This window comes from Jaculus jaculus, chromosome 17 (genome assembly GCF_020740685.1).
Source record: "Jaculus jaculus isolate mJacJac1 chromosome 17, mJacJac1.mat.Y.cur, whole genome shotgun sequence".
NCBI lineage: Eukaryota > Metazoa > Chordata > Mammalia > Rodentia > Dipodidae > Jaculus > Jaculus jaculus.
Window position 1 is genome coordinate 24,378,285 of NC_059118.1, and position 120,556 is coordinate 24,498,840.

Below are 120,556 nucleotides of genomic sequence, written 5' to 3' on the forward strand. Positions count from 1 at the left end.
CAGCTGGGCCATCTTCCCAACTCCATTGTGTTTGAGATGTATGTTTGTGTGCTGTGTGTGCACGTTTGTGTGCGTCTTTGTGTGTTGGTGGGAATGCATGTACGTGTATGTGGAGGCCAGGGGTCAATGTCATGTCTTCGTCAGTCACTCTGCACTTTATTTTTATTTTATTTATTTATTTATTTTGGTTTTTCGAGGTAGGGTCTCACTCTAGCTCAGGCTCTCCTGAAATTCACTATGTACTCTCAGGGTGGTCTCGAACTCACGCCGATCCTCCTACCTCTGCCTCCTGAGTGCTGGGATTCAAGGCGCGTGCCACCACACCTGGCTTTTTTATTTATTTATTTTGGTGCATGCTATTTTTTTGAGACAGGATCTCTTGCTGAACCTGGAGCTCGCCAATTCAGCTAGACTGGCCAGTGAGTCCCAGGGATTCCCTGGCTCTGCTCCCCCGGCTCTGGGACCACAAATGTGTGCCCACATGCCTGGCATGTTATGTGTGCGCTCTGGATCTGAATTCACGCCTGCAGGCTTGCATGGCAAGCACTCTACCCACTGAGCCGTACCCCCAAACATAGAGGGATTTTATAAAGTCAGTATGTCCTAGCTACAGATGATTGGGCTTCTGCGTGAGAAGGAAAATACTTGGTAGCAGAGGCCAGTAAGTTAAAAAGGAGACATAAAGGGAAGAGAAAGGAAGGGAGGAGGATACTTAATAGGTTGGTATTGTATATCTGTAACTACAATGATTGTAATGGGGAGGTAATATGATGGAGAATGGAATTTCAAAGGAGAAAGTGTGGGGGTGGGGAGGGAGGGAATTACCATGGGATTTTTTTTATAATCATGGAAAATGTTAATAAAAATTTAAAAATTAAAAAAAATAAAGTCGGTATGGTCATTCTAATACAATCAGAATTATATGGTCACACATAGGTATTGCCAGGGAAGGGGAAGAAGGTGGCTGAGGAGTGACAAAAGTGCTCCAGGGAGGACAGAAAGTCTACAGAGCACCTGCCTTCATTTTAATATGTTTAATGCATTCCACATTCCCACCAGTCAGAAAAGAGAAATGGAAGCTGGGTGTGGTGGTGCACGCCTTTAATCCCAGCACTTGGGAGGCAGAGGCTGGAGGACCTCTGTTGTGAGTTCGAGGCCACCCTGAGACTACATAGTGAATTGCAGGTCAGCCTGGGCTAGAGCAAGACTCTACCTTGAAAAAAAAAGAGAGAGAGAGAGAGAGAGAGAGACAGAAACAACTTTTGTTAAAAATCTGCCCTTGAACCTGAAGCCATAGCAGTGTCTGTAACCAGTCCTCCGTTGGCTGGCTGGAGTTCTTTTACTCTCCTCACAGAGAAGTGTGTGGGCAAGGGGAAGCTTTTCAAATGCTGGCAGCCTTTCTATGCCCTGGTTATTGATTGACAGGCATGTCGCAGCAGAGGGCAGTTGGGAGCCCCAGGCAGGTGGCGCCCTCTAGTGTTGTAGTCCTGCAGCCTCTGGGATCGCCAACACTTAGACAAAAAGTGATTCCTTAGTCCTTGGGGGCAGTTGATTCTGCACCCCATGCCCCAGGCAGGTTGAGTATCGGGGAGGCCCTCGCTTTTGGCAGTAGTTAGTATTCCAACTCCTGGGCCTGGCAGCCCTAAAGGCTTTTTGTTTTATAATTTCTGGAATAATAATAATAATAATAATAATTATTATTATTATTATTATTATTATTATTATTTAGTTATTTAAAGTGACAGAATGATTGTGTCAGGGCCTCCTGCCACTAAAAACAAACTCTAGACTCATGCCCCACTTTGTGCACCTGGCTTTACACGGCTACTGGGGGATCGAGGCAGGCCAGAGGGCGTTGCAGCAAGTGCCTTTGACGGCTGAGCCATCTCTCCACCCCTGGAACTCGCCCGTCCAGTGACTAGGGCTTGAGGTGTCTCTTCTCCCGCTCTTCAAACCTTCCTGTGGTTCTTCAGCCTCGGCTGTCCAGCCGCTTTACTTGCCACCATGCCCTGTTCCTGTCTTGGCTGCTCTCCTCAACTGCTCAGCTGCTTCTCTGGCCAGCAGTGAGGTCGCTGCCTCACTGACCGCTCAGCTGTCACCGCCCCTCGCTGGGGCTGCTGCTCTCCTCCCTCCACTGCATTTCCAGGCACACTAGTCAAGTAGGGAGAAGCCTTCATTGGGCCTAATGTTTTTTTTTTTTTTAATTTTTTATTAGCATTTTCCATGATTATAAAAAAAAAATCCATGGTAATCCCCCCCCCCCCCCCCCCCCCCCCCCCCCCCCCCCCCCCCCCGCCTAATGTTTTAACACCAAGGGGAGGCAGGGTGAGCCTGGGCAGCCTACTGATAATCAAAGAAGACATGTTTGGACCAATCACAACACACCTCATATGCAAATACAGGTTTGAGTTTGCACCAATCACAGCACACCTTGCATACAAATATGGGGGGGGCTTATATTTGAGCCAATCACAGCTCTGCCTGTTAGACACCACTCGCAGCGCGCTCTCTACTAGGGGAAGTACTCCGTCTGCCCTCGGTGGAAATGGCTGCAGAGCGAAATGTGTGCTATGACCTGAAAGAGTTCTGCTGAGGCTCTGCTTTTAGGAGCCAAGGCCATGGGCTGTGACTGCTGTGTAGTTTTCTCTGGGCATCTGCAGAGTATTCAAGATGGCTGGGCTGCTATAAGGGAAGTCAAGCTGGTAGGGTCTCACTCTAGCCCAGGCTGACCTGAAATTCACTATGTAGTCTCAGGGTGGCCTAGAACTCACGGCAATCTTCCTACCTCTGCCTCCCAAGTGCTGGGATTAAAGGCGTACACCACCATGCCCAGCTCTACCCTGTAATTTTAATTTAATTCATTTGCAAGCAGGGGGGTGGGGAGAAGGGGGGTGGGGAGAGGGATAGAGCGTGCAAGCATGGGTGTGCCAGGGCCTCCTGCCACTGCCCGATGTGTGCACGACTTTGTGCATCTGGCCTTACGTAGGTATTGGGCAATTAAACCCAGATCTTTAGGCTTTGCAGGCAAGCGCCTTAACTGCTGAGCCATCTCTCCGGCCCCAACCTGTAATTCTGTTAAGGTTGTAAATTAGAACCACTCCAGCCCTCATGGTTTGATTTTTGAGAGTGTGCTTCAATCACATTGCAGACATCCCAAACACAAACCTGAATATCTTTGTTTCATTTCCTAGTTAATTAAAAATGTTCCTACTTACCCCTACCATAATAGTGAATAGTCCTGGATCTTTTCTTTTTTTGGTGGGGAGTGGTTAAGGTAGGGTCTTGCTCTAACCCAGGCTGACCCAGAATTCATTATGTAGTGTCAGGGTGGCCTCAAACCTCATGGTGATCCTCCTACCGCTGCCTTGTAATTGCTGGGCTTAAAGACTTGCATCGCCACACCTGGCTGGTTCTTTTTTACCTGGTGATTGTAGATATTGAGGTTTTATGTGGTCCTGTGTGAATAATAAAGTTCTTTTAGTTTTTAAGTGACGTGAACTCCTTATGCCATCACTCAGCCATACCTGTAAGTTAAGCCATATTCATGTTGTGGTGGTTTGAATATGAAATGTCTCCCATAGTCTCAAGTGTTTGCCATTGAGCTTTATGCTTAATTCCTGGCTGGTAGAACATTTGGGGAGGTGGAGCCTTGCTGGAGAAGGTGCGTCACTGGGGGGTGGGCCTTGGGATTTGTTGATCTAGCTCTATGCAGAGTTTATACCCAGCTCACTCTACCACTTCCCTGATGCTATGGCAAGATGCGACACCTGACTTCTCTTCTCATGCTTTGCCAGTCATGATGAAACTTACCCTGGAGGCTGGAGGTAAACCCTTTCTTTCCATTGGTTGCTTCTGGTGAGGTGTTTTGTCTTGGCAGTAAGAAGGTGGCTGTTACACGTGCTTCTTTCTTATTTTATTATGGGGGGGGGTTGAATTCTTGTTGCAAATGAACTCTAAATGTATGCATCACTATAAAGTGGGTACTAGAGAATTGAATGCAGGCTTTGCAAACAAGTGCTTTGAAGCACTGGGGCATCTCCATAGCCCTACATATGTTTTAAAACTGTGACAGTTGCTTAATGACAGAGAATGGAAACCTGCCTCACTTGGAGGCCGGTCACTTTCTGACCTGTAGATGTGTTGCAATTGGGTCACAACTGCTTGAGTATTTTTCAATTATCTGCTGAAATTTTACACGTGGAAAAAAAATTCCATAAAAATCTGCCAAGAACCGGGCCCTCAGGTCTCACGCTGCACCACCTGCTTCCCACCTGGCTGCCTCCTTGGAGCCGTGATGATCACTACAGTTTCCACAGCCCCCCAACCCTCTCTTGATAGGCAATCTTCCTGGCTGCTTCCTTGAATGCAATCATTTGAGTTTGCCACGCTGTGTGTACAACGCAGGGACAATGAATGACTGTGTTTCCCTGTGAGTTCTTGAACTCATAAGAACTGTTTGCTTTCTGTTCATGTTAACTGTCTGCACAGGCTAATTCATTCTTCAGACTTCAGTTCTAGTCTCCATCAGCGTTTCTCTGAGCTCACAATGGCCTACCTCAATACATTTTCACATCGCACCATCCATTCGTCCGTCATATCTTTTGCCATATTATAGTGAGTTTTCATAGATCTTACAAGTCTCATCTCACATACAGGCAGACTGGAAATCCTTTGTGAAAACTTCGAAGTCCATGCGTTTTACTTATTTCATTGTTCTTTCAACATCCATAAAGAAGGCAACAACACACATCTAAACAAACAAACAAAAAAAAAAAAAAAAAAGCCGGGCGCGCGCCTTTAATCCCAGCACTCGGGAGGCAGAGGTAGGAGGATCTCTGTGAGTTCGAGGCCACCCTGAGAATACAGAGTGAATTCCAGGTCAACTTGGGCTAGACTGAGACCCTACCTCAAAAAAAAAAGCAAATAAAAAGAAAGAAAACAAAAAATGAGGGTGTTCCTAGCAGAATTACCATTCTGCTTTTATACTCTGTAGAAGCCAGAAAACTACAACTCCCATCAGGCACGCGCAACCCCCCCCCCCACCAACCCGTCCCCAAAGGCGGGAATACAGCTGAAGAACTACGATTCCCGTGATGCTCCGCGTCCCGCGCCTGCGCAGAGCCCAGGGCCACGTCGCTTTTGCGGCCGCTGAAACCACGAGCCTCATCCATGGCTTCCATGGACTCCCGGCGAGTGGGGGACGTCAGCGGTGCCGGGGGCAGCTTCCAGCCCTACCTGGACTCCTTGCGACAGGAGCTGCAGCAGAAGGACCCGACGTTCGTGTCCGTGGTGGTGGCGCTCCTCGCGGTGCTGCTGACGCTCGGTAAAGAGGCGGGCGGCCGGGGGTCGGCAGGCGCGCTGGGGTCCCGGCTTGGGTGCGCTCATGCAGGCCCGGGGCTCTTTGGGGACTTCTGGAAGGTGAGCACCGCCCATCTTCCAGTGCACATGGGCGGCAGGAGCGCTGCGTTAAAGGGGGATCCGGGACGACCCCCGGGGTGACCTGGTTCTTGGGACGGGGGCCACCTTTCATGCACCCCTGTAGTCCTGGAAGCGCGCGGGACCTCCGCTTCCATCCTCTTGGCCAGGCTCCGAGGGTCTTGAAGCCCAGGGTTAAGGGTGGGTGCTGGGTATGCACCCTAAGATGTCACCATCGGGTTGGTGGTGGTGGGGTGCTAGGGGTGGCTGGTACAGACACGGAAAAGCTGATGGTAGTGGCAGACACTCAGTTCTTAACTCTAGAGCAATAATGTCGATTATAATGGTGATGATGACCATATGTCTAGGTGAATGCGGTGGGTTTTTTTCTTTCTTTTTCTGTCGCAGATGCCTGTTAATGCTTGTGATGATTAAGGCCTAATTTTGGTGGTTTTTCTCTTCTCCGCAGTGTTCTGGAGATTCGTCTGGAGCAGAAAGAGCAGCCAGAGAGCTGTTCTGTTTGTTGGCCTTTGCGACTCTGGGAAAACACTGCTGTTTGTCAGGGTAAGTGCTGTAATTTCCACCTCTGTTCAAGTTAACAGGGAGTGCAGGGCATCCTAGCATTCCTGCAGTCTCGTGGTTTGTTAAAAGAAACTCGTGTTAGCAAGTTTGGGAGTTAACTCTTAGACAAAAAGGCTAAAAAAAGAAAACCTATAAACTAAAAATGTATAGCTTTTTTTGGACAACTCTTTGTCTCCCTCCCCCTTTCCCTTCCTATCTCGTTCTTCCTTCTTTTCTTTCTTTCACCTTCCCAGGTACCAACATTTTGCCTTGATCAAGTTTTTCTTTATGTTCTTGTTCTCTGACTAAGGATGTCAGAGCAGTTGACAATGGAAGCCACCGCTGGCCAGGTAGTTCATAATTTGTTGGATAATAAAACTTACTGAGAGTTTGTCAAAGACTTTTTTTTTTTTTTTTTTAAGTTTCAGAGTAGTTTTAAATTTTGGAAGATTTGTATACATTTTTGCCAGTTTTATCATTCCTAATCTGGAAGCTAAAATGCTCCAAAATTAAAAACCTTTAAAAACAATATATGCCACTCATTGTAAAATGTGCTGTAAATTCTACATAGCCTATTGGTTCTTATAGAACACTCGTTGCCACACTATGGTTGCAGTTGGAACATGACTTAACAAATGCAGTTACATCCCAGTTTGCTGGTTGATTACCTAATAAATCCACTGTCATTAAATGTCACGAATGTCATTAGATGTCAAGTGTCATTAGTGGCAGGAGTATTGGTTGTTTTTATTTTTTATGTTTTGGCTTTTCGAGCTAGAGTCTTGTTCTGAGCCCAGGCTGACTGGAATTCACTGGGTTGTCTCGGGGTGGCCTCAAACTCATGGTGATCCTCCTACCTCTTCCTCCCGAGTAATAGAATTAAAGGCGTGTGCCACTACGCCTGGCAACTTGGCACATCTTAAAGTTTAAACTATATTATTAACCTTTCTTCATATTTTTATGACGTCTAAACAATAAAGGAATAAAGAAAGCCCAGTAATTTTTGCAGATTCCTGTGGTATCAGAAGCTCCAGCATAGCCAGTTCTAAATTACTAGCCCGACTGTCACAGACATTATGTTAAAAGGTAATTCATGCTGGGTGTGGTGGCGCACACCCTTAATCCCAGTACTTGGGAGGCAGAGATGGGAGGATCACTGTGAATATGAGGCAGCCTGAGACTACATAGTGAATTCCAGGTCAGCCTGGGCTGGAGAGAGACCCTACCTTGAAAAACCAAAAAAAAAAAAAACCCAAAACGATAATTCTTCTTTGACAGTTTAGGCTAGTTAGGCTTTTCACAAATAGTTATTATTAATTGAGCATGTATTTTACTGTGGAGAATAGGAGATTTTTTTTTTCTTTTTTCTACTTCCTTTGGAGAGTAAAAATTATTTTTCTTCCTTTAAAGAAACACAATCTTGGATAATTTTTGATGGTTAAAAATGTTTACAGGTCAGTAACTTTGGCCATTAATCATGGGTTGAAAGTAATATTGTGCTGAGAATGTAATTTGTGGTATAGTTGCTTTGGAAATGAGTCAAAGGTTCTGGGTTAGATCCCCAGGACTGATTGTACCTCTGTGTGTGTGTGTGTGTGTGTGTGTGTGTGTGTGTGTGTAAGAAGTTTGTGATTAATTGGATTTTTCTATAGGCTGAAAAAAACAAAACTCAACATGATCCTTTTCAGCTATTGCTGGAAAAGCCAGAACCTTATTCAAGTTACATTTACTATTACTATACTCTGATATACTCTGATCTCTCCCATCTTATTATTATTTTCTTTTTACAGTTGCTAACAGGCCATTACAGAGACACTCAGACTTCCATAACGGACAGTTCAGCTGTATACAAAGTCAACAATAACAGGGTAAGAGATTTGTGGAGTGTTCATGGTTCTCTGCCTCACTGTGGTATGTTAGGAAAGGGCTTTTCTCAACTGGAATAATCTGAGGATTGTAAGTTAGTTTTATGAAGAAATTCTGCAGAACAAATTCTATTCTAAATGATCCAGTTAGCAGATTTGATCATTCCTAAGTCCTTTGTTCTATCTTGTGTACAATGTTGCATCATGTTTTATTCTTTTTAGTTTCTTTATCTTTTCAACTTTGTTATGAATTCTCTTTTTAAACTTTTTATTGACAACTTCCATAAATATAGACAATATACCATGATTGTAATCCCGTACCTCTGCCCTTTCTTTTCTCACTCCCAAATCCCCATTCCCCTGAATCCCTTCTCTCCACCTAGTCTCTTCTATTTTCATGATGACATTTCTTTGCCTTCTATTGTAGAGGTCCTATACAGGTAGCATCAGCCATGAGGCCATGACTATCTAGACTACTTTATGTCAAGGAGACAGTAGCGTAAACCGTCCTTCCCTTCCTTTGGCTCTTACATTTTTTTTTCTGCCACCTCTTCCACAATGGTCTCTGAGCCTTGGAGAGTATGATATAAATGTCTCATTTAGTGCTAAATATTCCACTGTCAGTTCCTGTCAGCACATTGATGAGTTTTGAATCACCCCAGTGGTCACTACCATTTTAGAAAAGAGAAGTTTCTCTAACAAGTGAGAGTTTCATTTATTTAGGCCTAAACATAAGTGTTTAGAAGACAGTATGGTGAGACTGATATATCCACTTAGCTAGATAGCAGTAGTAGCTTATGACCTTCCCAACCATAGGCTTTTTTGTTTGTTTGTTTGTTTTTCAAGGTAGGGTTTCATTGTAGCTCATGCTGACCTGGAATTCACTATGTAGTCTCAGGGTGGCCTCGAACTCATGATAATCCTCCTACCTCTGTCTCCCAAGTGCTGGGATTAAAGGCGTGCGCCACCACATGCGGCCAGCCATAGGCATTTGACTCGGTCTTTAGTACCATGTATGTACTTCAGTCAGAGAGCGGCTTGTTTCCCCCATAGACATGCCACCATTGCACTAGTTAGTACATTTGCCCTTGCTGGTCATCTTGCAGGGTCCACTGCTGGTTAAGACCATTGACGACTTTTCTTCTCCCAAAGGCTGGGTGCTGCTGCGCTTTTTGCAGCATCCTGACAGTTAAGAGGGAGGAAGCTTCCAGCTCAGCTCCAGCTTGATTTCTCAGTGAACCGCAGCCCAAGCATGTGGAGTCTTTGATTGGGTCTTATCATCTAGTGTGGGCAGGCAACCAAGAACTTTGGCAATAGCCTGTAATATTGTGGGGGCACCAGTGACCTCCCTGGCCAACAATTCACTAGAAGGTATCCCCCCCCGGCCTTGAAAGTTTTCTAATAACCATTTATGGCTTCTGGGCACAACATTATCCACCCTCACAGGATATTTCTGCCCAAATGCTTTTTTTTTTTTTTTCCAAAACAAAACCATATATTATTAGCTAACAAAGTAGTTTTCCAAATGGCTCATTCATAACTTAGATTTTATTATCCCTTCTCCCAGCACTCTTTTCCTCCATCCCCTCCCCGACTCCACTTCGGCCATTCTACCCCTCAGCGTCCTACCACTGTTTGCAGATCTGCTATATCCTCTCCTTAGGCCCTCCCCTAATGCCCCCCTTCCAGCTTCCTGGCTTCTACTACTGACTTTTGCTCCAACTCACATACAAATCTAAACATTTGAAGCTAGGGTCCACATGTGAGCAAAGCTGTAGTGCTTAGCTTTCTGAGCCTGGATGACCTCACTTAGTATACTCTTATCCGGATCCACGTGACGGGAGTCTTCAAGCACATATTTGAATACGTTTTAGCAGTACCCATAGCGAATCATAGGAGTGACTCGTTACGTACGCACATAGCTCCAGAATGTAGACGGTAACTGCCAAGCCAATTACAAGGCTTAATGAGCTTTGGTGAGAAGTGGGGTGAGGGTTCAATGGACAGTTGGAGGAGTGGAAACAAAGATGATAGGTGCATTAGACTCTCAGAGACGTTGTCCTTTCTCTTTCTGCTGCCTTCGGAATTAAACACTAAGCAAAGACAAAAGGACAGCCATACAACTGTTAGAGCACTTATTTTATTTTATTCTTTTTAGTGATGACACTTTTGTAGTCTAGAAGTTTTTTCTTCTTTTTCCAGGCTCACTGTGTGGTGTAGACTGGCTGGAATGGGTGGTCCTCCTGCTTAGTCTCCCAGTTTCTGGGATTATTGTTGCAGCTACCTTCTTGCTGAGTAAAACTATAGACCAAAGTAGCTGATGGGGGAAAATTTGTTTATTTTGGCTACAGACTTGAAGGGAAGCTCAATGACAGGGGAAAACATGGCATGAGCAGAGGCTGGACATCACTTCCTGGTCCACCTCAGGTGGACAACAGCAGCAGGAAAGTGCCTGACGCTAGGAAGGGAAGCTTGCTAAAACACCCGCAAGTCCATCCTCAGCAACACACTTCCTCTAACAAGGCTCCAGTTCCCAAATTGCCACCAGCTGGGGACCCAGCATTCAGAACACATGAGTTTATGGGGGACACCCAGTTCACACCCACAATTATAGACATGTAACATTACTCCCTTCGTTGGCCCACCTTTTTAAACTTCTCAGTAGTTTGATGTTAAAGTTTTGCATATAGGACATCATTAATTTTGGGGGGGTCTCTACCAGATTTGTTTCTGATTGATGCTTGATGTTGCTGGGGATTAAACCCGGGGCTTTGTGCGTAGCAAGCAAGAGCTGTACCACCGCGCTCCATCCTCAGCCCCGGGTCTGTGATATCCTTTTGATCTGTATCTCCAGTTCAAGTGGCCACGGCCCGGTGTGGTTACTGAGCACCTGGAATCTGACTAGTCCAAGCTAAGCGGTGCTGTTAAATGTTAAGTATCTGCCAGATGTTAAAGACCTCGTATGAAAAGATAGGAATGTAAAGCATGAATAATATCTCTGGGAATTTTACATGTATTTTGGGTATTAAAATTAACTTTACTGTTTCAATGTGATAACTAGAAAATTTTAAATCACATATATGGCTTGTACTTGTATTTCTGTTGAATATATAGAGCATCCCTCCCTTCTCACCATTCCCTGTCCACCCTTAGTGCTGGATCTCGACTCTTAGTGATGCACCTAGTTCTGTCTTCCGAGCTCTGATTCACTGCGAGTGCCACTTCTGAAATGGAGCAGTGGGTCCCAGCATGGGGGCTGCGCTGCCAGTACTCAGAACAGCCAGCAGTAGACGTGTTTGTCTGCAGAGGGCGGCGTAGGCCCGTGAGAGGTCATAAGGAGCCCCTCGGAGCTGTCAAGCCTTCCAAAGCCAGGGTCACATCCATAGATAAGAAATAATTGGTGAGGGTTTTGCCCTGTACATTACACATAAGTCCAAGGGTGAAGATCTAGAATAGTGAATGGGCCCCACAAGGGTGCATGACGGGTGCGTTCCCTAGGGGATCAAGAATTGGTATGAAGTTGTGGCAGAGCCACGACGAGGAGGTGGTGAGTCTCGTGGACAGATAGTTACTTGTGGGCGGCAGGCCCGCCACGCGCTCTGCAAGCAGTCTACAGCCGTGTCGCAGCCAGAGCTCCAAAAACGTTTGTTTGACTTAATTATAGTAAATTTTAAGATATCTTATTTTTATTAATTTATTTGAGAGAGAGAAAGAGGAAGACACACACAGAGAATGGGCACCCCACGGCCTCTAGCCATTGCACACAAACTCCAGGTGTATGGGCCACCATGTGCATCTGGCTTACATGGGTACTGGGGAATTGAACCTGGCTCCTTAGGATTCTCAGGCAAGTGTCTTAAATACTAAGCCATCTCTCCAGCTCAGTTTTTTTTTTTTTTTAATTTGCTAATTTAGCACCATTGTGATAACCACAATTGGATAGTAAAGATTGGTCTTAGGAATGTGGAACTGGGCTGAAATGTTAATTTACGTGTTGCTGCCATCCTCAGGGAAACAGCCTGACTTTGATTGACCTCCCGGGACATGAGAGCTTGAGGCTTCAGTTCCTAGATCGCTTTAAGTCTTCAGCCAGGTAAGTAGAAGGAAGTGATGGGTTAGGTGAACTCTGTACCATGTATGGTGACCACTCATGCTGTTGGCTGTGGAGGGAGTCTGGCACTGTGTTGTCCTGAAGAGGAAAGACTACAGACTTTGGGGTCAGCCATTTTCAGGTTGCAAGCCCAGCTTTGCCAGGATTATGAGAATTTATGAGATAATGCTTAAGGGATGATCCTCAGATTGTTCAGGAAATGCTACTTCTTATTAGCATTTTTATTAAATTTCACATTTACTCTGAAGATGAACTTAGTGACATGTTAGGAATATTGAAATCTGGAAAAGGAATTTTAAGACTGGCATGTATCCTAGAACTTACTAACCTCCAAAATTATAAGTGTGTTTTTGTTACTGTTTTAAGAAAGGGTCTTGTTGGGCTAGGAAGATAGCTCAGTGGTTAAAGACACTTGCTTTCAAAGACTGGCCAGATTTTGTGTCATTTATTACCTTAAATTTATGCCTAACTGAAAATAACAATGTTTTTAGTATCAGCCTTCATGACATTGACTCTCATATTCCTTCCTAAAACTCTTATGCTCCAGTTTTAAGTGTTGTTTTTTTTTTTTCATGTTTGATCTCTAACACTGATTAAAAATCGAAAAGGAGGGCTGGAGAGATGGCTTAGCAGTTAAGGCCTGTGAAGCCTAAGGACTCAATGTTCTATTGTCCAGATCCCATGTAAGCCAGCCATACAAAGGTGAGGCAAGTGCAAGGTTGCACATTCCCACTAGGTGGCTCAAGTGTCTGGAATTCGAGTGCAGTGGCTGACGCCCTGGTGTGCCAATTTTCTGTCTGTCTGTCTGTCTCTCTCTCTCAAATAAATAAATAAACTGAAGAGGAAGCTCATATTCCAGCGATTTGAAGACATATTTTTATATCTGAACTTGGAATGCATTCTAGGTTGATATCACAGTAGTTTAACTGGCAGTATTTTCTCTTTCTCGGTGGTGCCTAAAGCAGTAGTGTGTTTGTGATTGATGACGTCTTAGCTGCCTTGTTGTTGAGCTTGTCTAGTCTGGATTTTGTTACTACTTTTTCTGCAGGAAGGCAATGAGCAGTTTGTGACAGGTGAGAATGTGAATTTTATTTCTCAGACAACTGAGACATATCTAGAAATGGCAAACTTGGCCATAATAGGGTGGGTGCTCATTTCCCATTAATTTCTTCTCCCTGCAGAGCACTGTGGCAGCTACTTTAAAAGCCAGGGCAGGAGGGTCTCAAGTTCAAGACCTGCCCTGGCTAGCTACATAGACCAAGCCTGTCTCAAAAACCATTTTATTTTATTTATTTATTTGAGAGAGAGAGAATATGAGAGATTGGGCGGGCCAAGACCTGCAGCTGCTGCAAACAAATTCCAGATGCATGTGCCACTTTGTGCATCTGGCCTACAAGGGTCCTGGGGAATCAAACCATGGTCCTTTGGCTTTGCAGGCAAGTGCCTTAACCACTAAGCAATCTCTCCAGCCCTTTGTATATCTGTTGAAAATTGTAAATATTTTACAGTTTGCAGTATAATAGCACTCTGATCCAAGTCAGTTTTAGATACATAGAATATTTTTTTAAAAAATGAAGATAAAACCAAGTTCGAAGAAACCTTATTCACAAAAATGCATATTGAGAATACATTTACTATATTAGTATGTGACATTTGCTTAGTCCTGTTGGCTTGTACTTTCCCTGTTTATGCATTTGAAAGTATATTATATTATTTATTTATTTATTTTGGTTTTTTGAGGTAGGGTTTCACTCTAGTTCAGGCTGACCTGGAATTCCCTAGGTAGTGTCAGGGTGGCTTCGAACTCAGCGATTCTCCTACCTCTGCCTCTCAAGTGCTGGGATTAAAGGCATGCACCACCACGCCCAGCTTTTAAAAAATATTTTTATTTTTATTTATTTGTTTGTCAGAGAAAGAGGGAGACAGAGAGAATGGGCACACCAGGGCCTCCAACCACTGCAAGTGAACTCCAGACATGTGTACCCTCTTGTGCATTTGGCTAATGTGGGTCCTGGGGAATTGAACCTAGGTCCTTTGGCTTTGCAGGCAAATGTCTTAACTGCTGAGCCATCCCTCAAGCCCAAAAGTATATTATTTCTACTCTTTTTGGAACCCTTCCAACCCCATTTTAATACTACACCATAGTTTAAAGTCAATTCTAGTTTTCTTTTCCTGAACCTTAAAAGCTTTAACATCGCGCTTCCTCACACCTTCCTGTTACTTTACGTATGCTCCTTTCTAATCTCCAGCAATGGCTGATTTTTCCTTGTATCCAGTCGTCATTTAGACATACCAGATATTTAGGATTTCTTGAGTACCCTTTGCTGAATTCTTGCATTCTGTTCCGTTCAGGTTCTGTTTTTCTTCGTGTATGTTCTTGAAGTGTTTCCAGAGAGGGTGAATAGTAGCAAAATTACTCTCTTTAACATGAAGCTGTCTTTATTTCAAACTTGAATTTTAATGTAGAGATTCCTTCATGACAGAGAAAGAAATTGGTTTCCTTCTGGTGATTCAGTCAGCCTTTGCAGTTTTTCTATAGTAGCTTATCTTGTCACCCCCCTCTCCCTGCTGTGGTTTGGTTTCTAGAACTTCTCCCTTGTATTGCTCTTGACTTTGGATGACAGTGAGGTACTGGGTGGGGCTGTTTCCATGGTCACACAGAACGCGCAGCACCTGACTTCACTCATGGGCTGTGGTAGAGGCCAGCGCTGATGCCATTCTAACTGTCGTTTCACGGTCACAGATCTGCCCGCTTCTGCCTGTCCAGGGCACGTTTGTCTTTACCACGTGTAGAATTTCAGTGTGCTGTCCCAGGCACTCAGTCCACATCTCTCTTCTGTTCTGGAAAGTTACCACCACCATCTCTTTACGTGGGCCTGTCTCTGCATTCTCACTTCCCGCACCGGGGACGGGCATTCTGGCCGCTGGCCTTGACCTCTGCTCCGCGCGTGCGTGCGAGAAGCCTCGGTGCTGCTGCCCCCCAGCCGCTCCGCGGTGCCCGTGCCCGTGCCCGTGCCGGCTGTGTGCGGCCGCCTGGCCGCCTTGCCCTCAACAGGCTGCGCTCCTTTGCCCTCTGACTTGCTTTGCCCCTCCCTGTGTGCCTCTTCAAGGCCTGTATTTTTAACTTTCCTGTATCTATACTATTTATGCTATAAAATAGCAAACTATTTTCCCCCAGCCATCTGTGCCTCTATTATTATTAATTTTTTTTGTCTAGTTAAGATTTGGTTCAACTGTTACATTCTCTTTTAGTCTTTCTTTTGTAGAAATATATTTTGCCAGGCATGGTGGCGCACGCCTTTAATCCCAGCACTCGGGAGGCAGAGGTAGGATGATTGCTATGAGTTTGAGGCCACCCTGAGACCCCAGTGAATTCCAGGTTAGCCTGTGCTAGAATGAGACCCTACCTTGAAAAACCAAAAAAAAAAAAAAATATATATATATATATATATATATATATGTATGTATGTATGTATGTATGTATATGTATACACACGCGCACACACACACGTGTAATTTATTTATTTGAGAGAATGGGCATGCCAGGGCTTCTAGCTACTGCAGACAAACTTCAGACACATACGTCACCTTGTGCATCTGGCTTATGTGGGTAGTGGGGAGTCAAAGCTCAGTCCTTAGGCTTTGCAGGCAAGTGCCTTAACTGCTGACTCTTCTCTCTAGCCCCTGTTTATTTATTTATTTTTAAACATATTTTATTTATTTATTTGAGAGAAAGAGGCAGAGAGAGAGAGAGTGCGCGCGCAAGTGAGTGAGTGGCCTCCAGCCACTGCAGACGAACTCCAGATGCATGCACCCCCTTGTGCATCTGGCGTACGTGGGGCCTGGAGAATCGAACCGGGATCCTTTGGCTTTCCAGTCAAAGCCTTAACCTCTAAGCTATCTCTCCAGCCCCCTGTTTATTTTTTTAAAAACCTGGTTTCATTTAAATGATGTTCCTCTTGGTTCTTGGTGGACTCACTGTGGGCATGGTTCATTCCTGGTGTTCTTCATATGGTTCTGTGGGATATGTCTCAAGTGTCTTTTTAACATCACTAATTAATTCAACAGCTTATCATTACATAAAGGCTTGTACTGTATGGCCGTGTGCACACAGACCCACGGTTGAGCTGTTTTGTCACCAGGGCTGAGACTGGAGAAGTTCCAAGACACTGCTGCCCTGTTCTGTCCTCTGTCCCTTCAGGGCTGTGGTGTTTGTCGTGGACAGTGCAGCTTTCCAGCGAGAGGTGAAGGACGTGGCCGAGTTTCTCTATCAAGTCCTCATCGACAGCATGGGTCTGAAGAACACGCCGTCCTTCCTAATAGCCTGCAACAAGCAAGGTGCCATCCTGTTTTTTGGCTGTGAGAACAGACTATTGCTGTTCAGAATTAGCTCAGCCATCTTCAGTTACTGCTGAGGATTGGATTAGTTATTGTAATGAACTTAAAAGGGCTAAATTGTTTTGCATGTGTGTGTGGCGTATACATGTGTGTGCAGATGGCATGCCTTGTGCAATTGTGTGTGGAGGCCAGAGGAGAATATCAGGTAGCCTCTTTCTTACTCGTCCTCTTTCTTTCCTTGAGAAGCCTCTCACTGAACCTGGAGCTGCCGTTTTCAGTCAGTCTGGCTGACCAGTGAGCCCCAGTGACTCTGCTGTCTCCGCTCCCCACAGGACTGGGGTTACAAGAGTAGTGGCCATGCCCAGCTTTTTGTGTTGGTCATGGGGGCGACCTCAGGCCTTATTTGGCTCTCATGCTTACATAGCAAGTGCTCTTACTCGCTGAGCTACCTCCCAGCAAATGGATTAAAGCATCTCAAAGTCTGCATCTCCTACCTCTTCACCAGTCTTTACAGGCTCTTAATAAGGTTTGCCAGCAGAGGGACTGTTAGCACCTTTATATATATGTATACATAATGCTTTTTAGTTTTAAAGTAAAAACAAAAAAAAATACTTTGATGGGACTAGTCATAAAAGCCCTTTTACAAAAGTAATGGGGAAGAAAATTATAATTTAGGTAGGAAATTTTTTGTGTGCAAGAAGTCATGGGGAAGACCCTGGTTTAACTACAGCAGAGTTTTTGATTTCTTTGCAGATAGCGCAATGGCAAAGTCAGCGAAATTAATTCAGCAACGACTAGAGGAAGAGCTGTAAGTGAGGTGGCTCGTGGGCTAAAAGGCTTAACTCTCGGTTCACACAGCATGCACGTCTTTTTTTTGTTTGGTTGTATGTGATTATGGAAGTCTAACAATTAGTATAAAGTCTAACAATTAGTATGGCATATGCTTGTTCAGTAATTTATAAAAGAATGAATGGAACTTTAAACATTAATAAGGTGTTTATCAATACCTTGAAGTTTCATGGAAGTATAAAGTTTAGGAAGCCATTAGCTCATTTCGTTTGACCACTGTTACTTACTCTTTTGTTGCTGAACCAAAAGGTTTTAGAAATAAAAACACCCTGGTCAGTACAGCGCTATTCCGGAGAAGGAAAGTGTCTGGTCAGAGGCAACTGTGAAACCCACAGGTGCAAAAGCTGAAGAAAATAATAGATTTTAAAGCCACTGGAAGCTGGGTGTAGGGCAGTCACATGTTTCCAGTACTCGGGCAGTTGAGGCAAGAAGACTGAGTTTGAGGCCTGGTCATAGTGAGCTTGTCTCAAAAAAACAAAAATATAGCTGTGTGTGGTGGAGCATGTCTTTAATCCCAGCACTTGGGAGGCAGAGGTAGGAGGATCACTGTGAATTTGAGGCCAGCCTGGGACTACATAGTGAGTTCCAGGTCAGCCTGGGCTAGATTGAGACCCTACCTTGGAAAAAAAAAATACCCCAAAAGCAAAACAAAAAAAGTATTAAATAAAAAAATTAAAGCCATTGGAAATTATTGTTGGCAGAATAAGAACGTTTAGGAAGCATATACAAAACTGTGACTTTTGTTGCTTCTTAATCTTGTTTTCAAAGTACTTGGTAATATTAATTATCCTGCTTTCAGTGTTTAAACACCTGTAAATTGAGCTTATAAGCTTTTGACTGTTAAGGAACCCAGCATGTGTCTGGATTGTATCCAATTTGTAAGAACTAGCTGAAAGCCTACTTAGCAGAAAAATTCTGATCAGCGATAGTGTACAGTTGACCTGCTCTTACTGCTGTTGTATTGGGACTTCCTTTATTACCTGAAGAAAAGGATGTGATATGGAAATATGGAAGTTCAACTTTCAGAATATTTTTTCCTACTGTGATTTCCTTAAAATTTTTTCTTAAATTTATTTCAGACAGGGAGAGAGACAGAGAGAGAGAGAGAGGGGGAGAGAGAGAGAATGAATGGGTGTGTCAGGGTCTTCAGCCACAGCAAACGAACTCCAGATGCATGCGCCACTTTGTGTGTCTGGCTTACATGGGACCTGGAGAATCGTACCTGGGTCCTTAGACTTTGCAGGCAAGCGCCTTAAGCGCTAAGTCATCTCGCCAGCCCTGACTGACTTCTTAATTCATGTAATGATACCGGTGCATGAGGTACATGCTGGTCCTGCTCAGGAGCTGCTGTCTCAGGAGGAGATGACCCCGTGCTCGGGACAAGGAGTCCAGGAGAATCAGCTTCAAGGAGTGCAGCTCCTTCTCCCTGGGGCCTGCAGTAGTAACATTTTTAGAAAGCAGGTAAAAAAATAAGAAAAGAAAAGAAGAAGGAAAATCTGCAGTAAAGACAGGTGTGGTAAACATTTATAGAGCAGTTCAGCTGGGCCCAGCCCATCGTTTTCTGTGAGGCCTGTCCTTTCTGAAGTTGCCTGCCATTCTCTTGATGTTTTGCCTCTTGGAACTGTATAAATTGCTTGCCTCAAGCTAGGGACGTGGAACAATTAGGTGATTTGGTTTTTCGTTTTTAAACAAGATATCTTTGTTGAGAGAGAGGGAAAATATTGGACACACCAGGGCCTCCTGCCACTGCAAACTGTCTTTTTAAAATTTTTGTGTGTATAGTGTGAGTGCGTGTATATGTATGTGTACGGGCACACTTGTTTGTCCATGTAAGTGTTTCTCCATGTGTGGAGGTTGATATTGGGGGTCCTCAGTCACTGCCCACTTTACTGTATGAGACAAGGTTCAGTAGAACCTAGGGCTCATTGGGTTAGACTAGATTTAGCAGTCCCTAGAAATACTTTCTCAGCCTCTCCAGTGCTTGGATTACAGGCGCCGTCACTGTGCCTGGCATTTTTTTTTAAATTTTTTTTTTATTTGAGAGTGACAGAGAAAGAAAGAGGCAGAGAGAGAGAGAGAGAATGGGTGCGTCAAGGCCTCCAGCCACTGCAGATGAACTCCAGACGCATGTGCCCCCTTGCACATCTGGCTAACGTGGGTCCTGGAGAAACAAGCCTCGAACCGGGGTCCTTATTCTTCACAGACAAGCGCTTAACCACTAAGCCATCTCTCCAGCCCTGTGCCTGGCATTTTTATGTGGTGCTGGAGATCCAAGCCCAGACCCACAGCCATCTCCCCAGCCTGGATTTGGTTTTTGTAAAAGGATGCTATTGCTGGGAATTGTTAGGGGTAACAAAAGCTATTAAAATAATTGTATTTCAGGGTCTTTTTTTTTTTTTTTTTTGCATGTGTATGTGGTGTGTGGGTGTGAATGCACGTGTGTGTATGTGTATGTGGAGGCCAGAGGTCAGCACTGGGTGTCTTCAGTTACTGTTCACCTATGTTCTGACACGGGGTCTCTTACTGATTCCGTTAAGCTGGCTCGTCAGCAAGTCCCGGGGTCCTCTGTCTGTGCCTCCCCAGTATTAAGGTTATAGGCCTGTGCCACCACACTGGTTTGATGTGGCTGCTGGGAGCCCTGTCTTTACGCAGGCCTTCTCTTAGCAGCGGGGTGGCCTGAGTCTCCCTGTGACCATACTGCTTTTGGCAGTGGTGTGAGAGAAATGAACACAGAAAGAAATGATCTTATTGTAAAGCAGGGAAACTGTGGGAAAGCTGTCAAGGTTACCACTGTTAAATGAGGTGAGGAAGGGGAGACCACTCAGCGGTTAAAGATGCTTGCTGTCAAAACCTGATGGCCTGGGTTAAATTCCCAGTACCTACATACAGCCAGATGCACAAAGGGGTGCTTGCACCTGGAGTTCATTTGCAGCAGCAAGAAGCCCTGATGTGCCCATCCTCTCTCTCAATTAACTAATTAATTAAATTTTTTAAAATGAGGAGTCTAGTGTTTTTGTTTCTTTTGAGACAGGGTCTTGCTGTGTAGCTGAGGCTGACGTTGGCTTTCAGTGCTCCTGCCTTGGCCGTACGAGGTCTGGTGTTACAGACGTGCAGTACCACACCAGGCTTGCAATTCTAGTCTGATATGTTTATGAGAATTCAGCCTTAATCAGCTTTGAAGCATTTCATGCCTTCTGAATAACAAAGTTTGCATATGTACACATATTTACATGGCCTTGTTTAAACAGTGTGGCACATAGAATATTTTGCCCATTTTTCTAAAAAGCTTTTTTATGCCGGGCATGGTGGCTCACACCTTTAATCCCAGCACTTGGAAGGCAGAAGTAGCAGGATCGCCTTGAGTTTGAGTCTACATAGTGAATTCCAGGTCAGCCTGGGCTAGAGTGAGACCCTACCTCAGACCCCCCTCCCCCCCAAAAAAAGCTTTTTTTTATGGGCAAAATCTCTTACATAAAAGAGAAACACTCCTCCAGTTAGAGAGCACAGACGTGTGTCTGTGAGCTCACCACCCTGCCCACAAGGCTCTACTGTGCGTCCCCCCAGGAGCTTTCCCCTCACCACAAGGGAATTTTGTGTCAGTTTGTTTTTTAAAATTATTTAGTTCTTTTTGTGTGTGGTGTTTACTAGTTTTTAAGCAACCACACAGAGGCAAGAAAAGCTTAAAGGAAAACTGAGCGGTGGGAGCAGCCTTAATTCCTCTGCTTCAGAGCCCTGGTGTCGCCGCTGCACTCTTTCACTGGGCCAGCAGGTGGCAGTAAAGCGCCTTAAATTGGAAAAGTTTTCCCGTTAGAGGAAGGACAGCAGTGTAATGTTGTCAAATTAGATCTGAGAGTCTGGGGTTTGCAGGTTTTTATTAAAAGCTCAGTTCCAAAAAGAGTCAAGATAAAAATAAGCTAGTGAATCTTACCTCTCCAAAATTTACATTTTTATACAAAGCACATATTACAAACTGTTATTTTTGAAATCTTTTTTATTTATTATTATTTATTTATTTGACAGAGAGACAGGGAGGGAGAGAGAGAATGGTCGCGCTAGGGCCTCTTGCCATTGTGAACGAACTCCAGAAGCGTGCGCCCCCTTGGGCATCTGGCTTACGTGGGTCCTGGGGAGTCAAACCTGGGTCCTTTGGCTTTGCAGGCAAATGCCTTAACCACTAAGCCATCCCTCAGCCCACAAACTGTATTTTCAAATGGTGTCATTGGCTAAAGGGCTTGGGCTGAATGCCAGTGTGAGCTGGTGTGGCTGATAGCATCATGCCAAGTCAGGTTGATCTCTCCTCCCCCTTTCACCTATGTGTTTAAATAGGTGAAGGTCAGCCAGCCACCTGAAGCGCTGCACTGATGGCTTTGTCCATCTTTAGTGAGGGCTGAAGTACACAGGAACTCGTGGGGTTTAACACCTCTGTAAGAATGTCGCCTCTGACCCTTTTCCCTTTGCTCCGCAGTAACACCTTACGAGTTACCCGCTCCGCCGCGCCCAGCTCACTGGACAGTCCCAGTTCCGTTCCTGCTCAGCTGGGAAAGAAAGGCAAGGAATTTGAGTTCTCCCAGTTGCCCCTGAAAGTGGAGTTCCTTGAGTGTAGTGCCAAGGGTGGACGAGGAGAGGGTGGCTCTGCTGACATCCAGGACTTGGAGAAGTGGCTGGCCAAGATTGCGTGAGGGGCCGGGCGGCTCCAACACAAGCTGGGGATGTGTGTGGCTGAGTCTCCAGTGGCTAAAGAAAGGGTACAGAACGTGCTCGACGTTTCCTTGTTCTTGGCACCAGCTTAGGCAGGTCAGTTTAGCGCTCCCTGTTCAGGGAGGCCCTTGTATTTAACTCTTACCTTCCCTTCGTTAAGGTATGTCACCTCCCTCTAGTGTGTGTGTGATTTAGGGTCGAGGTCTCTGGGACATGATAAGAGATCCCACAGAGGACATTATCATGAGAACATGGTTATTGTTTAAAACATTTCTCATCTTCTGCTTCTCTGCTTTGGTCCCTTGTTCCTGGAACCAAGCCTGCTTATTGATGAAGCCAATTGATTTCCAGTTGTCCCTGGTGGTCATGGGTAACACATCCTCTAGTCCTTAGTAAAGTCTCAGGTGGGGGTACAGTTCCAGTGTTGACCTTGGGTATACTCCCCCTCGCCTGTCAGTGCTGAACCCCCACGAGGGCCTCATGTGCTCCAGGGGCGCCACTGGGATGTGGGCTTGAGACGCCCCTGTGTCAGGGCGGGAGGCCGAGGGCTCCGAGGCTGCCTTACGCTACTTGATCAGCTCCTGTTTCATCCCCTGCTCTAGACTGCTGTGGAACAAACACAAACTGAAAATATTCTCTGTATGTTTTCATGTGCATATTCATGCTTTTAAAAAAAAGTTGCCTTTTCAAACTGATGTTGTTTGGTGTCTTCTTAAACATTTGATCTCCTCTTCTTTTTGGCGGCAGCGGCGGGGGTGGTGGTTCATGGCGTAGGGTCTTGTTGTAGCCCAGGCTGACCTAGAGTTCAGTACATAGTCTCAGGGTGGCCTCGAACTCACAGAAATCCTCCTACCTCTGCCTCCTGAGTGCTGGGATTAAAGGCGTGTGTCACCACATTCAGCTTATATTTGACTTTTCTTTTAAATTTTTTTTGTTTATTTTTATTTATTTGAGAGCAACAGACAGAAAGAGGGAGAGAGAGAGAGAATGAATGGGCACGCCAGGGCCTCCAGCCACTGCAAACGAACTCCAGATGCATGTGCCACATTGTGCATCTGGCTAACGTGGGTCCTGGGGAATTGAGCCTTGAACCGGGGTCCTTAGGCTTCACCGGCAAGCACTTAACCGCTAAGCCATCTCTCCAGCCCACATTTGACTTTTTATTGCTTTTATAAATGATGCACATCTTGATCAGTAACTGTCTGGCTCAGCGCATTAACCCGAACAGTGCAGAGAGTACAGATGGGAGCGCGTGTCGGGATTCAGGCTTCGCTGTAGATGACCGGAGCCCAGAGAAGTGCCGTCCTCAAGAACAGACCTGCTGCCTGCACCTCATACCCGAGGGGAGAAGCCATCACAGTGACCTGAGAGCCGCGACTGGGGAGAGGCGGAGGCGCTCCACGTGCACACAAGGGGCATCTGGCCTGTCCAGCAGGGATGTGACTGTCACAGGATCAGAGTGAGGGATGGATAAAGTCTGGGTTAGTGTGTTCTCATGTGCACTGCATGCCGTCCAGGCCTCTGCTACTCCTAACCTTTCACCCTAGACTACTGGCTCCCTACCCCCAAAACACCAGCCTTGATGCTGGTACATCGGGGAAATGCACAGTGAAGTGAGAGGTCATAAGACTGAAATGTACAATGAAAGGAGAGGTCATGAGGTGCGCACCTGTCAGAGTTCTAGTTAATACTCTCTTTCATGTGTGCGTAGGGGAGCATGCCCCGTGTGTATGCGTGTGGAGGTAGAGAATGTCAGGTGTGCCCCTCCGCCGCTCACAGGGTCTCAGGTTCGAGAACTGCAGTGCTTATGAGCCACAGCGATTATCCTGTCCCTGCGAGCCACAGGGCTCACAGGATTACAGATGTGCGTGCGTGGATGCGGCCAGTTACTCAACGGGGGCTCTGGAGATCTGAACTTGGGCAGTCTCATGCCCCTTCAGGCCTTCCTGTTTGCACAAGAGACGCACTTAGCTGCCGAGCCTTCTCTCTGGCCCTTTGTTTGGCTTTTCTAGCAGTGAAGAAGCAAGCAGGTTATGGAGCCCCTCCTGGGCCGGCTCGTCCTGCTTCCCGCTTTTGGGTTGAGGGCATGCTCACTGGACTTGGGAACTGGGAGGAATTTATTTTCACGGGAGATCAAATTTGTTCTGTACTCAAGACTGTCCTGTTGGGGCCCAAAGCCATGCAGCCAAAGCAGGTGCATTTCTTCATGGGATTAAGGGGCCACTGGGACCAGAGCAGGAGTGCTGTCACGGAGACAGGAGACTATGCACGGCTGCATGTCATAGATGAGGCCATGGGGGTGGCTTGAAACACCTTGGGAACATGGCTGCGTCCCAGCTACCTCAAGTGGGTGACCGCCTGCAGCAGAAGCCTCCCCTGTTGCCTGCTGAGAAGGGCAGGCTCTAGTGGGAGGCTGTGGAGTAGTTACAATGAGGAGGGCCTGGCATCTCCCCAGTAAACACACCCTCTTCTGGTGGAAGCCTCCACGGGACACGAAGCACACACCCAGACCCAAAGGGACTTGCTCACTCGTTGCTCTGGCTCTCAAGCCTAGGTTTTGATGGCGCTGGCTGATTTGCTAATTAGCAACCGCTGGGGAGCCCCTGCCACGCTGCCTCCCAGGATGCATGTCCTCTGCAGCCCCGCCTGGAGCAAGGCACTTGACCATGTTCTGTGGGGGTTGTTATGCCCACACCACCACATTTTTTTTGCCCTCTTGCTCACAAGAGTCTGGTAGATATTTTCCTTGCTGCTTCAGTGAACACAGAGCCCTGAACGCTGGGATACCACACAAAGCATGACTCCCAGTCTTAGTGGCTTGTGGCCCGCTCCAGATTACGGAAGGGTGCCTTGACCGTGGGACTGTCCTGCTCCCGATCTAGTTTGAACTCCGTGCCAGCTGCACTGGACTTGCAAACACGCTGTCTTCCTCAGTGCTGCCTTCCCTCCCTCCCGTTGCCCTGTCCTGCTGGGTCGGCCACGTAACTCCAACTGTTGTTCAGCCATTTCTCTTCCTAGGGCCTCTGCTCCAAGTATCCTGAAGAGCGTCCATGTTCTGTTGACCTGCATGTTGTTTCCTTTGAATGTCACGCACAGTAACCTCCACTCGAGCCTCCCTGCTGGCCATACTGTGACAGGACAGTGACCACTGTCATCTCTATGTTCACATCTGGGGACTCCCTGACAGTGTCTTTTAGCCTGGCAAAGGCAGGGGCAGCCGGACAGCTGGGTCAACCCCATACTGAGAGGTGATTGGAAGGGAGGGGGGAGAGATGCTGTCAGGGAACCTCCGGCTTTCCTCTGGCCCGTTCAAGCGTCTCCTGGGGCTCTCCGCCCTCCCGTCGCATTCCCTCCGCCTGCCCCACCTCACGCCTATCGCGGGACAGCCCAGCCAGGCAGTGGGGCTCAGGGACACCCACTGCTTCTCCCTTCCACTGGCTTTCAGGACCCAGGTTAGTCTGAAGTAACTGAGACCTGAGGGGCTTCTCGGGGACTGTTCTTTTAACTGTGCGGGGTGAGGGTGGCTGGTGTCATTTGTGACTGTGATTTCCCTTGGGTTATTGCCTTTAAATGGTGGCCCGGAACTCGCCAGGACAAGAGACCCAGTCCCCACACTCACCTTCCTTACCCCCAGCCATGGCAGCTAGAGTTCGCATGTTGGTAAATACAGTCCCGGAGACAGCCTTGGCGCAGCAGGCACTTGAGATCAGTTGGTTTCGAGGTAGGGTCTCCCTCTAGCCCAGGCTGACCTGGAACTCACTCTGTAGTGTCAGGCTCGGCTCAAACTCACAGCGATCCTCCTTACCTCTGCCTCCTGAGTGTTGGGATTAAAGGCATGCGCCACCATGCCCGGCTGGAGGCCTGTTCTTAATTTGCTTGTTTTGAGTTGTTTTTTTTTTTTTTTTTTTTTTTTTGGTGTGTTAGGGTCTCACTCTAGCCCAGGCTGACCTGGAATTCACTAGGTATTCTCAGGGTGGCCTCAAACTCATGGCGATCCTCCTATCACTGCCTCTCGAGTGCTAGGATTAAAGGCGTGCGCCACCACTCCAGGCTGTTTTGAGCTCCTTGCATGTGTGTGGTGTGGCGAATGCACAGGTGAGTGCTGACGCAGTGCCCTGTCGACTCACACGTGGTGGCTGGAGAGTGGGGAACACTGGGTTTCCACCCCTAATCCCACTCCAGCGTCCCTCTCTCACTCAGTGATCCTCCGGCCTCCTCCTTTCCACAGGACTGGGGTTACGGACGTGTGGCCATGCCCAGGGGTTCACATGGGTTCTAGAGATTCATGCCCAGAAGAACACTTAACTGCTGAGTTGTCCCTCTAGACCTGAGGAGACCGGTTTGTTTATTTATTGTGCGTGCATGCGTGCGTGTAAGGCAGGGTCTCTACTGCTGCAAATGAACACACCTGGCCTTATGTAGGTGGCTGGAGAATTGAACCCACGCCAGCAGGCGTGGGTGTCTTTAACTGCTTAACCACCCCCCTGGGCCCAGATGTGTTTTAAAACCCCCTGTATATATAACAGCACCACTTAGAAACAATAGACAAGGAGCTTGTGTTGAGAATTAGGACAGTTTATTGTTTGACCAACATGCTGAGGCTTTTCCACAGAGTACACAGTTGAATGTAAAGTCAATATGGCCACGATGCCTTCTGAGCCCATCCAAGATGGAAACAACGCCCGCTCTGTTCCTCCCAGCCAATCACTTAAAGGATGGGTGAGGGGAGAAGTCAACACTCACCAAAGAGGCCACGTTGGCCTTCTGTGCTATGGAGGCTTTGTGCCTCCTGAAGGGAACATCTGAACCCACACTGCAAACTTTTCCTGATACACCATGCCCTGATGAAGGTGTGACAGGGGTCTGGAGTCCAAGGTGTTTTTGCACATTACAACTGCAAAGGTTTTGGGATACCTAAGTTGTTGATTTAAAACAAAACCTCGAAAGGATACCCTCACTGATTTTCGGGGTACCCAGGGCAACCCAGGTAGATTTGGGGACCACCCTTCTTTGCAGTGGAGGAACCCAAAGTGCACCTATATTTCTCTCCAGCACATTCAGGCTGGGAATAATCTTGTGCCCTAACCACAGAGTAGAGATGGCCTGAGGGTCACACGCACAGCAGACTCAGGTCACGAGTGGATAAAGAAGGCCAAAGCAGTAGCTCTGGTCACTCTTGGCTTGCTGGGCGACCCTAAACAGATCACCCCCCTTGTGTTGTTTCTTCAACCCATGAAAGAGGAAGGGTTGAGGGCTTCACTTCCCACTGCTGTGACAAGGTGACAATGCCTCACATTTCTTCAGGGAGAGGTAGTTGGGACACTGGTGAGCATGCAACCGTGAGCGGTTGACGCGTTCAGACACCGACTCCTGCTCGTGGCTCTTCTCGTGGCTCCGACTCCCCTCAGGGTCCCTGGCTACCTGGTCTGTCCTCCTTCCGTGCCACACCCCCTTCCCTGCGGGAGAAGGAATGAGCTGCGAGATCTACCTGCAGGACACTGAAGTCAGCAATGTCATCCTTTTTCTGTCATTCTGGGGTACTTGAAGATGGACACCGGTTAGGGCTCTGGAGTTGGTTAGTCACCGAATGGCGGTTACTGCCCAGGTGAGTCTAGATGTCGCTACCATCTTGTGACCTTCCTTTCTGCTGCCTGAGACATTTTAGCGGATCTGGCCATGCATGGCTCCCCTTGAGCCCTGGGACCCTGCAAAATGTTTAAGGATGGCAGCAGGGAGGAAACTTTGATCGTGACAACCAGTGAGGCTCTAACGGCCCAGCAGACTGACCTTGGACCACACAACCGCTGCCTTAGCGCTCAAGATGCTGAAGTCGCGTCTTCATTTTGGTGGACAAGTCCGCGTAGCTACGCCGCCAGCTCATTCAGTCTTACAAGCTATTTCCCCGATACCGGAGAACAGGAGCTCTACTTGGCAGCTCTCCTTTGAGCCCCTAGAGAACAGGGTCTTGGCTCAGCTGTCAGACTAAGTGTAGTGTTTGGGGAAAAGGGGCTGAATAAGTTGAAATCACGTGCTGGAGGGAATCCTCCTCTTTGTACCCTGCTAACCAATCTAGATTCAGCAAAGATGGGGATGCTGAGACAATTCAGTAACATCTTCCAGATAAGCTGACCTGTCTGTCCTCAGTCAGTAACCCACCTACAAGGAGGAGACTGATGGTGTCTCTCGAGATGAGAGGCCAGGCTGCCTTAAGAGCTTCTAGGAAAGGACAGCCAACTGAGGGAGAGGGAGCCAGGGAATGGCGGGGTGGGAGCAGAGTTGGGGAGTACCCTCACCTTCAGAGGCCACGGAGCTGGGGGAACTCTGTGTACACGGCTAGGAAAGCAAGAGAAGTGGCGCCCGCATGTCTCTTGCCGTTTCTCTGGAGCAGGCCACAGTGCCATGAGCTGTGTGCGAGCCAGGAGAGACCCGAACTTCTACTTTGATTTACAGCAATACAGTGCCACAAAAGCGAACAAGCGACCGTATGTTCATTCACCGAGACTGGTAGAGGACCCTGTCCATGGGGCTCTGCCAGAGACCGACCACCAGTGTGGCCCCTCGCTGCCAACCACGCCAGACGCTGCCACTTGGACTCCGACCAGTTATCACGAGGTAAGTAGGTCCTCTGCCCACAAGCACCACTTGGGAGGGTGTGCCAGAGGACACTGGCCCACGCGGGCACGCACACGTGTGCAAACGGGTACATAAAGAAGTGGTGAGGGTAGTTCGGTGGGCTATTTTTTTTTGCCTGTAGTTTAACACACCTATGCATTATTTTATTGATGGCAAGACAATCACAAGTTATTTGACGATATTGAGCATTTCTTATTTCAACACATTGCAGTACTTTTGAATTTCCAAAACGGTAATCACAATGCAAGTTCCAACTTGAGAGCGGAAAAGACAAGAATATACATTGAGCACATGTATCCGTGTGAGCATGTGTTTGTGAAAGGTGTATACACAAGTCTATCTCTATATATAATTATGTACACACATATAAAAACTAAACACGTGATGCTTGAGTTACGCTCGTACATTGGTCCTTGCCTTCAGGAGGAGGTGCCCAGCTCGATCCTGCTTCCTCTCCTCCTCAACGGAAGATAAATTCCTCTCTAAAGACTGGCTATGCGGACACGGTCTCCTGGGCAGGAAACGTGTAGCAAGCCCTTTGACAAACACGAACTCTGCCACGGAGCTGCCCTTTTGGATTCATTTCTGAGAAGTTTCAAAATGCATTCCAACCACCTTGTTGGAGTCCTGCTTTGTGGAGGAATTCACTCAGCAGCAGCCTGGGAAGAAGAGCCAATGACAGCTGGGGTGGGTATATTTTGGTTTGAATCACTGTCCCCGTGTGGCCTTGGGCAGGCCCTGGGCCAGTGAGCCTGGGTCCATTTGAATGCTAAATAAGTTATGTCCTTAGAAGAGAACACTCTCTTCGAGATTTCCCAGGGTTCTCAGGACTAAAGCATTCTCAGGAACGAGTGGAAAATGGCAAGGATGGCTCTGGGGGCACAGGCCGCAGTGCCCTAGGCAGCCCTCTGGAAGCCTTACTTTCAACCCATCCTTCAGAAGCCCACAGAGCAGCCACAATATTCACAAAGGTGTGTACAAAGATTTCAACTGTACCATGTCAGTGGGGTGAAAACACATCAAGAAGTCAGCTTTTTTTTTTTTTTTTCCTTCGGAACAGTACTAAGCATCATTAGCAAGTGAGGGTCTGAGAACATGAAATTTTCAATGTGGGGTTCTGCAGATACCCACTCGCCTTCCCAGTCACAAGTAGTCCCTATAGTATATGGCCCAGGTACTAGCATCCCCCTGACATCTCTAAAGGTGGGCTCTAGGGCCTGGTGGCCAGCATCACATGTTGAGTTTGTGAGTCAGCCCAGCTACATGCATTGACTGTTGGGCGAGGAGGTTGCAACATCTCAGAACGACACAGGATGGCTCAGTCATTGCCCACTGTTGCCAACAGCACCTTGTCCTTCCAATGGCCTCTGGCTCTGCTGGTCACTGAGTGGGCCCAGAGAACACACGGGTGCTTATGCCCTCAGTCTCTTCAAGGCTTTTTTCAGGGCAGGAGAAGAGGCAGAAGCAGTTCCCAGGGCCTGCTGCTGGCTCCCTGCTGCCCTGTGAGGTCCGGGAAGGCCTGAGCAGTGCCCACCCTGAGACTTTCTTGCTTGATCAATGTTTCATTTGACCTCCAGGAGCCTGGATGGAGGACCTGGTTGGTTTGGGGCCATGTGGTCCAAGTACTGGAGCCTAATTACCTTGCTCAGTTAAATTATTTTAATTCACAGGGCTGGGGATGGGAAGAAGGAAGTGGTGACAAACAGTTCCGAGAGATCAGGAAGGAGGAGGTGTGTGGAAAAGGTTCTCTATAAGTTTACAAATATACAAAAACAAAAAAGCACATCTTTCAAATAAAAATGACTACTTTTTTTTTAAATCTGGCAAAAAGTTGTATACACATGATTTAAATTTTTTTTTTAAATTTTAACAGTTTTTGGCAATCTTAATAAAGTACAATATATTACAACCAAACCAAAAAATAGTTGTTTAAGTAACAGCTGTTAAGAGTGACGTGATCCCTGATGCCCAGCCTCCCTCCCCAATCCCACCCTACTCCTAGAGAGAGAGAAAAGAAAGATCCTCCCGTCTTGATAGACTCATTTCCCACCCAATAGGAAGCAACACAACAAGCGAGTAGCGAGAAGAAGCCGCCGCCGCCGCCGGGGGCTCTGCATTAGCAGGAACAGCCGCCCTCGCTGGCCGGGGGCTCCTGGGGCTTGTCCAGCTTGATGTCGATCACTGCAGGGGAACCGCTAAGGAAGATGACGTCACCGAGGTGCTGCTGCCGTCTCTCACCCTGGACACCCCCTCCAGCTGTCACTCCCACCCTTCCCCTGCCCCATCGGGCCCACATCCCCCAAACTGTACACTCAGACAAAGCTGGTCCTGAACTATGACATCACAGCACCCCCCTCTCTCCGCAGAGTCCCCGTCTCAGAAACCTTCCCCGGCCGCCTGGTGCTCAAACACCAGCTCCCCAGCTTCAACCTGCCGGGCCTTTGGGTGCAGAGTCCTCAAAGCCAGGTCCAAAGGCAAAACGCCCACATTGGAACTGGGCACAAGGGAATGTGGGGCCAGCCTGGTGGGCAGCAAGAACACTGATCCCGGGCTGGAGAGATGGCTTAGCGGTTAAGCGCTTGCCTGAGAAGCCTAAGGACCCCGGTTCGAGGCTCCATTCTCCAGGACCCACGTTAGCCAGATGCACAAGGGGGTGCACGCATCTGGAGTTCGTTTGCAGTGGCTGGAGGCCCTGGCGCGCCCATTCTCTCTCTCTCTCTCTCTGTCTGTTGCTCTCAAGTAAATAAACAAAACAAAAACAAAAAAAAAGAACACTGATCCCTCAAAGCTTTAGTCTCAGAGGATGCCCCTTAAATCACAAGAAAGCTACAGCCAGTGGTGCACCCACGGGCTATATCCAGCCCTTCACACTGGTGTCTTTAGGGACTGTGCAGAGAAGTACTTATTAGAGGGTGCTGGAGGAGTGGCTTCAAAGCCAAGCTGTTTCCTTCCCTCCGCTGTCATTCCTTGAGACTTTGGCCTTTTATCCAGACCACGTGGTTGATACTAAGGGGCGCGCCCTTGGGCACTCCGCAGACTTGACCCTCCTCTACTGCTTCACTAATCTTGTTGCGTCTCCCATTTGAGGATGATGGGAGAGTCTTTTGGCATAACATGCCATAAAAAGCCACGCATCTGGGCTTGAGAGGATGCTCAGTGGTTAAGGCGCTTGCCTGCCAAGCCTAAGGACCCTGGTTCGATTCCACAGTACCCACGTAAAGCTAGATACACAAGGTGGTGTGTGCGTCTGGATGTTATGTGTTGCAGGGGCTGGAGACCCTAGCGCTCCTATTCTCTCTGCCTCCTCCCTTCAAATAAATAAAAAAAAAATATTTTTAAAGGGCTGGAGAGATGGCTTAATGGTTAAGGTGCTTGCTTGCAAAGCCAAAGGACCTAGGACCCATATAAGCCAGATGCACAAGGAAGTGCGTGTGTCTGGAGTTTGATGGCAGCAGCTGGAGACCCTGCCATGTTCATTCTCTGTCCCCCATCTCTCTCTCATATAAATAAATAAACGTTTGAAAAAAAAATTAATGTTTTTTTTTTTAAACAAACCATGCATCTGCTGAGTATAGTGGCACACGTCTTTAATCCCAGCACTTGGGAGGCAGAAGTAGGAGGATCACCATGAGTTCAAGGCCACCCTGAGACTCCATAGTGAATTCCAGGGCAGCCTGAGCTAGAGTGAAATATCAAAAGTAAATAAATAAATAAATAGAAAAGCCACACATCTCCTGGAGTGTCCCTCCTTGCCTTGCTGTTAGGAAGCTCACAACCAATATTTTGGCCATGTCTAAGCCTCAGCATACCATAAGGCATAATTTTCCAACCTTTATTTTCTTTATGTGCACATGTACACATAAACACACACGATTTTATCTTGTTTGTATGCATGTATATATGTACGGATGCGTGCACATGCACGCACGCATGCACACACACACGATGCCATGGCAGGGTATAAATAAGTAAACAGATAATAGGCATATGCCATCTGCCCCACCCCCCATTCAACCCAGCCTTGTCCTCTCCACTCCAGTCCCCCAGTTCCTCTCCTCATCTCCCTACTGCTCTATATTTGTGTGTGTACATGTGCACACGTGTGTGCATGTGTGCATGTATGTTCATGTGTGTGTATGTGGAGGCTAGAAGAGAATCTCGGGTGTTGTTCCTCAGGAGCTGTCCATCCTTTTTTGAGACAGCATCTCTCTTGGGCCTACAGTTCACCGAAGAGACGAGACTGGCTGGTCAGTCAGCCCCTGAGATTCGCCCGACTCCGCCTCCCCTGCACTGAGGTCACAAGTGGGCGGCACCACGGTAGGCTCTTCACGTGGAGTCTGAGGATCAAACTCGGGTCCTCATGCCTGCAAGACAAGCCCTTTACCCCCTGAGCTGTCTCCCCAGGCCTTTTTGCAAAGGCACCACCAAGACTACCCTGCTGTGGCTCTCTGCCAGCTGTGGTTCTGTTGTCCCCACTGGCCCCAGCAAATCCCAGTACCTGCCTGCACTACTGGCCCAGCTACAGGCCTTGTTGAGGACGTCTCCTCGTCTTCCCTAGGAGCCTCTCTGAGCCCACCCACCCCTCAGCACCGTAGCTTCCTAAATCCAGTTCCAATGATAGGCGTGCCGTCAGCGCCTGCAGAGACACAGCTTCCAAAGTCAACTGGCATTCAGTCCTTCCCACGGGTCAGATCCGGCTTGGCCCTGCCCTGCATGGTATTGCACGGAGTCTCAGCAACCAGCGTTTCCCTTTCTGCAGCAGACCCCACGCCTTCCTTCTTTCCTTTGCTCATGCTGCTCTTCCCTTCTAGAATTGCTGTCCCCGGGGGCTGCCTCCAGTCCCTCTCCAGCTCTGCCTGTCCAGTGTCCCCATTCTAAAGCAGAACCTAGTACCTCTGCTGAGGAGCTCCTCCAGGTAGGGCTGAGCACCTACTCAGCGTGGCTCAGGAAGAAGCCTCACTTTACCATCAGGCCTCATATAGCGGCGAATAAAACACATCTTTCGGCCGGGGTGTGGTGACACGCGCCTTTAATTCTAGCACTCGGGAGGCAGAGGTAGGAGGATCGCTGTGAGTTCGAGGCCACCCTGAGACTACATAGTGAATTCCAGGTCAGCCTAGGCTAGAGTGAGAGCCTATCTTGAAAAAAAAACCCAAAAACAGCTTTCATCTTGGAAACCGAGGAGCCTGGGTGCAAACATGTGTCTATCGGATGCCTGTTCCACCCAAGTCACTCACTCATTCACCTCCCTTATGTACACGTTCATGTGTGTGTTTAGAGATCAAACTCAAGGAAGGTCTCAGCCATGCAAGCATTGCTCAACTATGAGCTACACCTTTAGCCTGGCTATGCTTTTAAAAATATATTTATTTTCGTTTATTTGAGAGAGAGAGAGAGGAAGAGGGGGAAAAGAGAGAGAGAGAGAGAATGGGTGGACCAGGGCCTCCAGCCACTGCAAACAAATTCCAGATGCATGTGCCACTTTGTCTATCTGGCTTACATGGGTCCTGGGGAATCAAACCTGCATCCTTTGCCTTTCCAGGCAAATTCCTTAACTGCTAAGCCATCTCTCCAGCCCCGGCTATGATTTTGAAATGACTTGGCTATGCTACATTCCTCTTGTACTGACTTCTCATCCTTAGCGCCACTCACATTTTGTTCTGGCTAGTTGTATTTCCTTCTTTCTTTCTTTCTTCCCTCCTTACTTCCTTCTTTCCTTCCTTCCTTTCTTTTTTTTTTTTTTTTTTTTTTTTTTTTTTGGTGCGGGGGCCACCCTGTGGGTATAGGATGTTTTGAAGCATCCCTGGCTTCTACCCACTAGATGGCAGTAATACTTACTCTCACTCCTCTAACTTCCACATCTGAATGTGTCTGGAGAGACACTGCCCAGTGTCCCTTGTGTGGGAGGGAGCAACTTTCAGTCTTGGCTGGAAGGCTGCTGCTGCTGCGACGGCGTGGCATTCTGCCAATGTGGAAGTTACCCAACTGCCAGCTAAATAAACCTTCTCAAGTGTAATTTGAGTTGGAATACTTTTGTACACATCATACCATGTTTTTTCAATTCTGTTTTTGTTTTTCAAGGTAGGGTTTCACTCTAGCCCAGGCTGACCTGGAATTGACATCAGGCTGGCCTCCTACCTCTGCCTCCCAAGTGGAGTGCTGAGATTAAAGGCGTGTGCCACCATACCCAGGTACTTAATGGCTTTTTTGCACTACATCAAAAATCTCCTGGAATATTTGTTAAAAATACCCCTTCCTGTGCCTCACCACAGTAGATCTAGGGGAGGGTCCCAGGAAACAAAGAAGTTTGTTGGAAAGTTCCAATGCCTATATACCTGGGAAAAGAATGCTACTGGGTACTTGTGTCCAAAAGAATTTGCTGTAATGATGGAGTATTCTGCACCTGCCTGTCATATATGCAGCCATTAGCAGCACGAGAAACCAGGTACTTGGATAGACCAGTGCCAGCCAAAAATGGAACTTTTATGTGAGTCTAATTTCAGTGTCATAGCACATGTGGCTTATGGGAAAGCACCGGTTTATGACATTTGCTACAAGCTCTGTCACTTAATGTCTTTTTCCTTATAATGCTACATGCCACTGAATCACAATGGTCATGACCTGCTCACTGATGGAAAAGGATGGGGAGGGAAAAGTGGACTCATGTCTAATCCCAAGAGGAGAGTCTCTGTGTGTGCCATTGACTTTGAAAGGAGCCCATGTGCCCTCCTGAGAGATCACAGCACAGTGGTCCTGGCTTGTGCTTGTGCTTCCAGTGTGGCTCCCAAACCCCAAGCAGGACCCCAGCTGTGGTCCCCCCTTCACTGACCACATCAGGCCTCCCCGCCTCTTCCCTCTGCCTCCTGAAACAGTGGTGGGCTCAGAGAACCCGTTACCATCTTGTTCCAAAACTGCTAGGTATGCCTTTCCCACTCCAGTGCCTCCAACACTAAGATGGGCACAATCCCCTGTACCTCTGGAATATCACAGCACCTCAAAGCTGGGAGGCCTTGCTTGGTATGTCACTGTCTTCTCTCAGGATCACTGCATGAAGTGTCCAAGTTACTGCCAAGACTTGGCATATGCCAGCCTGGTTCAGACAAGGCCCAAAGGTCACGCCATGGAGGTCTGTACAGACCTCAGGATGGGGGGGGGGGTGCTGGAAACCTTGTGTCAGCGGAACCAGCAAGGGGCCTGCAGTTCTATCATTTTGTGGCTGCCTTGGCCTCGCTTTGTTGAGAAGTCATGGCTTGGGGTAAGGGCTGTCAGAGCAGCCCTGGGGGTGGCTTCCCATGGAGGGCGTGGAGAAGAGCGGTGGCAGCTTTTCTCAGGGGCCGGGAGCTCATGCCCACGTCCTCACCAGGCCCCGCGCAGGGTGTGCGGTTGAGTACGCACCTCTCATATCACTAAGCGGCGCTTCTGCGCGCTTGCCCATTACGCCGAACACAGTTCGGACACGACCCCGGGGCATGCATCTTCGGAACATCCGGGTCGCAGCCGTCAGTAAACAGAAGTTCAAGCCCCACCACCCAGGCTGAGCCACAAGCCGCAGCTGCCTCCACCTGGTCCCTTCTGGAATCTCTGATGTCTGCTCCAGGCTGTTGGGGCCCCAAGTCGGTAGGCACCCAGGTAGTGTGAAAGGGGTGCAGCCATCAGATGAGGGGGATCTCATAGCTGAGAAGAGAGGCTCGTGCTGTCTGCCTGCTATCTGCTTATACTCCACTCTCCCCAGGGGTCTACAGGTCCCTAGCTGGGTAAGATGACAGGCGCACTAAGATGACAGGCTAGTTGCCACCCTGGTTGGGAGCCGATCTGAACTGGCTGTGGGCTCAACAGAATGTCCTGCACAGGTGTCTTAGAGATAGTGAATGAACAGCGGACACTCACCCTGGAAGGGTCTTCTTTGCCTCTGGGGGGGCAGGACGGCAGCAGGCTGTCTACGGCCTGGCCCTCACTGGTTGGTACAGTGGGGGGCACCGCCTTTTCTCCTCCTCCTTGTCCCGCTGTCCTCAGCCCAGCAGATGGTAGCCTAGCCCTGCTGATGGAGAGCTGGGAGCTGGGAATTCCTGTGACTGACCACTCTGCAGGCCTCCTCTCAGCTCCCAGACATCCTCTGGGGACACATGGACCACTGCTTGTCCTCTGGACGCTGCTGAGGTCTGCTCTTCGGGGCTCAAGATTGTCCCTTACTGTAGGTTGGAGAGTCCCAGTGCTGGGACCCCACGAGCCCCAGGTGCATCGGGCTGCAGGCAGAGCCGTGCCTTCATCTCTTTGCTGTCCCATATTTAGTTGTTCTGGCCCTCATCAGCCTGAAGTTGCTCTCTGCACCCCTCTGGGGCCCCTTTCTGCTCTGCTGTGTCTGTCCTCACAGATAGTGGAGGATGCCGAGAGCTGCCTTGTGAGGACACATCCCATTCTGAAGGACGCAGGCTGGGATTTGAGTGTCCCCTCTTCAGTGACTTACTCATGCAGGGACACCTGACTAGTCGCAAGGAAAGCCTCTTGAGGGGCAATGCCCCCCATCCCCCAAAACACCTCTCGTTCTCTCAGATGCCCTTTGAAAGGGAGAGCATCCCAGAGCAAGACAGCTGAATACGGAGGAAGCAAGCCTCAGCCTGACCCATAACTCTATAACTTACACACAGTATGACTTTGGGTCAAGCAGACTACCTCTCTGCACCTCAGACTCAGCACCTAGGTGCCGGCTCAGGTCATGGTGTGTGAGGCTGTCCCATTGAGCATCAGGGAAGCGAGGGCTGCATGAAGCTGGGCCCCAAGAAACAGGCAGGACCCAGGACGAGAGTTGGGAAAATGGTGCTATGCCTGCAGATGGATATATGTTGAAATCACGTGCGAGGTGCATGGAAGCTTTCCCAGCCATGGGCCTATACCAGTGGACCCATCATGAAACATGTGGACGTTCGCTGTAAAGCAGGGCGGAGTCACCCCCGCCCCCATGCACACCCTGGCCACCCCTCTCTGCTGTGGAAGAGGAGGCAGCCATGGCTAGAGCTGGGAGCGGGGCCCGGCTGCTCACCAAACAGAGGCAGCCCAGCCATCAGCATCCATCCAGGGAAGGCGGGGCTGCAACATCCCGTGAGTCATGGGCCCCTTCGGGCCATGTTTAAAACTCACGTGTAGGGCTGGAGAGATGGCTTAGCGGTTAAGCGCTTGCCTGTGAAGCCTAAGAACCCCGGTTCGAGGCTCGGTTCCCCAGGTCCCACGTTAGCCAGATGCACAAGGGGGCGCACGCGTCTGGAGTTCGTTTGCAGAGGCTGGAAGCCCTGGCGCGCCCATTCTCTCTCTCTCCCTCTATCTGTCTTTCTCTCTGTGTCTGTTGCTCTCAAATAAATAAAAAAAATTAAAAACAAAAAACAACTCACGTGTAAGGGAAAAGGATACTTCCTTCTTTGCTTTTCTCCTGGACGTTCTCCATGCCGGGCAGAGCCGATGCCACACGTCGGAAAAGCTGTAGACAGGAGATGCAGGGTGAGCCCTAAACCCATCCCTTCCTCCAGTAGCATCCTTCTCATCCCCGCACATCTCGGGGGAAGGGGGTCAGTCCCCTGTCTACCCGCTGACTGTGCTCCCAAGGGCAGGCCTGCTCCTTAGTTCTCTGCTGCCCCGGGGCCTCTCACGGCGTTGATCCTGCAGGGTAGCAGCTTGTGTTTGTAGAACGAGGAAATGAATCCTGTGACTTCTAACCCAGGCAGGCTGGCCACAGGGTTGCAGAGGGTAAGCAGGGGACGTGGTGATTACAGGGACTTGCCCTAGTAAAGAAATGACCTAAGGGCTGGAGAGATGGCTTAGTGTTCAAGGCACCGGCCTGCTGCAATGTTTGATTCAGGTGTCCCCCATAAACTCCGGTGTTCTGAATGCTAGTTTCCCAGCTGATGGAGATCTGGGAACTGACGCCTCCTGGATGCAGTGTATTGTGGGGCGGGCTTATGGGTTTTATAGCCGGTTTCCCCATGCCAGTGTTTGGCACACTCTCCTATTCCTGTTGTCCACCTTATGTGGGCCAGGGGGTGATGTCCACCCTCTGCTCATGCCATCATTTTCCATTGCCACGATGGGGCTTCCCCTCCAGCCTGTAAGCTAAAATAAACCTCTTTTTCCCCCCTACAAGCTGCTCTTGGTCAGGTGATTTCTACCAGCAATGTGAACCTGACTGCAACATCTGCAAAGCCAAAGGACCCAGATTCAATTCCCCAGGACCCATGTAAGCCAGATGAACAAAGTGGCACATGTGTCTGGAGTTCATTTTTAGTGGCTGGAAGCCTTGGTGTGCCCATTTTTTTTCTCTCTCTCAGATAAATAAATAAAAATAATTTTTTGTAAAGAAATGATCTAAGGTTCCAAGAGACCCATTAGGTGGGCTTTCCCACTGACCTCAATGGGGCCTTTTTTTTTTTTTTTTTTTGAGGTAGAGTCTCACTCTAGCCCAAGATGACCTGGAATTCACTATGTAGTCTCAGGGTGGCCCCGAACTCACAGCAATCCTCCTACCTCTGCCTCCCGAGTGCTGGAATTAAAGGCGTGCACCACCACACCCAGCTATTGGGGCCAACTATTGACCTGCACTTGAGACAAATGATTCTCCTCAGGGAGTCCTGTGGTCTATAAGCATCAAGACAGTTAAGACACAGGAACCCAGCACGACATTCACGGTGAAGGATATGGGAGTGCAAACACAATACTGCAGTTTTGTTTGAGTGTATGTGCGTGTGTGTGTGTGTGTACGTGTGCATGTGTGCACACTGTGCATATGGCAGCATGAGAGGCATACGTGCATTTTTGTCTGCAGGGATATATGTATATATATATCCCTGCAGACAAAAAAAATATATATATATGTATGTAAGTGTGTGTGTATATATATGTATATACTTATATACATATATGTATACATGTATATATAAAGTGTATGTGTGGTATGTGGTATGTCTGCACATGCAGGTGTGTATAGATGTGTAAGCAAATGGGAAATGCATGTGTGTGTGAGAGAGAGAGAGAATGTGGGAATGGTGAGTGTATGGGGTGGGCATATGTATTCACGGGCTTATGTGTGAGTTTACGCAAATGTGTGAGGCAGAGGTGGGCAGGAGGGATGTGCCTGGTATGTAACAGAAAGGAAGTGTTGGAGGCACCACATGTAGGCAGAAGTACAGTGGATATGATTCTGCTACTATGGAATGGATATTTGTGTCTCCTCCAAATTCATATGAATCCACATGTTGAAACTCAACTCCAGTTTATCAGTGTGAAACAGGTAGCAGATTAGTCACAAGGGCCAAACACTCACAAGAGAGCTTATTTGTCCCTTCTGTGTGAGGGAGCAACTGGAAGATGTCAGATAAAGCGGAAATAGGCTCTCATAAGATACTGAATCTGACAACACCTTGATCTTGGCCCTAGCCTACAGAACAAAGAGAGATAATAATACGGGCTGCTGAGTGAGGGCCACAGCTTGTCTCGGTGTCCACTCTGACCCCGTACATCCTGGGAACACTGGATAAGCCGCTTGTATATCAGATGGCCTTTGGATGCAGTGGTGGTTCAGTACTAGCAGCAGACAGAAACAGTTTCCTATTGCTTATAAGCTACTTAGTTTACTGTAATTTGTTAGAGCAGCTCTACCAGGGTAACATGTACACATCCCTCTTCTATCCACAAATGCCACTTGTGGGGAGCCCAGTGGGCTGGGCCTATAACCTCCAGTGCCTGAGCTCTCTGAGGACCGGGTGGATTTTCTTCATGGTCTCAGCCCCAGGGAAGGCCCAGGTGAGGAAGCTGATGGGAGTCCCCTGCAGGTGGGCTGCAGAAGGAGCTGGGCAGGCTGAAGTGGGCCATGTGTACGAGGACGGGGGTCGCCAGAGAGCATTCCTTCACAACCTCACCCCAGTTGGCTGCTTTATCAGCATTGCCAAAGCCCATGCTGACGGCCACATGCTGATGGAGTCGGGAGTATCCGTGGCCGGGCGCGCTCCAAGCACAGGAGTCGGCACTGCATGGAGACTCCTGTGATCCACACAGGTCGCACCGAACTCCCCCTCATACCTTGGCATTTTCCAAGTGGGATTTTCTAGATCATTCTCAGATGGGGAGGCTACAAGCCTCCCCCAGCCCCAGAGGACCGTGAAGATGCTTCCTGTCGTATGCTGCCCTCTGCTTCCTCATTTCTCACGATATCATCAGACGCAGAGAGCAGCAGCCCCAGCTCTCCCATAGGCCTTCAGGCCGTGTTCCCTCCACCCCTGGACACCCCAAGGGGAATGGCCTCAGCCTGATGCCCATGGAAGCCAAGTGGAGGTAAACAGAAGCTGCAGAAGGCATGACAATTGGGCACCACATCCCCAGAGCTTTGAAGTCTCCCAAATGTCACCGCGGTACCCCTCCCATCTGTCTCTTCCCTCCCCTCTGCCACCCTTCCTCTTCGTTGGCATCAGCACTACCAGCATAGAGCAAACCGTCACTGTGTCCCACGGGCGGCTTGCTTATCTGGTATTCCCAGGCCACGCGGGGTCAGAATGGCTACCGCGACAAGCCATGGTCCTCACTCAGCATCCTGTCCCCATACCATGGGCACCCTGCTGCCAGGCCTCTGCCATTGCCATCAGCCCTGCCTCCCTCTCCCAGTTCTCATCCTTGAAGGCAGAAATCCCCTCCCCGAGGCTGAAGCCATGAATCCCTTCCCACTCCTGCTTAAGCTCAGGGTCTCCTTTTCATGTGTAAAATCAATTCTGAAGGATCACAGGGGAGACCATTCAGTCTCCAATTCAACTTCCAAACTACTTAAACATAACATCTGTGACCATGACACCTCCGCTTCTTTACGAACACGTTGTCCAGCAGGGACCAGCGGTGGGTCTAACACTAGTACGATACTAGAGTGGAAAGATCAGGGCGTCTGCAAAGCTACGAGGCGAGGCCCGAGGCCGTAAGGAGAGAAAGCCACGCGCACCTCTCGGGTTGCTGACTCTGGTTGTACAACTCAGTAACATTTTTCTAGGCCCAAGTTTGCTGAACTGCTAAGTTCTACCCGTGCACTCCTTGGGGGGTCTATGGACCCAGGAGAAGTACCACTGCTCCAGGGCACAGCCCCACTCCCATTCCCTCCTGCAAGCTCCAAAAGTGCCAATGCCAGGGAGGGGGACTGGGCATGCTGGAAAAGCTCTTTGCTCTCAGCCCGAGTTTTCCTCCATGGCTGTGAACACTTACCAAGTACAAGGCATAAACACAGTGTGCTGAGCGGAGTCAACACCTCTCTCATCTGAAGCGAGGTAAGAGGTTAGCCCATGGCTTCCTCGCCCAGCTGGGAGTTGGTGCCAGGCATTAGTGCACACAGACTGTTATACGGACCCATGACTAGTCACCTCTGTGATGAACAGTCCACATGCCCCTTCCTGTAACTTGCTTTATAAAGCTCTACAAGTATTCTCTCTCTCGAATAAATAAATTAAAAAAATTTTTTTTTAAGGGCTGAAGAAATGTCATAGCAGTTAAGGTGCTTGCCTGCAAAGCCAAAGGACCCAGGTTCGATTCCCCGGGACCCACGCAAGCCAGATGAAGAAGGTTATGCATGCATCTGGAGTTCATTTGCAGTGGTTGGAAGCCCTGGTGCACCCATTCTCTCACTCTCTCTCAAATAAATAAACAAAAATAAAATTAAACAAACCAAAAGCTCTAGAAGTCACTGCCTTCTCCCCCTGTCAGAGTGGATGGTCCTCTGGTTGGCTGCCCCCAGTCCAGCCACTAAGCAGGGCCCAGGCGAGGGCCTCTGGCACCGGGCTGGCCAGGACCAGAGCTGTGTCTGTCCTCACCTGCTTCACGTTGTAGCCGGTCTTTGCACTGGTCTCGATGAACATGACGCTCAGTTCCTTGGCGCGCTGTTCCCCTTCCTCGATGGTGATCTGCCTGGAAATGCCAGGGAGAGGGAAGATCATTTCCACAAGCAGGCAGGAGGAAGTAACCCAACAACGAGGGACTGCACGCAGGGCACAGGGACTCAGGGCAGGGCCCTCGTTAAAGTCTGAAGATAGGCTGTGAGCCCAGGAGTCACCCCTAGGGTATCAGCCAGTCTCTCCAGCATGAAGGTGGCACCAGGGCACGTAGATACCAGCCCGTTTTCTTACTCCTTCCATAGTGTCTTCTTTATTTTATTTTTATTTATTTACTAGAGACAGAGAGAGGGAGAGGAAGAGGGAAAAGAGGCAGGAGAGACAGAGTGGGTGCACTAGGGCCTCTAGCCACTGCAAACGAACTCCAGATGCAAGCACCACCCTGTGCATCTGGCTTATGTGGGACCTGCAGAATCAAATCTGGGTCCTTAGGCTTCATAGGCAAGCACTTTAACCTCTAAGCCATCTCTCTAGCCCTTCCATAGTGTCTTCTGAGCTAGGGAACAGGGCTATCCCATCTCTGTCTGCTTAGCTATTGGTTTTTTTCTTTGTTGTTGTTTGTTTTGTTTTGTTTCATTTTGAAGGCAGGGTCCGAGGCTGGCCTCAAACTCTGCTTGATATGCAGCTAAGGATGTCCTTGAACAGATCACCCAGCTACCACCTCCGCGACGCTGGGATGACAGGTGTGTGCCTGCCATGTTTTATGCAATGCTGGGGATCAAAGCCAGTCTGCCCCTTAGCCCTTCCCGTTCCTAGTAGTGGGTAATCCAACAGCCTACATTTATAAGGCACTGCTGGGCACATATAGCCTCTCTGGGGTTGATGATCAGCACCCTTTTCCCCGTGTAAACACCAAGGTAAGGAGTGACTCCCCAGAGCCACAGAGCTACTTAGCAAAGGAGTTGAGGGGAGTAGGTTTTCCTTTCCTCGGGACAGAACGCTGGGTAAGCTGACCCTCACTCGGATTACTTCTCAAATGGTGGGGACACTGGAGGAAGCCCACGTGCTTTGTTGGAGACGCTGCTTTTTTCTTTTTCTTTTTCTTTTTCTTTTCCTTTCTTCTTTCTTAGTATTTTATTTTTATTTACTTATTTGACAGAGAAGTAGGAAGGGAGAAGGAGGGAGGGAGAGAGAGAGAATGGGCACATCAGGGCCTCCAGCCACTGCAAATGAACTCCAGATGTGTGTGCCTCCTTGTGCATCTGGCTAATGGGGGGTTCCTGGGGAATCAAACCTGGGTCCTTTGGCTTTGAAGGCAAACGCCTTAACTGCTAAGCCATCCCTCCAGCCCTTGTTTGGTTTTTCAGAGGAAGGGTCTCACTCTAGCCCAGGCTGACCTGGAATTCACTATGTAGTCTCAGGGTGGCCTCAAACTGACAACAGCCACCCTCCTACTTCTGCCTCCCTGAGAGCTGCGATTAAAGGCGTGTGCCATCACGCCCAGCCTGACACCTGCTGTTTTTGGACCCGCATATGAAAAGAGCATCTTCGTGGTTGAGGCACTGGAAGGTCACCATGGAGAAGCCTCTTCCAGGGCTGTTTCATGCCCAGGCGTAGCCACTAGCTGGGATACTGGGACTTGGGCTGGGTTTGGCTAACTAAACCAGTGCAGGGGTTTCACAGGGGCAAAAGCTTCTCAGCCAGGGGACATCGTGTTGGGGCAATACTGTAATGATGGAGGGACCCTTGAGCAGACAAGTCCATGCACCCCCCCCCCCCGAAGGGCAGTGGAAGAAGGTGAGGGGTCTGCCAGGCGAACCAAGGTTCCTGAGCATGGGGCCAGGTCAGAGGCACCGAGTCACTGCCCCTGCATCTCAGACCACTGAGAGGGCCCTGTCAGCCCCTGCACCTCGGTGCCCGGGCACATACCTCTTGTCAGCCAGATCCGTCTTATTGCCCACCAGCATGATGATCACGTCACTGCCCCTCTCTGTCCTTACATCGTCAATCCACTTAGAGGTCTGCTGGAATGAGTTGAGGTCTGCAGACACAAGGTGAAGACAGACTGGGAGTGAGGGCTGGCCCCCACAGGAAGAACAGGCGCCACAGGCGTGAGCTATATCCAGATGTCTGGGAAGGGCAGGAGCACAGTCCCCACATACCAGCCTGGCTGGGGTCGTCCAGCCAATGATGTCCTGACCTGCCCTGTGGCCCTGGACTGTCCCAACCTCTGCTCAGCCACTCTGGGAAAGGAGTCACTGAATCTGGAAAGCTACTATGTCACGAGTCATATATGGAGCAATGATTCTAGAAGTGGCCTGCGGGTCAGAGCTGACTTGGGACTCAGAGCAGAAGGGGAGAAATGAATGCACTGGACCTGGCTAGCTGGGGACCAGGGAGGGGACACAGCAGCCCTGGGAAAGTGATGTCCCATCAAGGGACTCTCATTCAAGTGAGCTTTCAAAGTGCCAGACAGGCTTGGGAGGCGAACCTGCGGCTGTGAAGGACAAGAGTAGATAGCCACCCTGCGGTGGGGGGGGGGCACAGTCATAAATGCAGGCGCGACCTCACCAACCCTTGGCCCCATGTGACTTCAGGTCATGCAGTTTCAGAGTGTCCTCTGTGACTACAGCCCACGGGGCCTCTTGCCAGGTATGTTTCGATAGACTCGCCTGGGCAGCTGGGGCTCTGCATGAGCCCTACCCCGCCCCGAACCCCTGAGCCTCCCTCAAGACTGCGCTGTCCTTACCAGAGCCACGGTGGGTGATAAGGGCTGCCACCGGGGACCCCCGAGAGGAGCTTGATTGTCATGGCTGCTAGCTCCGGGTGGCCCAGTGCCAACATCTTCTTCCACTCGGACACACACGTGTGCGTGCACACACACACACACACACACACACACACACACGCCTGGCCAGGGCCACATCTGGGCCCCACGAGCCCCTTCTTTCCTTCCAGTCCAGACCCTCACTCACTTGTGATATCGTATACCACCACAGCCACTGTGGAGTCCCGGATGTAGCTGGGGATCAGGCTGCGGAACCTCTCCTGTCCGGCCGTGTCCCAGAGCTGCAGTCGAACCTACGGAGCCAGGGCAGAGAGCTCAGTGGGGGCAGGAAGGGCCTCTCGGCAGAGGGGACTGGAGGACCGGCTCCAGCCCAGGGGTGGCACAGACTCTCAGGGGTGCCTGATGAAGGGTGCCAGGGGATCAGCCCACCAGAACCCTCCCTGTCTCAGCCCTGGGGCCAGGCGCTCACCGTACGGTCCTCCAAGTACATGGTTTTCGACAAGAAGTCAATCCCGATGGTTGCCTGTTAGAGAACAGCACAGAAAGGTCTCATGCCAAGGGGCAAACACTCAGGGACCCCCGGGCACGGGTATAACCAGCAGAGAGGATGCCCAAGCCAAGCCTGATGTGGGCCCTGCTCTGGCCATCTGACATCCTCCTCAGAAGAAGGGCACTTCAGCAAACTAAGGCTGAGGACAGTTTTGTCAGAGAAGGACAAAGAAAAGAAAGGGGCTTGGTGAGGGAGCCCAGGGTGTGGTGGGGGGCCTCCCCAAGAACGAGGCTGAACACCCCAGTCCTCCTCAGGTGAGGAGCCCTGCTAGCCAACAGCCTCCCTTACCACCCCCTGGGCTTCTCCTGGGAGCCCTGGCACACGGGCTTGGGGTCACCACTATCCCAGAGAGAACAGAGGGGCCTGCCTCAGGCCGGGTACTGGGAACCATCTGGAACAATGTCTTGTTGGGAAACTCAACTGGCCTTTTCCCTCCTCTAGCCAGCAAACTTTTGAGCTACACCCACACCCTGTGCCGCTGCCCACATGCCTTCTCTACCCTGGTACCTGGGAGAGAAGGCCACCTTGTAGTCGGACAACAGGCCCCGATATTCACTCGCTGTGTGGCCTTGAGCAGGCCACCTGACCCAATGCCATGAGGAGGAACTAAGATACCATTACTGTGAAATGGAGATGACACTGCTAAGAAATTGATAACACTGAGGACTCAGGCACAGCCCTAATGTCCAGGGGAGGGATCTGAATCAGTACGGCCTGACCATGTGACTGAAATCTTTATTTTATTTATTTGAGAGAGAGAGAATGGGTGCGCCAGGGCCTTCAGCCACTGCAAACCAACTCCAGATGCATGTGCCACCTTGTGCATCTGGCTTACGCAGGTCCTGGGGAATCGAACCTGGGTTCTATGGCTTTGCAGGTTAGAGCCTTAACCGCTAAGGCATCTCTCCAGCCTTGTTTAATTTTAAGAATTTATTTGATTTATTAGAGAGAGAGTGGGGAGGTCAATTCTTTGATAGCCACTAAAAAATGCCTTCTTGAAAAAGATATAAGAGCATGGGGAAGCTGGGCGTGGTGGCACACGCCTTTAATCCCAGCACTTGGGAGGCAGAGGTAGGAGGATTGCCACCCCGAGGCCACCCCGAGACTACATAGTTAATTCCAGGTCAGCCTGGACTAGAATGAGACCTTGCCTCGAAAAACCAAAAAAAAAAAAAAAAAAGGGTTTGGGGAAATAGTTAGTGGCCGGGTGGAGTACAAAATAAAGATCATGTGTGGTGTGATCTCAACCTGACTGGCTGAAGTTGATAGATGAGTATTTTTCATATTTTCTCAGACACCAAAATGATAGGAATATGCTTTGTGCCACACTGAATAGAAACATGATGTGCAGGGTTTTTTGTTTTTGCTTCCTTCATTATAGATTTTTCTATTTTCTGTAACAAACAGATAATAGTTTTGAATTTAGTAAAGAAAATCTTGGAAACAGCTGGCCGAGCACAACAGCTCCTGCCTATAATCTTAGTTCTTGGAAGACGGAAGCAGGAGCATCGTGGAGTTTGAGGCCAAGCGAAGCTATAGAGACCTTGTCAAGAAAATCCTTGAGAGAAACACCAAGCTTTGGGGGCTGAGGAAGTGGCTCAGCAGGTAAGAGCACTTGCTGCACAAGCATGGGAAGCTACCTGGGTTTGAGCCCAGCACCCATGTAAAAAGTGGAGCGTGGGTTGGGGGTGGTGGCGCACATCTTTAATCCCAGAACTTGGGAGGCAGAGGTAGGAGGATTGCCGTGAGTTTGAGGCCACCCTGAGACCACACAGTGAGAGTGAGACCCTACCACACACACATACACACAATCAATCAATCAATCAATCAATCAATCAAAAGAAAGAAAGAGAAAAAGAGGAATGTGGCTGCACATGTCTGTAACCCCAGTGCTAAGGGTGGGGATGGACACAGGAGGGTTGCTGGGTCCCACTGGTCAGCCAGTGTAACTGAAAAAGGGGGGAACTCAAGATTCAGTGGGAGACTGTCTCAGGGCAATAAAACAGAAGGGCATCAGAGAATACCTGATGTCTTCTCTGGCCTCTGCCCACATCCTCAACAAGGTACGTGCAATTTTTATTAACATCTTCCATGATTATAAAAAATATCCCATGGTAATACCCTCCCCCCACTTTCCCCTTTGAAACTCTATTCTCCATCATATCCCCTCCCCATATCAATCATTCTCTCTTTTATTTTGGTGTCATCATCTTTTCCTCCTCTTATGATGGTCTTGTATAGGTAGTGTCAGGCACTGTGAGGTCATGGATATCTAGGCCACTTTGTGTCTGGGGGGAGCATGTTGTAAGGAGTCCTACCCTTCCTTTGGCCCTTACATTCTTTCCACCACCTCTTCCACAATAGACCCCGAGCCTTGGAAGGTGTGATCGAGATATTACTCAGCACTCCAGTCTCTTTCTTTCCTTCCTTCCTTCCTTCCTTCCTTCCTTCCTTCCTTCCTTCCTTCCTTCCTTCCTTCCTTCTTTCTTTCTTTCTTTCTTTCTTTTCTCTTTTTTGTTTTTTGGGGTATAGTCTCACTCTAGCCCAGGCTGACCTGGAATTCACTATGTAGTCTTAGGGTGGCCTTGAACTCATGGTGATCCTCCAACCTCAGTCTCCCAAGTGCCACCATGCCTGGCTTATTTATTTATGACAAGGAGATAGAGAATGGGCGTGCCAGGGCCTCTAGCCACTATAAACCAACCCCAAACACATGCTCTACTATGTGCATCTGGCTTATGTGGGTTCTGAGGAGCTGAACCTGGGTCTCTAGGCTTTGCAAGCACCTTAACCGCTAAGCTGTCTCTCCAGCCCCCTGGAGGTTTTATAGCATGGCCCCACTTCCTGTTCTCTGTTTCTTACCCATCTGTGTGATCGGCTCTTCTCCCATTCCCGCCTGCCCTGTCTTCCTCACCATGGCGGACTCTACCCCCTGCAACTGTAAGCTAAAATAAACTCTTTTCCTCTATAAGTTACTTCTTTTTCTGGCTCAGCTATGCGTAATGTTCACAGCCACCGGGTAACAAGTCTGGAATTGACAAGTGCTTGCAGGCACAGCCTGTTCCCATGTCACACACTTTCATTCACTGGTGAATGCTGGATTGACAAGTCCGTGTCTTATCAGACCTTTGAGGAGTGTGCCGAGGAGGCAGAAGTTTCTCAGAGCATTTTTTTTCACACAGGCTTCTCTGGGGTGCCAAGCTGCTTCTGTAGAATGACCTTTGAACCATCTCGGGCTCAGGCTAAGAGACAGAGGCTGTGAGTGGTCCCCCAATATGGGATTCCAGATGTGCAGACAGACTTACAGCTCCCCTGAATAAAGGCTGTGTTTCCCAGCTTTCTCTGCTGCTGGGTGGCTATGGTCTGGTTAAAGGACGCGACAGTAATGCACTTCTCCTAGGAGGGTCCTTTGTTTGTGAATGTGCCCGGGCTATCCGTGTCCCTTTCCCATGGTTGGGAATGCAGAAAGACCACAGCGTGGGGTAAGGGCTCATCCAAATAAGGATGACTGGGCTGGAGAGCTGGCTTAGTGGTTAAGGCACTTGCCTTCAAAGCCAAAGGACCCAGGTTCAGTTCCCCAGGACCCACATAATCCAGATGCAGAAGGTGGCACATGCATCTGGAATTTGTTTGCAGTGGCTAGAGACCCTGGTGTGCCCACTCTTTCTCTCTCTTTCTCTGCCTCTTTCTCTCTCAAATAAATAAGTAAATAAAAATAAACAAATAAGGAAGACTGACAGATCAGCAGAGCCTGGCTCTGGAGCTATCTCCGCAGCGCCGGTCTGCTGGCACCTCACTGCTGAGTGAGAGAGAGACCCCATCTTTATTTCATAGCCGTCATTTTGCATTTCTATCAGCACAGCTTAACTACACGTTAACAAACAGAACAAAGGACCGGGGAGAATCATAATGCCACCTGGAGTTACTTCTCTTGCCGTAACAAAGTGTCTGACAAAAGCAACTGGAGGAAGGAAGCGTCCACCAGGGCTCATGGTACAAGGGTTCCGCTCCTCAAGGCAGGACATAAGTCATGGTGGGACAGTCATGGCAGCGGACGCATGAAGCGACTGGTCACAGCACATCCACGGTCGGGAAGCCCAGAGATGAAGGCTGATGCTCAGCCAGGGTGGTGCTCGGAGCGTAAAATGTTCCCCGTAGACATGGCTTGAATAGTTGACCTCTGGCTGGTGGCATTTTGAGGAAAGTTTGTGGAGCCTTTAGGAGGTAGAGCCTTGCTAAGGGAAGTGTGTCACTGGGGGCAGGCCCTGTTGACATAAGATGTGATGCTGGCTCTGTGCTTTCAAATGCTTTGCTTGTCATGGTAGAAATTCCCCCCTTGAAACTATTAAGCTGAAATAAACCCTTTCCTTCCATAGACTGCTTCTGGTTAGGTATTTTTGTCCCAGCAATGACAAAGTAACTGAAATGGCCAGTTCACACCTTTTTATACAGTCTAGGACCCCAGTCCATAGAATGAGGCCACCCACACTTAGCATGAATCTGATCACCAGTGGCAACCTTTCATGTGCACCCAAGGCACATCAACTTCCACAGAGAAGTCACCAGATGATGCGGCAAGGAATTGGGCCACTGCATCGAATCACAGCAAAGCACGGCCCAGTGGTTTCCATAATCATAGACACCGTTGACTGGACACACGTATACAGTATTTGCACTAAACATCACAGTTGCCTGAGCAAAGAGGTGGCAATGAGGCCAACTTCTCAACCCTCAGCTCTCACCCACCTTTCTTCCTTCTTGCAAGCTACAATATCAGACCCACCTCTAAACTCTTTTAAAAAAATTTTTTTTCTCTCTGAGAGAGAGTATGTATTCTAGGCATTGGTTATGTTTTGCATCTCCAATGTCCCCACAGACTCGTGGTTTGGATGCTTGTTCCACAGCTGGTGTCACTACTTCAGGAGGCTGTGGAGCCTGTAGGAGGTGGGATCCACGTGGTAGAGGTAGTTTACCAGAGCTTTGAAGGTTATACTGAGGCCCCTGTCCGTAGGTCTGTCTGTGTCTCTCTCCTACATGCTCCTGCTAACATAATGAACTGAAATCTTCCGAAACCGTGAGCCAAAGTGAATGTTTCCTCCTTTGAGTTGTTTCTGTCACGCATTCTAGTCAGAGCAATGTAAAAGCAACGAATGCAGAAAACTGGTACCAGAGAAGTAGGGTTGCTGCTGCAACTGAACCTGGCCGTGTAGTTTATAGGCCTTTGGAATTGGTTTGTGAGAGGGATTTGGGAGAGTTTGGAGATGTGGTCCGGAACAGCTCTAGAATGTTGATAGTAGATCTTTATGGGCTATTCTGGTGAGAGCATGGAGGACCAGAATGCTGATAAAACTAAGGATGGTGAAGACTGAATTTCTGAGGTTTCAGATTAGGAGCTGGGCTACAGCCCACTTGTATCAAATTATGGCAAATAATTTACTTATATTCTACCACATTTCGAAAATTTGAGTGAGGCAGACTTCAAGTGTCATGAGACAATTTACTTGGTGGAGAAAATTTCAAGGCAGCGTAGGATTTAGGCTACAGTCTGGTTATTGTCAGCTGCTTTCCCCCCCCCCCCCCCAGGTTTACAGTGAGAATGAGAACAAAAACCAGAAAAGAAAGATCTGAAAGATGTTCCATTTGGCCAGGATAAGAACAGGACGTTATTAAAGGTGTGGACAAAGCAAACCTGTATTTTTCAATGGGAAAATAGGAAGGGTGTCTTGAAGTAAAACCTCACCCATTGAAGGCTCCAAGGTGTTAAAAATGCAAACTCATTTAAAACACTTTCCTGTCAGAAGAGAGTGCTGAGCCTGAAAAGAGCCATCTAGGGAAGTGGCTTCCTGCGTACAGCCATTGAGGTACCCAGAGGCCACTGCAGCCATGGTCCAAGGGGAACCAACTGTCAGCAGAATTTGGCACATGCGGCACTGTTTTTCAGCCATGCAGAATTCAGTCAGGGAGATTTGCACGTGGATTTTTAAGGAAAGCCTGTCAGGGAGCTCCTGAGAGAATGAAGACAAAAGGCGCAATGGGGACCCGGAGCTGTTTTACATGCCAGGAACGTGGGATGTCTGCTGAGGAAACCTACAGGCACCGAGTGGAGGCCGTCCAACAGAGAGGCCTTGGCAAAGCTGTAGGGTCAGAGTGGCCCATGTGAACTCAGTGCCACCATGGTGTCCCAGATGGTGCATATGGAGCTATAGGCCTTTTTTTTTTGTTTTGATTTTTGAGGTAGGGTCTCGCTCTGGCTCAGGCTGATCTGGAATTCACTCTGTAGTCTCAGGGTGGCCTCCAACTCATGGTGAGCCTCCTACTTCAGCCTCCTGAGTGTTAGGATTAAAGGTGTATGCCACCATGAAATAATAATTTGTAAGCAAGAAATAATAATTTGTAAGCACTGAAGAGTGGCGAAAAGCAAGTAGGCAGGGGCTGGAGAGATGGCTTAGTGGTTAAGGCATTTACCTGCAAAGCCAAAGGACCTCAGTTCAACTCCCCAGGACCCATATAAGCCAGATGCACAAGGTGGCGCATGTGTCTGTAGTTCGTTTGCAGTGGCTGGAGGCCCTGGTGTTCCCACTATGTCTCTCTGTCCGCCTTTCTTGCTCATGCTCTCTCAAATAAATAAATTTTAAAAAACAAACAAATAATCTCTGGGGAAGCAAAGAGAACAAGGCAGGTTCTATTTTCCTGCTGACGGAGCTGCCCAATCCCACCAAGTTAAATGAACTCAGGCTTGCCGCTGGGAAGCTTTGGAAGTGAGAACTCATCTCAGGGCACAACCGACATCTAAGGAAAACTCCGAAAGACATCCACAAAGTCTCGAGATGACTAGCCCTCGCCTCCTAAAGAGATTAGCCGACCATCAGTATCTATCAAAATAAAACAACCCTCTTCAAGGAAGTTAACCGGGGACAATTTATATTGATTGTCAACTTGACAGAACCTAGAATCACTTGTGAGGGATAATATAGATTAGGTTAGCCTGTGGGCATGTTTGTGAAGGATCATCTTGATTAGGTTAATTAAAGTGGGAAGACCTCCCCCACCCTTAACTGTGGGTGATACAGTCTAGATCCTAGACTGTGTAAAAAGTAGAGAGCTGCTTTTGCTTGCTGTTTCTCAAATAAATAAGTAGAAAATCATATATATATATATATATATATATGTATATATATACATATATATATATACACATACATATATATATGTATATATATATACATATATATACACACACACACATACATACACACACACACACACACACACACACACATATAATAAAAGAATTGCTTGAGGGCTGGAGAGATGGCTTAGCAGTTAAGGCTTTTGCCTACAAAGCCAAAGGACCCAGGTTCAATTCTCCAGGACCCATGTAAATCAGATACCCAAGCCCAAGGTGGTACATGGAGTTTGTTTATAGTGGGTGAAGGCCCTGACATGCCCATTCTCTCTCTATCTGCCTATTTATTTCTCTCTCTCACACACACACATATATATACATACACATACATACATGAAGAGAGAAAGAGAGAGAGTGCTGGCTGAGCACCGGCATTTATCAATCTGCTTCCTCGTTGAGCAATGAATGTGATCAGCCTTGTTCAAGCTCTTGCAGCCTTATCTTCCCTGCCATGATGGACTATGCCTGGAACTATAAGCTAAAACAAGCCCTTTTCCCCTCCCTTAAATTGTCTTTTGTCAGCTATTTTGTCCCAGAAATGAGAAGGTGACTAATACAGTAACAGATCCCAACAGTATGGTTCACCATGTACATTCGACCATGAAAACAGTCTAGATCTATAAATTACATATTTGAATCATAATCAAGAGAAAAAAAAAAACTCAACAAAAACAGACATCTAGATGGCCCAAATATTGGATAAGCAAACAAGGACTCTAAAATAACTCTTAAAAATATTTAAAAAGAAAAGAAAAAGAAGTCAGTCCAAGACGCCTAGCGGCCTCTGGCCTGTTTCTTCCGCATAGGAGTTGGAATTCCTGCACGCGCGCTTAAAACCAATCATCTCAACAGTTGTGGTATGCTATTGGCCCTTACACCTCACCCCACCCTAAAATCCCCGCTTCGTTCTCAACATTATATAACACCTGCCTGTTACAACAAAGCGAGTTCCTGCTTCGCCGAGACTCCCGGCGTGGTGGCTTGTTCCTGGCTGTCGACACTCACTCTCCTCCTCAACCTCTTGGGAGGGACCAGCGGGCCTGGTCCTTCCTCAGCACTACCTGCCTGGGCGAGCCTGGCACTGTGGTTTCACCCATGCCCACCCCGTCCCTGCCTCCCCATCCCTACCACCACTGCCCTCGCGCAGACCTGGAGTCTTTGACCTGAGCAATCTCAACAGCTTCCTGACTTGCCCCTACCCCTCTGCCAACCTTCAGGCTCTACTCCTTTATCCCCTCGTTGAATATCAGTCTGTTATTATTTTTTTTTTTTTCTGACTTTATAACTGACCATGTCACTCCCTCCTGCGCCTAAGAAAGAGTCCATATACTTGTAGTTGACCTACAAGCTCAGGGTCTGCCACTGGCTGTTGGTGGCTTCATTCTGCTCTTGCCAAGCCTTGACTCAATATGAAGCAATAATGCTCTGTGCAGAATTCCCAAGTGACTTTGGATGTCTTTTCTAATACTGTCGCCTCCCCTGGAACGCTCTTCCGCACAGTTAAGACTTACAATTTGAGATTCAGCTCTTTTGCAAGTCACATTTCGAACCCTCAGGCTGGCCTCGGGGCCATTTAACACTTTCTCGGCCACACTGGAATGGTCTCGTCCTGGTCAGTCTGCCGATTCTCAGCACGCAGCCGACTGACAGCTTGTGTTAGGATCACACCGGGCGCTTGTCAACGAGCAGACACCCGCACCGGGCGTCAGTCTGAGAATCAAAATTACAGACAGGTTCTCAGATAATTCACTTGCTTAGAAAAGTGTGCAAGCCCCGTGCTGGTAACCTGGCTGTGCGGAGGCTGAAGCCTCCAGGCGCTGCAGGTGACACAGAGGGAGGGGTCAGTCACGAGGAGGGACGTTCACAGGGAAGAAACGAGGCTCTTTCATAACCGCAGTCACACAGGCAGGGCAGCAGAGCACGGGTCTAAACTCAAATCACTCGGCAAGGTCTCAGCTTCCAGAAGCCCACTGCTGAAGATTTCACCGTGCCTTGAAGCTGTCACTGAGTTTACTGGGATGGAGGTTGGGGGGAGAGGTGTCACGTCCCAACCCCAGCTCCTTATTGTCAGAAAAGTGACCAGCATTAGCAATAATGAATGGCTCAACAGAGCCCACTTAAGTTCATTTGCATTTTAGCAGGGGAAAAAAAAATAAGTCAGTCGCTCTAAGGACAGAATAGAAAGGACTTGGCTGGGTCTCCATCTACAGAACACTCCTAACTCCTATGCATCATCTAGTTTCCAGACTCAAGACGCGGCAGCTGGGCCCACATGACTGCCATCTGGAACCCGCCTCTCCCAGAAAGGTCACATCGGCAGGGAGAAGGTGGTTGTGGTCTTCCCTGGGCGACTCCTTTGTGGCAGATGGTGTACATCATTAAAACTCAGTGACATGTGAATTCTTTTTTATTTTCTAAGTAGGATCTCACCCTAGCCCAGGCTGACCTGGAATTCACTCTGTGTTCTCAGAGTGGCCTCAAACTCACATTGATCCTCCTACCTCTGCTTCCCGAGCGCCGGGATTAAAGGTGTGCGTCACCACGCCTGGCTTTTAATTCCTTTTATAAAAATGAGGTGGGGGTGGGGGCTGGGAGAAACAGAATTGGCACCCCAGGGCCTCCAGCCACTGCAATGGGACACCAGACGCATGCATCACCTTGTGCGTCTGAGTTACGTGGGACCTGCAGAGTGGAACGTGGGTCTGTATGTTTCACAGGCAAGCGCCTTAACGGCTAAGCCGTCTCTCCAGTCCCGCATGCTCATTCTTGAGTGCTAGAAAATTTTCTGGTCCCTGACCCCAAGGAGCTTCCAACCTTGTGGAGAAGATAAGCACAGACACTGCCATCCGTGGCAAAGAGAAAGGAAAGACCACTGTAGAGGGGATCCGAGGTTTCCAGAGCAGGCAAGTCTTACTTGATTGACTTCTTGTGGAAAGGGTGGAGTAAATTTCCAAGTTCTTTTTTTTTTTTAATTATTTATTTATTTATTTGAGAGCGACAGACACAGAGAGAAAGACAGATAGAGGGAGAGAGAGAATGGCAGCCTCTGCAAACGAACTCCAGACGCGTGCGCCCCCTTGTGCATCTGGCTAACGTGGGACCTGGGGAACCAAGCCTGGAACAGGGGTCCTTAGGCTTCATAGGCAAGTGCTTAACTGCTAAGCCATCTCTCCAGCCCAATTTCCAAGTTCTTAAGCACATACCAATTTTCCAGCATCCGGAGATAGGGGATAGGGGAGTGGTGGAGGATGGGAGATGCAGGTAGAAATTTCTCAGCAGGAGGGGAGAGGGATTTCTGGTTTTCACAGTGTCAGAGTTCTCGCAACCCCCGCCCCCCCACCCACTCATGACTCTGAGCCAACTGTAACCAACATGTATCTGAAAACACCCAGAGTGCCTTACACAGGTAGGAACCGGAAGGGAGTCAACACTTACAAAAAGGAGGTAGCACTGGGTGAAGTTCTTATTTTTATGACTTCTCCGCCAAGTTGCGGGCCCCAGTTGCAGCTGAGGGGCGGCTCAAATTTGCAAAGAGACCCACAGTCATATTGGTTGGAAAAAGATCAAGAGGATGGAATGTAAAGTCAACACAGCTACCAGGAGGTGTAGAAAATCCTAGAAGCGAGGAAGTCAGAGAAGGGGACCCCGAAGTCTGCGTATAAAAATGCTATCCAACTCTGGCTGATGCCAGAAAACCTCCAACAACCTACCCGAGACTGGAAGTGAGACAAAACAGCCAAACAAACAAAAAATCTGAACAGCATTCTCAGTCGCTGCTGCCCACCCCAGCAGAGGGAGTTAGAGGACAGGCGATTGCGCTGCCCGCTGGGACACAGCCAAGTGCTCTTCTCAGTTCCCCCGTCAGGACGACTGTGTAGAGGGCCATCCCACGTGGCCAGCCGTGTAAAGTGAGAGGAAAACGTGAGCCTCAAACAAGAAAGACACGTGAAATCTCACCCTGCTCGAGATGGTGGAAGTAGCAGAGAATATGTCAAAAATCACTTAATATTATCATGCTCCATGGGATGGCTGATCTCTGTCAACCCGACAGGATTTGAAATCTCCTAGGAAACGGGCCACTGAGCATGACTCTGAGGAACTGATTAGGTTAATCTAGGTGGAATGACCTACCTGAACTGTGGGTGGTGCTATTCCGCGGGCTGGGATCTCAGACTATACACCAAGTTCAGAAAGAGGTAGGGGAGAAGGGACAAGGGACAAAGGAAGGCAGTGGGCTACACAAAAAGGAGAGAGCTGATTTTTCAGCATCATTCCATGTGCTCTGCTTCCTCGCTGTGCTCACTGAGACCAGCTGCCTCAGGGTCCAGCTGTCATGCTTTCACAGCGGTGATGAACTATAACCTAGAGCCCAGAAGCTGAAATAGCTCTGTCCTCCCTTAGGCTCATTTTTGTCAGGAGTCAGCCCAGATTCCCTCACATATACATAGCCTCAAGCCATGCCAAAGGCTGAGGTGATCTGGAACTTTCACAAGCCCTTTGTTTTTTGTTTTTTGTTTTTTTTTTTTTTGGTTTTTCGAGGTAGGGTCTCACTCTGGTCCAGGCTGACCTGGAATTAACTCTGTAGTCTCAGGGTGGCCTTGAACTCATGGCGATCCTCCTACCTCTGCCTCCTGAGTGCTAGGATTAGAGGCATGCGCCACCACGCCCGGCACAAGCCCTTTGGAAAGGGAACATGTATGGATCTTCCAGTAAACCTAGGCTATCTGTCATTTCCATGCAAGACGTGTGGGCCCCCCAGGAGAGGTGTCATGCCAAGCACAGTGCAGAGTGCCCCATTCCAATGAGCTGCTTGGGTTCAGAAGGTCTCAGTTTGTTTGCAGTGACTTCTCCTTTTTTTTAAAAAAAAAATATATTTTATTTATTTATTTGAGAGCAGGAAAGAGGGAGAGAGAGAGAGAAAGAATGGGTGCGCCAGGGCCTCCAGCCGCTGCAAATGAACTCCAGATGCATGCACCCCCTTGTGCATCTGGCTTACTTGGGTTCTGGAGAGTCGAAATGAGATCCTTTGGCTTTGCAGGCAAATGCCTTAACCACTAAGCCATCTCTCCAGTCCTCGACCTCTCCTTTTTTAAAAATAATTTTTATTTTTTAAAAATTTATTATATATATATATGTAGATATATATATGTGTATATATATATATATCCACATATATATATATCTATATATATCTACATATCTATATCTATCTATCTATCTATCTATCTATATATATATAGATATATATATGGAGAGAGAGAGAGAGAGAGAGAGAGAGAATGGGGACGTCAGGACCTCCAGCCACTTCAAGAAGACTCCAGACACATGTGTCATCAGGTGCATCTGGCTTACACGGGTACGGGGGAATTGAACCTGGGTCCTTAGGCTTTATAGGCAAGTGCCTTAACCACTAAGCCATCTCCCCAGTCCTCTTTTAAATATCTTACTTTTATTTTATTAAGCTTATTTATTACACAGAGAGAAGGTCTGCTTCTTTAACGTGTGTGAGTGCATGTGTGTGTGTGTGTGTGTGTGTGTGTGTGTGTGCATGTGCGTGCACGCATAAGCACATACATGTAGAGGCCAGAGGACAACTGTGGGTGTTGTTTCTCAGGAATGCCATTCACCTTTTTTTTTTCTTTTTTGAGACAGGGGGTGTCATTGACCTGGTATTCCCCAGGAGGTTCGACTAGCTGACCAGCAAGCCCCAGCAGTTTGCCTGTCTCTGTTTCCCCAGTCTCACAGGACTCTAAGGGTGCTCTACCATGCCTTTATTTTTATTTATTTAAAAAAAAATTTTTTTTTTAAATTCTGTGTTCATTTTTATTTATTTATTTGAGAGTGACAGACAGAAAGAGGCAGAGAGAGAGAGAGAATGGGCGCACCAGGGCCTCCAGCCACTGCAAACGAACTTCAGACACATGCACCCCCTTGTGTATCTGGCTAACGTGGATCCTGGGGAATCGAGCCTCGAACTGGGGTCCTTAGGCTTCACAGGCAAGTACTTAACGGCTAAGCCATCTCTCCAGCCCTTTATTTTTCTTTTTAATATGGGTACTGAGGATTGAACTCAGGTCCTCCAGTTTGCAAGGCAAGCACCTTCCTACCTGACCTGTCCCCCCAGCTTCTCCGTCGGTGCTTTGGTTGGGTCCGAATGGCCCAGCAGGTTGAGAAGAACATGGGGGTGGTTCTGGGACAATGTCTTGATTGTCGCCCATGCCCTGCATCCAGTTCCTTCATGTTTAAAATGAGGGTAACCAGAGCTCCATGTAAGGACTGCTGGACCAAGTGAGTTAGACTAGGTGAAGGCACTCTACTCTGTCATATGCTGCATGAACAAAAATGGGGGGTTGTTACCAGCTGGTGGAGCCTTTGGGAGGTGGAGCCTCGCTGGAGGAGGCGTTTCACTGTGCGGGCCTCGAGGCTTATGAGACCCACGGGGTAGTCAGGACTCACTCTTGCTGCTTCCTCCCTGCTAATGCCACAAGATGTGACTGACGCTCAGCCATCTGCTCTTGCTACACGTTCTCTGCCATGACGAAACTTCCCCTCGAAAACCTTTTCTTTCTTGTGCTGCTTCTGGTCGGGTGCTCTCTTCTACCAGTGGCAAGGTAACTGCTACAGTAGGTCTTCTACAAAAGGGTGACCTTCCGAATGGAGAGTCCCCAAAATGGGCTACACCCTTTTTCTACTTTGCCATGGAGTCTTGGTCAGGCAGCTTTTCTCTTTGTGAGGTATGGAGTAAACTGTCTGTGCTAGTAATTGCTCCATGAGGATGGGGAGGGGGTGAAGTTCAGAGAGAGCACGGTCACATGAGCTCCAGAGGTTTGAGTTAGGGCCGTCCCCTGCCAGCTCAGGATCCCGGAGATTTTCCGTTCTCTGCCATGTCCATTCTGCCTGCACTGTGCTGTGTCTTGCCTTTTTTTTTTTTTGAGGTAGGGTCTTGCTCCAGCCCAGGTTGACATGGAATTTGCTATGTAGTCTCAAGGTGGCCTCGTACTCACAGAGATCCTCCTACCTCATCCTCCCAAGTGTTTGGATTAAAGGCATGCACTACCAAGCCTGGCTCCCCCCACCCACCCCTGTGGCAGGGTCTCACTATAGCCCAGGTTCACCTTGAACTCACAGTGCCTCCCGAGTGTTGAGATTAGAGGGTGTGCAACACTATGCCCAGCCCATGTCTTTTTAAGTGGACTGGATTGCACTCCACTGTGACCAGGCTGCCCCAAACCCAAAGATACTAATTAATTCCTCTCCTACCTTGGCACTTGCAAACAACACTGCCTTTGAAAAATAACAGCCACTCCATCTCATACAGAACTGTGAAGAATCTTAACAGGCTCAGATTTCATAGCGCATCCCCATTTTATCTTTTTTCTAATGTGGTGGCAAGAAACACCATCAACAGGGGCTCAAACATACTGCCCAGGATGCAGCTTGCGACGTGGCTTCCTCTCCACAGAGCTTCCTCTGGCCCGTCTGATCCCTGAGCAAGGAGGGGTTCCCTGCAGCACTTGTTGAAATCTCTCTGGCTGTGTGCATTGGTTACGAAGTGTAACCTTGCATCCACATTCTGACAAGACACATAATAAAGTCTGCAGGAGGAAATCTGCATGGTAATTTGCATAAATTGACTCAAGATCCTCTTCCTCCGGGGAAAGAGAAATAATGAAAAGGCATGCGTGTGTGTCTCCTTTTAGCCTTGGCCAGGCCTGGGCGCAGGGCTGGGGAAGCATCCCTAAGTGGCAGAAAGCAGCTGGGCATGACAAGCCCTCCACAATGAGGCCGCTGTTCCTGTTCTGCACCACTGGCCCTGGGATGGAAGTATCAGGGCAAAGTCATGCAAATGAGCATGGAAATGAGCCTGGCCAAACTTACGGATTCAGATGGACCAACTGGAGCCTTTGTCGGGAGGAGCCCACAGCCTCTGAAAAGCAAGCTGGGCAAGGTCTGTAATGTGTCCTGAAGGACAGCATGCTCCTGAGGTCACAGCACAGGTACTTAGTTGCTTTTAGTTTCAAAAATCTGTCCATCCCTGGTGGCCACTTTCCTTCCTATGGGAAGTGGTCACCCAATTTATTGTGACCTTTAATTTCCTGAATGGTCTAACCAAATAACATGCTCTGTGGACTCAAACTAAGGGTTTATTCACATCAAACTCACTCAATCCCTTCAAAACCCACATACGTCCAGCAAGGAAGATTCCTGAGTGGTCTGCTACAGGAAAGCCGATGTGTGCTGGCCCTCCATTGAACCTACAGTCTGAGATGCTGTAGTTGGTGACCTTACAGGGCACCTAGAAACTTACATCTGTGAAATCTTCTCAAGAAATTAGGAAAAGTTAACTGCGTGAGTTGCTTTTCTCATCAATGTGACAGAATACTGGGCACAAACAACTTAAGATAGGGAAGATTTATGGTGGCTCACAGTTCAGGGGGCATAGTCTATCGTGGTGGAGAAGGCATGTAGTAGAAGCAGCTCCTGACTGTGAGGTGGCAGTCAGGAAGCAGAGAGAGAGAGAGGGAGAGAGAGAGGGGGGGAGAGAGAGAGAGAGGGAGAGAGAGAGAGGGAGAGAGAGAGAGAGAGAGAGAGAGAGAGGGGTAGATCAGGCTGGACCCATGTTCTAACCCTCAAGCCCTATGCCTATAGCTCTTTGTGCCTGCTAGACTCCACGTCCAAAGGTTCCACAATCTCCTAACACACTGTCACCAGCTGGAGCCAAGTGTGCCTGGGGGCGACACTTCATCCAAACCTGTCACCACCATCTGGGACAGGGACTGCGTCGCAGTTCCCTTTTACCCATGAAATATACCGGGAGCTATGGACGGACTCAACCAGAAGGCACTCGGGCTCATGCCTGACTCTCTACCTGATAAAGGCTAAATTCTGATGCGTCAGCCTGTCCAGGGGCTCAGGGTGGTCACGGGACTCAATGTTTTGCCAAGAAGACACAAGCAGCAGTTCACTAGAGGAGGGATTCTGGGGAAACTCGTGCTTTCTTTTTCTACTTTGTGTGTGGATGCATTGTCCCAAGCAGCAACGGGCAGCCTGTGCCAAGCAGGGTGAGAGACCGAGGCCGGACAGCTTCCTAAGTGTAGTGTGGCCATCGTACGTGATGACGGGTTGCCCCTGGGAAACCAAAATTCTTCTCTGCATGAGCCATTGTTAACGTTTTGTACAAAATAAAAGTCTACCAGATTCCCATTTGCATACACAGAAAAGGAGACGCGCACAAAGACAGAAGAAGAGAGAGGGAAAGGAAAGTTGTTCAATCCCGAGTGAGTCCCAGCTCATGACCAGAGGGAGCAGTTGAATGGTTGGTGGCGCCCCAGCAGGTGTCTGAGGACAGACCACCGACTGGCATTCAGATTGCACGCACTATGTAAAGTTGATGCCGGAATGCCAGCGTTTGCCAAAAAGAAAGGGCTGCACCGTGTTGGCACGGTAAGACCACGGCGCTGCAGTTACCCGTGGCTGAGTCAGGGCTCTCTGCCTTCAGAGCCGCAAAGCACTGTGCGGGCGCAAATGCGGCTACAGTTAGGTCACCCACAACCTTCACAAGGACACCTCGGAAAGGCTGTTAGGGTCATCTCCGTCCATCAGCTCAGTCTTGTTCTGATTTCTCCACATAGCATGTAGCAATGAACATTTGCGTCAACAGTGTTTTAGCCCATGATTTTCTATGACTTAAGACTTTAAGAGCTAGGCTTTGTGTAAATTAGCCCCAGTCCTGCTTCTGAAGTCTGAGGGCACTGTTCTAGGGGGCACATGGATGAGATGCTACTCAGGTCACCTCTAGATTTAAAAAGGCAATAGTTACTATGCATTGCGCAATGCCAGAAATCTCAGCATCTGGGAGGCTGAGGCAGGAGGGTGTTGAGTTACAGTTACACATCAGCCAAGGTTACATAGTGAGACCTTGTCTCAAAAGGGGAGAGAGGGCTGGAGAGATGGCTTAGCGGTTAAGCGCTTGCCTGTGAAGCCTAAGGACCCCGGTTCGAGGCTCGGTTCCCCAGGTCCCACGTTAGCCAGATGCACAAGGGGGCGCACGCGTCTGGAGTTCGTTTGCAGAGGCTGGAAGCCCTGGCGGGCCCATTCTCTCTCTCTCTCCCTCTGTCTGTCTTTCTCTCTGGGTCTGTCGCTCTCAAATAAATAAATTAATTAATTTTAAAAAAAGGGGGGAGAGAGTAGCCTGGGAAGACGGCTTGATGGTTAAAGGCACATGTTCGCAAAGCCTGCCAGCCCCAGGTTCAGTTCCCAAGCTGCCCACATAAGACAGTTGCATCAAGTGGTACAAACCACTGGTGTTCATTTGCAGAGACAAGGGGCCCTTGCTTGTGTATATACACATGCAAATAAATAAATAAAGCTTTAAAAGGTGGGGCTTGAGTAGGGAGAAGGAGAGAGAGAGAGAGAAAGAGAGAGAGAGGGAGAGAAAGGAAGGAAGGAAGGAAGGAAGGAAGGAAGGAGAGGAGAGGAGAGGAGAGGAGAGGAGAGGAGCACTACTAAGAAGCTGACAGGCTTGGTCAGGGTCTCTAGCTAAGTGACAGATCAGAGATGTGGGGTTGGAACCCAGGCCACTTTTTTTTTCTCTTGGAAAAAAAAAAAAGGTCTCACTCTAGCCGAGGCTGATCTAGAACTCACTGTATTGCCCAGGCTAGCCTTGAATTCAGCACAACCCTCCTACCTCAGCCTCCTGAATGCTAGGATTAAAGGCGTGGTGTGCCACCAAGCCCAGTGTCTGCAAGCTTCCATTTCAAAGGGAAAAAAGAGATATCGTGTTTTGCTCTGGCCACCACAATCCCTCCTTACTGAGGATGACAGTCACTTATTACTACACGGATCAAGAGACAGAAGAAAGCTTGCTGGGCTGGCGTGTGAAAGAAGACAGGTTCCCGATCTTAACATCAAGACTTGTAACTTTGCTTGACAAATACATCCCACTGGATGCTCAAAGTGAGTCTTCCTCTCCTGGGTGGAGAGCAGCAAGTTAAAAGGCACATGGGACAAGCCAGGCATGGTGGCACACACCTTTTTAAAAAATCTTTATTTATTTATTTGAGAGTGAGAGCGAGCGAGAGGGAGAGAGATAGAGAGGAAAAGAGAGAGAATGGGCACACCAGGGCTTCCAGCCAGTGAAAATGAACTCCAGACGCATGTGCCCCCTTGTGCATCTGGCTAAAGTGGGTCCTGGGGAATCGAGCCTCAAACCGGGGTCCTTAGGCTTCACAGGCGAGCGCTTAACCGCTAAGCCATCTCTCCAGCCTGGCGCACACCTTTAATCCCAGAACTTTGGAGGCAGGGGTAGGAGGATCATCATGAGTTTGAGGCCACCCTGAGACTACATAGTGAGTTCCAGATCAGCCTGGACTAGTGTGAGACCATACCTCGAAAAGCAAAGACAAACAAACAAAAAAGGCAAATGGGACAGATGCAAGCAGAAGAAACATTCCCCTGTGTGACGGTTTGTAGACTGTCACCTTGACAGGACCTAGAATCTCCAGTGAGGAACTACTAGCTGAGGTTAGCCTCTGGGTGTGTTTGTGAGGAATTGTCTTGATTGAGTTCATTGAGGTGGGAAGAAAACACCCACCTTAACTGTGGGTCGAACCAGGGCCCTGGACTGTACAAAAGGCGAAAGCTGCCTTTCTTAGTGTCCGTGCCCTCACCGTGGACTGGATGTGATCAGCTACCTCAGGCTCTACCAATGTGCCTTCCTGCCATGATGGGCACTAGCCTGGAACTAAAGACTGAAATAAACCCTTCCTCCTTAAAAGGAGGAGGATGATGAGGAGGAGAAGAAGACATCAGGACCCGTGCAGCCACCTCCTCCCCCACTCTGAATAGCATGATAGTCTAGGTGTGTGTGTGAGGAGATTTCCAAACAGGATTGACACCTGGGACCTGGGACAGTAGCTAGCTGCATGATGACAGACCTACCCTAAATATGGGGGCCACGAGCCAATAGACTGGGGGCCTGTGTGGGAGAAAAGTGGAAAAGGGAGCAAGCGAGTGGGCGGGAGCAAGCTCCGCTCTTCCCAGGTGAGTGTCTCTGTGGCAGCTGTGGTCGCTCCTGGCCAGCAGGCTCCGGCTTCTTTAGCCCTTCAGTGCCCTCACTGTGCCAAGCTTCCTCCGGGCACTTGGCCCAGGACTGCATTATGGACCCCCTTGTTCTGAGAGACCAGCTTCGTGGTCTGAACAGCCTCCAGCTGTGTATGCCAAGCCAACAAATTCCCTTTTATCATGATGCATACCACGTATAATTATACACATCCTGTTCTCACGTTCTTCCAGACAACCCTAATTCAGCAAGTGGTCTGCTAACCTGTCCCTACGGTCACGATACTCTTTTAAAATAGATATAGCTGTAAAGTTAATTATATTATTAATAATTTTCATTTTGTTGGTGGGTTTTTTGAGGTAAGGTCTCACTCTAGCTCAAGCTGACCTGGAATTCACTATGTCGTCTCAGGCTGGCCTCAAACTCACGGTGATCCTCCTACCTCTGCCTCCCGAGTGCTGGGATTAAAGGCGTGCACCACCACGCCCGGCTGGTCATGATACTCTCACATGAGAAAACCACAGTCATCATGTGAGTACCTGCCCACTCCCTTTCCCTCCTGCATTAGTGCCTGAGCCTATGAAGAGCTGTGGAAGAATTGTGTACTAGCAGTGGGGTCCGCTGGGCTTGTGACACCCTAGATAAGGCAGGAATCTATGGTGGCTTTGGTAGACAGCCAGACCTCCTGGAGAGGAAGGTGGAACTAGGTAGGAGACAGAGGGGATTTGATGTAGCCACACAGAGGGGAGAACGAGTGTAAGAGGAAGGGAAGGGACCCAGGGAAGGCGGAGGTGTCAGGACGCAGCACGCACTGTGTATGAGTGCATGTGTGCATGAGAGAGGGGGCACAATTAGGGTGACTGGAGCCCCCCCCAAGTGAAAAGGCAGGGAAAATTTGCACTTGCTAGAAATCAAAGATGACCTTATCTCTTGCCTGGTTCCCTAGACCTGTTTTTCCACAATCAGCCAGGAGCCCTCCTGGGAGAGAGGTCTTTCATGGGATTTAAACATTGTGGTTGGTCAAGTTCAGCACCCCCCCCCCGCCCCACCCCGAACTTGGTGTCAAGGCTAACCTTTTCCTGAGAGAGCCCCTACCCCTAACCAACCAGCTGTCCCTCTGGTTCACCTGGGCCAGAAGACAGTCCACCACTATAAGGTTATAAATACCTTTGCAAGGGGGAGGGCAGGCTCTCTGACCACCTGGGAACTTCCTGTTGTGGGTGAGGTTTTCCCTTGGCTGGGCCTGGGCTGGCTTAACCCTGGCTGAGGCCCATGGCAAGAGCTCCTTGAATTTTTCTTTTCTCTTTCTTTCCATGCTTGTCTCCAGGCCCTACATGTGGGATCTCTAGCCACATGGGTATCTTTCCTTGGCTCTGTACTTCCCTCAATAAATACAATAATTTAATAATTATTCTTCTCAGTCTTTTTTATTTAATTCTTTGATTAAAATTAGAAGCGAGGGTTGGAGAGATGGCTTAGCTATTAAGGCGCTTGCCGGCAAAGCCAAAGAACCCAGGTTCGATTCCTCGGGACCCACGTAAGCCAGAAGCACAAAGTGATGCACGCGTCTGGAGTTTGTTTGCAGTGGCTGGAGGCCCTGGTGCGCCCATTCTCTCCCTTTCTCTTTCCCTCTCCCTCTTTCCCTCTCAAGTAAATAAATTTAAAAAAATTAAAAAATTAGAAGCAAACCCAGTGTATGGGCTTCAAGGGCCTTCTTGGACCCCTAGCACCTCATTACACATGTATGTGTGTGTGTGTGTGTGTGTGTGTGTGTGTGTGTGTGTGCGCGCACCCTGAAGAGGAGGTGTAGCTGGTCAGATGAGAGGCTACTTAGTGCATGGAGTTGTGGAAGTGGGGGTTGTTCTGTGACCAATGCAGTCAACACATGATCAGGAAGAGGCAGGAGACCAAGAGACCAACCCCAGGACTAGGGATGCTGTATGGGGTAGCTAGGACCTTCTCTCCAAGACATTGCAGTCACCCCAAGAACCCGCAGGAGAATTCACACCAATACACCAGCCAAATCAGACCACGTGAAGTAAAAGGCAGAGACTGGGGTCTTGCAGCCAGCCCCAGGACAAAGAGCACCCGGGGCCACCAGAAGCTGGGCAAGGGGAGGAGTGATCCTCTCCTAGCTCCTTCAAAGGCAGCATGGCCCTCCGTCTGGCTTGCATACCCTGGCCCCCAGAGAGGTGACAGAATACATTTCTATTGTTTGAAGCCATTGGGGTCGTGGTAATTTGCTGTGACAGCTGCCTGAGGTGAGGGCAGAGGCCTGAGGGCGCAGCGGACAGGGCAAGCCTGGCTACCAGCCAGCGCTTCTCACAAGCCCGCAGGCCTGCATGAGAAGCTCTTTGGCAGCCATTTTGTTCTCTTTCCAAAGACTTTGTGGGGCCAGGGAGGGACCCAGCATACATTTCAGTCTAAAAACACCACCCCACCATAGAAGCATGTCCTCCTGAGAGTCCTGGGCAGGCCCCATAACCCTAGGGCCACAGGCCGTCTCCAAGAGGCAGCGCCTTAGCTCAGAGTTTCCTGACTTGTGCCATGGTCTAAGATGCCATGGCACTGGGTATAAGGTTTCTCTCCACCTCTGAATTTAAAAATGCTAAAGTTAAGACATCCAGTACCATATTAAATAACAGTGGGAATAGTGGACACCCTTGTCTTGTTCTTGATTTTAGCGGAAAAGCTTCATGGTGCTGGAAAGAAGTGACTGGAGTGCTCAGTACTGCAATATCTCTATCACTCCTTCCAAGGCTCAGGGTCTATTGCGGAAGAGATGGGGGAAAGAATGTAAGAGCCAAAGGAAGGGTAGGACTCCTTACATCATGTTCCCCCCAGACACAAAGTGGCCTGGATATCCATGACCTCACAGTGCCTGATACTACCTACACAAGACCATCATAAGAGGAGGAAAAGATGATGACATCAAAATAAAAGAGAGACTGATTGAGAGGGGGAGGGGATATGATGGAGAATGGAGTTTCAAAGGGGAAAGTAGGGGGAGGGAGGGCATTACCATGGGATATTTTTTATAATCATGGAAGTTGCTAATAAAAATTTGAAAAAAAAAGTGCCAAGGCTGGGCTGGAGAGATGGCTTAGTGGTTAAGACATTAGCCTGCAAAACCAAAGGATCCTGGCTCAATTCTCCAGGACCCACGTAAGCCAGATGCACAAGGGGGCGCATGTGTCTGTAATCTGTTTTCAGTGGCCGGAGGCCCTGGCATGTCCATTCTCTCTTTCTCTCTCCTTTTCTCTCTCTGCCTCTTTCTCTGTCTCAAATAAATAAGTAAATAAAATATATTAAAATTGCTAAGGCTTGAGCTGTCTGAGACTCTCCCTGCGCGCCCCCCCCCCCCCCCCCACCAGCTGGAAATGCTAAGGAAAGGAAGCCCGAGAGAGGCCTGGCGCAGCACAGTTGCACACCTCCTGATAGGCTCCAGTGTCGGGTCTACACAGCTCACCCCCCCCACCCCAAGGGCCTGCAGGGTTCTCCAGGTATGAGGGAGGGAGAGGAGGAGTCAGCCACCAGGAAGGCCCCCTCTTATCACAAGGCAGGCCGGGATCATTCCTACAGTACAGTTTTGAAAGTCACCTCTTAGATGGATTTACGTGAGGGAATCAAGGCCCCAAATCTCATCTGGCTGTCAGTCTTGGTTTTTCACTTTTGTAAAGGAGTGGATTTAGATGGGGTGATTGGCAGGGGTGGTGACAGCCTGGACAGCACACACATCGAGGAGAGTAAGGGGTGTGTGTGTGTGTGTGTGTGTGTGTGTGTGTGTGTGTGTGTGTGTGTTGGGATGGAGAGAGACGTGCCAGGCAAGTGAAAGCAGAAATCTTTCTCCCCCATGGCCACTGGGACTGGCAAAGTCCCTAAGGCCTGTGGGCAGACAGAACCTCCTGAGAGGTCCTGCAGGGGACCCCAGCTCCCCACACACAGAACCCCACAATGGCTCCTCGGGGCCTCATGCATGTTCAGCCTCAGGGCAAGGGTTGAGGCGCTGGCTGACTTGCCACCAGGATGGGGTTCTGCCTGTGCTCTGCTGAGGACACTCCAAGTGCCACAATTGGGCTCCTTTCTCTGACTGCCTTTCTCTAGACCACACAGCACGTCCGACAAATGTGTGTCCTTAGAATTAGTGAATGGAAGTGGAGGTCACAGGCTGGGGACATGGAGAAAGGAGGGAAGATCCTCTCCTGAGTACCTCAGCTGAGCAAGGCAGGCCCAGCCCGGCTAGACGGCACTGGCTGATGGGCAGGGTACTGGTGGAAGGGTGACCGAGCGGGCCACTATGCAGAGGGGGGTGGTGGCTTGAGAGGAAGTGGATTCCATCTCCTAAAGCCCTTGGGGAGCTTGTCCTCTTCCCATACGCTCTGCCACCCAGCTAAGGAAAACAAACCAACCAGCGTATCTCTCCATCTCCAGAGGTTTCAGTAACGTGAGCCTATGTGAACAGAGCTGGATCCAAGCTTCCCAACCTAATTTCTGCTTTAAAGGTTGTTAGGAAAGGACTTATACTTGCTGTCTTAAAACAAACAAACAAATAAACAAACCAAAAAAGCAAGGCAGGACTGGAGAGATGGCTCAGCAGTTACAAAACCTAAAGGCCCAGGTTTAATTCCCCAGTACCCATGTAAAGCCAGATGCACAAAGTGGCACATGCATCTGGAGGTCGTTTGCAGTGGCTGGAGGCCCTGGAGCACCCATGCTCACTCTGTCTCTCTTTGTCTACCTCATTCTCTCTCTGTCTCTCTTTAATAAATAAATATTTAAAATGAACAAACACAAAATCCTGTAACTTCCTACTCCCTTTAGCTTCCTACATATCTCTTTACCTTTTTCATTTTTTAAGTGATTTCTTGCTTTTGTTTGTTTATTTTTATTTATTTATTTGAGAGAGACAGATAGAGAACAAGGCAGAGAGAGAGAGAGAGAGAAAATGGGTGTGCCAGGGCCTCCAGCCACTGCAAACGAACTCCAGATGCATGTGCCCCCTTGTGCATCTGGCTAACATGGGTCCTGGGGTATCAAGCCTCAAACCGGGGTCCTTAGGCTTCATAGGCAAGCGCTTAACCACTAAGCCATCTCTCCAGTCCTCTTAACCTTTTTCTAACACTCAATCCCCAGCTCTTGGCTTGGCTCAGAAAGGTTGTGAGCTCCGTAGGAGGTGCAGCTTTGCTGGGAGAAGTATGTCTTTGGGGCAGGCCTTCAGGTTTTCCAGTCTGGCCCCACTTCCTGTTCAGCCTACTTGCTCTCTGATGGTGTGATGCTGGCTGTCTGCTCCTGCCATGCTTCTCCTTCCATGAAGGACTTCCTCTCCAAACTGTAAGCTGAGGGGCTGGAGAGATAGCTTAGTGGTTAAGGCGCATGCCTATGAGGCCTAAGGTTCCAGGTTTGATTCTCCAGGTCCCACGGAAGCCAGATGTACAGGGTGGTACATGTGTCTGGTATTCTTTTACAGTGGCTAGGGGCCTTGGTGCACCCATTCTCTTTCCCTCTCTCTGTCTCTAACAAACAAAAAATAAAAAATAGATCTTTAAAAAAAAACCCTGCAAGCTGAAAATAAACCCTTTCCTTCCTAAAAAGATCAAACACGTGACAGCCAAGGAGATGGCTGGCTCAGTGGATAAAGCACTCACCATGCGAGCAGACCTGAGTTCAAATCCCCAGAACCTATATGTTATAGTTACCCTCTCAGTGCTGGGGCAAAACACCTGCCCACGTGCAGCTGGTGGGGGGAAAGGGTTTATTCAGCTCCCAGCTTAAAGGGGAAGCTTCACCATGGTGGGGAGAGCGTGTCCCATCTTGCCACAGCTGGCAGAAAGCAGCAAGAGTGAGCCGGGCTGGCACTGGAGCTGTCTATAACACCCCTAAACCCACCCCAGCGGTACGTCTCTTTCAACCAGGGTCCACCTCCCAAACCGCCACTGGCTGGGGATCCAGTATTCAAAGCACATGAGAATGGGGGCTCTTCTCATTCAAACCACCACGATGCATGAAGGTGAAGGCTGTTGCACCAACAGCTGTAATTCCAGGGCTCTTAGGACAAGACTCTCCTCAAAGCTTCCAGGTCAGCTAGCACAGTGGACACATCTGTGGACAAACAGACTCTGCCTCAAAGAACGAGCAAGGTGGGGACCAACACCCGGAGTTGTACTCTGACATCCACCGGTGTGTGTGTGCGCGCGCGCGCGCGCGTGTGTGTGTGTGTGTGTGTGTACATACACACACTGAACTAAGTCAGACTAGAAAGGAATCTATTCAAGCTGTCACTTCTGGCCCACAGTGGTGTAAGAACTTCCTTTACCAGGAAGACAGACTGTGGTAAGTCCAAGTCGGTGCAAAGCCCAACTTGTCATGACCCAGAGAGGACACAACAGCGTGGCCAAGGTCAGTGTACCAAAGTCACTCAGACTCTTCACAGCTTCCTGTCAAGCTCTCTGGAATTCACGTGATCTAGAGTTTCAATCCACAGCAGATGAATGCAAAAATAAAATTAGAGGGAGGTGGAAGGGGAACTCGGCGAGGGTGATGGTGCTTCAGACGAGTGAGTCAAGAGGAACGGGGAGAATGAAGGAGCAGACACGGACAGAACTGGGATCACAGCGAGCTCTTCCACAGCCAGCAGCGTGGGGAGGGACATTTTTAGCAGCTGTCCCAGTGAGTCTATAAATATTTGTCCTTGAGAATGTGATAGCAAAGGGACTTCACGATCAAACAGCCACTGTGTTTGATTCCAGCAGATCGAAGCCCCACAGTGACGGGGTGAAAACTGGAAAAGCCCCGCAGAGTGCAGTTGCTCCTGCCCAGAGCTTCCCAGCTCGGCCCAGCTCGGGACCCCCCCCCCCCAACTTCCCTTGTTTCAAGTAACACCAACTGACGTCTTGTGGAACTAGTATCTCCACAAGGCCCACTAGCTGAGAGACATGTATGACTGTTTGTCCTTTCCCTAAGGAAGAAAACAGTACTTTATTTTTTTCTTAAATAGAGTTGAAATGGCTGTTTTATGTATTTGGCAAAAAGCTATAGGTTCAAGGAAAATTTACTTCATTTGTACCAACCTCCCCACTCACCAGCTAGCGACGAGGCAGGAATTCATCACTGATCCTCAATAACTCAGGTGTTTGGCCACCTGTGGGTCCGTGGTTGACCCCAGACCGTCATTCCTAAGTCAGGAGCCACAGAAGTCACTAGGTCCAGTCTCCTGCCCACATAGGGAAGGGCAAGCCCTTCACACATGTGTCTCCTCCCCACTCAGCAATGTGGGGTGTGTGTATATGTGTGTGTGTAAGAGAAAGAGAGAGAGAGACAGAAAGAGAGGGCAGGCCATCAGTGTGAGGTCTGGGGAAGTGTGTACATGTGAGAGAAGATTGTGTTGGAGATCTGGTGCAAATGTGTTAAGGTCCAGAGAACACAGCATACCTAACTCTGCTCCCCATTCCCCTCCCACGTTATGTCTTGGCCTCTTCCACCTGATGTCCCCTGCACATAACCAAACACCGTTCACGGCTCAGACCCGTGTGTAAGAACATGAGAACCTGGCCTGAAATGTCCTCTCTCTATTCTTAGGATTTCTCCCCAGAAAGTGTTTCCTTTTTGAGGTCTGGATTTCCAGATTTTTCCTCGCCTACAGCCAGTCCTGGAGGTGGGAGTTCTTCTTCAAGGCAAAAAGACACCCAGACCTGGAGCCAGATGCACATGGTGGCGCACGAATCTGGATTTTTGCTCCTCTTTCTTCTTTTTTTTTCCTTTCTTTCTTTCTATCTTTCTTTCTCTCTCTGTTTCCCCTTCCTCTCTCTCAAATATATATATTTATTAAATATATATATTTATTATTTATTATTATATTATATTATTAATATTATATATTTATTATATATATATACATACACACACACACACACACACACACACACACACACACACACACACACACACATATATATATATATATATATATATATATATATATATATATATATGATCCCCGAAGAATCTGGGGCCATCCCATTCTGACCCCAGCTTAGCCAGCTCTGGAGACAGGCTGGCTAATTCCAGACAGCAGCCACAGGCAGACACCCAGGGGGTGGGGGGAAGGGCGAACTCCCAAGACTCACCTGGTACGTGTTGTCGAAGCTGTCATACATGAACCTCGTGATCAGAGACGTCTTTCCGACTACAAGACAAGAAGAAGAGAAGTGTTCAGCTCTAAGGCACCTGGTGGCCAGAGTCCTCTAAACACATTGCCTTTGGGGGGGAAAATACAGATACTGAAACCAAAGCCTAGTTCAGTCCCACATAAGCAGGAGGCTGCGGGAAAGTGGCCCCAGGTTAAGGCGCGGAGTCTCTATTCCGCATGGGCTGCAGGTGGCCTCTGATCAGCCTGACACTCAACTGCTCCATGAACTAACACCATGCAAATGCAAGTTGCCCTTGACCCCAGAAAGGCAACTGGCGTGAGAAACATACAAGAAGAATCAAGGCTGACAGTGCCAACGAGATGCTGCTATGGCACTTCCCCTCCTGCCCCCCCCCCCCCCAGGACGTACCACCTCCCCTGGGTCATCATTCAAGAAGCCCGCTCTTTATTTCCCATCCATTCAGTCTGGGCATTAAGCGAGAAAGTCCTTTTCAAAGGCCAGGGAGCCAAGGAAGTAAGTAGTCATTTTCAGTGTCTCCCAAGGGCAAGGCTATTCCCCACAGAGTTTCCCTGACCAGGATATCCCTGGACCCCACTGGGTAAATGACCAGAGGACTCCCAGTCACACTGTGACGACAGCAGGTTCACCCACACATCCGTACACACCCCCGTGTGGGGCACGAACGGCCCCAGCTGAGAACTACTGGCATGGCTGAGAAGCCAGACGCCTTTGGAGAATCCCACAAATGTGGCTGATTTCCCAAACTGCAGTTTGGCTTCTGACCTAACCCTGTGCAGGTCCCCCGGGGCCTGGTAGTGGCAGCAGTGCCAACTGCTGCACCTCTAGCCATCTGGGAGGTGAAGAAGGGCAAGGCAGGGAGACCAGTCCTCGCATGGAGTCATGCAGCCACAGGCCCGGCCCGGGAGGCTCCCGGGGCCCTGCGGAGACAGTAACGGCATCTGGAAGGGTGGGTCAGAGACCCTGTTGCGGTCAGCTCCTCGTTGCTGAGGCAAACATTCAACCAGGCCCAGCTTATGGGAGGAAAGAGGTTTATTTCAGTCCAAGGGAACAACGTCAATGGTAGAAGAAGCAGGCTCCCTCTCCCAGATCCAAGCAGATCACCAACAACCAGAACCACAAAACAACCAACAGCCAGAGTTCAAGCTGCTCTCTCACCTTTGAGCGGGAATGAAGACCCACCCCCCAACATTCCCTAGGGCTTGACTCCTGGATCAGCTCCACCTCCCTCCCTCCTGTAGCAAGGACTCATGTTACAAGCTCAATTTTAATTTTTTTGTTTGTCTGTTTTTTGAAGTAGGGTCTCTCTCTGGTCCAGGCTGACCAGGAACTAACTATGTAGTCTCAGGGTGGCCTTGAACTCACGGCGATCAGCCTGCCTCTGCCTCCCAAGTGCTGGGATTTAAAGGCGTGCACCCCATACACCCAGCTTAATTTTTTAAAAATATTTACTTATTTGCAAGCAGAGAGAGAGAGAGAAAGAGAGAGGAAAATTCAGAGAAGAGAGACAGACAAAGAATAGGCACATCAGGGCCTCTAGCCACTGCAAACGAACTCCAGAAGCATGTACCACTTTGTACATGTGGTTTATGTGGGTACTGGGGAATCAAATCTGAGTCCTTAGGCTTTGCAGGCTAAGCCATCTCTCCAGCCCACAAGCTCAATTTTAATGAAACCACCTGAGTCTATAGGGCCATATGTTTAAACTATCGCACTCAGAGCACCAGCGGTTCCATGGAAAGAGTTTAAACCCAGCCAGGCATCATGAAAACAATCATCTCCTGGCATCCAACACTGGTCAAGGGAAACATGGCCACCTAGTCAGAACCATCTGATAGACTGGGTTTGGGCTAAAGACCCCAACTCTGACCCAGAACTGGTCGGCTGAGTTCAAATCCTACTGGGGTACTATATGTTAAATAACCTAGTGTCTCCTTGAAATGTTCACTGCCCCTTTGGATGTCAGTCCCTCCTTTTAAAATGGGCAAAATAATAAGAATATTATGATATGTAATAGTAATCAAAGACATCAGGGGGTTGTGTTAAGAATCAAATAAGGTCCTAGCTACAGATGACTGGGCTTCTGCGTGAGAATGAAAATACTTAGTAGCAGAGGCCAGTAAGTTGAAAAGGAGACATAAAGGGTGGAGAAAGGAAGGGAGGAGGCTACTTAATAGGTTGATATTGTATATATGTAATTACAATGATTGTAATGGGGAGGTAATATGATGGAGAATGGAATTTCAAACGGGAAAGTGTGGGGGTGGGGAGGGAGGGAATTACCATGGGATATATTTTATAATCATGGAAAATGTTAATAAAAATTAAAAAAAAAAGAATCAAATAAGGTAATAAAGCATGGGAAGCACACAGGAAATGCTTCAACGTAGATGGGGGTGGCAGGCACTTGAGAAGCTGAAGGACCTTCCGGAGTGACAGAGATGATGGAGAAAAAAAAATACTCCCTAATCCAAAGCCTGTGGCAGGGGAGGTCATGAGCCTTAGGGGTATAAAGCCTGCTCTTGTCTGGATAAATGCATGTATTACACTCACCAAATTGCCCTGAAAGCACTACACTTAATGTTCATACTCATACATTAATGCTACTCTCACTTCTGGTTAGAGAAATTTCTCTTTTCCAATGGCGATGACCACTGGGATGACTCAAAAGGCAACACAGTGCTGAGAAGAAGGGATGGAGGAGGGTCCAGCACTGAAACATCTCACACCCACCAAGGCTCAGGGTCCATTGCAGAAGAGGTGGCAGAAAGAATGTAAGAGCCAAAGGAAGGGTACCACTCCTTACATACAACTGTCCAGACATAATTCAGCCTTGATCTCCAAGACCTCACAGTGCCTAGCAATACCTACACAAGACCCTCATAATAGGAGAAAAAGATGATGACATCAAATTAAAAGAGAGACTAATGGAGAAAGGGAGGGGATATGATGGAGATAGAGTTATTAAGGGGACAGTGGGGGAAGGGCGGGGAGGGCAATACCATGGTTTGTTGTCTGTAAGTATAGAAGTTGTCATATATATATATATATATATATATATATATATATATATATATATATCTGTCTCCCTCTCTCTCTCTCCCTCTCTCTCTCTCTCTCTCTCTCTCTCTCTCTCTCTCTATATATATATATATATATATATATATATATATATATATATATATATGTATGTATTAAAAAAATTCAGAACCAGCAAGACACATACCCCCCCCCAAAAAAAAATACTCCCACCAAGGCTGTATCATGACTTTTCTTTGTCCCTAGAGGAGGAGTCAAGGTGCTGGGTTTTCCTGGGTGAGAGGAGTACCAGCTGTTATCTCTCAACCCCTGTGATCACACCCGAATGGGTGCTAATGAGGTGACCGAGGATGGCAGGCCCCTCTGGATGGGGCTGCCAACCACATGACTAGAGGGTTGGGGACCCGGAAGCTGAGCTCCATCACAGGGGCACTGTTCAATTAGCCATGCCCACAGAAGGAAAGTCCGGTGAGAGCTTTAGATGCTGAAGCCCTGCAGAGCTCCCCAGTGGCGACTGCGTTGATATGCCCGGAGGTCACAGGCTGGGCCTGGGAGGAAGGGGCACGGCAACTCTGCATTCAGGACACTACCGGACTTTGCCCTGTGAGTCTCTGTTGGGCTGGTTCTAATTTTCAACCTTAACAGAATTACAGGTTGGGGCTGGAGAGATGGCTCAGCAGTTAAGGCGCTTGCCTGCAAAGCCTAACAATCTGGATTTAATTGCCCAATACCTACGTAAGGCCGGATGCACAAAGTCGTGCACACATCGGGCAGTGGCGGGAGGCCCTGGCACACCCATGCTTGCACGCTCTATCCCTCTCTCTCTCCCCACCCCCTTCTCCCCACACTCCTGCTTGCAAATAAATTAAATTAAGGGTAGAGCTGGGCATGGTGGTGCACGCCTTTAATCCCAGCACTTGGGAGGCAGAGGTAGGAGGATCACCGTGAGTTCGAGGCCACCCTGAGACTCCATAGCGAATTCCAGGTCAGCCTGGGCTAGAGTGAAACCCTACCTTGAAAAACAAAACAATACAACAACAATAGCAAAAAAAATTACAGCTAGAGAGTTGGCTCAGTAGATGAAACACTTGCCAAGCAAACGTGAGTACCTGAGTTCAGATTCCCAGAACCCGCGCAAAGCCAGACACTGTAGCACTAATGTCTGTAATGCCAGCGCACCTAGAGGGAGAAGGGAGGCAGAGAGGAGAATGGCTGGGAAGCTCAGAGACCCGCCAGCCTGGAAAACACAATGAGAACCAAATGAGAGTCCTGCTCAGTCCAGATGGAAGGTGAGGACCAACACCCAAAGGTGTTCTCTGATCACACATGTACTGTGGCACACGCATACCCACATGCACATGAGCGTGCACGCACACATAGACACACATAAGAGAGAGAGAGACAGAGAGAATTGGCACACCAGGGCCTCAGACACTGAAATCACACTCCAGATGCTTGCAGCACTTAGTGGGCATGCATGACCTTGCACTTGCCTCACCTTTGTGTGTCTGGATTTTGTGGGATCTAGAGAGTCTAGAGAGCCAAGCCAAGGAACCTTTTGTTTGCTTTCAGCATTGAATAGCCTGACTGCATTTGAAAGGTCAGAAACTTGGAAGTAAAGCCCCGGCGGGTTCAGGAAGTGAAGGTGAGGAGGTGTAAGTTGGTGGGCCCAGTGCACCCATGAAGGCCCTCACATTTGCCTGGGGACGTTACCAATGAGCCCGAGGGTCCCACAGAGGCAGGAGCCCTTCACTGCCTCTCACAGCGAGAATGCTCAGGCTCGCTGGCTCCATGCTCCTTTCACTTGCTCAGGGCTGCCCCACATTTCCCTCTGTGGACCTTTCAGTAGTTCCTGGCCAGCTCTATCTATGACCAGAGCTGACCCTCAAAGCCTAGAAAGATCCCCCACTTCCCACCTCCACATGAAAGTTAGTTATTAAGCAGTTGGAAAAAAACTGAACTTTTTACACGTGCCATGCAGACCAATGCCAGTGTTTTTCTGGGCACTCCTACAACTGTGAACCCAGTATTTATGGCCCATGTTCTAGGTACATGCTAAGGTCTGTCAGACATGAGATTTACGTGACACAGCACACAGAAGACACACGGCACCTGTCCACAACGGGCTTGCCGCACCATGGGGGGAGCCCTGATGATCACCCCTCTAACTGCTCTCAGCTCTGAGCGGGAACTCATGGTATCCCCAGTTTACACCACAGGAAGTAAATTGGCAGCTACTATGCCTGGGTCCTAGCTGAGGGGGACTGAGATGTGGCTGCCTGGCCAGGAACTCAGCTCCTTTCGGGGGATCTGTGTGTGTCTTTGGGTCAGGCTGCGTTTCTGGATTCCGCCAGTTCGTTCTCACAGCCGTTGTGAATGTCACCAAACTGCAGCGTGTGGCTCCTGCCAAGCCAAGGAACCTTTTGTTTGGCTTCAGCATTGAATAGCCTGACTGCATTTGAAAGGTCAGAAACTTGGAAGTAAAGCCCCAGCGGGTTCAGGAAGTGAAGGTGAGGAGGTGGAAGTAGGTGGGTCCACTGCACCCATGAAGGCCCAGACCAAATGAGGGGACCTTTTTTTTTTGCATTTCTGCAAAGGGCTTCACACTGCCTATAGCAGCTCTTTCCCCCTCCACCAACTGTGTTACCCTAGGGTTTCCTACAGCCTAGGTAATACGGCACAGACCCCTGTCAGCTCGACTCTACTGCTTACTCTCTAATGTCTGCAACATCAAACTCAAGATCCCACAACGCTCTCCCCGCACGCACCCTGCCCACTGAGCCAGTGTGTCCTCCTGTCCAAAGTGCATGCAAGTCAGAATCGATTCCCACCGGTCTACAGATGTGTCTCATCACACCCTGCATCAGGAGAGGTGGAGAGAAGCACTAGCCAGTCTTTCTACCTGGGCACAGTTCCCCAACTGTCCAACCCACCTTTTCATCCTTCCCTAGATATTCAAGACCCTCTGGAGCATTTATCTGGGTTCCTTGTCAGTGTGTCCTGTCTCGGCCTCCATCTTGGGCAAGTCTGGGACTACAGGGCCTGAATTCAACAGCCTGCAGGGGACTCGAACAACTCTCGGCTCAAAGTGTGGGCCATGATACCAGACATCAGAATGTTGCAGGGAAAAGGCGTTCTCTATGGTGGTTCTCCAGGAAGCTTCTGGAGGCCGAGCCAGAACTTATTAAAAGGAACTCCTCTGTCCAGTCTCTCTTAGAGCATCACATGAAAATAATCACACAGGGGGCTGGAGAGATGGCTTAGCAGTTAAGGCGCATGCCTACGAAGCCTAGAGACCCCAGTTCGATTCTGCAGGTCCCACATGAGTCAGATGCACATGGTGGTGCATGTGTATGGAGCTCTTTTGCAGTGGCTAGAGGCCCTGGTGTGCCCATTCTCTCTCTCTCTCTCTCCCTCTCTAATAAATAAAAAAAAAAAATTAAAAAATCTTTTTAAAAAAGAATAAAAGAAAATGATCAAAGAGGTCATAGGGTGTCCTCTGCTAAGGTCAGCTAACCCTGCAGGGTGGAAGCCCTTTCCTCACCCTATTCTGCCCTCCCCAATAGCCTTTGTTGGAAGGTGCTGGAACCTGCAAATGGACCTGAGTAGGCACTCTCCTATGGTCTCTGCCAAGGGGAGGGCTGAGAAGGGCGGCCGCTTGTGCATGAAGGCACACCCTAGGGCAGGCGGGGCAGGTGCAGAGGCAGGAGGCTGGCTCAGGGATCCTCGGGCTCCCGGAGCGGCAGGCGCCTCTCGGAGCCGGCCTCCCAGGACCGCTCGGTCAAGGTCACCCCGTCGCACTTCCCACGCGGCTTGCAGACAGGCCGCCGCAAAGCAGAGCTTCTTCGGAGGACAGAGATTCAGCGAGGCTGGCAAGAGTTTATTAAAAATAAGCAGACGAGCCGGGCGTGGTGGCGCACGCCTTTAATCCCAGCACTTGGGAGGCAGAGGTAAGGAGGATCACCGTGAGTTCGAGGCCACCCTGAGACTCCATAGTGAATTACAGGTCAGCCTGGGCTAGAGCGAGACCCTACCTCAAAAAAAAAAAAAAAAAAAAAAATTCAAAAAAAAAATAAGCAGACGAATCATTACTGAGCTCTTTTCCCTCTCGGCTCAGAGCTCGGCAGTCCCCTCGTCATCTTCTGGTGGCTGAGTCCCACGTGATTAAGCAGGGAGATGGATTTTTTTTGTTTTTCCTCTTCCAGCCAAATGGGGAGAAAATTCATTCCTGAGCATTGACCAGGAGCCTCCAGGAAGGGGGACAGGAAACTCTTAACAATCACTGGGCCTCAGATTCAACACCAAGCAAGATGCCTGGCGCTTTCCTCAGGGTCCCTCATTTCTCCCTTGCCCTGTCCCAAGCATTGGGATGCCCTGCCCATGCCCATGAAGCTGGCAGACAGTGGCACTTGGCGGGGAACACAGATCTCGCCCAGCCCAGCGTGGTCACCTCAGCCACCGCTCTGTGCTGCTTCGTGGAGACGTCTGGCAAGATCCCAGGGGCTTACAGTTGAGAGAGTGGGGAAGCAAGGCCCCAACAGAGGGAAGTATGGACAAGATGAGGGAAAACCTCTGGAGAAGTGGAGGAAGAGGAGAGGGAGGAGAAGAGGGGGAAGGGGAGGAGGAAGCACCCCAGGTTATCATGGGGACACACAGAGGTCCCTCAATGTGAGCTTTCTCTCAGAGAAAATGGAGGCAGATATGATATGTGGAGAGAGGTGAGCAGAAAATCTATTCAAGAAGCTCCATGTGGGGCTGGAGAGATGGCTCAGCAAAGGCGCTTGCTGGCAAAGCCGAAGGACCCAGGTTCAGTTCCCCAGGACCCATGTAAAGCCAGATGCCCAAGGTGGCCTACGCATCTGGAATTCATTTGCAGTGGCTAGTGGCCCTGGCGTGCCCATTTTCTCCCTCTCACTGCCTCTGTCTCTCTCTTTCTCTCAAATACTTAAAATAAATAAATAAAGGGCTGGAGAGATGGCTTAGCTGTTTAGGCGCTTGCCTGTGAAGCCTAAAGGATCCAGGTTCGATTCTCCAGGTCCCACGTAAGCCAGATGCACAATGGTGGCACGTGCATCTGGAGTTTGTTTGCAGTGGCTAGAGGTCCTGGTGTGCCCAATCTCTCTCTCTCTCTGTCTCAAATAGATAAATAAATAAATAAAATAAAATCTTGAAAACTAGATAGATTTTTTTTTTAAAGAATCTCTATGTGCCTGTGGGGTGAATGTTAACCAAAGCCCACCTCTGAGGCAAGCTGTGGAGGGAGGTGGGGGACAGATGGAAAGGCGAGGTTGGCTTGGACCATGGTGTCTACATCAGAAACATAGGTTTCCTCCCCAAAAGCGCAAGTTCCAGAAGAGTGCTCAGCAGAGGAGGAGTGTGCTCAGAGGTGGCGGCTCCTTACCTGGCTCACACAGCGGGCCCTATCCCACCCTGTCTCAAAATACAGCCCGGACACCCCGTCAAGGAGGGAATCTGGATTGCTCGGCCGGCAGAAATGGTGAGTGCCAAGGTTAGAGAGAACAGACAGTCCATCTCCCAGGAGCATGCTCATCCTGGCACACTCTGGGTCTCGGGTACCAAGCTATGAGGACGTCCCAGGAAGCCTACCTCAGGGAGACCCCTCATGCATGGGTGCTTACATGTCCGGAATCAGAGGCTCCCAGTAGACCTGTTTCAGGGGACTGCAGCCCCTGCCTCCGCATGCTGCCTTCAAAGCCTCATGCACAAAACAGATACAGCCTGCCAGTCCCTGCTCTAGTGTATCAGTTGGGGAGGTCGATATATCCCTCGCCTTGGGCTACTGGGTTTTGGGTGGTTTGATTACACAGCTTTCCACACTCAGAGCACAGATGATCTGAGCTCAGAAGGAAGTCTTACACTGCTGTAGGAGAATGGCAAGAAGGACAGACTGGGAATGGAACAAGGGACCTGGTGAGAGATGGAAGATCTCATTCGATGCAGAGGCAGCGGGGCAGAGGAGGAACAAAGGCCAGAGGAGCTGACTGGACCCTACAGCAGTTGGAGGAGAGCCCAGGACACTTTCCTGTCACCTGATTTGTGACCAGCAGACGACAGAGCCAGTTCTTGAGCAAAGTGAATGAAGAGAGACAGCAAGTAATCACCTTGGATTCAGAGCAGAGTAAACACCCTCTTTATAATGGTCAGACCAAAACATATATGCCAGTGTTTTCAGAAATGCATGAATGAAATGAGTAAATGTAATCAATTGTTCAGTCTTATCACCACAAGATCCAAGGTTTTTTGTTTTTCCTCTCTATGAACTCATTTATTTTCTAAGAATGCTTTCCTGGGCTGCCGGCCCAGGGTCTTGCACACCCATAGGCCATGGAGAGCTGAGACCCACCCACTCTGACCACTGTGCATGTGGAGCACGGACTAAAAACCGGCCTTTGCAACCTACAGAATGGGAAAAAATCTTCGCCAGCTATACATCTGATAGAGGATTAATATCTAGGATATACAAAGAACTCAAAAAGTTAAATAGTAAGGAATCAAACAAGCCAATCAAAAAATGGGCTATGGAGCTAAATATAGCATTCTCAAAGGAAGAAATACGAATGGCATATAAGCATCTAAAAAAATGTTCTACGTCACTAGTCATCAGGGAAATGCAGATTAAAACTACATTGAGATTCCATCTCACTCCTGTCAGATTGGCCACCATCATGAAAACAAATGATCATAAATGTTGGCGGGGATGTGGAAAAAGAGGAACCCTTCTACACTGCTGGTGGGAATGCAATCTGATCCAGCCATTGTGGAAAACAGTGTGGAGGTTCCTAAAGCAGCTAGAGATTGATCTACCATATGACCCAGCTATAGCACTCCTAGGCATATATCCTAAGGATTCATCTCATTTCCTTAGAAGTACGTGTTCAACCATGTTTATTGCTGCTCAATTTATAATAGCTGGGAAATGGAACCAGCCTAGATGTCCCTCAACTGATGAGTGGATAATGAAGATGTGGCACATTTATAAAATGGAGTTCTACTCAGCGGTAAAGAAAAATGAAGTTATGAAATTTGTAGAAAAATGGATGGACCTGGAAAGGATTATACTAAGTGAGGTAACCCAGGCCCAGAAAGCCAAGCGCCACATGTTCTCTCTCATATGTGGATCCTAGCTACAGATGATTGGGCTTCTGCGTGAGAATGGAAATACTTAGTAGCAGAGGCCAGTAAGTTAAAAAGGAGACATAAAGGGAAGAGAAAGGAAGGGAGGAGGGTATTTAATAGGTTGATATTGTATATATGTAATTACAATGATTGTAATGGGGAGGTAATATGATGGAGAATGTAATTTCAAATGGGAAAGTGTGGGAGATGGGGAGGGAGGGAATTACCATGGGATATATTTTATAATCATGGAAAATGTTAATAAAAATTTAAAAAGGAAAAAAAAGAAAACAAACAAACAAACAAACAAACAAAAACCTGGCCTTTGGTGACCAGCTACTGGCACTGGGGATCCACTAAACTCCACCAGCCTCCCACTGGCTCCCATCTCAGCATAAGTGAACAGATTCTGGTAGTGCTGGTTATTTCTGCTCAGCTGCATGGCATTAAGGTTTCTATACCCAGTTAACGGGTTCCTCGCTGGGTGCTGACTCCGTGTCAGGAATGTGGTGGGCACTGAGTTCCCGGGGAGGAAGCAGATACAGGTCTGCCCTCAGGCGGCTCTGGGCTGGGTGGAGCTAGACACACATGTCAATATCTGAAATGCCAGAGGTAGGGAGGTGACTGGTGAGAAGCAGCATCTGGGAGGGGAGGTGGCCCTGGGCTGGCTTACGGGTGATGGGGACAAGGATCAGGATTAGTGCTCCCAGGGCAGGGGCTGTGTAGAGCTAGGTGATGGGAAACATCTCTCTCTCTCTCACACACACACACACACACACTGTCACTCACACACTGTTCCATGCTGCCTTGCTTGGGAGTCAATGCCCAAGAGGACTCTGGGTTGTGGCTCGGGCCTGGGTCGCAGGCTAAGGGTGTGGGGAGGTGGTGAGTTTCCTGGCTTCTGCTCTGAAACCACCTCCTTTCATACAGGGCACCGCTCCCTGTTGTCATCGCAGCTGGTGGAGGTGGAAAGAAGGCTGTTCGGGCCACGCTGTGAGGCAGAACACACCAAAGAGCTGAAGACTTGGTGGACGGTCTGCGGAGGTCTCGTAGAAGCTGGGACCACCCACTTCAGAGCCTTGACCTGTAGCCTGCTCTTGGCCTCAAGCTCATAGACCACACCAGCTCTACAGTGCTGGGATTTGGAATCTCCTGATGGTTCATAGTGCTTGGGTGGGTGGGTGGGTGGGGTCCTGGGTGTGGGAGTAGGAGTAGGAGCCAGGCAGAAAAGATATGCCATGGCTCATGGCCACTGATAAGGGGGTATGCCTGACTCTCACATACTGGGTTTTTCAAGTTTTTTTTAAAAAAAATTTATTTTATTTATTTATTTGTTTGACAGAGAAAGAGGGAGAGAGAGAGAGAAAGAGAGAGAGAGAACGGGCATGCCAGGGCCTCCAGCCACTGCAAAGGAACACCAGACGAGTGTGCCCCCTTGTGCATCTGGCTAATGTGAGTCCTTGAGAATCGAACCTGGCTCCTTTGGCTTTGCAGGCAAATGCCTTAACCGCTAAGCCATCCCTCCATCCCTTTTTGCTTTATCTTTTGAGGTTGGGTCTCACTCTGACTCAGGCTGACCTGGAATTAACTATGTAGTCAGTCTCAGGGTGGCCTCGAACTCACGGTGATCCTCCTACCTCTGCCTCCCGAGTGCTGGGATTAAAGGCGTGTGTCACCACACCCGGCTTCAAAGTTTTGAATTTATATTTTTAAACTACTTCTGTTGACTTACTATTTATTTAAGAGAGAGAATGGACACAGCAGGGCCTCTTCCACTGCAAGTGAACTCCGGATGCACGCACCACTTTGTGCATCTGGCTTCACATGGCTACTGGGGAATCGAACCCCAGCGGGCAAGCTTTGCAAGCACGTGCCTTCAAACACTGAGCCATCTCCCCAGCCCTGGATATGTTGTTTTTTTTTTGTTTTTTTTTTTTTTTTTTTTTAACAGCAGAACCCATACCAGGGACTAGGTTTCTGTACCCACAGCTGAGCCTATCTAGGGCTGACAGAAGGTGGAGCTCCTCACAGCTGCAAAGTAAAGCTGCTTGCCCAGGGCCCAGGCCGGCAACCTAATCCTAGAACAGGCTCAGCCACCCACTTCTCCGCTGCATTTCCAGAACACAGATGGGAAACGCTGTGGATGGTGGCAAGGCAGCAGCAGTCTGCCAAGGGGTGGGCCCTGGCTCGGCAGGTAGGAGGGAGGGCAGGACGTCTGGCCCGCTGTCTCTGTTCCGCAGGGGCCACAAGAGAAGCCTGCACCACCCTCTGCAGCCTCTCCCCACCAGGGCTCCTGTGACTGGCCTGGATGGGGGGTGCATGGAACCCAGCCCCCGTGAGGACCAGAACAGAGACACCAGCCACATGTGTACGAGCCTGGTTTCCTTTTTGCCCTGGGTTAACAAAACAGAAAGCCCAGCCCCGTCTGATGTGAAAGGCAGATGCGCCAGGGGCCAGGCTCCCCTGTAGTACCCCGCACCCCCCCATCACCCCGTGCTCACAAGGCAGCTCTGTCAGCTCCCATCTGAGTCCTGAAGGCCTGGCTGGCTCACAGCAAGGCTAAATGAGGAAACAGGTGAAACAGCCCATTTCATACCCCCCTCCCCCCAACCACAGACTCAGACTGTAATTAAGAAACACGCAAAGCTCTTCATTGGACACTTTAATTAAGTGTGTCAATTCCCACTGCCAGAGGATGCTCAGCTGCCTGGGCCTTGCTCAGGGACCTGGCAAAGATGGCGCAGGAAGATGAAGGGCAGGAAGAAGAGGGAAGGTGAGGGCAGGTTGGGGTGGCCCAGGCCCTTCTGCACCAGCTGGAAGGCTGACATGTGCCTGACCCCCTGGCCTCCCCATTGGGTATGTCTTCCTCATGGCCCTCCATGACGCCAGAAGACTGCCCTGACTCAAGGTTGCAGAACATTACTCACTTCCTCACCGCCCCTAACACTCCTGATGGGAAAGGGGGAACCCAAGGGTGTAGAAAGATTCCTGGGCTCCTATCTGCTCCAGACTGGCTATAGACTGTGGAGCCATCACAGCCTCCTCAGGGCCTCAGCCCTCCCTTCCCATCAGAGCGAGCATGAGCGAGGCCAGCGGATCCAGAAGAATCCTATCAACTGAGCAGTCTTCGCTCCAATGGCACAGGAAGAATGGGGCAGGAAAGGAAAGAAAGAAAGGGCAAAATAAAGCTCCCTTGCCCCTCTCCAGCCTGAAAAAGCATAAAACTACAGATAGGCATGCTCCCAGGATCCAAATGCCCTCATGGCACCCAGATGGTTAGTCTTCCAGGTGTCTTCCCCAACACTTTCATTCAAGACCTGTGGCTGTCAGGGACCTAACAGCTTTCTGGGACTCTACATGGTAACCAGATAGTGCATCAGAAAGCCCAGCCCCAGTTTTCCTTCCTATACAAACACCCTGGCAGAAAGGCAGGTTGCTGAGACCGTTGCCTGAACTGGGACAGACCCCTCCACAGGGGCCCAGCCCAGAGGGCGGGGTTCGGCCACCTTCCTGCCTGTGGAGCATACTGTCATCTTTAGTTTTCTTCTTTTCTTCTCCTGCTTCCTTTCTTTTCCTTTTCTTTCTTTGTTTTTTTTTTGGGGGGGGTGGGGTTCAAGGTAGGGTCTCACTCTAGCCCAGGCTGACTGGGAGTTTCAGGGTAGCCTCGAACTTTCAGTGATCCTCCTACTTCTGCCTCCCAAGTGCTGGTATTAAAGGCATGCGCCACCATGCCCGGCTTCCTTTCTTTTTCTACCCTCATGTTTACCGAGGTATGACTGACAAATAAAAGTCGTGCATAGTCAAGGGATACAATGCGATGCTTTAATACACAGATGACAGACATATACACATTATGAAATGATATGTCACGCTAATCATCTTATCACTACACAGCTACCTTTCGTTGTGAGAATGCTCGTGGTCAGACAGAAAGACACACGCCGCGTGATCTCACTGATATGTGCCATATGCAAAGACGGTACTCATAGAAGGAAAGAGCAGAGGGTGGGCAGAGGGGCTCAGGATGGGGGAAACGGGGAGGAGGGTATTGGCCGCAGGTACAAACTCGTGCTTATGAGATGAGTGCTGGAGACCTAGTGTACAGCCAGGTGAGCCTGGTTCATAGTTCATACAGTACTTGAGATTTTCAGCTCCCCCCCCCTTCACTATCCAGGTGGTTCTATTTGCAACATAAAGCCAGGCATGGGTCACTGCGACAACGAGGCTGTGTCCCCACGTGGGTTTCCGTGCCGGAGCGGGGGGGGGGGGGGGGGGGGCATTCTTTGTTTGTTTGTTTTTGTTTTTCCAGGAAGTGTTTCACTCTAGCCCAGGCTGACCTGGAATTCACTATGTAGTCTCAGATGGCTTCGAACTCCCGGCGATCCTCCTACCTCTGCCTCCCGAGTGCTGGGATTAAAGGCGTGCGCCACCACGCCCGGCAGGGGAACGTGCAGGGGAACGTGCTTATAGACATGCTGCACAGGGCTGGTACCTGACCTGAGCCTGGGGCTGGGGAAGACACCATGCATGAGTGAGGAGTCCACTGACTAAACCATAAGCTTCTCAACTATCATCCCCAGCTAGGGGACGTACCCAGTGCTGCTTGTCAAGTGATCAAAGGTGGAGGGAGCCCAGGGCCGGGGACTGCATTCTGGCTGTCTGCAGCGGGGTGCCAGGGCAGGGGAGCTGGCCTGTGGGGAGCAGCTGTGTTCTCTGACCTCAAACTGTGGTGTCCCAGTAATACTTCCTTTCATTAGACTTCTGGGTACCTCCTACCACCGCACCAAAAGGATTATTCGTGACTACTGACAATAAGATTTGGGCATGTAATTGTTTAAGATAGTATTAGAATATGGTACCTTCCAATTAAGAAAAACATTGGGGCCAGGCGTGGTGGCGCACGCCTTTAATCCCAGCACTCGGGAGGCAGAGGTAGGAGGTAGGAGGATTGCCGTGAGTTTGAGGCCACCCTCCATGAATTCCATGTCAGCCTGGGCTACAGTGAGACCCTACCTCAAAAAAACAGGAAAAAAAAGCAAAAAAAAAAAAAAGAAAAACATTGGGGCTGGAGAGATGGCTTAGTGGTTAAGCGCTTGCCTGTGAAGCCTAAGGCCCCAGTTCGAGGCTCGATTCCCCAGGACCCACGTTAGCCAGATGCACAAGGGGGCGCACGTGTCTGTAGTTCGTTTGCAGTGGCTGGAGGCCCTGACGCGCCCATTCTCTATCTGACTCTTTCCCTCTCTGTATGTCGCTCTCAAATAAATAAATAAAAATGAACAAAAAAAATTTAAAAATAAAAGCATTGACTAACTTTCTAACCCCTATGGATGCTCCCACTCTTTGGGGAGGTCACCCCCCCCCCCCCGACAACATTGGAGCCCTTGAAGGCACGTGACGTCAGCCGTTCTTGCACGACTCCACAGATAGCCTGCGGTCATGTGGCGTGATACGGGCATTCCGAGCCCCGTGGAGTCCACATGCTGTGGGATTCGGCTTTCATGTCTGCCAGTACCCAGCATAGGAACTGTCACCTCAGACCAGTCCTGTGGGGCTCAGACGGCTGGTCGAACCCTGGGTCTCCTAATTCCCAGGGACTCACTTCAACCGCGCCTCCAATGTGCCCAGTGCCCACCCAGATCAGCTGGGCAGTGACATCAGATCTTATTTGCAACTACAAATTCAATAAAGCAAAGGTTAGGTGAGCTAAAATGAGGATGCGCTAGGAAAGTTTGTTCACACCAAATACATCTTACAACATCTCTTCTAGACAGTTCCAACTCTTCACCATCCTCAGCACTGAAAGTGGGAAAAAGAAAAAACAAACAAAGAGCAGGACCGAGTGTAAGATTCACAGTAAATAAAGCAGCCTCCCTTGGGCTGGAGAGATGGCTTAGCAGTTAAGCGCTTGCCTGTGAAGCCTAAGGACCCCGTTCGAGGCTCGGTTCCCCAGGTCCCACGTTAGCCAGATGCACAAGGGGGTGTACGCATCTGGAGTTCGTTTGCAGAGGCTGGAAGCCCTGGCGCACCCATTCTCTCTCTCTCCCTCTATCTGTCTTTCTCTCTGTGTCTGTCGCTCTCAGATAAGTAAATAAATAAAAAAAAAATTAAAAAAAAAGCAGCCTCCCTTCCTCATCCACAGGGGAGTCATTCTAAGGCCCTGGGGGGGGGGGTGCTTAAAGCCACAGGAAAGGCTTCCCCACACAGACTGTGTTGTTTCCTATACATACATGTCCATGATGAAGTGTCATCTCTAAGTGGAAAGAAGTAAGGGACTAATAACAATAATTCAAAAGCACAGTGATAACAACACACCATCATGAGAGTTATGAGAATGCCCCATTCCCCACACTCAAAATACTTTAGTGTGCTGAATTTAGCCTGCTTCTTCTTGTCGGCCACAGGTAACTAAAGCAGTAGAAATAAAATTGAGGATTGCAGGGGGAGGCTTGGGGGCGTGCCGCTGCATTTGTAAGATAAACTCATACCATTTGCTAATACTAACATGCTTGTATGAGTTGGCTAGCAGAAAATTCTCAGAAAATAGGCCAGCGTGGGAGAGATGGCTTGGCAGTTAAGGCACTTGCCTGCAAAGCCCAAGGGCCTAGGTCTGACTCCTCAGAACCCACGTTTATCAAGCCAGATGCACAAGGTGGCGCGTGCGTCTGGAGTTCGTTTGCAGTAGCTAGAGGCCCTGGTGTTCCCATTCTCTCTCATAAATAATCATAAAAATTTTTAGGACTTTAAAAACTAGTCCAGCGTGCATAAATTATGCAGCCACTCAAGAAGCCAACCTGCATGCATACTCCTCTAACTGGATGACATCAGTGATGAAAAGCAAGACCGATGGCCAGACCATGCCACAACGCCAGCCCAAGTCAGCGTTCTGAGCCGTGGGCCCAGGTTAGGGTCCCTACACACTAATGATTCCATGAGAAACCAAGGTCCTGAGACTTTAACTTGGGGTCAAGCGAGAGTGATAGGGACCAAATATACCAACTCATCTGGAACAACTCAAAAATCAGACAAAGTATACAAAACAATGAGTTTTATGACAGTGGACCTTAGGCAATGGTAGGCCCAGGGAGAGATGAGGTGAGCCCCACAGATGATCTTCAGAGCTTTAGGCCACCAGGAGGCCAGGGGAAGCCAGTGGACCCACTAGGTTGAAGAGACAGGGTGAAGAGTCTAGGGACAGCCAAGCAGACAGGGTATGAGACAGGCAGGGGCTGTGCCGAGAAAAACACACACCTACGGGTCTCTCTCAAGCCTCCTGTGCAACCAATGTGCCAGCAAATGAATCAGGACAGGAGAATGATCTCCCAGGTTGGTCAGAGGAAGCTAGGCACTGGGTGGGGGGGGGAACTCACAAAAGGCCATCAATAGCACCTGCCCCCATCAGTCACGGGGAACTGCCTCGTCATTCACAAGACACTGGGGGAGTCCTCAGAAGAGCAAGAGTGGAGCTCACAGTGAGAAGGAATCACCCACACACTGAGCAGGGCTCAGGACCCAGCTGACAAATCTTCAGAATGTTCACAGAAACGTTAAACCATCCGGTATACAATCAATATGCCAAGGTTCACAATGTCTGACAGTCACTAAGAAATGACCAGGCAAGCAAGGAAACCAGAAGAGAGATATAAAAGGGGTGTGTTGGGGGGTGAGGGGACAACTAGATGAAACCAAACCAAAATTGATATAAGATGTTAGATTTAGCAGATAAAAACATTAAGAACAGTTACTATATTTATATCCTATATGTTCGCAAAATTAAATAAAAGGGCTGGAGAGATGGCTTAGCAGTTAAGGTGCATACCTGTGAAGCCTAAGGACCCAGGTTCAATTCCCCAGGTCCCACGTAAGCCAGATGCAGGTGGTGGCACATGCATCTGGAGTTCCTTGTAGTGGCTAGAGGTCCTGGCGTGCCCATTCTCTCTCTCTCTCTTTCCCCCTCTCTCTGTCTCTAGTAAATTAATAAAATCTTTTTAAAATTAAATAAAGATGTGAAATCAATCAATCAATCTATCTATCTATCTATCTATCTATCTGGTCTACTGAAGCAGGGTCTCACTCTAATCTGGGCTGACCTAGAACTCACTCTGTAGCCCAGGCTGGCCTCAAACTCATAGTGAACCACCTATCTCAGCCCTGAGTGCTGGGATTAAAGGTACGTGCCACCACACCTGGCTTGGAATATAGTTTTAAAGTCAGAAATCAAACTTCCACAAGTGTAACTACATCAGCGATGATTACACATTGCAAAAGAAAATAGCAATGAACTTGAAAACAATAAAAAGTATCTAAAATGAGCAAAGTGAACAAATAATAAAGATAAATGGGGTTGGAGGTATGGCTTAGTGGTTAAGGTGTTTGCCTGCAAAGCCAAAGGTCACAGGTTCAATTCCCCAGGACCCACGTTAGCCAGATGCACAAGGAGGCACACACATCTGGAGTTCGTTTGCAGTGGCTGGAGGCACTGGCTCGCCCATTCTCTCCCTCTCTCCCTCTCTCCCTCTTCCTCTCTCTCCCCCTCTTTCTCTGTCAAATAAATAAATAAAAATAAAATATTTTTAAAAAAATAAATGGCTAGAATATGCCAGAGAGCCATAGGATGATGTCAAGTGGTCTTTCACACATGTAATTAGAGTTCTCAAAGGATGAAGGTTAGGCAGAGATGGAAAAAAAAAAAAATCAAACTTGAGGAAAACTATAAACTCACAGATCAGAAAATGTTCCAAGAACCACATATATGTAACTAGAGTTCTCAAAGGATGAAGGTTAGACAGAGACAGAAAAAAAAAAAAAAAGCAAATTTGGGAAAAACTGTAAACTCACAGATAAAAAAAAAAAAAAAATTCCAAGAACCACAAACACAGGAAACTACCCTGCATATAGTCAGTGATCACCACACTCCCCCCAAATCATAAAAGTAGCTAGAACAGGGCTGGAGAGATGGCTTAGCGGTTAAGCGCTTGCCTGTGAAGCCTAAGGACCCTGGTTCGAGGCTCGGTTCCCCAGGACCCACATTAGCCAGATGCACAAGGGGGCGCACGCGTCTGGAGTTCGTTTGCAGTGGCTGAAGCCCTGGCACGCCCATTCTCTCTCTCTCTCTCTGCCTTTCTCTCTCTCTCTGTCACTCTCAAATAAATAAATAAAAATAAACAAAAAAAAATTTAAAAAGTAGTTGGAACAAAATAAATAAATACACATCATGTTCAGAGAAACAAAGATAAGGAGAATAGCAGATTTCTCCTCTAAAACAATGCAACCAGGAAGAAAATGGGAAGCTGGGTGCCCATCAGGAGCAGAGCATGTGTTTGGCAGGCACAAGGTCCTGGGTTCAATCCCTAGTCCCTGGAGGTAGGGACAACAGAGTAATGTCATAAAGCACTGCAAAGCAAATGTCCTGTTAACTTAGACTTTTATGTGCAAGGACAACATCTTAAAAAAAAAAAAAGGGAAAATAAAGACTTTTCTTTAAAATTTACAAAAGCTACCAGAATTCACCACTAGAAACCCTTATGACAAGAAATATGAAAGGAAGGCTGGAGAGATAGCTTAGTGGTTAAGACACTTGCCTGCAAAGTCAAAGGACCCAGGTAAGATTCCCCAGGACTCATGTAAGCCAGATGCACAAGGGGCACATGCGTCTGGAGTTCATGTGCAGTGATTGGAGGCCCTGGTGTGTCCATTCTCTATCTGCTTCTCTCTATCTGCTTCTTCCTCTCTCTCTGTCTCAAAAAAATAAATAGATATAAAATAGTTTTTTAAAAAATAAGAAATGTTAAAGGAAATCCTTCAGGAAGAAGTAAGATGATGCTGCATAGACATGGAGAGCTACACAAAACCATAATGACCACAGACAGCAACCATGACATGGGCAATTTTATATTTGTTATTTAAGTCCCTTTGGAGATAACCATTTAAGCATAAATAACAACATGTTGTGTCAGAGATCCCAGAAAGTTCAGGAGAAAAATGTTTCTTTACTCTGTCAGAAATGATATAACAAGGTGCTTAGAAGCTGTTTTTATTTAAAAGCTCTGGTTTCTCATGAGCCTACAAAGTAACTAAAAGCAGGATAGAAGCCTGGAATCCCTGCCTTTATTTTTATGTCTTTCTCTTTTGTCCTAAAACTTTGAGTCAGGGCTGAGGAGATGACTCAAAGGTTAAAAGAGCTTGCTTGCAAAGCCTGTTGGCCTGGGTTCAATTCCCTAGAATCTATGTAATGTCAGATGCACAAAGTGGCTAGAGTTCATTTGCAGTGTCAATAGGCTCTGCCATACCCATTCTCTATCTCTCAAATAAATAACAATAATAATAATAATTCAGGGCTAAAGAGATGGCTCAGCAGTTAAGACACTTACCTTCAAAGTCTAATGACCTGGGTTTTGGTTTCCCAGGACAATGTAAGCCAGATGCACAAAGCGGCACGTGCATCTAGAGTTTTTTACGATGGCTAGAGGCCCTGGCCCTCCCTCCTTCTCTTTCTCTGTGTGTCTATAGCTCTTTGCCTGCAATTAAATAATAAATAAAGTATATATTTTTTAAAAGTTCAGAAAAATCTTTAGGCCAGACTCCTGCTGAACTGCATGTAGGCATGTTAAGTCACACAGAATGTCCATGTAAAACTTATCTCATCCCACTGCAAGGCTGAAGCATGCAGATTAGAGTAACTGAGGGCTGGGAGATGGCGGGGAGGTTGACAGCCCTTGCCCTGCAAGCATGAGGGCCTGAGTGGGCCTGAGACCACCCTAGTTTGATTCCCCATAGCATGTCTGTAACCCCAGTCATGTGACGAGCTGAGACTGCAGGATCACTGGGCCTTGCTGATCAAAACAACACGGTGCAAATGGCAGCCCTGGGTCGTGTGAGAGACTCCATCTCGAGGAAACCGTCAGATGAGCAAAAAGAGGAGGATGCTTGACTTTCTCCTCTAGCTTCTGCACGTCTGCACACACATGTGCATATACTACAAACATGTTATGTAACACACCACACATACTCTTCACACTCATTCACTCAAGCACACTAAAAATTAATATTAATTAAAATATAAGTAAAAAAAGAGTAACAGACATCTTACTGCTAGTGTTCATAGGGTGAAACCCCTTTCACCCTGCCCACAAAGGGTGTCTGGGAGGGTCCAGTCATTGTTCTAAGCCTGGAGTCACCTTGGATTCCAGGAACTGAAGTGCCTCACAGGTGACCCCATGCTGAGATCACTGCCCCACCCCCCTCTCCCCAGCAGAAGCAACTGTCTCATGAAAACAGGACTGGCCTCTTAAGAAAGACTAATTCAGCAACCAGACATAATGATCAACTAGACCAATTTGACCAAAACTGCTTCTTAAAAAAAAAATTATTTTCAGGCTGGAGAGATTAGTGGTTAAGCGCTTGCCTATGAAGCCTAAGGAGAGGCTTAATTCCCCAGGACCCACGTAAGCCAGATGCACAAGGGGGCGCACGTGTCTGGAGTTCCTTTGCAGTTGCTGGAAGCCTGGGCGTGCCCATTCTCTCTCTCTCTCTCTCTCTCTGCTTCTTTCTCTCTCCTCATTCTCAAATAAATAAATAAACAACAAAAAAATTTAAATTTATTTTCAAGCAGAGAGATTATGGGCACACCAGGGTTTCTAGCTGCTATAAACAGACTCCATATGTATGTACCACTTTGTGCATCGGGCTTTATGTGGGTACTAGGGAACTGAACTTTGGTCTTTAGGCTTTGCAGGCAAATGCTTTAACAGCCGATCCATCTCTCCAGCCCCCAAACTTATGTATACCTCTTACCCCTGCCCATTTCTTCTTCTGTTGAAACCCAAAGGTCATGTCAGTATCCTGAAGATGAGTTGAAATGCTTAGTTTGCCAATACAGTTTTGTTGATTAGAATCCTTTCCTGCCTTGTTACCATTACTTCCCTTCCCTTTCTTTGAACGGGTGGCCAGACCTGACATGTTGGAACCACCAGAGCTGGGCCTCTCTGGCCTAAGACTGGAGTCACAATAGTGAATGAGGCAGTATTCATCTCTGAAGGACTCAAATAAAAACATCATCAACACCAAATTCTGCTGCCCGTCAAATTCTTCCAACATGAAAGTGAAATAAAGACAAACATGCTGAGATAAATCTTTGCTAGTAATCTCTAATGCAAGAAAAGAAACTTGTTGAGCAAAAAGAGTAAGATATAGCCAGGTACAGTGGCTCACACCTTTAATCCCAGCCTTCAGGAGGTTGAGGCAGGAGGATCACCATGAGTTTGAAGCCAACCTTGACTAACAGAAGTGAATTCCAGGACAGCCTGGCCTAGAGTGAGACTGTGTGTGGTGGTTTGAATTAAATGTCCTCTCAGGTATTTTTAAAAATATTTTGTGGGGCTGGAGAGATGGCTTAGCGGTTAAGCGCTTGCCTGTGAAGCCTAAGGACCCCGGTTCGAGGCTCGGTTCCCCAGGTCCCATGTTAGCCAGATGCACAAGGGGGCGCACGCGTCTGGAGTTCGTTTGCAGAGGCTGGAAGCCCTGGCGCGCCCATTCTCTCTCTCTCCCTCTATCTGTCTTTCTCTCTGTGTCTGTCGCTCTCAAATAAATAATTTAAAAAAATTTTTAAAAAAATTGTTTTTATTTATTTATTTGAGAGAAAGAGATACAGAAATAGGCAAGGAGAGAGAGAGAGAGAGAGAGAATGGGTGTGCCAGGGCTTCTAGCCACTGCAAACGAACTCCAGATGCATACACCCTCTTGTGCATATGGCTTACGTGGGTCCTGGGGAGTCGAACCTGGGTCCTTTGGCTTTTCAGGCAAGCGCCTTAACTGCTAAGCCATCTCTCCAGCCCCTCCTCACCCCCAGTACTTTTGATGAAGCTTCCTGCTTAGTCCCTAGCAGGCAGAACCGTGCTGAAGGAGGTGTGTGGCTGGGGTTGGATCTGAGTCCATCCCTCGCTTGCTGCCTGCTGGGTCTCTGCCGCAGTGTGTGATGTTGACAGCTGGTTGCTTTCCTCCACTATGATGCAGCTTTCTGCTACGCTGTAAACCCGAAATAAACCTTTCCTTCACGGAAACTGCTTCTGATCAGGCATTTTGTCCCAGCAATGAGACGTTAACTGCTACGCTCTACATCAAGCACACACACACACACACACACACACACACACACACACGTACAACACTGCCCATGTACACTTACTATTACAGTCAACACATGCCCTTTTCAAGTCTAGCAGGCCTGGATTTCAATCCTGGCTCTGCTGCTGGCTTGCTCTGTGACTTGGGTTACATAGATGATGGAACTACCAGCTCACAAAAGCGTTAATAATCCTAGGAGAGTATTAGAAAGTTAAATACTGAAGAATCAGGAAAAGGCAAAAGGGAAGTCTTTGTACTATTCTTACAATTATTCTATAAGCCTAAGAGTTATGTCAAGACAAAAAGAAAAAGAAAAAAGTATGATTTTTAAAATTATATTTATATCACACCTGGTATATTTAAGAAACGGCATGCTGATTAAACAAACATGCTGACCCACACGAAACTTTCCTAAGGAACTGGAATACGGTATCGGTTTAGAGTTCATGGGAACCAAGCCGGCACACAGTGAGGTCAGGGCCTGCTGTGGGCTCGTCTTTATCACAGGGGTCCCTGCTGACGTGTGTGCCTGGTCAACACAGCAGCCATCAGCGGCCTGTATGCACAGGAATCTTCGGTTCCCCTAGGGCCCTTGCTAGGACTGGAGGTCAAGGACTTGAAAACACCCTGAGATCTGATCACGTGGCCCTCACCGCTGGGCGGGCTGCACAGCTCCTGCTAACCCCAGCCATTCTACTCAGGTCTGAATCCTTTCTGCCTCACTGAGTGGCATCAGATATTGGGAGGGCACATAAAAGCACAGGGTCTACCTTCCAGGATGTAAGAAAAGTCCACCTGCAGCCAGTTCTGAGTGCTAGACGCGTCTGCATCTGCAGTTCCCTGTCCACACCACACACACTCAGCCTCTGACGGTTTCCCAGGAGAGTCGCACTGGAGAGGGCAGAAGGCATATCCTTGCTTAACAAATATTTTATTCACTTGAAGCAAAAAGAGAGAGAGAGAGTATGCATGCACCAGGACCCGTAGACTCTGCAAACGAACTCCAGATGCTTGGGTCACTTTGTGCATGCAACTTTACGTGGGTACCGGGGAATTGAACCTGGCTCGTTAGGCTTTGCAGACAATCACCTTAACCGCCAAGCTGTCTTCCTGACTCTGTATAACTTTTTTTTTTTCTTTTTCCTGAGGTAGGGTTTCACTCTAGCTCAGGCTGACCTGGAATTCACTATGTAGTCTCAGAGTGGCCCTGAGCTCAAGGCGATCCTCCTACCTCTGCCTCCCAATGCTGGGATTAAAGACATGCACCACCATGACCCGCCTGTATACCCTCTTAATTGTGTAGGAGCTCAGCTCAACTCCAGTGAGACGCTGCAGGCCAATCATGTCCATGCGCTTCAATGGCAGGCGTTTGATGTGACGAACTAAGTCGCAGTGAGCGCATGTAGGCTGTGGAGAAGAACACGAATGCTCAATTCCCACTATCTGCTGACCATTGACAATGCATTAATGCAGTTTGGTAGCTCATACAACAGACAGTATATCTTGGTCCTGCCAATACAGAGTTTGGCAAAGTCATGGGTCGTGTGTTTCCTTTTCATCCCAAGGCTGTCGGCAGTGTGGATGTTAAAAGCTTCAGTAAGGCTGGGGAAATGGCTTAGCTGTTAAAGCATTTGCCTATGAAGCCTAAAGACCTCGGTTCAATTCCCCAGAACCCATGTAAGCCAGATACACAAGGGGACACATGCATCTGGAGTTTATTTGCAGTGGCTAGAGGCCCTGCCACGCCCATTCTCTTTCTCTCTATTTGCCTCTTTCTCTCAAATAAATAAATACAATATATTTTAGGGGCTGGAGAGATTCCAGGCTCAATTCCCCAGTACCCATGTAAGCCAGATGCACAAGGTGGTGCATGCATCTGGCGTTGGTTTGCTCTGGCTGGAGGCTCTGATGCACCCATTCTCTCTCTCTCTCTGCCTCTTTCTCTGTCTGTTGCTCTCAAATAAATAAACAAAAAATTTTTAAATTTTTTTTAAAAAGCTTCAGTAATAGAAAAAGAGGGTGGAGCAGCAAGATGGGTGCCCAGAGTGCCATGTTTCCCAGGTTGCCACCCAAGGTGCAGTCAGAGAGACTGGTGATCAGCCAAGGAACCCACAGGCCCCAACTAGAAGGCCATAGTTTTGGCATGACCATGAGACTCCAGGGTGATTGATGCTGACGGCACTTCCCTAGACATCCACCCCTTTCTCAGGGGAGCCCCTGGGCTGGATGACCTTTGAACCAAGATGATCCTGTCCCCAGGAGCACGGGCCATCCCGTGTTGCATCCGCAGTCCCCAGCTTCTCCTCCTGTCCTCCTGCTGACGTAGTGCAGAAGCCTGCAAGGGCTCAGGCCTGCCCACGCCAAGCCAGCTGCAGGGGGAAAAGCATGAGAGCCAGAGGAAAGCTTCCAGACCCTCCATTCAGCCAAAAAAAAAAAAAAAAAGAAAGAGTCATCCTCTTGCTTCCTCCACAATGTCACCTGGTGGTCAGGGAAGGTTTCCCCGTGGAGTTCAACGACGGGGGCCTTTGTATGTAGGAAGAAAAGCACTCTGTAGAACTCAAGGACCTTGGACCTGTGACTAGACCCAGGCCATCGGAAGGCAGAAGGGGCCACAGAATGGGTCTTGAGCTTTTGTGGAACACAGACGATTGCTGGTCGGCACTGGGGCGTCCAGACTGCAAGGCTGCAGGAGGGAGCAGGGGCAGTTGGGGCAATGTCTAGGTCTGCCCCTGGCTGAGGAGATGGTAAGGCCCGTTCCTCACTGCAAGCTCTAGGGCTCGAGGATCCCTTTCTAGAAACAGCCCCATGATGACAGAAGCCAGAGAAGGCTCTGGAGCTGGTTCCAGCAGAGAGATGTGAAATCAGAGAAGAGGAGTCACTTTCCAGAATGACATAGTATCTTTACTGACAGCTAAGCACTATTTTTTTTTCCTTCTCAATTTTTTTATATTTTAGTTTTACTTATTTATTTGAGAAAGGCAGATAGAGAATGGGTGCACCAGGACCTCTAGCCACTGCAAACGAACTCCAGACACATGTGCCACCTTGTGCATCTGGCTTACATGGGTCCTGGGGAATCGAACCTGGGTCCTTTGGCTTTGCAGGCAAGTGCCTTAACCTCTAAGCCATCTCTCCAGCCCCCAAGCACTACTTCTTCTGGCACACAACTGAAAGCTCTCCTTCAGAGGCCACTGTCTTTACTCCCGCCCTTGCCACTGACCCGAGCCTAGACGGTTGTGAACGTGTCTCTAGGTGTCACTGGGAACACACGACAAAGGAGGTGACAAGGAACAGCAGGGTATACACCATACACTAGGGCACGGAAGCTTCTGGAAGGGTCAGAGGATCACAGCAGCCCCGGAAACATGAGGTCATGGCGAGAAGCGAGTCGGGCCTAGAGAAAATGTCTGTTTCAGCCTTGCGTGTGACAGAAAAACGATCTGAGTCCCAAGAAATCAGGTTACTAAGGGCCACAGGAACAATGCACAACAGCAGGCCAAGCAACCAGGGCCTGCTCTCCCTCCCCTGGAGTGGGTGGGGGGGCTCACAGTTGCCCATGGGCAGCTGCTTAACCCAGAGCGTTTCACAAAAAAAGCCCTTGTGTGAACTCCACACTTTGTCTGCTAAAGGCATCTCCTCCCTCTAAAATCTACGCCTCGTCTGTATTAGTTATCTGTTGCTGCGTAACAAATAACTACCAATGCAGTGGCTTGAAACAACCTGCTTGTATGGTCTCACAGTCCCCCGTGGGTCAGGAGTCCAGATATGGATTGAGGGGTCCTTTGCCCAGCGTTCCCTAAGGGCCACAGTCAGGGTGTCAGCTGGGGTTCATGTCTTCCCTTAATTCAGGGTCTCCTTTTAAGCATCCATCGTTGAAGACAATTCAAGACTCCATGGAATGACGTCTCATGTTCTTGTTGGCTGGTGGCTGGCTCTTATTTTTCTTTTTTTCAATTTTTGTTTTTGTGTGTATGTGTGTGGGGGTGGCATGGGCATGCCAGGGGCCTCTTGCTGCTGCAGATGAAGGCCCATCAGTAGTGCCAGTGTTTGTATCAGCTTCTGCCTTTCTCTCCTACTGCAGCGAATTTTGCTGACCCCTTAAACCAAAACCTCACAGGTCACCAGGCGTAGTGCCGCACACCTTTAACCCCAGCCCTCAGGAGGCAGAGGTAGGAGAATCGCTGTGAGTTCGAGGCCACCCTGAGACTGCGTAATGAATTCCAGGTCAGCCTGGACTACAGCGAGACTCTACCTTGAAAAAAAAAAAAAAAAACCCACAAACAACGAAACAAAACCTCACAGGTCTCCAAACCTTCAGACAGCCCCGCCAGCCATCCTGGATGGATGTGGAGCGGGAACTGAGAAGGCTACTGGCCCCAACATCGACACACCAGCCCCGCACACCTCTGGTTCTCTGAAAGCAGAGATGTCTGGACATCAGACACTGCTGGCCAGACGCTCCAAGTGTGACCTTTCTGTCATCTGTCATAGCCTGAGAGGTGCCAAGTTTTCCTGGCCCCTGTCTGATGTGAGTAGGAGAGAGCGGGATTGGAGGCTGGCCAGGCACCTCGCCAGACTCCTGCGCCCCTTCTAATCTGGGCGGCGGCTTGCAGCGTGCGGGTGGGGTGTGGAGAGAAAAATCAGAATTAGGGAAGAACTTTCAGATCCTAGTGCTACACGTGGGATCTGTTAGCAGCCTAAAAATAACTTGGGAGTGGTTTCTCCCCCACAAAAAAAAGGGAGTCCTTCCTGGAGGGTATCTCTATTCAGGGAAGAGCAAGAATAAACCACCAACAACTTCACAGGAACCTACAGCCTTGAACCCTGGGCCAGACAGCGCTTGCTGACAGATCTCAGCATCCTGGCTCCCGAGGACCTATGGGAGGCCAGCAAGCCTGCTAAGGTGGCATGCTCAGTGTGCCCGTGTATGCTGAAGGCTGGGCATCCTCAGTAAGCGCCACCCTCCCTGACTCAGCGCTTCCACGGTCTACCTTCAGGCCTCTGGCTGTCTCGCTGTGTGGTTCTTTCCCAGTTTTCTTGCTATACCAGGGAAGTCAGCAAGCACCGTGGTCTAGAAATGCCTCCCTTGCTCTTTGCCAAACCCAGGTGCCGTTAACTCCCCTGCTCCTTACAAACTCAAGCAGTGTTTTCTCTTCCTCTCTCAGAATAAGCCAGAGATTTTCCAGACCCTAGGACCTGGCTCTGATGCCCAGGCTACTCCTGCATCAGGGATGGGTCTCCAGTTCACACCTCTGCCTGACCAGGGGATGGGACCAACAAAGGGAACTGAAGCAGATGGGAACAGGTCAAAGCCATGGCTTGTGGCCCACTTCCAGGCCAGATTTCATCTCTGAGCCAGCAGTCCCAAGCAGAGACATCGCCATTGAACACCAGGCACAGAGAACAACCCTTCTCACCCACCCTGACCTCAGAGATGATGGATGGGTCCAGTGCTATCACCATGGTTGGAGCAGTTAGGAGTCTCCACGCTGCCAAAGGTGCCCTGTCACCTCTGAGGAGCGCTGCCTCTGTGGAGGACAGGAAGCAAAGGCCACAGGGCTTCGGGCCTGGAGAGCAGCACTCAGTTGATTCCAACAGGCCACCCCCTCTGGGTGTGCGGAGGGGGGACATGTTCAAGAGCCGCTGGGCTGGAGAAATGGCTTAACGGTTAAGGTGCTTGTCTGCGGAGCCTAAGGACCCACGTTTGACTCTCCAGGTCCCTCGTATGCCAGATGCACAAGGTGACGCAAATGCGCAAGGTCACACATGAGCACAAGGTGGCACACACATCTGGAGTTTGACTGCAGTGGGCGGAGGCCCTGGTGCACCAATTCTCTCCCTCCCTCCCTCTCCCCTAAAATAAAATAAATAAGAAAAAAGAGTGGCAGTCTCTGGCTCCTGGCTCTCAGCCGTGGCTTTCTGGGGTTTCGATCTCCATGACGAGGAAGGGCATTCTCTCTCAGTCTCTGAGTCCCCTCAGTTTGCTGGCGAGATGGGTGGCAGCAGAAGACAAAGGGAAAAAAAAAAAAAAAAGCGAGGGAGGCGAGCAACCAGTGGCCGAGGGGGAATGACGAACTGCCGAGAGGGTCAGTAACAAGCTTCGTCAAATGCCACAGCACCTGAGCAGCTGGCAAAGGGAAAACCTCTGACACTGCCGCAGCCTGGAGCCCCTCCTCCCCCACCCGGCAGATCCGAGCACAGAGGGACCCAGGCCGCCGTGGAGGCCGTAAGATGGCCAGGGAAGCTCAAGGTGGCCAGCTCTGGACATCTGAGGGCTGTGTGGAGAGAAGGACGAGAACCCCTTCTCGTATCTTGCATTGTCCTAAGGCCTTGCTTTCCACAGGAAAAGCAGAACATACCTACGGCAGAGGAGGGAGCTGGAGGGGCGTCTGCACTCCACCTCTCCAGACGCCCCTCAACACCCCATGCTCCGACTGGTCTCCCACTGAGCCACCTCCTGCCTTTGTCTCCTGAGCCATGAGCCTATCTCTCCTTAGTCAAAGTCCCCACAGGTCCCTAGACACTTGAGGGAGAAAGCGAGACCTTTCAGGCCTGCCCTGGTGGACTTCTCTTGTCACTCTCCCACACTTGAATTCAGGGGGGCCCAGCTACCCGAAACTCGATCCTTCTACTATCGGTGCCCCCCCGCCCCCGCCCCCATGCCTGTTGGCCAATTTCTACTCAGTATAAAATCTCTTGCACAGACTGGAGAGATAGCTTCGTGGTTAAGGCGCTTGCCTGTGAAGCCTAAAGATCCAGGTACGATTCCCCAGGACTCACATAAGCCAGATACACAAGGTGGCTCATGTGTCTAGAGTTCGTTTACAGTGCCTGGAGGCCCTGGCATGCCCATTCTCTCTATATATGTCTGCCTCTTTCTTTCTCTTTCAAATATATATATACATATATATTTGAAATATATATATAAGTATATATATACATTTGAAATATATATACATATATATTTGAAATATATATATTTGAAATATATATATACATATATACATATATATTTGAAATATATATACATATTTGAAATATATACACACACACACACACACACACACACACACACATATATATATAATTTAAAAAAAAAAACTCTTCTGGGTAGACTTCCCTGACACTCCCAGCCCCGGCCCTGCACAGGCCTCGCACAGCTGACCACGCCCATAGCCTTGCTTCTGCGCGCAGTATGTCGTCAGTATGTCGTCGTTTTACTGACTGGGGTTTCTTGCCCACTTACCTTAGGCCAAGTGCTGCTCTGAGCACCACGTATGCCTTAAGGCTCTCCCTGTGGGCAGCTCTGGTGGCCTTCAAGGAGGTGGCTGAGCCGCTGCCACTTCCTGCGGCTGAGCAGGACTGAGTAGGGGAAAACATTAGCCAAGGAACCTGAGGCCCCAGAGCCACTGATCGGTAGCTACCTCTGAGTCTTGTCACACGTGTGCCCCTCCCTTTGAGACAATAAACGCCAAGAAATTGGAATTGCTCCAGGAGTCTCATGCTGGGAGAAGGAAAAGGCCCTGGTGCCAGCCAGAGTGGGAAGCGGGTCTCCTGGAAAGAGATTTCACACCGTCCTGACAAGTTGTCACGCCACCTGGCAAGAGAGACTGGAGCGCAGTGACCGTGCACGGAGCCTCGCCTTGACCAGGGGAGCTTCTCGCCTCCTATTCAAACCCAAACCTCACGTCAGGACCACAGGAAGATGGGTGGGGGCAGGGGGTGTCAATGCACTTCTTTGTTCCCAAAGTGGCCACGCTGAATAAACGGCCTTTCTCTGCTTTTCACTATTACTTGTTTAAACTACTACGGGGTCCATGAAAGACTCCTCCTCTCACATCCTCCCTTTCCTCTTCTTGTCTTTTGGTGTTTCAAGGTAGGGTCGAAGCTCCATCTGAGGCTGACCTGGAATTCACTATGTAGTCTCTGGCTGGCCTCGAACTCATAGCGATCTTCCTACCTCTGTCCCCCACTCCCCCGAGTGCTGGGATTAAAGGCGTGCGCCGCCACATCCTCCCCTTCCTCTGGGAGACTGCGGCTCACCTTCGGAAACCGTCCCTGCACCTGTACTTCCCTTTGCCTTAGCAGCTGGGAGGAGCTGAGGGGAGGGGAATGCTCGTCACGTTTTTCTTTCCTTTTTTTAATTAACAAAGCCAGCCGGCACTTGAGTTTGAAACGCTTGCCATGTACTCACGCGGGTGATCTCTGTGGAATCCCACCAAGGTCGTGAGAGCTGGATAAAATGGGCATGCGCGGTCCCCATCACAACCCCAACACCATCCAGATATGGAGGAGGTGAACTGGGGCAGAATCCCAGAATCAGAGAGGCCTGATCCAGTGACGGGTGAGTGGGTCGCTAAGGCCCGCCTGGTCCTAAAAGGGCACTGCCTCTTTCCCTGCCCTCCGTCACCACCCGCCCGCGCGGCTGCAGAGCATCCTGAGTGAGGAGCACCTGCCTCATTGCCTCATCTGAGGCTCTCTTTGCATTGTCTGGCAACTGCAAGTGCCAGCCATGCACACATCAGGGGAGAAGTCAGAGCACCCCAAGGACACCCTGAGCAGGGCTGGGCCTCAGGTACAGGTGGACCAGGCATGGGAAGCTCCGGGGGAAGCAGCTGGCCCCTCTCTGATCCCACACTCTCCTCTTAGGGCAGTAACCCGTTCACCTTCAGGCAAAAGTTGGCTTGGCATTAGGTTCGGCATCAGTACTGAATGACAGAACCAGATGTAGAACTCCATTGGCCTAAAAGGTCACCCTACCCAGGAACCTTGGGTAAGCCAAGATGGGCAGGGTTTAGCCAACACAAACAGCCCTGACCCAGGACAGAATGAGCATTCCTCCAGGCCCCGGGGGGGGGGGGGGGGCGGGAGAGGAGACAGCCTTGTAAGGGTTAACCCACAGCAAGAGGAACCAGTTACTTGGTTGGATTGGCTCTTCCCTCCTTGATAACCAGTTCTGAGCTAGACCCTGGGTGTTGTGTTCCATATAGAAGTTGCTAGAGGCCTGACTTTACTAAATGCCCTCAGATCGTCCCCGATAAGCCGCAGTTCACCCTGTGTGGGGACAGAGTACTTGCCATACGATGCCAGTGCCACCAGACTCCTTCCTAGAGACCCTGCTCAGGGCCCCAACACCCACAGCAGTCTGCTCCGCGCTGGGACCGACTGCTTTCGCTTGCTTGGCACAGACATTCCCCCAAGTCATTTATGCTGCTTTTACGTCCATCAGACCTCAGTGCTCTGTCCTGGCCTCTCTGCTCCTGAGCCTGGGCCTGACTTTGAAGCACAAGGCCCAACATTTATCGTGTTCCTTACGGTGACATGGGGCTGAAGTCTCATTCCACCACACTAGCAGTTGGCAGGGCCAGGTCTCTCCGGGCCTCGGCCTCATGAAATACAAGATGGACATCGCTGCACATCCATCACAGGGTGGCTGGTAAGATCCAAGGTATTCCTGGGAGTCTTGGGCATAAAGAGAGTTCAGGAGATGTCATCTGAGTTTAACCAAAGGAAGGGCATAGGCTGCCTCCGTGGTCATCTACCATCCATATTCTTTAGGACTGAGGCCAGTCCCTTGGGTATGGTACTCCAGGGCACATGGCCAAGTTACCTGGGTTCCCACTGGTCTTGTTACTAAGATATCAAGGTAAATATGTTTTTCTACTAAAAATAAACTATCACTAAAGTGACTTTTATTTATTTATTTATTTTTTTTGGTTTTTTGAGGTAGGGTCTCACTGTATCCCAGGCTGACCTGGAATTCACTCTGTAGTCTCAGGGTGGTCTTGAACTCACAGTGATCCTCCTACCTCTGCCTCCCTAGTGCTGGGATTAAAGGCGTGCGCCACCACGCCCGGCTAAAGTGACTTTAAAAAAGCACTCATAGAAGGTGGCATTTTGTTTTTTAAAGATGCTACTTAGTTTTAGGCAAAAGTACTGAAAATAATGAAAAGATTTTGAAATTTCATGCCTCAACATCTAATAAAGACCTCTTCAGGCAGGAGCTCTTAAAAACTGATCTTCCCCCTCCCTTCCCTGGTTCTAGGAAACAACCAGCCTGCCATTCCATTCCCCTTGGGGCTTCCAGTCCCCAGGCCCTGCCTGGAGCCCCATCTCCCAGAAGCCTCTCTGGCTGGAACAAAAGAACTGCCCATCAGGGCGTGTCTTCTCCTTGGCAACCTCCACCCAGAGCTTCCTCAAGATCCCTACTCCACAGTGGGAAATGGAAAAGGATCCCAGACAGACAGGCAGCTGTACATGGCCGGCACCATTCCTCTAGTGGCTCAACTTGCTCAATGGTTCGCCTAATAATTTCTCTGAGATTATTTACATCGAGACGAGGTAGCCTGGCACAAATTTTAGCAAGCGTGGAAGATGCAGGACGGGGAAGATGGGGAGTGGACGGACACCCCCCACCACACGATACCTTACTCTGGCTTGCCCTGGCGCAGGTCTGCAGTGTCAAGGCAGCATAGACTGATTTAGGGTTGTAGTAAGCTCGAAAAGGACAGTGGGGTTACTTAGTTACATTTTAAGATGATTCATTGTCATCTGGGGACTGTAAATGACCATGATGAACACATAATACAAAAGCTGGTGATTACTAGTAAGGCGCACTAGCCAGAAACATTTGCTACCAGCTCTTTTTTTCCCCCCTTCCCTCTGTTGGGAAGTTCTTTTGTATACCTATCTTCAGCATCAACACTGTCATTTTTCTCTTATGTTCAACACAGGTTCACGTCCATGTCCATGGTCTGGTTGTGGTTTGACATGTTGGTGGCTTGGTCCTCAGTGCATTGGTGAGGGTCTTAAGAGGTAGTTTAATTAGGGGATGTGTACTTGAAAGGGATGAGGGGACCTGAGTCTCTCTAGCTTCCTGGTTTTGTAATGTGATCTCCTCTTCCCAGGACCACTCCCGCCACAGTAGCCATTAGAATGTCATCTGCCATGAGAGCCTCATCAGAGCTGAACTGATGCCACCACCATGTTCTTGGTTCTCCAAAACTGTGGGCTAAAGAAACCTACTTTCTTTATAAAGCTAGCCTGGCTCGGGTTATTTCATTATAGTAACAGGAAGTGCACTAATATGGTCATTTTAGTGTCTGTGTGATTCCCTGTCATACCTCTCTTTAAACAAACAAGAAGACAAGGGCTCCGGGTCTGTACCTAACATCCAGGGTGCCCTCTCTCATGCTAGTGCCCAAAGAAGGGAGAAAATTTAGGAGAGAAAAAGCAAGATGGGAAAATAAGTCACAGAGCAGCTTGAGGATTTATGCCAGATCTACAAGGGTGCTCTCTGGCAGGTTGGGGGTCTGTGGCATGTGCCTTCCCACCTCTGCTGGCCTAGCAGCCTCCCCATATATACTCAGAGATTCGAAAAGGGAGAGGTACCTTGAGAACCTCAGCTTCTTTGAGATGAAGTGTGATTGGGTATGGCCGAGGTGAAATGATGTGATGCTTTGAAAAAGATTGTCAAGTGTCCCTAGTAAGAAACATCCCAGATAATAATGGAACAGGTACCAGGACGAAGAAATCCTACGGCAGAACTGATAGGTCATCAGGAAATCTCACACCTCAAGGACAGTGCCATTTTCTAATCAAGATAGTCAGCATAGACCACCCATTGACGGGAGGAGTAAAATAGGACCAAGTCCTCTCATGATGGTTCTGTCTGATCATGCGCCATAAATGATAGTGCTTGACATTCAGTCGAGATTCTGGTACCTGAAAAGGTGACTAAACATGTTTAACCCTTAGTTACCTGACACAACAGAAGCATGTGACTTATTTATTTTTTACTTTTAATGCTCAGAAGGAAAAAAAAAATTAAGACTGAGCTGGTCCATGACCAGGTGGGCTTGGGAGGGAGGAGACCGCTTCTGGGAGGGGCAGCGGGCACATCACAGGGTCAGCAAAGGCTTACTGGGTAGGGTGGCTGCAAGGACAATGAATGGGGCTCAGACTGTGGATGGAGCAGAGTGAACCTTCCAGTGCTCCTTAACCCTGAACTGGAGGTGAAAGTGAAGCTAGCCTCTACTCACCGCAGCAAGCCAGACCTCGAGGACTGCCCACGCGTCCACATACACTTTCTGCGCATGAGACTGATGCACCAGCTCCCTCCCCTTAGCACGCGGAAAGAAAAGCCAGAGAGTCACCTGGACAGCCTCAGGATTGCATGGTCTCCCTGACAACCTCACACCATGCCAGGCTGGCGCCGTGGGTCAAGTCAGACTACCTTCCATAAGCCAGATACCAGCCACTCTACAAATGAGGCTCTTTCTCCCCCTGGAGCTGTGCTCTCCAGAGCGGGCTCTCAAGAGCTTCCCAACTTGAACCAGTACCTCTGGTATCTTCGAAGACCCACCTGAGATTATCTGACCCAGGCCTTACCTTACCTTGCTCCAGGCCAGACACTCATCTTTGGAATCGCTGTCCACTGGCCTAGAGGAATGCCACCATAATTCAGGGACGGGGTTCAAGAGGAGGCCGTGTCTTTGCCATCCCTTCTACCAGCCCTCCTCCAGCAGGCTCAGTTCACACAGGCAAACGTAGCCTGCCCCAGAAATCTTTGCAGAGCTCAGCTGGCCCTCACTGCCCTAGGACTGGAGATCCATGGTAGGAGTAAGGACCCCACCTCGGGAGGCGCCCTCCGCAGCACAGGTTACAGAAGACGCCGCCATGCAGGACTGGCAGATGCAGAACTGCGCATGGGCAAGATGGAAGAGGTGGTCGCGATCCCATCCCTCCAGGCTCGGGGAAGCTTACGTTCTCTATGCAACTCACAGACCCTAAGGCAAATAGCTCACAAGTGACACAATCACATAGAAAAAGCTATTCAGGGGCTGGAGAGATGGCTTAGCGGTTAAGCGCTTGCCTGTGAAGCCTAAGGACCCCGGTTCGAGGCTCGGTTCCCCAGGTCCCAGTTAGCCAGATGCACAAGGGGGCGCACGCGTCTGGAGTTCGTTTGCAGAGGCTGGAAGCCCTGGCGCGCCCATTCTCTCTCTCTTCCTCTATCTGTCTTTCTATCTGTGTCTGTCGCTCTCAAATAGATAAATAAAAAAAATAATAATAAAAAAAAGAAAAAGCTATTCAGGGCCTTAGGGGACTGTCTGCCAGGAGGGTCCAGGGTGGTCAACAGCCACACTCACTGGTGGCAGTACCTCTCTACTGCCCATGTTCCAAGCGCCCAACCAACTAGCGCAATCTTCCTAGCAGGTCACCCGACCCAACCATTCCTGAACCCTTGCTCCCTGTCACAGGCTCTTGGTTTTCCCCATTCAAGGTCATCTTATTTTTCAATGACATACTAGTGGGGGAGAAAGTAGTGGCCTGGGAAAGGAAGATGTGGGTTTCTACTCCAGAAGTGTTCCTAATTCACAATGGATCTCTCTTTTGTGACTTCAGAACACGGGGAGCGGTGGGGGGGGGGGGGATAGCAGGGCTCACTAAGGGCCAACCGCACAGTCTCTGAGGGAGCCTAGAATTTTCACCCACACTCACCAGACATGGTTCTTTATGGAAGTGTGTTCCGAGTTGGAATAAACAAATGTTTGTTGAGACCTTACCACAGTCCAGGCACTGGGGAAACATGAAAGGCATAAGACCTGCTGTAAAACCACCGTTTGTTTGCATATGCATGTATGATGTGCATGTGTGTGTGTGTGTTGGTGTTCATATGTGTGTGTGTGCAAGTGTGTGGAGGTCAGAGGTAAAAAGTCAGGTATCTTTCTCAAGCACCCTACCCTCATTCTTTGAGACTGGGTCTGGCTCTGAGCCCAGGTTTGCTGAACGGATATTAGAGCTGGCCAGTGAGCCCCAAGGTTCCGGGTCTGTACCTGTCCACCACCAGGATTACAGGCGATGCCCACACCACAGCACCTGGCATTTTGGGGTTCTGAGGATCCAATTTCAGGTCCTCATGTCTTACCCGGTGAACACTTTGGCCACGGAGCCATCTCTCCAGCCTCAAGCCCCATTTTTCAGAAACCAAGTCTCCAGAGGCCTCAGATTTGACTTAAGGAGGCATACCTGTGACTTCAATTCCTAAACTGCCTGATGCTTTCAGATTACCTACTTAGGGCCAAGGTACAACCAAATCCCTTCCAGACACAGGGTGTGCGTGGGGGGGGGGGGAGGGTTGGAGAAAGCTCCGAAGTACTGGGATCTATAAAGAAGAGATCAGTGCCTACCATACAGGGCGGGCTGGGATGATCTGAAATGTCCCAAACTCATCTCTTCAGCTTAGCGTCTGCACACCACCACCTCCACCCTGCTTCCAACCTTCCATCTCAGGTAACGAGCATCGGACAACAGGAGGTGGCCATGTGACCTCCAGAGCCCACATACCCACGTCACCGCAGCCCTGTTCCCTCTCTGCCCACCAGCTCCTCCCACAGCCTTCCTTCTCTTGGCCTCTAAGATAGCCGAATAGGACTGGCTTTACAGAGCTAGAGCTGGAGTGTGTTGGGGGTGGGTAGAGGTCCAGCACCCCCCTGCCGCCCGTGGATGCCTTTCTCCTTCAACAGCAGAGATGCCCGGAGCTCAGCTGGTCCGCCTGGATCTCTGAGGGACAGGGAAGGATGCTCTAGAAGCCATTCCTTCCTACAGGTGTCAGCGGGTAACAGCGCCTCAATGCGAGCTTCCCACCTTGAACCACCAACCTAGGCTGCAGAGACGTTTTCTTGGGGGGGGGGGGGTGAGGGGAGTGGGGGGCTAGGATGCTGGGCAGCAGAGAGACGCTCCGTCTCCCGCTCCCCCTCCAGGGCCAGCAGCCACGGTGACCTCCCCTCCCCCAAGAAGGGCGGTGAGCTGGGCGGTGGGGGGCGGGGGAGCCCGCCGCGGAAGGGGGCAGGGCAGCGAGGCAGGGCGTGTCGCCCGGGCCTGCCTCTGCCCCGTGGTAGGCTTCACCGCCTTTTGATGCGAGGTGCCTCTGCAGCACCCCCAAAGCCCCAGGCACCGGGGGAGGGGGGGAAGCTCCGCCGTCACCACGCACACCCCAAGGAGACTAACGCGCTAGAAGAAGGGCAACCTTCCTTCCAGTCGGACCTAAGCCAGGGGTGGGGGGGAGGTAGGCGCGCCCTATTCCCCCCACGACCTGAACCCACTCTTTCGAGAAGGATCAGAGGTGTTTTATCGCCCCCTCCCGCCAGACACCCACCTCCCCACCTCTTCCGCAGCGGCCAGGGCCTGGACGTGCCTTTTCACACATGGTTCGGGACAAGGGGTCCACAAGGGTCCCCTCCAGCACAGACGTGGTGGTGGTGGTGATGGTGGTGGGGGGGGACCCACCAACCCTGAGTCTCCCACCTCGTCCTCCCAAGAGGGCCTGCTCCTGCCCGCACACCCGCGGGGACCCAGCCACCTGCGCCGCGGCCCGCAGGAGGTGCCGCAGTGCCCGCGAGCCCGCGAGCCCGGCGCCCGCCCGCCTTCCCGAGCGCCAGCCCGCCCGCCGGCCGCCGCCCTCCCCGGGCTCCCCGCCGCGCCGCACCTGCGCTCCAGCCACCAGCATCCCCCAACTCCTCAACCTGCCCTTGGTCCCAGAGTCGTCGGGGGGGTCCCTTTTCCCACCCCAGCCCCTCCCTAGCCCTAGCCGGGCCCCACCCGAGCCCTGTCTCCCATTTCCTACCCACCCACCCCCCAGACCCCGACCTCCCCGGTCCGCATCCTTCTCCTCCTCCACCAGGGCGTGGAAGGACCTTTGCGAGCCGGGGTGGAGGGGGGGATGGGCAGGGGAAGGTGGAGAGGAGGGGGATCCCCGTGGGATGGCTCAATGGGCGGCTGGAAGAGTGGGCGCTCGGGGTTCAGAGAATAAACCGGGTACTTACCGCTCTGCTCCCCCAGGAACACCAACTTGAATTTTCTCAGTGGGTTCCCAAAATCTCCCCCTGCGGACATGATGCTGGCAGCTGGGGCCCAGGAGAGGAGGAGGAGGAGGAGGAAGAAGAAGCGAAGGAGCAGGGAGGGGAGAGGAGGAAGAGGAGGAGGAGGAGGAGGAGGGCGGTGCGGGAGCCGGATGGGGGGGGGGAGGGAAGGGCTTGACTGAGCTCGTCCCTGACTCCCCCAGCTGAGGCCCGGCACCGGCCTGCACTGCGTGTCCGGCGGCGATGGCAGAGGAGGAGGAGGTGATGGAGAGGAGGAGGAGATGATGGAGAGGAGGAGGAGGAGGAGGAGGAGGAAGGCTGCGGCTGAGTCGGGGAGCGCTGGCGGCCGAGCGAAGGGCGCGCTTTGGACGCCCGAGGCGCGGCGCGGGCAGCGGGGCGCGGGGACCGTGCGCGGGGCGGACGGGCTCTCTCTCTCTCTCTCTCTCTTTCTCTGTCTCTGTCTCTCTTTCTCTCTCTCCCTGTCTCTCTCTCTCTCGCCGCGCCAGTCGGCCCCCTCCCGCCCGCCCGCCTGCTCCGCCGGCGCCTGCGCTCTGCGCGCTCCCCAGCCTCTGATGTCATGCGAGGCCGGTGGCTGCGGGGCTGGGGGGCGTGCGCCAGCCCACCCGGAGCCCGCACCCGGACCGGAGGATGCCACCCCTCCACCCCTTCAAGAGTCACCCCCCTCACTCCTCTTGCTACTTCTCTCTCTCTCTCTCTCTCTCTCTCTCTCTTCCCCCCACCACCCCAACTCCATCTCTCTTTTTGAACCCTGAAAAAAAAAAATGACACGAATTGTCAGGGGACATTTGCTTCTGTGTTTTTACTCCTAGATGCCAGTCGGGGCCTTCCTCCATCTACCTCCCGAGACAAGAAGCACAGAGCAGCAGTCCCCGAAGGAGGGCGGTTGAGGGAGAACCTGGGTGTGGTGACCTACGAGGAGAAAGATGTTTGGATACCTGGGCGCAGACGCAGGGTGAGGCCCAGCTGTCGCCCCCATGTGGCCTCTAACCAACCTGCCCTCTAAGCCTAGACCCTTCACCAGGACAGCCTGTGGAGGGTCTGTAGATCTCCCTGCAGACAGGGGACACAGGCACAGGGAGAAGCCACATCGACCCGACTGTTCACTCGCTAATAAATTCTAGCCTGCTCTATGGAAGAGAAGGTGCTGGAAAAAAACCCGGCGCCGAGCTGGAGCGAAGGCTTAGCAGTTGAGGCACTAGCCTCAAAGCCTAAGGACCTGACTTTAATTCCCCAGAACCCATCTAAAGGCGGATGCGCAAAGTGGCTCTTGTGGAGCTCGTTTGCAGTGGCTAGAGGCCCTTGAAATGCCCATTTTCTCTCCCCACCCCTCAAATAAATAAATAGATTTTTTTTTTAAAAAAAGCCAGCACCCCTATCCCCTGGACAGTGCCTTGCCTGTTTTGAGCCTGAGGCCACCAGTTTGACAGCCCTAATCTTTTCCCTGGCAAGTTAGGTTTATCCTAACAGTGACCTTTTTGGAGGACGTGACAGTGACCTCCAATTGCCCTCTGTACTTGCTGGCCCGCTGGGGCACAAACGGAAAAGTGATGAGTGGGTGGAAGTAAAGAGCTATGGGAGCTTCACAAATTCCCAGGTCAGCTCAGTCCTAAAACATCTGGTTAAGGATCTCATTTGGCCCACAACAAGACCAGGACCTATCCCAGCTACAAGAGCCAACCCAGTAGTCGGGGTTGAGTGTCGTTTGAACTGGAAGAACCCTTCAAGGCATGCATGGTTAGCCCACCTGGAACTGGGAAGCAACATAACCATTGTTCACACAATGTGGTTATGTTGTGAGACTCAGAGACCAGGAGTCTGCTCTGCTCCAAGTCTCTCTTCCCTGTCTGCTCTCCTTTGTGTGTGCATGGGGGGAGGGGGGACTGGGGAGCTTGTTCTTATTCTGCCCTGGAGCCCTCGGACTTTCTTCAAGTGGTTCAAAAGAAATCTGGCCATTATGAGCCTTAATTTGGCAACCTCACTGGAAAGAGTTTCTTCTGCATCTTGTCTGCCCCGTCTGCTGAGTGTAGAATTTACACAGAAATACCAAGGCCCATAGAGGGAGGGCAGTCAGTAAAGTGCTTGCTTTGCCAGCATGAGGGCCTCAATCTGCTCCCCATTATCCAGGTAAAAATAGCAGACATGGTGATGCACACCTGTAATCCCAGCTCTGAGGAGACAGAGACGGGGATTCCTGAGACTCACTGGCCAGCTAAATTAGCCTGGCCTAATGTGTAGGCTCCAGACCTATGAAAGACCCTGCCTCAAAGGAGAGAGATAACATTTCTGAGAATAACACCTAAGGTTGTCCTCTGACCTCCGCATGAGCACGCGCGCGCACACACACACACACACACACACACACACACACACATTTAAAAATAGAAATCCCAGGCTGATGGCTTAGCGGTTCAGTGCTTGCCTGTGAAGCCTAAGGTCCTTGATTCGAGGCTGGATTCCCCAGGACGCACGTTAGCCAGATGCACAAGGGGTGCACGATTCTGGAGTTCGTTTGCAGTGGCTGGAGGCTCTGGTGCGCCCATTCTTTCTTTCTCTCTCTCTCTCTCTGGCTGTCACTCTCAAATAAATAAAAATAAACAAAAAATAAATAAATAAAATAAGAGAAATCCCGCTGGGCATGGTGGCGCATGCCTTTAATCCCAGCACTCAGGTGGCAGAGGTAGGAGGATTGCCATGAGTTCAAGGCCACCCAGAGACAACATAGTGAATTCTAGGTCAGCCTGGGCTAGACCAAACATAAATAAATAAATAAGTAAAAGAAATCCCATCACTAGCTGGAGGAATCATGCTAACAATACTTCCTGTACCCTCCGGTGTTTTCCTCACTTCTTCCTTCCCTCCCCTGCTTGAAAATCTAGAACTCTGGTTTTTCTCTGGATTTCAGTATGTTTGGATGAATCTTTCAACAGTACGTGTTTTTGTTTTGCATGTTTTGAATTTTATGACACACCAACCTGCATCTTCTGCCCTGTGACTTGTACTTTCATTCCCATTATGTTGCTGAGATTCATCTCTTCGTGCTTAGTAGAGGTTTGCTCGTTTCCACCGTTGTTTACTACTCCACAGTTTTGTATCCCCTTCCAGTAAAATGTGCCCAGTTTTTAAAGCTTGAAATAATCTTAGACGCACATAGAGGTTTCAAAAAATAGTACAGGAGGGCTGGAGAGATGGCTTAGCGGTTAAGCGCTTGCCTGTGAAACCTAAGGACCCTGGTTTGAGGCTCGGTTCCCCAGGACCCACCTTAGCCAGATGCACAAGGGGGCGCACGCGTCTGGAGTTCGTTTGCAGTGGCTGGAGGCCCTGGTGTGCCCGTTCTCAATCTCTCTCTCTCTCTCTATCTCTGTCTCTTTCTCTTTCTCCCTCTCTGTCACTCTCAAATAAATAAATAAAAAATGAACAAAAAATTTTAAAAAAATAGTACAGGAACTTTCTCTGTCTGTTCATCTGCTGCCCCATGATAACATCTTATATAACCACAATACCTTGGCAAAGCCAGGAAATTAACAGTGGAAGATGCTCCCAGCTTTCTTTCCACTGTTACGAACCAGGCAGCTGGGAACAGTCTACCTGTCCCTGATGCCCCTGTGAAAAGGCTCTTGAAGATCTGTATCCAGGAGATAAATTGTGGGCTAGAGCCAAGTGTATGTTAAATCTATGCCAGATTGATTTCCAGAGGTAACTGTGAGGCTATATAGCTCTACACCTCTACCTGCACTTCTTCATCTTCTTCAATAAAGATGGAGAGATGGCGTAGTGGTTAAGGCGCTTGCCTGCAAAGTCAAACGACCCAGGTTCAATTCCCTAAGACCCACTTAAGCCAGATGCAAAAGGGGGGCATGCATGTGGAGTTTGTTTACAGTGGCGGGAGGCCCTGGCACACCATTCTCTCTCTCTCTCTCTTCCTGTTTTTTTTTCTCTCTCTCTCTCCCTGTTTCTTGCTCTCTCAAATAAATAAGTAATTATTTTTTAAAAGAGAGGTCTTGGCCACCATTTGCCTTTTACTGTTTATGTCAAAATTTATTAGGATGTAACTTTTTTTTTTGATCGTTATAGATTCATAAGCAGTTTTAAGAATTAAGACAGATCTTGTGGACCCTTTATCTGCTCCCCTTAGTGGTCACACCTTGCAAGACTGTAGACTGTTGTTCAGTGTCACAGACTGTAGATTGACAGCAAGATGGTCAAGCAAAGAACATGACCATCCCACAAGGACCGTCCTGCCCCCCCCTTTTATAGTCCTGCTCACTTTCCCCACATCTGCACCCCTTTTTCTCCTTCTGTTAACTACTAAACGGATTTATTTTAATAAATCTATTATCTCTAGCATCTAAGTGAAATTACACAGTATGTAACTTTCTTTGTTTGTTTTGTTTTGTTTTTGAGGTAGGGTCTCACTCTAGCCCAGGCTGACCTGGAATTCACTATGTAGTTTCAGGGTGGCCTCGAACTCAAGGCAATCCTCCTACCTCTGCCTCCCTTGTGCTATGATTAAAGGTGTGTGCCACCACACCTGGCTCACAGTATGTAACTTTTGAGGACTGAATCTTTTGCCCTCAGGAGAATTCTTTGGAGAATCACCTATGGAGATATTGTTTGAGTAGTCTGCTCCTCTTACTGCTGAGTGGTATTCCATAGCGTAGATAATGGACATTTTGTTTAATTATTGGCCTGTTAAGGGCATCAAGATTGTATTCAGTTGGGCATCGTTACATATAAAGCCATTATGAAAACACACACACGGGGTAACATGTATGTGTGCATGCGTGTGTGAGTGTGTGAACAAAGTCCTTTTTGTGTGTTTATTTTCCATTAACAAGTCCTCTGGGATATGTCTGCTCACATCATTTGCCCTTTTGTTATTTTGTTTTGTTTTGTTTTCTGAAACAACATGTGTCTGCCCACAGTCCCATGTAGTGAAGGCTGGCCTTGAACTCCTGATCCCCCTGCTGGGGTTCTAGGTATGGACCACCTCTTGTGCCCATTTTGAGCTAGATGTTTTATTGTTGACTGGTAAGAGTTCCCTGTATACTCTAGTTACTAGCCTCTTAAATTAATTTTCCAGCACTATTTTTTTTCATGTAATAAATTTATTACACTTTGTTACACTTACACTTTTCTCTTAATTCCGACCGAATACTATATAACCAACTGCTGTTTCAGAAATAAAATGTTTTAAACATAAAAATATAAATTCTGCTCCTTAAAAGTGCATGCACCTTGAATAATAAAATATACAAATAAATAACAGAAGTCAGTGACAAATCTCATGCACTTGGCTCCAACACTATTTTTTAGTTATTTATTTGCAAGTGTGTGTGTGTGTGTGTGTGTGTGTGTGTGATGCACGGGGTGGTGGTGAGCATTCACCAGCATACAAATGAACGCCAGGCACCAGCGACACTTTCTGTGTCTGTTTTATGTGGGTGGTTTGGGGATTAAACCCAGCAGGCAAGTGACTTTAATCCCTGAGACATCTTTCCAGCCCGCTACATACCACTCTTTCGTAGTGAATAGCATTTTCTTCCATTCTGCGTCTCGTCTTTCCGTCCTTTTCATTCATCATTGGTAGTAGTCAGGCATTAAACCATCTTACATTCTTTGAATAAACCACACTTGCTCATGATAAACCATTCTCTTTTACATACAGCTAGACTTGACTTTTTAAAGTTTTTTTTTTAATTTTTATTTGTTTTTTATTTGAGAGGGAGAGAAGGAGACAGAGAGAGAGACAGAGAGAGAGAAGGAGGGAGAGAGAGAATGGGCATGCCAGGGCATACAATCATTGCAAATGAACTCCAGATGCTTGTGCCACCTTGTGCATCTGGCTTACATGGGTCCCGGGGAATTGAACCTGGGTCCTTTGGCTTTGCAGGCAAGCGCCTTAACTGCTAAGCCATCTCTCCAGCCTGACTTTCTAAAGTTTTGGAAAGAATTTTTTCACCTGTGTTTGTGAGTGATACTGGCCAGTGGTTTTTTTTTTTTTTTTTTTTTTCTTGTAATGCCTTCATTCAGTTTGGGTAACAGTCATGCTGGCCTCAAAAAATGATCTGGAAAGTAAAACAGGTTCATCCATTTCCTGCAAGTTTATGTACAATTGGAATTACTTCTTTTAAAGTTTGATGGAGGGCTGGAGAGATGGCTTAGCGGTTAAGGTGCTTGCCTACAAAGCCTAAGGACCCAGGTTTGATTCCCCAGGACATACATAAGCCAGAGGCACAAGGCAGCACACATGTCTGGAGTTCATTTGCAGTGGCTGGAGGCCCTGGTGCACCCACCCATTCTCCTTCCCTGCCCCTTCTCTCTCTGTAACTGCCTCTTTCAAATAAATAAGTAAATAAAGATAAAAAGATTTTTAAAAAGTTTGATGGAATTAACCCATGAAGCCATTTGGCTCCAGGTTTTCTTTGTGGAAGGCCCTTTAAGTACGAAATCAGTTGCTTCAATAGATACAAGACACAAGGCTATTAAAAAATATTTATTTTCACGTGTGTGTGTGTGCGCACACGCGTGCATGCTCAGGGGTGTGGGGGGCATACCAGGGTCTCTTATCACTGCAAACAGAATGCCAGATGCTTGAGCCACTTTTTGCATCAGGATTTATGTGAGTGGCTGGAGAATTGAACCCCAGACCGGAGTAAGCACCTTTAATAACCACTGAGCAATCTCCCTGTACCTTGTAGACTTTTTTTTTTTTTTTAATCTTAAAGGAACTCAGTTCTTTGTGTCTTTCAAAGAACATTTCCATTCATTTTAAGGGAGACTGTTTACTGGCATATAGCTATTCATAATATTACCCTATTAATTTTTTAATATCTCTAGAAACTTCCATTCAGATATTGGTGATGTTCTTTCTCCTCCTCAGCATTAGCTAGTGATTCACTGACTGACCTGATCCTCTCAAAGAAGGTGTTTGTGTTATTGATCTTTTTTTAAAAAACAAAAAACCCTTATTATTGGATTGGACAGATGGTTCAGCAATTAAGGCACTTGCCTGAAAAGCCTAAGGATCCAGGTTTGATTCCCCAGTACACACGTAAGCCAGATGCACAAGGTGGTGCATATGTCTGGAGTTTATTTGCAGTGGCTGGAACCCTGGTGTGACCATTCTCTTCCTCTCTCTCTCTCTCTCTCTCTCTCTCTCTCTCCCCGTCTTCCCCCCTCAAATAAATAAAATATTTAAAAATCTTTTTATTGACAGTTTCCATGAGTATAGACAATAAATCATGATGATTCCCTCTCTCCCAAACCCACCCTCTATCAAATCCCCTTCCCCTTCCAATTATTTTCTCCTCTCATTTGATGTCATCGTCTTTCCCTCCTATTATGAAGGTCTTGTGTAGGTAGTGTCAGGCACTGCATGGCCACGAATATCAAGGCTATTTTGCGTCTGGAAGACAGCATTATAAGCAGCCCTACCCTTTCTTTGGCTCTTACAATCTTTCCACCATCTCTTCTGCAATGAGCCCTGAGCCTTGGAAGGTGTGCTAGAGATATCTCAGTACTGAATACCACTCTGTCACTTGTCAGAACTCTGGTGACTTTTGAGTCACCCCAGTGGTCACTGCCATATGTATCTCCTTTATTTCACTTTTTATTGATTTCTGTGTTCTATGTATATTTTTTTATTATTTTCAGCTCTTCTGCTTCTATGTTCTTTGGAAAATATTTTTCTTTTATTTGTGTGTGTCCCTTATTGTTGCACATGAAGGCCAGATGCGTGAACCATTTTTTGCATCTGACTTTATGTGGGGTGCTGGGGAATCAAACCCAGGATAGCTGACTTTGCAAACTTCTTTAACCACTAGGCCATCTCCCCAGCCCTACTGATTTTCATTTTTTAATGTGCAGTCTGGTTTATTGACTTGAAATTTTCATCCTTTCTAAATATACATTTATTGCTATTAATTTCACTCCAAGTATACTGTATTAGCTGCATTTGCCAATTTTAATGTGTTTTTATTTCAATTCAGTGCAAAATATTTACTGATTTTCATTTTGACTTATTCGTTTATCTATGGCTATTTTAGGACAGTTGTTATTTACATCTATTCTTGGATGTTCAAATTGCTTAGAATTTGATTTCATTGTGATTGAGCACCATATCCTTTGAGAGTTATATCCTTTAAATTTATTTAAATTTACTTCATGTTCTTGAATACAGTCTATCTTTAAAAATTTTCTGAATCCCCAATTGCTCAGGCAATAAAACCACAGATTAACCACTGGGACCTAATGAAATTACAAAGATTTTGCACCGCAAAGGACACAGTGAAAAAAGCAAAGAGGCAACCTACAGAATGG

General features: G+C 49.1%; 2 protein-coding genes across 2 annotated transcripts; one reads left to right on the forward strand and one right to left on the reverse strand.

The window, feature by feature from the left end:
* The first annotated feature begins 5,124 nt into the window (after positions 1 to 5,124).
* On the forward strand, positions 5,125 to 22,532 carry Srprb (SRP receptor subunit beta). Its single transcript, XM_004664335.2, has 7 exons — positions 5,125 to 5,323; positions 5,885 to 5,979; positions 7,767 to 7,844; positions 11,852 to 11,934; positions 16,154 to 16,290; positions 17,044 to 17,098; positions 21,605 to 22,532. Exons 1-7 carry the CDS (start codon positions 5,170 to 5,172, stop codon positions 21,816 to 21,818), a joined length of 816 nt encoding a protein of 271 aa, XP_004664392.1. The 5' UTR covers positions 5,125 to 5,169; the 3' UTR covers positions 21,819 to 22,532.
* Positions 22,533 to 26,391: 3,859 nt separating this feature from the next.
* Positions 26,392 to 112,522, reverse strand: Rab6b (RAB6B, member RAS oncogene family). Its single transcript, XM_045136899.1, has 8 exons — positions 112,181 to 112,522; positions 73,020 to 73,078; positions 45,569 to 45,622; positions 45,287 to 45,392; positions 44,241 to 44,352; positions 42,294 to 42,387; positions 37,873 to 37,939; positions 26,392 to 30,651 (listed from the first exon to the last, which is right to left on the reverse strand). Exons 1-8 carry the CDS (start codon positions 112,248 to 112,250, stop codon positions 30,587 to 30,589), a joined length of 627 nt encoding a protein of 208 aa, XP_044992834.1. The 5' UTR covers positions 112,251 to 112,522; the 3' UTR covers positions 26,392 to 30,586.
* Positions 112,523 to 120,556: the final 8,034 nt, after the last annotated feature.

Coding starts and splice junctions, on each gene's coding strand:
- Srprb (XM_004664335.2), top strand. CDS start 5,170: ATGGCTTCCATGGACTCCCGGCGAGTGGGGGACGTCAGCGGTGCCGGG. Junction 11,935..16,153: donor CGCTTTAAGTCTTCAGCCAG/GTAAGTAGAAGG, acceptor CTGTCCCTTCAG/GGCTGTGGTGTTTGTCGTGG. Junction 16,291..17,043: donor AATAGCCTGCAACAAGCAAG/GTGCCATCCTGT, acceptor ATTTCTTTGCAG/ATAGCGCAATGGCAAAGTCA.
- Rab6b (XM_045136899.1), bottom strand. CDS start 112,250: ATGTCCGCAGGGGGAGATTTTGGGAACCCACTGAGAAAATTCAAGTTG. Junction 44,353..45,286: donor GGTGGTATACGATATCACAA/GTGAGTGAGGGT, acceptor TTGTGTCTGCAG/ACCTCAACTCATTCCAGCAG. Junction 37,940..42,293: donor CCGGCTACAACGTGAAGCAG/GTGAGGACAGAC, acceptor TCCTGTCTACAG/CTTTTCCGACGTGTGGCATC.